Below are 144,179 nucleotides of genomic sequence, written 5' to 3' on the forward strand. Positions count from 1 at the left end.
TAAAAATCACCCAAGGGGTAAAGCTGTTAAAATAGTGCAATACAAGAAGGCCCTAGTTGAACAATTAGTGAAATAATTCACATCTGACAATGCTGATGGCACAGGTTATAATTCTTCGGACAATTAAGTAGAAAAAATAAGGGAGACACACACCACATCCAACAGAGGCAGGGGAACACTATCAAAGTTCTGAGACAGTTTTATTAGACCCTCCCAGCACCTATATCCTGATTTGTGTTGTACTCTGACAAAAAGGGAAAAGTTTTGAAAGATGGTTAAGGAGTACCTAGCTGACAATACTAGCATCCTCCTTGATAACGCTGTACTGTACAAATACTGGGTATCTAAGCTGCAGATGTGACATAACTGTCCCTCTATGCCTTGGAGGTTCTGGCCTGCCCTGTCTCTAGCGTTTTGTCGGAGCAGGTTTTTCGTGCCGCAGGGGCATATTAACTGACAGATGCATCTGCATGTCTCCTTAAATATAGACAGGCTGACTCTTATGAAAAAGATCAAGGCCTAGATTAGCCCAGACTTCTCATTCATGCCGGGTGACAGCAACAGAATGTAAAACCCAATTAAAATGTTCCTTTTTTCTACTTTCTACCCCTACACTCCTTCCCACTCAAACACAGGTATACGGTTTATGGTTTCTTCTGTCTCTTGTCCTTCTCTTTATCCACCCTATCAATAGGATCATCATGCAACCATTGTTACTAGTTTTTCCAGGGTGTGTATAAAGCCCTCCTATAAGATTTTTACAGGATGTCTACTAGACCTACCTCTAACATTATCTTACATACATAGATGTATAACCCCCAGGGGTAAATGTTTTTCAGCTCTTGCACTTAGTGCATATGCCTTACCACTGTTGGAGTTCCATTTTTTTTTAAAAACTGTAAAAAATAAATTCTGAGTCCTTCGTCTACGTATTTTCCAGGGTGTATTGCAATCCCTCCTTTAAAGTCTTGCTAGGCGTTGCACTTAGTGTCCTTAGTCCTACTCTTTTTAAAATTGTAAAAAAAATATTCTGATGTTTTCCTCTATGTGTCTTCCAGTGTATTTTATAATCCTTCCTTTAAATTTTTGCTAAACCTTGCACTTAAGGCTGCTTTACACCTTACAATTACACATACGATCTTGTATGCGATGTGACACGCCCTCATCGTATGTGTGGCATGTTCAATTTGTTGCCCATGTCACACAAACGATTAAATCCCGTCACACATCTTACCTTCCATACGACCTCAATGTGGGCGGAGAACATCCACTTTCTGGAGTGGGAGGGACGTTCGGCGTCACAGCGACATCACACTGCGGCCGGCCAATTGAAGCAGAGGGGCGGAGATGAGCAGGACATAAACATCCCGCCCACCTCTTTCCTTCCGCATTGCCGGCGGGAGCCACGGGAGCCACGGGACGCAGGTAAGATGTGTTCATCGTTCCTGGGGTGTCACACACAGCGATGTGTGCTGCCTCGGGAACATTGAACAACTGGACGTTCAACTTTTAGTAATTGAACGACGTGTATGCAATCAACGGTTTTTTGTTCAATCGCAATCGCATGTAGGTTTCACACGCTACAATATCACTAACGATGCCGGATGTGCATCACTTACGACGTGACCCCGTCGACACATCATTTGATATATTGTAGCGTGTAAAGCCCGCTTTGGTGCATAGGCTTTACAAGTGTAGGAATCCCACTCTTTTCTATAAAAAAAATTCTGAAGCCATCCTCTACATGCCTTCCAGGGTGTACTACAATCCTTCATTTAAATAAATACAGCATTTTGCTGTTTTATTACAGTGTTTTTTCATGAGTTTTATGAAAAATAAAACTGATTTTTAATGATAATGAAGCAAGTATCGCATTCACACGGGTAGGAATAGTGTCAGAAATAATTTTCATTAATATAATTTCTTCACACACATTATATTTACATTACAGTCAACACACCGTATCATAGAGCGCATGGGTACTTGATTCATTCTTATTTAGGATCTCTACGTACAAGGCAGTGACTGCGTTCATGCACTCAACTTTTGTACTCCCATAGGAAAGTGAAAGCGCTTGTGCACAGTATTTCGTTAAAACTGATTTTTACAGTCCCAGCAAAAGCAAGGAGATATCATAAATAGTGATGAGCGAGCATGCTTGTTACTACTCGGTACTCGCACGAGTATCACTGTACTCGGGCTACTCGGCGGGGACCGAGTAATCTCGCGATACTCGTGCTGTACTCGTGGTCTTCATCCCTGCATGTTGGCGCTCTTTTGAGAGCCAGCCCTCATGCAGGGATTGGCTGGCAGACCACTGCAATGCCACAGCCCTGTTAGTTGTGGAATTGTAGTGATTGGCCGGCCCGCACAGCGTGACCGAGCCTTTATACCGGCGGGCTAACAGCCATCCAGACAGTCAGTGCAGGGAGAGTGTTGCTGCTTCAGGGAAAGGTTTGCGGCCCTTTATAGCTATTTCCATAGCAGGGCTGCAAACAGTGTAACCAGAAGTCCTTCTCAGGACTATTCTAGTTGTATACAGGCAGGCAGGGTATAGCCAGGTCGGAGTACAGTAGCAGAGTCCTTCTCAGGACTATTGTTGCTATATACAGGCAGGGTATAGCCAGGTCGGAATACAGGCTAGTGACCAGAAGAGTCCTTGTCAGGACTATTGTAGCAGTATACAGGCAGGCAGGGTATATAGCCATTCCTAGTGGTGACCGTATACAAGCCTTCATCATATCTGGTGCTGGTGTACACAGTCTAAAACAGTCCAGATAGTGTCAGACTTCTCAGTAATTTTTGCTCCTAAAAACCTGTTAGGTTCTTAGTGCGTCCGTGCTTGCATTTAAAAACCGCACGTGTGTGCCTGTCGGTGGCAGCGTACAGGTGCATGATTTGTACAAACTTGGATATAACGCACAAGCCTAGTGAATACACGTCAGCACAGCATTGCAAAATGCGCAAGGGCGTTGGCAAGGAACAAGGAAGTGGACGTGATGGTGGTGCAGGCAGAGGCCGAGGTCGTGGGCAAGCTCTAATTTCGTCACAACAAAGGGCCACATCTAGTCGCTTGCACGTCCTGTCCCAAATTCTTGGGGACCGCAGCAGTACACCGCTCTTGAACCAAGACCAGTGTAAACAGGTTGTTAGTTGGATAGCAGATAATGCTTCCAGTGGCACCACCACAAACACTCTGTCTTCCACACGGTCAAGTGTCAGTAGCCGTGATACTGCACCGCACATTTCAGAACCTGATCCTCCTTCCTACCACAAGGCTGAGTACACGTCTTCGGACATTAATGATCCCACACTTGGACACTCGGAAGAGCTGTTCACGTTTCAATTCGCACATTCTGGCCTCTCGCCAGCTCATGTTGAAGTGGGTCATGAGGAGATCGTATGTACAGATGCCCAAATATTTGAGCAGCCACGTTCTCACGAAGTTGGCAATGTGTCTCAAAGAGGGGTGGACGATGATGAGACACAATTGTCAGGAAGTCAGGAGGAGGAGCAGGGTGCGGAAGAGGAAGACGACGTGGTGGATGATCCAGTAACTGACCCAACCTGGCAGGAGGATATGCAGAGCGAGGACAGCAGTGCACAGGGGGAGGGAGGCGTAGCATCCCAACAGGCAGTAAGAAGCAGGGTGGTGGCTCCAGGCAGAAGTCAGGCAACCGTTCCCCGGAACAACAACACGACACAAGGTGCCTGTACAAATGTTAGGTCTTCCCGAGTCTGGCAGTTTTTTAAGTTGGCTCCAGATGATTCTAAAAAGGCCATTTGCAACACCTGCCGTGCCAGCATCAGCAGGGGTACCAAAACTAGCAGCCTGACCACCACCAGCATGATCAGGCACATGTCAGCCAAGCACCCGACTTTGTGGGAAGTACAACAGAGTCGAGGAGCAGTGCTTGCTGATGTCACTGCTACGTCTTCGCTGGTTGTGCATGCGAGCCAATCCCCTGTCCATGCTGCCTGCGAACAAGCCTCCTCCGGTCCTGCACCTGCAGTTGCCTACGCAGAAATAACACCATCATCAAGCATGTCCTTGTCCCAGCGCAGCGTTCAGTTATCCATTCAGCAAACCTTTGAACGCAGGCGCAAATACACTGCCAACGCCCCACATGCCACACTTCTAAATGCTAACATTTCGCGACTGCTTGCGCTGGAAATGTTGCCTTTTAGGCTGGTGGAGACAGAAGCATTCCGCGACCTGATGGCGGCAGCTGTCCCACGTTACTCGATCCCCAGCCGCCACTATTTCTCCCGGTGTGCCGTCCCCGCGTTGCATAACCACGTGTCACAAAACATCACACGTGCCCTGAACAACGCTGTTTCACCCAAAGTCCACCTAACCACAGACACGTGGACAAGTGCTTGTGGGCAAAGCCGCTACATCTCGTTGACGGCACACTGGGTTAATATTGTGGAAGCTGGGACCCAGTCTGAGCGAGGGACGGAACACGTCCTTCCCACACCAAGGTTTGCAGGCCCCACCTCAGTCAGGGTTTCACCCACACTCTACAGCTCCGGAATGTCATGCTCTTCAGCCTCCTCCTCCTCCTGCGCATCCTCATCCACTTTACCCTCCACACCAGTGCCAAGCTGGAAGCACTGCAGCACTGCCTCGGCGAAGCGGCAACAGGCTGTGCTGAAGCTAATCTGCATAGGTGACAAACCCCACAATGCAGAAGAGGTGTGGACAGCTCTGAAACAGCAGGCAGATCACTGGCTCACACCTCTGAACCTAAAGCCAGGAAAGGTCGTGTGTGACAATGGCCGGAACCTGGTGGCGGCTTTGAGGCGAGGCCAGCTGACACATGTTCCATGCGTGGCCCATGTGCTCAACCTCGTGGTTCAGCGGTTTCTAAAGTCATACCCAGAGCTGTCTGATCTGCTGGTAAAAGTTCGCCGCCTGTCTGCACATTTTCGAAAGTCACCTACTGCTTCAGCCGGCCTTGCCGGCTTTCAGCGCCGTTTGCATCTTCCGGCTCACAGACTGGTGTGTGATGTCCCCACGAGTTGGAATTCAACTCTGCACATGTTGGTCAGGATATGTGAGCAGAAGAGGGCAGTTGTTGAGTACCTGCATCACCTAAGCCGTCGGGAAATGGGTCAAACTCTACACATAACACCTGAGGAGTGGAGATGGATGTCCGACCTATGTACCATCCTCCAAAACTTTGAGGACTCCACCAAGATGGTGAGTGGTGATGACGCCATTATTAGCGTCACCATACCGCTACTCTGCCTTCTAAAACGGTCTCTGCTCAAAAACAAACATGATGCATTGCAGGCGGAGCGCGATGAGTTGCAGCAAGAAACAGTAGTGGGTGTGGGTGATAACACACAGCCCAGCCTCGCCTCATCACAACGTGCAGTGGAGGACTATGACGAGGAGGAGGATGAAGACATGGAGCAACTCTCCGGCCAAATTGAGGATATGACATGCACACCAGTCATATCCTCGGTTCAGCGTGGCTGGCCAGAGGACAGGGTAGATGAGGAGGAGGAGGAGGAGGAGGAGGAGGACAGCATGTTCAGTCATCGTGTTGGTCAGGCTACTGAAGTCCTGGCTGTTAAGAGTCTGGCGCACATGGCTGACTTTATGGTAAGCTGCCTGTCTCGTGACCCTCGCGTTAAGAACATCTTGGCCGACAATCACTACTGGTTGGTAACACTGTTAGACCCACGCTAAAAGGAGAACTTTATGTCTCTTATTCCCGAGGCGGAGAGGTCAGGCAAAATGCAGCAGTTCCAGAAGGCCATAGTCACGGAAGTAGGCAAAGCATTCCCCTCACAAAACGCTAGCGGCATAGGTCAGGAATCAGTGGACAACCAAGGCGTACAGCCAAGAGGGGCACAAGTCCAATCCGCCAGAGGTAGGGGAACAGTCTTTAAGATGTGGGACAGTTTTCTCAGCCCCTCACATACCACAGCCCCTGAGGTGCGGGGTAGTGCCACAAGAAATTCTAAGTTTGCCCAGATGCTCAAGGAGTACCTTGCAGATCGAACAACTGTACTCCGACATTCGTCCGTGCCTTACAATTATTGGGTATCCAAGCTGGACACGTGGCATGAATTGGCTCTCTATGCCTTGAAAGTCCTGGCCTGCCCTGCCGCTAGCGTTTTGTCAGAGCGTGTTTTTAGTGCCGCAGGTGGAATCATTACAGATAAACGCACCCGCCTGTCAACTGAAAATGCTGACAGGCTGACTCTGATCAAGATGAACAAGGGTTGGATTGGGCCAGACTTCACCAGCAAATGAAAGCGGAATTTAAAGTTTGTAAAGGGAATTTGCCATGTACCTCCACTCACCCATGGGTACACACTTCTGGACTTTGGCTAATCGCTGGACTGCTCCTCCTTCTCCTCATACGCCACCATGATGACCGTTACAATAGTTAGGCCGTTGTTTCAGGTATACCTTCAGTGGCAAATTTTTTCGCCCATTCTTTCAGAATGGGCATTACAACGACAGGAGACCCGCTCCTTTGCAATGGGAACAATGTTTTGAGGCCCTCATGCACGTCTCTATCCAGGGACAATGTGGAGCCTGACGCTGCCACCGACTGCCACACACGTGCGGTTTTTAAATGCAAGCACGGACGCAATAAGAACCTAACAGGTTTTTAGGATCGACAATTACTGAGAAGTTTGACACTATCAGACACTGCTGACGTGTATAATTCACTAGACTTGTGCGTTATATACTAGTTTGTGAAAAACGCACACAAGTGCACCTGTACACTGCCACCGACAGCCACACACGTGCGGTTTTTAAATGCAAGCACGGACGCAATAAGAACCTAACAGGTTTTTAGGAGCGACAATTACTGAGAAGTTTGACACTATCAGACACTGCTGACGTGTATTATTCACTAGACTTGTGCGTTATATACTAGTTTGTGCAAAACGCACACAAGTGCACCTGTACGCTGCCACCGACTGCCACACACGTGCGGTTTTTAAATGCAAGCACGGACGCAATAAGAACCTAACAGGTTTTTAGGAGCGACAATTACTGAGAAGTTTGACACTATCAGACACTGCTGACTGACGTGTATTATACACTACACTTGTGCGTTATATAATAGTTTGTGAAAAACGTGCACCTGTACGCTGCCACCAACAGCCACACATGTGCGGTTTTTAAATGCAAGCACGGACGCAATAAGAACCTAACAGGTTTTTAGGAGTGACAATTACTGAGAAGTTTGACACTATCAGACACTGCTGACGTGTATTATTCACTAGACTTGTGCGTTATATACTAGTTTGTGAAAAACGCACATAAGTGCACCTGTACGCTGCCACTGACAGCCACACACGTGCGGTTTTGAAATGCAAGCACGGACGCAATAAGAACCTAACAGGTTTTTAGGAGCGACAATTACTGAGAAGTCTGACACTATCAGGACTGTTTTAGACTGTGTACACCAGCCCCAGATATGATGAAGGCTGGTATACGGTCACCACTAGGAATGGCTATATACCCTGCCTGCCTGCCTGTATACAGCTACAATAGTCCTGAGAAGGACTCTTCTGGTCACTAGCCTGTATTCCGACCTGGCTATACCCTGCCTGCCCTGTCTGTATACAGCAACAATAGTCCTGAGAAGGACTCTTCTCCTGTACTCCGACCTGGCTATACCCTGCCTGCCTGTATACAACTACAATAGTCCTGAGAAGGACTTCTGGTCACACTGTTTGCAGCCCTGCTACGGAAATAACTATAAAGGGCCGCAAACCTTTCCCTGAAGCAGCAACACTCTCCCTGCACTGACTGTCTGGATGGCTGTGTGCAGAGCACAGCGCGCCCGCCGGTATAAAGGCTCGGTCACGCTGTGCAGGCCGGCCAATCACTGCAATTCCACAACTAACAGGGCTGTGGCATTGCAGTGGTCTGCCAGCCAATCCCTGCATGAGGGCTGGCTCTCAAAAGAGCGCCAACATGCAGGGATGAAGACCACGAGTACAGCACGAGTATCGCGAGATTACTCGGTCCCCGCCGAGTAGCCCGAGTACAGTGATACTCGTGCGAGTACCGAGTAGTGACAAGCATACTCGCTCAACACTAGTACTGGTCACTCGAGCATTTAGTGCTCTCTCATCAATAATCACGATGTGTGTCACACTGTGACCTGAGATTCCTGATTGAGGTCAGAGATGAGATTTGCAACGGGGAGGAAGAAGAGACAATTTTGAGAAACGAATGGCAGATTGCAAGCTGTGGGGGGAGTGCAGACAGGTTAGCCTTGAATGCAATTTTGTTTGTTTTTCAAACATATGCAGCTAACCTGCATGGGTGGATCTCTTTTAAACACTTAAGTCCCACAGTCAATCTCTGACAGCAGGATTTAACATGCGCCAGTGGTGCGCATAAATCCCCACCTTCATCGGCGGCCTATTGATCTGATCATGGGGGTGCCGATGGGCTGTCATGACTGATAACTCCTGTCAGTGTCATGATATCATTCCTGTGAATGCCAGCTGAGTGCCGGCCTTAACAGGAGAACAAAATTTTTGTTATACAGAGAGATACTGATGCACAGCTCTGTACAGTACAAGCAATCAGACAGTGCCAGCTTCAAGTGCCTTAACAGAACTAGAAAAAACATTAAAGTGTAAAAAAAGTTTTTAAAAATATGAAAAAATAAAAAACAAAATTTCAAATCAACCCCCTTTTTGACCCATTCAAAATAAAACAATTTTAAAACGTACACCTACTTGTTATTACCCTTTCAGAAATGAGAAAAAAAAAATCAAATGTGGCAAAATGAATTGTGTCATTCAAAAGTACAAATCATCCAAAAAAAAATCCCCTCATACGGCTATATTGATGGAAAAATAAAAAAGTTATGGCTCTTAGAAGAACGGGAGGAAAAAACTACAAGAAAATTTAGAAATTCGCCAGGGAGTGAAGGTGTTAAACATCATTTTGCAATTTGTTAAGATATACAGTAATTTATATACATACTGTATATTCTAAGAATCTAAATAAATTAATAGTAAACAAAACTAAAGCAATAAGCATAAATTATTAAGCATACATTAAAAAAATCATAAAATATTCGTCTAAAGAAAAATTAAAAGAATTGTCTTTTTAAGATATATAAAAGTCTTCATGTTACATGGTAGTCCCTTTTCTTGGAAGAAAAATGATTGTATAAATACTCTTTTTTTAAATCTTGTTTAAAAACTGACAAAAAACTATTTGTTTTTTCTAAATGTGTATTCAAAAATAAAAAGAAATTAATAACATATACAGTGAAAACCAGAAGTTTACATACACTATCTAAAAAGACACATAGGCAACTTTTTCTCACTATCTGGCATGAAATAAGAATAAACCTACATCAATTAGGATTTAAAAAAATATTTATATTTGCCAAATGCCAGAATAATGCAAGTGTGTGTGTGTGTGTGTGTGTGTGAGCGAGAAAAAGAGAATGTTTTATGGCATTTTTGAATTTTTAAAAGGCCGCTTTACACACAACAATATCGCTAGCGATGTCGCTAGCGATCGCACCCACCCCCGTCGTGCGTGCATTACGGGGAAATCGTTGCCCGTGGGGAACAATATCGCTAGTACGCATCACACACACATACCTTCCTAACGACGTCGCTGTGGCCGCCAAACAAACTCTATTTTAAGGGGGAGGTTCATGCGGCGTCACAGCGACGTAACACAGAGGGCCACCAATAGAAGTGGAGGGGCGGAAAGCAGCCGCATTGACGTCACTCCCACCTCGTTGCCTGAGGACGCAGGAACGCTGTTGTTCGTCGTTCCCGGGGTGTCACACGTAGCAATGTGTGCTGCCTCTGGAACGACGAACAACCAGCGTCCTAAAAGTACAGTTGAGTGCAGATCGTGGTTCGCCAGTTCAAGGTTCGAGTGATTTTGGGGGGTGTTCGAGATCGAACTAGAATTCAAGCTTTTTTCTAAAAGTTCGGCAGTTCGACTTACGTTCAAGAATGGTTCGATCAGCAAAAGCGTGACTTTTTCAGCTACAGTGTGCAGGGAGCCATTGCTGGCAGCCTGCGGTAAGCTGGTAACCAAGATAAACATCGGGTATCCAAGCAAAGCGCTTTGGTTAGTAACCAAATTTTTACCCTGGTTACGTGTGCAGGGAGCCGACACTTCCCCGCTCGGCTCCTCCCCCTCCTGCACTCAGCATGTACACACACAAACACTCACACTCACCTGTCCCCAGCCATGCAGTCCCCGACACTGACGTCCTCAGTGCCACATGGCCCCGCTAGGCTTCACCCACTTCACACTCTGCTGCCCGCACACATGTCCCCGCTAGGATCTGCCCACCTCGCACCCGCACACATGGCCCCGCTTGGCTCTGCCCACCTCGCACCCGCACACATTACCCCACTAGGCTCCGCTCACCTTGCACCCGAACACATGGCCTCGCCCAGCTCCGCCCAACTCGCACCCGCACACATGGCCCCGCTCAGCTCCACCCACCTCGCACCCACACACATTACCCCGCTAGGCTGCGCCCACCTTGCACCCACACACATGGCCCCGCTCAGCTCCGCCCACCTCACACCCGCACACATTACCCCGCTCGGCTTACCTTCGGTGATGAAGTCCTGCCCTCCCAACCTCAGCGCTGTCACTGTCTTCCATGGCCGCCGCTTCACATTTCCTCTATTTGCGGAGCCGAGACTGACTAGCGGTGACGTCACGGGCTCCCGCGATACTTGGCTGTGAAGTCGGCGGTCATTGAAGTCAGTGACAGGTCTGCTGTCAGCAGTGCAGGAGATCGTCACCGCAGGTAATGTACCTTGCTCCTGACAGCAGCACTTGTCATGCCCTGCAGTGACCTGGGCTGACCTATTGATGTTAGCTCAGGTCACTGCATTGCTCTTCCAGCCAATGGAGAACATTCTGTTCTTCATTGACTGGGACAGTGACTATGGTAGGTATCGTCATGGGAACGCCTTATTGGATTACAGCAGACCTGGATTTGTTTTTCTTTCTAATAAATTGATGAACGAGGGAATGTGTTGAGGAGTGTTTTTTCCAATAAAAATGTGTTTGTCGTCTATTTTTTTTTTATTACTGTCTGGGTTGGTAATGTTGGGTATCTGATAGACGTCTGACATCACGAACCCCAGGGCTTGATGCCAGGTGACATTACACATCTGGTATTAACCCCATATATTACCCCATTTGCCACCGCACCAGGGCAATGGGATGAGTAGGGGCAAAGAGCCAGGATTGGCGCATCTAATGGATTTTTAGGCTGGGGAGAGCCCAATAACCATGGACCTACCTAGTCTGAGAATATCAGACCCCAGCTGTCTGCTTTACCTTGGCTGGTGATCCAATTTTGGGGGGACCCCCACGTGTTTTTTTTTTATAATTATTTATTTAATTTAAAATAACAGCGTGGGGTGCCCTCAGTTTTGTATTACCAGCCAAGGTGAAGCTGCCAGCTTTGGTCTGCAGGCTACAGCCGTCTGCTTTACCCTAGGTGGCTACAAAACTAGGGGGAACCCTACGTAATTTTTTTTTTCATTTTTTTGGCTAAATACAAAGCTAAGCACCCCTTAGTGCCACATGAAAGGCACCAAAGGGTGCAAAATTACAAAATGCAGGAGAGTGGGACATTATGTGTCTTTCTGCCATTATAATGACAGAAAAGACTGCTATGAAGTGTACAAGCACAGGAAAATCACCAGAGTGCTCTACGCTGTGAAAAGCAGTAGAAAATGGCACTGGAGTGAACATGTGACCGCCTCATGTAGGTTGAAGCTATGGATCATGGGTAAATTTATGTATTTTCCCTCCTTCACTTTTTTTGCAGTACGCAATAAAAATGGAAGGCACACGGATGACAAACAGATGACATACGGACCGTATACGGAACGGAAACGGATGCCACATGGATGCAACCGTGAAAAAAAAGGAACGTTTTTTGCGGACCGCAAAAACGGATCGGTCGTGTGAATGTAGCCTTATTCTGATCTGCCGTTTATAAACAGCAGGCAGAAATAAGTGAATAGCGCCCCCCAGCGTCAGAAAATCTCCGAGGTTTCAGGGGGTAGCTGAGACCCTGGAGATCATGATTCAGGCTGGTTTTTCCGGTCCCCGCTCTTGTGATCACAGGTATACACCGTACACCGATGATCACGTTACAGTAAATGACAGCGCCGCTAAAAAATTATTTATCTCCCATCTGGTATGAACAAACATCTCAGATGGGAGATAAATCTCCTGCCCGGTCCCCTCCGGTCCACCGGTGTCGCCAAAGTGCCCCCCCTGACCCCCTCCCGGAAATCCAAGATGGCTGCGCGCACAGCAGCACGCCGGCCGCATTCACCCTACTCTTCTGATTTCTGTCGCATGTGCCATGACACATGCGACAGAAAACTCCTCCCCAGGCCCTGCCAGGTCACCCCCTATAACCACACCGGTGTTCCCCAGTGTCCCACGGTACCTGTGCAGCGTTGATCCCCCGCGGCCCCCTCCTTCACAATAGACGCTGCCGCATGCACAGAGCGGCTGTCAGCTCAGCTTCCTGTGTTCAGACACAGTCAGTGGTGGTAACCATGCATCTGTAAGCAGCAATGCCCTGCTCATGAGGTAAGGAACATAGTTAATCAGGAGAGCTATACTACATTTCCAAATGGAGGTATTTGATTTTATAGTTGCCCTGCTGAACGACTACCAAACAAGAGAGTCCATTATACGCCACAAGAAAACACATCTAAATAGTGAGCTCTGTTGTTTAGCATTCATTCAGCTGGATAACTGGACTTAATGGGGTATTCCATCTCCAAGATCCTATCCCCAATATATAGTAGGTGGAATAGCAATAATATCAGCAAATACCAATATTTGGAAATGTAGAATAGTTCTCCTGATTAGGCATGCCCTTACCTCATGAGCAGGGCATTGCAGCTTTGGTAGCAACACTTACGAAATGGACTCATTGCACCCACACTCCTCACATGGAGGGTCTGCACTCCTAGAAAATGGGGGATACGTTCCCTGAGCGTGTTCCCCCATATTCTAGACGGTCCAGAGTCATTGTGTGACCCCCTTATTTTTTTTCCTTACAATAAATTGGTGAAAGAGGGAATGTTTTGGGGACTGTTTTTTTCAAATACATTTTTTTTGTCTATTTTTTTTGTTAGTACTGACAGTTTGTGATGTTGGGTATCTGATAGATAGATGCCATGACATCACAAACTGCTGGGCTTGATGTCAGGTGACCTTACAGCTAGTATCAACCCCATTTATCACCCCGTTTGCCACTACACCAGGGCACGGGATGAGCTGGGGTGAAGCGCCAGGATTGGCGCATCTAGTGGATGCGCCACTTCTGGGGTGCCTGCGGCCTGCTATTTTTAGGCTATGAAGTGCCAATAACTATGGACCTTCCCACCCTGAGAATACCAGACCACAGCTGTCCGCTTTACCTTGGCTGGTGATCCAATTTTGGGGGGACCTTACTATTTTTGTAATTATTATTATTTCTAAAATAATTATAAAAAAAGAGCCTGGGGTGACCCCCATTTTTTTTTTGTTATTTAAATAAATAATAAAATATATATATATATATGGGCTCCCGCTGCATTTTTTGTTTTGCTAGATAAGGGTAATCCAAGCAGCTACTGGCTAGTAACCCCCACTGCTTGGTGTTACCTTCACTGGCAATGGAAAATCCAGGGAAGCATTTTTTATTTTTTTTTCCCAAAAAACTAAAACAAAAAAAAATGACGTGAGTTTCGCCATATTTTTGTATGCTAGCCAGTTACAGCAGGTAGGTGCGGCTGCCTCCAACCCCCAGCTGCCTATTTGTACCCGGCTGGGAACTAAAAATATAGGGAAGCCCTTTTTTTAATTATTTCATGAATTTCATGAAATAACAAAAAAAAAAACCGACGTGAGCTTCTCCCCATTTTTGTGTCCAGCCGGGTACAACTAGGTAGCTGGGGATTGGAATCCGCAGCACAGGTTAGCCCGAGGTTTCTAGGCACCTCTGCTGCGAATTGCAGTCCGCAGCCGCCCCAGAAAATGGCTCTCTCATAGAAGCGCCATCATCTGGCGCTGTATCCTACTCTTCCAGCAGCCCTGAAGCCGGGTGGCTTGCTGGGTAATAATGGGTTAATACTAGCTTTGTTTTACTAGCTACTATTAAGCCAGAGATTCTTAATGTCAGGCTTGTTTGACGCGGCCATTAAGAATCTCCAATAAAGGGTAAAAAAAGACACCACACAGAAAAACAATATTTTAATAGAAATAAATACACAGACACACTTAGAGACTCCATGTTTATTAATCCCTCCACGATCCTGGTCTTCTGTCTTCTTCTCCTTCAGCCCATGCAGCTCTGCTACAGAAGGCTTCACTGCATGGGAGAAAGACGCTGCTGCCCCGTGCAGAAATCACTCAGTGAGAGTGACCACAGGCTGCCGGCTGTTAGCGGTGACTTCACAGCCGAGTTGCCATGGCAACGGTGCTCTGATCACGTGATTCCCGATGGCGCTATTCACCGGCTGTGACAGCCAGTCCTTGCATATGGGCTGACTCTGTAAAGAGCGCCCCATGCAGGAACGGGGAGTCATCCGTGTGCCAGAGCATCTCGCCAGTACACGGAGATACACAAACGATCACCGCGTACTGGAGAGATGCAGTGACCGGAGCTAGGACAGGACATGACGTCTAGCCATGTGACCAGTCTGTAGCCAATGAGATAATAGACACATGACTGGTCACATGGCTATTTTGACATCACGATAGGTCCTGCATCACTGCTGGTTATCGGGAAGACGCAGCGATTACCGATGGAAAAGCGGCGGGAGACAGAGTGCAGGACGGATCGCGGGCACAGGTAAGTGTTATGGCAATGTTTATTAACTGTATGTGTACATTTATAATGTGTTTTTATGTGTTTGTGATTGCCTCCCATTGTTTCCTATGGGGTTCGAGTGGTTCGCCGAACCGGTTCGCCGAACCGAACTCGAACGCGACATCCGTTCGGCTAACCAAGCTCGAGACGAACCGCGACCGGTTCGCTCATCTCTACCTAAAAGATCAAGGATATTTGGGAAATGAACGACGTGTCAACAATCAACGATTTTGGCCTTTTTTAAGATTGTTAGCGGTCGCTCGTAGGTGTCACATGCAATGACGTTGCTAACAACGACGGAAGTGCGTCACAAAAACCGTGACCCACGACGACATATCGTCAGATAAATCGTAGCGTGTAATGGGGCCTTAAGAGTACTATGTCTTTAAACAATATGGGACAGTCCATATGATGATGTCATGTCTTTGGAAGCTTTTGGTACGTTTATTGGCAACATCTGAGTTAATTAGAGACACCTGTGGATGCACACCTGAAACACACTGCTTCTTTGTGTAGCATCATGAGAAAGTCAAAATTAATCAGCCAAGATGTCAGGAAGAGAATTGTGGACTTGCACAAGTCTTGTTCATCTTTGGGTGCAATTTTCAGATACCTGAAGGTGCCTCGGTCATCTGTACAATGAAATTATACTATCCACGATTACAAACAAGACGGGAATGTTCAGCCATCATACTGCTAGGAAGAAGACGGGTTCTATGTACCAGAAATGAACGTGCTTTGGTCAGGTATGTGCATAAAAAACCAAGAACAAAAGTAAAACACCTTGTGAAGATGCTGGCAGAAGCTGATAAGATTATGTCATTATGCAAAGTGAAACGAGTACTGAATCAACATTGGCTGAAAGGCCACTATGTTAGGAAGAAGCCATTACTCCAAAAGAAACATAAAAAAGCCAGAATAATGTTTGCAAATGCCCACAGGAACAAAGACCTTAATATTTGGAGGCATGTTCCGTGGTCTGACAAAACTAAACTTAAACTGTTTGGCCATGAGGACCATCATTACATTTGGAGGAAAAAGGTAGAAGTTTTGAAGCCTTAGAACATCATTCCAACTGTGAAACACGGGGGTGGTATCATTATTTTGTGGGGTTGTTTTGCTGCTGTAGGGATTGGTGCAGTTCACAAAATAAATGGCATCATGAGGAAAGAAGATTAAGTGGCAATACTGAAGCAACATCTCAAGACATCAGCCAGGAACTTAAATCTTGGGTGGAAATAGGTTTCCAAATGGACAATTACCTGAAGCATAATGCCAAGCTGGTTACAAAGTGGCTTAAGGATAATAAAGTCAATGTTTTTGGTGTGGCCATCATAAAGCCCTGATCTCAATCCTATTGAAAATGTATTTATGGGCAAAGCTGAAAATGCAGGTGTGAGCAAGGTGACCTACAAATATGGCTCAGTTACACCAGTTCTGTAAGGAGGAATGGGCCCAAATTACTACCAACTATTGTGAGAGTCTTGTTGCAGGATATTCAAAATGTTTGACCCAAGTCATAGGCGGGCTTTGCACACTACGACATCGCAGGTGCGCTGTTGGTGGGGTCAAATTGAAAGTGACGCACATCCGGCATCGCATGCGCCATCGTAGTGTGTAAAGCCTAGATGATACGATTAACGAGCGCAAAAGCGTCGTAATCATATCATCGGTGCAGCGTCGGCGTAATCCATAATTACGCTGACGCGATGGTCCGATGTTGTTCTTCACTCCTGCGGCAGCACACATCGCTGTGTGTGAAGTCGCAGGAGCGAGGAACATCTACCTGCGTCACCGCAGCTTCCGTAGGTTATGCGGAAGGAAGGAGGTGGGCAGGATGTTTACATCCTGCTCATCTCCGCCCCTCCGCTCCTATTGGCTGCCTGCCGTGTGATGTCGCAGTGACGCCGCACGACCCGCCCCCTTAATAAGGAGGCGCCGAGCCAGAGCGACGGTCGCAGGGCAGGTAAGTGCATGTGAAGCCGGCGTAGCGATAATTTTCGCTACGCCAGCTTTCACAAGATATTGTACCTGCGACGGGGGCGGGGACTATCGCGTGCGGTATCGCAGCATCGGCTTGCGATGTCGCAACGTGCAAAGCCCGCCATACAGTTTAAAGGCAATGGTACCAAATTGAAATGAAATGTATGTAAACTTTTGACTTTGCAGAAAGTAATAAAAATGCCTTAAAATATTCTCTCTTTCTCATTATTCTGGCATTTGGCAAATATAAATAATTTTGGTTCCTAATTGATCTAAAGTGGGAAAGGTTTATTTTGAGTCCATGTCAGATAGTGAGAAAAACCAGCAGATGGGTCTTTTTAGATAGTGTATGTAAACTTCTGGCTTCAACCGTTTATTAATATAATTAACAGATGTAAGAAAGAAACAGATTAATTTGATTTTTAATGAATAATTCTTGTGGGTGGACACGGTATGATTCATAGGCCGTTGTCATGTCCCAAGCATCAATTACACCGACGTTAAGTCCCCTGAAGATGTCCTTCACCAAGAGATATTGAACATATCCATGAAAATCACTGAATCGTTCAACATCATTATTCATTTCTCTGGTGTTTTCTGACTTTATGATGACTTTTGTATCCGGGCTTCTTAAAAATAAATTTTCAATTGCTTGGCGTATACTAAGAACTCTTCTTATGAACATGTCAAGAGGAAAAGGTCGGAAATGTTGTCCTACAGTAATGACTATTATAGTGTTAGAACCTCCTCCTATCCGGTCAATTTCACTAGCAATATAGGCATGGTCCTTCACTGAAAAAAAGCTCTGAGTAACGAAGGGGTGTCCATGCTTCTTCCACTGGATGTAAATATGATTTGTCAAATCAAATTCTAAATATGTCCTGTGCACACCGTTTCCATGATTATTATACAACTTAAGTGCTGCAAACAAGAAGAAAAAAGGAATTGATTTTAAAGTCAAAATAATTCATGAAAAGAGATTTTGATATAGAGTTATTGAAGCTAATATTTTTTGATTATTATTAAAATTAACTAAAGTATTATATTTAAAATGCTCTAAAATAGAAATCATATGAATTATAATTCCAAACTTATTTTATTCTTTATTGCTATCGTAACATATTGTTAATAAAAAGCACCACATTCATCTTCATATTATATCTAGAGATGGGCGAATAGTCAAATATTCAAGTTCAAATTCTTTGTTCCGAATAATTTCTATAATGTGTGTTTTCATACCGAAAAACAAACCTGATGCAAGTAAATGGGAAACTCGAATAATTTTCTGGAGGACCTTGAAAGTAGGTCTAGGAGGGCTGTAAAAATGCTGAAATTGATGGAACAGCATGGGGAAGATGTCTGGATGCATTTCTGACTCACATTTGTTTTCTGGGAAAAATTTGTCACAGTATTACAGGGATTAAATCAGGAGAATTATACTTACAGTTTCCCGAAGCTGTCACTTTATGTCTTGGTCCGATTATCAAAGTTCATGAATATGCACTACTTCCCCCGCCAACCCTCTGTAACAAACAGTGTCTGTGATTGGTTGCAGTCCTGCTTCCCCTGTCCACTCTCTGTGCCAGTGTCTGTGATTGGTTGCCCTCACAGTAGCTGCCTACATCCCACAGTGGACTATAAAAATATATAAAAAATTGGAAACAATAGCAGGGTCTCTCAAATTGTTATATCTAGCGCAGATAAAGCAAATAGCTACAGGCTGCAGCCCCAAGCTGTGCACGTTATCTTGGCTTTGTAGCAAAATACAAAGACCCCCATGAGTTTTCTTTTTAAATGATTTAAATAAATAATTTAAAAAAAAGGCGTTCAGTCCCCCCTCCCCATATTTGATACCCAGCCAAGATAAAGCCAATAGAGGCTGGTATTCTCTATGAGACACACCTATTACTGAGCTGTGACCTCAGGTGAAATTATTAAACTCAATGCTGGATTACCAGACTAGGCTATGTGTATACGTTCAGTATCTGGTTCCACACATTTCTGAGCCGCATCTGCATCTCTTGACAAAAAGATACTCCAATACCTCATGCATTTTGATGCTGTCTCGATGCATTTTTTTGTCAGGAGCTGTAAGTTTGGTGTAGAAATATCTGCAACCAATTTCTAAATGTGCACACATCGCCTAATCCAGAATGGAATTCACTTGAGGTCACAGCTGGGGAACTATGGAAACCCTAGTTGTGACCTCTGGTGAACTCAGTGACATCACCGTTCACAGCAATGAATGGTCACGTTTTGCAATGTGACCACGCATTGCGTCATCTGCTATATAAGAGCAAGGATGTTTTGGGGGTTTTAAATTTGGAGAAAGAGGCTGTTTTTCTTGTTTTGTTTTTCTTCTTAATGAATGGATTTTTCTCTGTGTTTTGTGCTTATTTCTTTTGACTTACAGGTGTTATGAATGTCGTCTGTGTGGGTGCTGTTTTGGAGTTCCCTCTAGTGGCCAGGAATGGTAGTGAAGCTGAGTCTGAGTCTGTGACTCAGACAGGTGTCAGCGTTAATTGGGAATTAAGGACGTCCTATTGCAGATAAGCTTGGTGAATATAGGAGAGCACTTTTTGCCTTGCTGGTGCCGGTGATAGTTGAATTTTCCTCAGTCTCTGAACCTGGCTTGGAGTTTTGTTCTTCCCTTTTTTCCTGTGCAAGACCTCTGCAGATAAGTTTGCAAGCTTTTGCTTTGCTTCCTGGTTTACACCTTAGGGTGTGTGTTTTTCTTTTTGTTTTTTTGGAATCTGTTTTCTTGCAGGTGAAGATTTGTTTTTCTAGTTTGGTGAGCATGGGGGTTCCCCCTTTGCTACCTTTTCTGCAAGAAAAGGGAGACTCTCCCTGTCAAACTTGATTATTTGCACTTTTGTATTTTTGTGTTCTTTTTGGTATTTTGTTCTCCCATTATTTACAAGAGTACCTGATATAGTAGGGGTGAGGTCGTTCGACCTCCAGGGCCAATTTTACTATCAGGAGTTTGGTATTTTTCTGCAGGGTGTTGTACTGACCGCAATCAGTTTCCTTTTCTTTCCTTTGTATCTAGGTAGTCGGGCCTCACCTTTGCTAAATCTATTTTTCCTATCTGTGTATCGTGTTTTCCTACATCACCGTAATCTTTATATTTCGGAGACTGGCTATTACTTTGGGGACTTTTCTGAGGCAAGGTAGATTTCCTCATTCCTATCTGTGAGGTGTAGCTCACAGTATGATATCTTTCAGTTTTGACAATTCATAGCTGTGATTATATTACCTTATATTACCTTATATTACCCCGATTACTATGGCACCAGGGCAATCAGGTTTGCACATCTAATGAATACGACATTTCTGTGGCTGCTGCAGGCTGCTATTTTTTAAGCTGGGAGGGCCTAGTAACCATGGGCCTTACCAACCTGAGAATACCAGCCCCCAGCTGCTTAGCTAGGTATAAAAATTTGGGGAAGGACCTCCAAAATTTTTTATTTATTTAAATATTTTTAAAAAACGCATGGGGTCCCTCGTATTTTGGTACACAGCTAAGATAACGTGCACAGCTGGGGGCTGCAGCCTATAGCCGTCAGCTTTATCTGCGCCGGGTAACAAAATACGGGGGACCTGACGCAATTTTTTCTAATTATTTATTTATTTTTGCTGCCAACCAATCAGAGACGCCAGCCCAGAGGGTGGGTGAGGAAAGCAGCCACTCAGAGACACTGTTATAGAGTGTGCATATTCATGAACTTTAATGATCAGACCAGGAAGCAGTGTGACAGTTGCGGGGAACTGTAAGTATTCTTCTTCTGCTTTAATGACTACAAGTAATTTTTTTTAACTTCACTGCACCTCCCAATTACAGTAATGCCAGTAGCAAAGATGGCTCTGGCATTATTGTGATTGGCAAGCAATCCCTGCATGTTTAGTGGGTGAAAATCAGGTGCAGGGAGGAGAATTGAAAATTACAATGCAAGGAGCAAAATGCTTGACGAGTAATGGATATCGCAAATACCGTAATATTCGTGCAAGTAACGAATAGTGCCAAGTATATTTGCTCATCGCTAATTATACGTATCACTTATATGGAGAATATCTAGTTGTGGCCATTTCAGTTTCACTATACTTACTTAATAGAGTTGAGCGCGGTTCGTGGTTCTCCAGTTCGCGGCTTGAGTGATTTTGGGGGCTGTTCTAGATCGAACTAGAACTCGAGCTTTTTTGCAAAAGCTCGATAGTTCTAGATACGTTCGAGAACGGTTCTAGCAGCAAAAAGCAGGGCTTTTTACAGCTACAGTGTGCAGGAGCCATCGCTGGCAGCCTGCCAGAAGCTGGTAACCAAGATAAACATCGGGTATCCAACCAAAGCGCTTTGGTTAGTAACCCAATGTTTATCCTAGTTACGTGCAGGAAGCCCACACTTCCCCGCTCAGCTCACTCCGCCCCCTCCTGCCCGCGGCATGTACACACGTACACACACACACACACACACACACACACTGTGCACACATGGCCCCGCTCGGCTTACCTGCGGTAATGAATTCCCGCCATCCCGACCTCAGCGCTGTCACTGTCCTCCATGGCCGCCGCTTGTCACATCACCTTCTCTCGCTTCCGACCCGAGACTGACTAGCGGTGACGTCACGGGCCTCTCGCGATACTTGGCTGTGAAGGCGGCGGTCATTGAACTCAGTGACAGGTGCTGTCGGCAGTGCAGGAGATCAGCGCAGGTAATGTACCTCGCTGACAGCAGCACTTGTCATCCCCTGCAGTGACCTGGGCTGACCCATTGATGTTAGCTCAGGTCACTGCACTGCTCTTCCAGCCAATGGGGAACATTCTGCTCTTCATTGACTGGGACAGTGTGGATCATCATGGCAACCCCTTGGATTACACAAGACCTGGATTTGTTTTTCTTTCTAATAAATTGGTTAAAGAGGGAATGTTTTGGGGAGTGTTTTTTCAAATAAAAACTAGGGGGAACCCTACGTCATTTTTGTTTTTTCATTTTTTTGGCTAAATACAAAGCTAAGCACCCCTTAGTGCCACATGAAAGGCACCAAAGGGTGCAAAATTACAAAATGCAGGAGAGTGGGACATTATGTGTCTTTCTGCCATTATAATGACAGAAAAGACTGATATGAAGTGCACAAGCACAAGAAAATCACCAGAGCGCTCTACACTGTGAAAAGCAGTAGAAAATGGCACTGGAGTGAACATGTGACCGCCTCATGTAGGATGAAGCTATGGATCCTGGGTAAATTTATGCATTTACCCTCCTTCAGTTTTTTTGCAGTACACAAAAAAAACGGAAGGCACACCGATGACAAACAGATAACATACGGACCGTCTACGGAACGGAAACGGATGCCACACAGATGCACCCGTGAAATAAAACTGACTAGTTTTTGCAGACCGCAAAAATGGATCGGTCGTGTTAATGTAGCCTTATTCTGATCTGCCGTTTATAAACAGCAGGCAGAAATAAGTGAATAACGCCCCCCAGCGTCAGAAAATCTCCGGGGTTTCAGGGCTAGCTGAGACCCTGGAGATCATGATTCAGGACGGTTTTTCCGGTCCCCGCTCACGTGATCACAGGTATACACCGTACACCGATGATCACGTTACAGTAAATGACAGCGCCGGTAAAAAATTATTTATCTCCCATCTGGCATGAACAAACACTTCTTCTCCACTTCTTCTCCACTTCTCCACTTTTTCTCCACTTCTCCACTTCTCCACTTCTTCTCCACTTTTTCTCCACTTTTTCTCCACTTTTTCTCCACTTCTTCTTCACTTCTTCTCCATTTTTTCTCCACTTTTTCCTCCACTTTTTCTCCATTTTTTCTCCACTTTTTCTCCACCTCTTCTCCACTTTTTCTCCACCTTTTCTCCACTTTTTCTCCACTTTTTCTCCACTTTTTCTCCACTTTTTCTACATTTTTTTCTCCACTTTTTCTCCACTTTTTCTCCACTTTTTCTCCATTTTTTCTCCACTTTTTCTCCACTTGTTCTCCATTTTTTCTCCACTTTTTCTCCATTTTTTCTACATTTTTTCTCCACTTTTTCTCCATTTTTTCTCCACTTCTTCTCCACTTTTTCTCCACCTTTTCTCCACTCTTTCTCCATTTTTTCTCCACTTTTTCTACATTTTTTTTCCACTTTTTCTCCACTTTTTCTCCATTTTTTCTCCACTTTTTCTCCATTTTTTCTCCACTTTTTCTACATTTTTTTCTCCACTTTTTCTCCATTTTTTCTCCACTTTACTCCATTTTTTCTCCACTTTTTCTCCACTTTTTTTCAACTTTTTCTCCATTTTTTCTCTACTTTTTCTACATTTTTTTCTCCACTTTGTCTCAATTTTTTCTCCACTTTTTCTCCACTTTTCTCCATTTTTTCTCCACTTTTTCTCCACTTTTTTTCAACTTTTTCTCCATTTTTTCTCCACTTTTTCTCCACTTTTTCTCCACTTTTTCTCCACTTTTTCTCTACCTTTTCTCCACTTTTTCTACATTTTTTCTCCACTTTTTCTACATTTTTTTCTCCACTTTTTCTCCACTTCTTCTCCACTTTTTCTCCACCTTTTCTTCACTTTTTCTCCATTTTTTCTCCACTTTTTCTCCACTTTTTCTCCGTTCTTTTTCTATGGTCGGTCTACCCATCTGCCATGCATAGTGTAGCTCTACACCTACTGCACATGTTACTTTATGATTGACATCTCTTTCGTACCAGAGCTGTCTAAGCCTACTCTGACCCCATATTTGTCATTACTATATTGTCCTTGTACTGTATTATGACATTTGTATCATGTGTTTCATTTCTTGCTGTGTTGCAATTTTTTTGCTGCATCCCAATTGTACCTCTACATTGTTCGAGTTTATGTTATTGTTCTCTCACTCTTATGTGATACTGATTATTGTCATTTTTCATGATTACATGCAGATAAGTCCAATCTGACGAAGGCTCAGGCCGAAATGTCATTTGTAACTTGTTTTTGACAAAAACATATATGCTTATGAAAAAAATGTTTTTCTTAATATGGACCAATAAAGAGTGATTTTGCATTACTATCCATTGTGACTTACTGACTTAGTCTGGGAGATTTAGAGTGCCGAGGTTATTCACTAATTTTATCTATTATTACCTCTGAACACCTATATACCAGTGAGCAGAGCTTCCTCTATAGTAGTTCTCCTGATTAGGCATGCCCTTACCTCATGAGCAGGGCATTGCAGCTTTGGTAGCAACCATTACGACATGGACTCTGCTGCTGTGGACCCGGGGAGAGTGAGTGCAGATTCATTGCACCAACACTCCTCACATGAAGGGTCCGCACTCCTAGAAAATGGGGGATACGTTCCCTGAGTGTCTCCCTCCCATATTCTAGACGGTCCAGAGTCGTCGTGGGACCCCTTTATTTTTTTTCCTACAGTAAATTGGTGAAAGAGGAAATGTTTTGGGGACTGTTTTTTCAAATAAATTTCTTTTGTCGATTTTTTTTTTTTGTTAGTACTGACAGTTTATGATGTTGGGTATCTAGTGGATGCGCCACGTCTGGGGTACCTGCGGCCTGCTATTTTTAGGCTGTGAAGGCCCAATAACTATGGACCTTCCCACCCTGAGAATACCAGACCACAGCTGTCCGCTTTACCTTGGCTGGTGATCCAATTTGGGGGGGACCCTACTTTTATTGTGTAATTATTAATATTTATAAAATAATTATAAAAAAGAGCCTGAGGGGACCTCCACATTGGATCCCCAACCACGGTAAAGCTGCCTGCTGTGGTTTTCAGGCTACAGCCGTCTGCTTTACCCTAGCTGGCTATCAAAAATGGGGGGACCCAACGTCATTTTTTTTTAACTATTTTTTAAATAGAAAAAATTAATGGGCTTCCCTGTATTTTGATTGCCAACCAAGGTAACGGCAGGCATATGGGGGTGGCAACCCATAGCTGTCTGCTTTATCTGCGCTGAAAATCAAAAATACCGCGGAGCGCTACGTCATTTTTTTAAAGATTTATTTTTACAGCACTGTGATGTCCAGCAATCAAAATACAGGGAAGCCCATTTTGTTTTTAGTTATTTAAATAAATAATTAAAAAAATATATATATGGGCTCCCGCTGCATTTTTTGTATTGCTAGCTAAGGGTAATCCAAGCAGCTACTGGCTGCTAACCCCCACTGCTTGGTGTTACCTTCACTGGCAATGGAAAATCCAGGGAAGCATTTTTTATTTTTTTTGCCAAAAAACTACAAAAAAAGGACGTGAGCTTCGCCATATTTTTGTATGCTAGCCAGGTATAGCAGGCAGGTGCTGGAAGAGTTGGATACAGCGCCAGAAGATGGCGCTTCTATGAAAATGCCATTTTCTGAGGCGGCTGCAGACTGCAATTCGCAGCAGTGGGGCCCAGAAAGCTCAGGCCAACCTGTGGTGCGGATTCCAATCCCCAGCTGCCTAGTTATACCTGGCTGGACACAAAAATGGGGCGAAGCCTACGTCATTTGTTTTCTAATTATTTCATGAAATTCATGAAATAATAAAAAAAGGGCTTCCCTTTATTTTTGGTTCCCAGCCGGGTACAAATAGGCAACTGGGGGTTGGGGGCAGCCGTACCTGCCTGCTGTACCTGGCTAGCATACAAAAATATGGCGAAGCCCACATAATTTTTTCAGGGGGCAAAAAACTTCTGCATACAGTCCTGGATGGAGTATGCTGAGCCTTGTAGTTCTGCAGCTGCTGTCTGTCTGTATGGAGAAGAGCAGACAGCAGCTGCAGAACTACGAGGCTCAGCATACTCCATCCAGGACTGAATGCAGACGTTTTTTGCCCCCTGAAAAAATTATGTGGGCTTCGCCATATTTTTGTATGCTAGCCAGGTACACCAGGCAGGTACGGCTGCCCCCAACCCCCAGTTGCCTATTTGTACCCGGCTGGGAACCAAAAATAAAGGGAAGCCCTTTTTTTATTATTTCATGAATTTCATGAAATAATTAGAAAACAAATGACGTAGGCTTCGCCCCATTTTTGTGTCCAGCCAGGTACAACTAGGCAGCTGTGGATTGGAATCCGCAGCACAGGTTAGCCCGAGGTTTCTGGGCGCCTCTGCTGCGATTTGCAGTCCGCAGCCGTCCCAGAAAATGGCGCTCTCATAGAAGCGCCATCATCTGGCGCTGTATCCAACTCTTCCAACAGCCCTGGAGCCGGGTGGCTTGTTGGGTAATCATGAGTTAATACTGGCTTTGTTTTACTAGCCAGTATTAAGCCAGAGATTCTTAATGTCAGGCACGTTTGACCCGGCCATTAAGAATCTCCAATAAAGGGTTAAAAAAAAGACACCACACAGAGAAAAAATACTTTAATAGAAATAAATACACAGACACATTAGAGACTCCATCTTTATTACCCCCTGTCAGCCCTCCACGATCCATGGTCTTCTGTTTTTCTCATTCAACAAATGCAGCTCTGCTACATCACTGCTGCATGGGGGAAGACGCTGCTTCCCGTGGAGCATTCACTCCATGAAAGCTGCACGAGAAGCAGCGTGCAGCCTTCACTCCATGAGTGATCAGTGCTGCTAGCGGTAACAGCGGTAACGCTGACAGACGCGTTACTATAGCAATGGTGCTCCCGGAGCCGCGGTTAGCGGTGACGCCACCGCTAACTGCGTTGCTATGGCAACGGTGATCTCCGTTAATGACCGGCTGTGTCAGCCGGTCCCTAACGGAGCGGGGAGTCGACCGTGTGCTAGAGCATGTCGCCGGTACACGGCGATACACAAATGTGCAACGTGTACCGGAGAGATGCACTCGCAGGTCCTACATGACGCGTCATAGTCATGTGACCAGTCTGTAGCCAATGAGATAATAGCCACGTGACTGGTCACATGGCTATTTTGACGTCACGATAGGTCCTGCATCTCTGCTGGCAGTGCCAGGCACCGGGAGGATTCAGCGATCATCGGATGGAATAGCGGCAGGAGACAGAGTGCAGGAGGGATCGCGGGGACCGGTAAGTGTTATGGCAATGTTTATTAACTGTATGTGTACATTTATAATGCATTTTTATGTGTTTGTGATTGCCTCCCATGATAGCCTATTGGTTCGAGTTCGGTTCGTCGAACGTTCGACGAACCGAACTCGAACGGGACCTCGGCTCGGCGAACCAACCTCGAGCCGAACCGCGACCGGTTCGCTCAACTCTATTACTTAACAGTAAGTACATGTATTAGTTCCTTTACTGGGTGCAGCAGTTATGACACAATCAGAGTTTTCAGATGTAGCAGAGCTTAGGGGTACTTCTCACATAGCGAGATCGCTAGCGAGATCGCTGCTGAGTCACGTTTTTTGTGACGCACCAGTGACCTCATTAGCGATCTCGCTCTGTGTGACACTGAGCAGCGACCTGGCCCCTGCTGTAAGATCGCTGCTCGTTACACACTGCTCTGGTTCATTTTTTGGACGTTGCTCTCCCGCTGTGAAGCACACATCGCTGTGTGTGACAGCAAGAGAGCAACGATCTGAATGTGCAGGGAGCAGGGAGCCGGCATCTGGCAGCCTGCGGTCAGCTGTAACCAAGGTAAATATCGGGTAACCAAGAAGCCCTTTGCTTGGTTACCTGATATTTACCTTTAAGCGGTTTGCTTATTAACCCGATGTGTACCCTGGCTAGGAGTGCAGGGAGCCACCGCTAAGTGGTGTGTGCTGGTAACAAAGGTAAATATCGGGTAACCAAGCTCTTGGTTACCCGATATTTACCTTAGTTACCAAGTGCAGCGTCGCTTCCACGCGTCGCTGCTGGCGGGGGGATGGTCATGAGACAGCTACTCCCAGCAATGATAATTTCCAAGTGTTAAAACCTTCACTGTAAGTAAACAACAGTACTCAGTTTAATAAAGGACACATCACTGAATCTGTGTTATAGCCCCTATCTCCTGCTGATATCAGATTAAAAAGCAAAAACTTGCTGATAGATTCCTTTTAATTTACTGAGCTGGCACAATCTCTATATCACCTGTCCCCAGGATTACTTGCTATGAGTCTGACTGCTGGAGGCGCACTGATCCCATGAACAAGTTTCAGAAAAGGTCACATTAGGATGTAGCAATGTATTCAGAGGCACACTACTCTCTCCATTCATTGTCTACGGAGATCATCAAGGGCTATTCACTTGTGATCAGTGCGGGCTCCCAATAGTTTGTTCTCGAGCAGTCATTAAATTATCAGCTACTTTTTTTTAAATGCTGACGAAAAAATATATAAAATAGTGAGTATAATTTTGTGAAGTTGCTATGAATCATAAAGACACATACTGTATGTTAATGGTTTGTTCGTTAAAATTGTCAAAATGACAAGACTTGCCGCTTTGAGTTCTAGGAACTTTGATTTGGATGTGGATTCCTCCACACCTCATTTATAATATTTATTTAACTGGTCATAGGAGGATATTCTTCAAGCTCTTTAAGCTTCATCTGAATATATATATAAAGCATAATCAGGGGATAAAAGAATACAGTAACATCATACATACTCTTTATGATTTTCGGGAAGTACTCAATCCACAGACGAAGAGTTGAATCTCCCATTAGGTATATCATTTTGTTAGCAAGACATGATGATATATGAGTGAAGGGTTCAGAGGTTGATAAGTTACAGTATATTGGAAACCATTGTCTTTTAAAGAAATATCCACTGGGAAAAGTAGGATGCATCCCAATTTGACATTTTGTTAACACTTTTCTTGAACGATCTGTAAAATGCATTTACGAGAAAAAAAATTTTTTAGCATTGTTTCCTAAAATTTCATGCTCAGAAATGAAAACTTATCCACTTTAACAGTACTGCAAGTAGAACACCAACAATATAATAAAGGTCTGGCTTTCCAGCCAAGACAATAATTAAATTCAAGGACCAGTAGGGGAATCCTATGGCTAATGCACTTCATCCATATCATGTAAAAGCTGTAATTTAATATAATAGTCATACCAAAATTTTATGGAGAAGGTTGCAGTCATACACAGGAATACAAACTCGTTGAAGTTAACCCTTTAGTGACCAGGGACTTTTTCATCATTGCAATTTCATTTTTTTCTCCCCATATTTCTTGGGCCATAACTTTTGATTTTCCATCAACATGACATACAAGAGGTTGTTTTTTTTTGTGCTACAATCTGCGATTTGTATGACGTCATTGATTTTAAAATATAATGCACTAAAAATGGAATAGATAAAATGATGAAAAAAAACACAATTCCACTATATATATTGTGAGGTAGCGTCGTCGGCTGCGCTGCAGAAGACACGGGATCCAGGCACCAAGGTTCACAGCACACGGTTTATTATCCAAAGAACAAGTCCACAATAGTACATATGTGCCTTTCCGGCAGAGAACTCAGGGAGATGTGATCACTCCCTCACACCCGGCACACCTGTCCTCGTTCCTGTTTCCTTTTAACCCTTCCTGAAGCCTGTAGGGAAACAGCATTAACCCCGGAGTGGAGTTGCTTTCTATCATGGAGTGAGCACAACCGGGGTGAGACATACCGGCCGTCATAGATAACCCCGGTCACAGTCTCACATACCCCCCCCCTCAGTTCAAGTGTGCGGGGTTGAACTCCTGCCATCAAACACGGGCCGCGGGACAAGGCATCGGCGTTGCCCTGCAACCTACCGGCCCGGTGTTCAACCGTAAACCGGAAGTTCTGTAGAGAAAGGAACCACCGGGTAACCCGGGCATTCCGTTCCTTGGCGGACCTCATCCAGACCAGTGGAGAGTGATCCGTCACCAAGCGAAACTGCCGTTCCAGCAGGTAATAGCGTAGGGACTCCAAGGCCCACTTGATCGCCAGGCACTCCTTCTCCACTACGCTATAATTCCGCTCGGGAGGGGTGAGCTTCCTACTCAAGAAGGTGACGGGGTGTTCCTCCCCCTGAACCACCTGAGACAGCACTGCCCCCAGGCCGACCTCCGAGGCGTCAGTCTGTACTATGAACTCCTTCCGGAAATCAGGGTTGACCAGAACGGGCTGTCCGCACAGGACCTCCTTCAGGGCCCGGAAGGAGTCCTCGGCCTGCGGAGTCCAGCGCACCATGACGGACTTCTTGCCTTTGAGAAGGTCCGTCAAGGGGGCTGATAGTCCCACAAAATCTTTTACAAACCTCCTGTAGTACCCCACGATACCCAGGAAGGCCCTAACCTGCTTCGTGGTCAGGGGTCTAGGCCACTTCTGGATCGCCTCAACCTTGTTAATTTGGGGCTTAATCACTCCTTGGCCTATCACGTAGCCCAAGTAGCGGGCTTCCGTGAGTCCCAATGCACATTTCTTGGGATTGGCTGTCAATCCGGCTGTTCGAAGCGCGTCCACCACCGCTTGTACCTGTTCCAAGTGGGTCTGCCAATCGGAGCTGTAAATAATGATGTCATCCAGGTACGCTGATGCATACGCCTGGTGGGGTTCCAGCACTAAGTCCATCAACCTCTGGAACGTGGCCGGAGCGCCATGTAACCCAAAAGGCAAGACAACATAGTGGAAGAGACCCTCTGGCGTAACAAAAGCGGTTTTCTCCTTGGCGGACTCCGTCAGTGGCACCTGCCAGTACCCCTTGGTCAGGTCGAGAGTGGTAAAATATCGCGCCTGTCCCAGCCTATCAATCAGCTCATCCACCCGGGGCATGGGGTAGAGATCGAACTTGGATATTTCGTTCAATCTCCTAAAGTCATTGCAGAACCTTAAGGAGCCATCGGGTTTTGGTATTAGGACAATCGGACTAGCCCATTCACTCCGGGATTTTTCAATGACCCCCAGGCGTAACATTGTCTTTACTTCCTCCGATATGGCTTGTCGTCGAGCCTCCGGTACCCGGTATGACTTCAGGCGTACCTTCAGGTGGGGCTCGGTGACAATATCATGTCGTATCAGACTGGTCCTACCGGGCAGCTCAGAGAAGACATCGGGGTTCTGCTGAACCAACTGTCTGGCCTCTCGCCTCTGTTGCTTGGTGAGGGCTTCTCCAATCCTTACTTCCGGTTCGTCCTCTCCGGAGGTCGCTGGAGCCGGATGTGAACGACCCGAAGAGGAGGGAGATGGGGAGAAAACAGCCATCAGGCTTTCCCGTTCCTGCCAAGGTTTTAATAAGTTGACATGGTATATTTGTTCAGGTTTCCGCCTACCGGGCTGCAATACTTTATAGTTAACCACCCCGACTCTTTCCTTTATCTCGTAGGGGCCGTGCCACTGAGCCAGGAATTTACTCTCCGCCGTGGGGATCAATACCAACACCCGATCCCCGGGATTAAAGGTCCGCACGGTGGCTTGTCTATTGTAGCGGCCGCTTTGCGCGGCCTGAGCCTCCTGTAAATGCTCCTTCACAATTGGCATGACCGCGCTTATGCGGTTCTGCATACCCAAAATGTGTTCAATCACACTTTTATGGGGGGTGGGCTCCTGCTCCCAGGTTTCTTTTGCCAGGTCCAACAATCCCCGGGGATGTCGCCCGTATAACAATTCAAAAGGCGAAAACCCCGTGGATGCCTGTGGCACCTCTCGTATGGCAAACATCAAATAGGGAAGCATCATATCCCAGTCTTTCCCGTCTTTGGAAATCACCCTTTTGAGCATGGTTTTCAGGGTTTTATTGAATCGTTCCACTAAACCATCCGTCTGAGGATGATACACAGACGTACGCAACTGCTTGATCTGGAGTAGCCGGCATAGCTCTTTGGTCACTTTAGACATGAATGGGGTCCCCTGATCCGTAAGGATCTCCTTGGGCAACCCCACCCGGCAGAACACAGCAAACAACTCCCGAGCTATAAGCTTTGCTGCAGTATGTCTGAGAGGTATCGCCTCGGGATACCGGGTGGCATAGTCAACGATCACTAGGATATGCTGGTGCCCTCGAGCAGACTTTACGAGGGGCCCCACCAGATCCATCCCTATCCGTTCAAAAGGGACTTCTATAATGGGTAACGGTACCAACGGACTGCGAAAGTGGGTCAGGGGTGCGGTAAGCTGACACTCCGGGCAGGTTTCGCAGAACCGTTTTACCTCCCCAAAGACCCCGGGCCAATAGAACCTTTGTAATATTCGCTCCTGCGTTTTCTTGACCCCTAGGTGACCACTCATCAGGTGTTTATGAGCCAAGTCGAGGACCCGCCGGCGATACGGCTGGGGTACCACCAACTGCTCTACCCCTACGCCCCGAATTTCATCTACCCGGTAGAGTAAATCCTGCTTAAGAGCGAAATGGGGGTATCTTACCTGGGCACCAGGCAGCTGTGCCACCCCGTCAACTACTGTCACCCGACTCCGGGCATGTATTAATGTAGGGTCCTGGAGTTGGGCTGTCCCAAACGTATCCGGGGACGCCTCCAACTCCGGGATGGGCTCGACCGTCTCAGCCTCTCCTGCCAATACCTCTAGGGGCGACCTGTCAGGTTCACATCCTGTCCCTATCATTGGGACCCCTACGGCAGGCGTCCCGGATTCAGGACTGTAGGGCTCAGGTCCCGGACTGACCAATATCTGAGGGGACTTAGGAGGTCCCTTCCATAAAGTCAAAAAATAGGGCAGATCCCTTCCTAGGATCACATCATAGGGAAGAGTATTAATAAGTCCCACCTCATGTTGCACCTGACCGCAAGGTGCTGTGATGGTGACTATCCCTGTGGGATAGTCTCGGCGGTCCCCATGTATGCAAACCACCCCCACGGTACGTCCGGTGGCCTTTACTTTAGCCCTTAGGGTTGATCGCACAAGGGTCACTAAGCTTCCGGAATCCAACAAGCCTGTAACCGGACATCCATTCACCTGAATTTGGCACAAGTGGGGCTCAGTCTCTGGGTAGACCAGGTCAGCGGTACACACCACCTGAGCATACATTGAACCCCGCCGGGTAACCCCACAATCCATGGGCTCCGTGGTGAGTGGACACTGGGCTTCCATATGTCCCACCCGCTGGCACCGCCAACATCTAATAGGGAAGGACACCCCCTTGACGAGTTGTCGTTTAGGGTACATAGTTTTCCGGACCTCAGGGACGGAGGGTGCGGCCTCAGACGGGACGGTAGCGGACTCCCGCACCGGTGTCAGCGGTGGGTCCTTGGCCCTAGGCTTGGAGGGGCCGGACCGACGGGCGGTACGCAAAGTCTCAGTGTCCCGTATCAAGTCCTGCGTAGCCACATGCCGCTCTACCAGGCATACTAATTGGTCCAGGGTACTTGGGCCGCCCTGTCCAACCCACCGTTGAATGGTGACGGGTAAAGTGCGTACAAAACGGTCAACAACTACCCTTTCTACCATTTGCGCCGGGCTCAGAGTGTCAGGCTGCAACCACTTTTTTACGAGATGCAACAAGTCATAGGCCTGGGAGCGTACAGGTTTGGCTTCCTCAAAGAACCACTGATTTACCCGCTGAGCCCGTACATAGGTATTCACCCCCAACCGAGCCAGTATTTCGGCTTTTAGGGTCACATAGTCAATGGCGTCCTCGGTACAGAGGTCCAGGTACGCTTTTTGGGGTTCCCCCGTCAGATAGGGTGACAATACCTCAGCCCACTGCGGGGTCGGCAGCTTTTCCCGCTCGGCCACCCGCTCAAACACCGCCAGGAACGCTTCCACATCATCACCCGGGGTCATCTTTTGCAACGCTTGTCTCACCGCTTTCCGGACGCTGCCGTCGTCACTCGGTCCCTGGGTTGTTGCTGCCGGTCCGGCACGGATCGACTTGGCCAGGAGAACCATCTGTTCTTGGTGCCTTTTTTCCTGCAATTGCAAGGCTTGCTGCTGACGTGCATTGGCCTGATCCATCTGTTCTTGGAATTTTTTTTCCTGCACTTGCAAGGATTGGAGCAGGTGTGCATTGGTTTGTTGCTGCTGTGCATTAGCCTGTTGCTGCTGTGCATTAGCCTGAGCCAAATGCTTTATTATGTCCTCCATGGCGTCGCCGGGTTTGGGCTGTAGTATAGCCGCTCGAATCCAGGACATGCGCCTGGGTCACTAGGGATGGATGCTACACCTCACCGGCTGTCATGCCCGCCGATTCTCCACCATATGTGAGGTAGCGTCGTCAGCTGCGCTGCAGAAGACACGGGATCCAGGCACTAAGGTTCACAGCACACGGTTTATTATCCAAAGAACAAGTCCACAATAGTACATATGTGCCTTTCCGGCAGAGAACTCAGGGAGATGTGATCACTCCCTCACACCCGACACACCTGTCCTCGTTCCTGTTTCCTTTTAACCCTTCCTGAAGCCTGTAGGGAAACAGCATTAACCCCGGAGTGGAGTTGCTTTCTATCATGGAGGGAGCACAACCGGGGTGAGACATACCGGCCGTCATAGATAACCCCGGTCACAGTCTCACAATATATATATATATATATATATATATATATATATATATTTTATTTTTTTTTTATTTTTTTCCATAGCATTCACTGTAATATTAACATCTGGAATTTCTTTAAAAATTATTGTCCAGGTCAGTGTGATTACGGCAATACTAAACTTGTATTGATTTATTTCTATTTAAAGTGTAACTGTCATTTAAATTTTAATATCACAAATCAATAGAAGACATTAAAATAAGAAACTTTGTAATAGATCTTATCAGACAAATTTGCTTCTTTCTCTGTCAGAATTGATAAGTTATTATCAAAATTCTCAATTCTTAGTTAAAATCTGTATTCAGTGAGGACTTTTCTAGTACTAAGATAGGAGATGTTGGTGAGGTCATGAAAGATTACTGATGTTAGCGCCTATGGGAAAATCCATGGTTGGGTAACCTATGGAACCTCAGTCTAGGAACTTTCTCAGTACGAGACTCCACAGGAATCGATTAGTCTCATGGGACATTGGATTGTCATTGGACAATAAAAATTTTTTATTTAATAAATTGGTGAACAAGGGCATGTGAGGGAGTCTTTATTCAAATAAAATATTTTATTCCAGTGATTTTTTTTTAACCATTTACTTGCCGAGTTAGTATTGGGGTATCTGATAGACGCCCACCCATTGCTAACCTCTGGGCTTAATGTCGGCTGTCAACTCACAGCTGACATCAACCCCATGTAATGGATGTGCCACTTCTGGGGCAGCTGCGAGATGCTATTTTAGTCTGGGAAGGCCAAAAAACCTTTGCCCTTCCCACCATGATAATACGAGCCCCAAGCGGTCTGCCTTGACTGGTTATCAAAAAGGAAAGTGACCCCATGCTTTATTTGTAATAATTTATCTAAATAATTTAAAAAAAATGGCCTAGGATCCCCTCTATTTAATCAGCCAATATAAAGCAGCCCACTGGGGGTTGCAACTCGTAGTTGTCGGTTTTATCCTTGCTTATTATGAAAAATAAAGTGGGGTGGGAGCCCACGTCATTTTTTTTTTCAAGTGGTGCGCCGCCCAATCACAGCCATACCAATAGCTGAGATGGAAGTGATGGGGTCGGAAGTCCCTAAACTGGAAAAAGTATTTCAAAAGATTCTTTATGATATGGTAATGACTATGAGCACAAAGACTAATCACAAGGGCATTAGTTTCTGCGATCATTCCACCCTCTTAGCATGTTAGCACTCCCAAACATGCTATTCAATGCCCACTACCCAGTGTCATCATTGGCACTGATGTGGGTACCTATGTCCATTGCACTGCCTCTGTTGGGCATAGGGTCAGTGCACATGATCAATAGTGTCCGCACTTCCGGTCATGCGCATTAGACTTTTCTGAAGCCAGGATGCGTACACTTGGCTTCATAGTTTGCATGACCAGAAGTGCGGTCAGGTATGTGTGTCATTGCCAATGATGACGCCGGGCAGTGGGCATTGAAAAGCCATGTGGGCGTGCTAACATGCGAAGAGGGTGGAATGAGCGCAGGTACTAACGCCCTTGCGACTAGTCACTGCACTCATTAGCATATCATACAGTATCTTTAGGAATAGTTTTTCTAAAGATCTCTTTATATACAGTGCCTACAAGTAGTATTCAACCCCCTGCAGATTTAGCAGGTTTGATAAGATGCCAATAAGTTAGAGCCTGCAAACTTCAAACAAGAGCAGGATTTATTAACAGATGCATAAATCTTACAAACCAACAAGTTATGTTGCTCAGTTAAATTTTAATAAATTTTCAACATAAAAGTGTGGGTCAATTATTATTCAACCCCTAGGTTTAATATTTTGTGGAATAACCCTTGTTTGCAATTACAGCTAATAATCGTCTTTTATAAGACCTGATCAGGCCGGCACAGGTCTCTGGAGTTATCTTGGCCCACTCCTCCATGCAGATCTTCTCCAAGTTATCTAGGTTCTTTGGGTGTCTTATGTGGACTTTAATCTTGAGCTCCTTCCACAAGTTTTCAATTGGGTTAAGGTCAGGAGACTGACTAGGCCACTGCAACACCTTGATTTTTTCCCTCTTGAACCAGGCCTTGGTTTTCTTGGCTGTGTGCTTTGGGTCGTTGTCTTGTTGGAAGATGAAATGACGACCCATCTTAAGATCCTTGATGGAGGAGCGGAGGTTCTTGGCCAAAATCTCCAGGTAGGCCGTGCTATCCATCTTCCCATGGATGTGGACCAGATGGCCAGGCCCCTTGGCTGAGAAACAGCCCCACAGCATGATGCTGCCACCACCATGCTTGACTGCAGGGATGGTATTCTTGGGGTCGTATGCAGTGCCATCCAGTCTCCAAATGTCACGTGTGTGGTTGGCATCAAAGATCTCGATCTTGGTCTCATCAGACCAGAGAACCTTGAACCAGTCTGTCTCAGAGTCCTTTAAGTGATCATGAGCAAACTGTAGACGAGCCTTGACATGACGCTTTGAAAGTAAAGGTACCTTACGGGCTCGTCTGGAACGGAGACCATTGCGGTGGAGTACGTTACTTATGGTATTGACTGAAACCAATGACCCCACTGCCATGAGATCTTCCCGGAGCTCCTTCCTTGTTGTCCTTGGGTTAGCCTTGACTCTTCGGACAAGCCTGGCCTCGGCACGGGTGGAAGCTTTCAAAGGCTGTCCAGGCCGTGGAAGGCTAACAGTAGTTCCATAAGCCTTTCACTTCCGGATGATGCTCCCAACAGTGGAGACAGGTAGGCCCAACTCCTTGGAAAGGGTTTTGTACCCCTTGCCAGCCTTGTGACCCTCCACGATCTTGTCTCTGATGGCCTTGGAATGCTCCTTTGTCTTTCCCATGTTGACCAAGTATGAGTGCGGTTCACAAGTTTGGGGAGGGTCTTAATTAGTCAGAAAAGTCTGGAAAAAGATAATTAATCCAAACATGTGAAGCTCATTGTTCTTTGTGTCTGAAATACTTCGTAATACTTTAGGGGAACCAAACAGAATTCTTGTGGTTTGAGGGGTTGAATAATAAATGACCCTCTGAATAAACTTTTCACAATTTAAAAAAAAAATAAAAAAAGAAATAACATTCTTTTTTGCTGCAGTGCATTTCACACTTCCAGGCTGATCTACAGTCCAAATGTCGCAATGCCAAGTTAATTCCGAATGTGTAAACCTGCTAAATCTGCAGGGGGTTGAATACTACTTGTAGGCACTGTATTCAACAGATACAGAGACTGTCAGGCAGGGTTTAGCAATATGCACCCAGAACTTCTCATGGTTCTTGGTGCATATTGCACCTGACAGGTTCCCTTTAATGCCAAACTGACAAAGAAAGTTGAAAAAAAAATATTTTTAAGAGCTGAAGAAGTCAACTTCAGGGTGAAACCAAAAGTTTAACCTTAGCAAGCGTAACCAACAATTTAATATATATTTTATGGGAGCAAATCTGTGGGCATTTTTCTATCATGTAATAAACTGGAAATTTACTGAATGTGGAGTGGTATCAATTCCTGAGCCCACATCTCACTTGTAGACTCCTGACTAGAATATTTATTAACATCCTAATGTGGAAAGGGGTTAATAAATTCTCCTTTTATGCATTTTTAAAATTAGTGATTAGGAAGTCACCAGCAATTCAATAGCAATTACAAAGAATACTTGACTTACTTGAACACTTCTGAACTTCAACACTTTGTATTAGTTTGGGAATCTCTGCTCCAAAATTGGAGAATCTTTAATGATGAACAAAGTGAAAAAAAAAACCATTAACCCCTTTATGGATGCAGCTAATTTTTATTTATTTTTACCCACAATTTAAATTTTATGACAGTATGAAGGGTTGTTTTTTTGTGCCACAAGTTTTAACCCTTTCACAACAATTGAAGTAAGTTTACATCATAGTCGGGAAGGGGTTACTGCAAAATTATGTAAATTTACGTCATGATAATCATGAGAAAACATACCTAATATATGTGCAAAATAGTACACATATTTGGTATTGCCGCATCTAGAACAACCTGGATTATAAAACTGTCAAACTAGTTAACCTCTACATTAACCCCTTCACGGCTGAGGATGTAACAGTATGTCCTAAATCATGAAGTGGTGATCATCACCGACTTCTGTGGTGAGCCGGTGGTGATCCCCGCACATAGCTGCTGATATGTAAAGAAGACATGGTTGCCTTGCAGGCAAAAGTGGATCCGCACATGTTAACTCCTTAAATTGCACTGTCAAAATGCGACGGCGCAATTTAAATGGCCGCAGTTCAAAAATCACCATTCCCTGCCACCATCAGAGGCCCCATGACCCGATCACAGGGAGCCGATCGTTGCCATGGTAGCGACGGGTCATTTGATGACATAGTTTCTGTTACAGCCGACAGAGCACCGGTTGGCTGTAACAAGAATAGATCATTTTTCCTGATCAGAACGATGCTGCTCTGATCAGGAGAAATGAATGAGCGATCAGACTGCTGATCCTTATAGTCCCCTAGGGGGACTAATAAAATAAAAAAAGTAAAAAAAAAAAGTTTTAAACAATTAAAAAAAAACAACTAAAAGCTAAAAGTTGAAATCACCCCCCATATGTCCCATTGAAAATTAAACGATTAACAAAGTAAAAAATATACACACAATTAGTATAGCCGCTTTCAGAAATGCCCGATCAAAATATAAAATCAATTAATCAGTTCGGTAAATGGCGTAGTGTCACATAAATTTAAAACGCCATAATTACGTTTTTTGGTCGTCGCAAATTTTGCACAAAATGTAATAACAGGCAATCAAAACATGGCATCTGCGCAAAAACAGTACTATGAAAAACGTCAGCTCGAGATGCAAAAAATAAGGCATCAACGAGCCCCACACCCTGAAAAATGAGAAAGCTACGGGTCGTGAAATATGGCGCAAAAGGTGCACCACTTTTTTGGGACAAACTTCTGAATACTTTTTAACCCCTTACATAAAAAAGAACCTATACATGTTTGGTGTCTATGAACTTATACCAACCTGAGGCATCACACCAGTATATTACCATATAATGAACACAGTGAATAAAATATCCCAAAAACTATTATGCAATTGCAATTTTTATTTGCAATTTTTCCACACTTGGATTTTTTTGCCATTTTCCAGTACACTATATGGTAAAACTTAAGGTTTCATTAAAAAGTACAACTCGTCCTGCAAAAAACAAGCATTCATAATTAAGATTGATGGGAAAATATAAAAGTTACGGCTCTGGGAAGAAGGGGAGCAAAAAACAAAAACAAAAAATGAAAAATCGTCTCGAAGGGATTAGCTCTGTAAAGAAAAAACTAGCATCAAATATGTCTTTTCATCATAGCAATGCAAAAACAATTTTTTTTCTATGAAATTGCTTTTATTGTGTAAAAGTAGCAAAACATAATAACAGTATAAATGTGGTATCAATGTATTCGTAATGAGCCACATAATAAAGCTGTCATCACTTTTATGACACGGTGAACAGCGTAAAACAAAACAAAAACAATTCCTGAATTGCTGTTCCTTCTTGATTTTGTCTCCCAAAAAGCAAAATAGAAAGCCATCAAAAAATATTATGTGGCCCAAAATGTGCAAATAAAAACTCAAACTCATCCAGCAAAAAACAAACCCTCGTAAAGTCCTTCTCTGACATAGGGGCCGAGACCAAGTCCGCTCTGGAGCAGTCATCCATCTGTATGAAGAGACACGTGGACAAGAGATGCCTAGCTGCTCCTTCCAGGTATGTCTCTATTCCAGATAGCTCCGCCTGAAGATTCATTCATACAAGTTGGGTCCCCGCTTTATTGGCCCCTTCGAAGCGCTGCAGTGGATCAACGAGGTATCGTACAAGTTGAAGTTGCCACCCACTCTATGCATCCCCAACTCCTTCCTTGTAGCCCTCCTCAAGCCTGTCATCTTGAGTCGCTTTCACTGGGATCTTGGTACTTTAACTCCTTCAACCAGTGATGAAGACATCTATGAGGTAAAAGCCATCCTTGCGGTAATGGAGCTCAGAGGTAAAACCTACTACCTGGTAGATTCGAAGGGGTTCAGTCCTGAGAAGAGATCTTGGGAACAAGAGAAAAAAAGGTTGATGCCCCTATTTTCCTTAGGAGATTTCTGAAAAGGAGGGGATGTAAGGGGGGAGGTACTGTGGCTCACAGTCCCAGGGCTGCATCCCCGCACAACTCCGTTCCCATGCTCCGGCAGGGGTGCCCTTCACCTCACCTCCCTCCTGGTCCCATGTGTTCCATGCCCAGTCCCAGCACGGCATCTCCGCACGGCCCTGGCTCCAAGCTCCGGCAGGGGCGTCCTTCTCCTCTCCTGCCTACTGGCTCCATGTGCCTCTCTCGAGCTCTGCCGTGCCCTCCTCCCACTTCCAGGCCACACGCAGGCCATCTGGGAGTGCCCATAGGGTCCTCGTGGCCACACACCCCTTTCTTAAAGGGCTGGTGTATCATTACCCCGAAGTTTTCCTGGAGGTCAGATCACCCTGGGAGGTATTTAAGATCACCTACCTTCAGAGGAGGTGCCCGAGCAACGTTGCTAACTAGTTAGTGCTTTGCTAGTTCTCAGGTCCCATTATGCTACCGTGTCTAGTTCTGTTATTTGTGTCCTAGTACCAGTCTCGTGTTCCTATCTTGTGTCTCATCCTAGAGCCTGCTCTCTACTACCACCTCTGTGCTTCGACATCTGAGCCACCACCTCCATGCTGCAAAGTCTGAGTTACCATCTCCGTGCTGCCACATCCAAGCACACCAGCACCGGACATTAAGAGACTTTACCAGTCCATAAGAGCCGGTCTACACTGGTTCCTGGCAGTCGTGCATTTAGGCCCCCTGTTGCTGCACAAGACAATTCTTGTATAGGGGTTTGCTACTGGTTGCTCCTTCAGGGGAGTCCAGTATATGGCCCAGTGGGTCCTCTCCTGGACACTTGCTGCCTCTCAGCGACTGTAACAGTATTATTAGAGAATAGAATGTATTTAGATTAGCCCTGAAAAGGACTGCTGGTTGTATGTGGAACAGGAATTTTTTCATTGTTTGTTGATAATTGGATTCCTTAGATTTACTACTTGTGTACTAATTAAAGATATATATTTTTAACAGGATTTTTTTCATGGTTTGTTGATAATTGGATTCCTTAGATTTACTACTTGTGTGGTATACTTTTGTATGTGGCAGCACCAAGGACTGTAATGCAAAGAACCCTGCCTAAATGCATCTAATACACTGCACCCAGAAAGAAACGAGATAGGATGATGCAGCTATACATTTATTCCACATACTCTCCACTGATGTCAACACATTTCTTACATTAGTATTCCAAGTTCTGTAAGCCTAGAAAAAAAGTAGGATTTCGGTTGTGCCTCATGTGCATCTGTAGCAGCCATGGCATCAGAAGTGGAGTGAAATTTGTTACCCTTGATGTGTTTCTTCAGGTTTGGAAACAGATGATAGTTGGAGGGAGCTAGATCTGGTGAATAAGGTGGGTGGTCAACCAGCTGGAAGCCCAGCTCTGCCAGTTTTGCAGTGGTCGCTTGTGCAGTGTGAGCGGAGGCATCATCTTGCAGGAACAAGATTCCTTTGGACAGCTCACCACACCTTTTGGCCTTCAGAGCTGCCTTCAATTGGTCCAAAAGTTCAATGTAATGCCTTGCATTGATGATGGAACCTTTTTGAAGGTAGTCCACTAGCAGCATGCCTCCCTTATCCCAGAACACAGATGCCATCACCTTAGTGGCTGATTTTTGCACCCTGAACTTCTTTGTGCACCGCCCCACCAGCGGTAGAACCGCTTGGATCCGGGTGTCGCTACTCGTAGCTCGAGGGTCTCTGGACCCGTGGGCTCACGGTCACTCTAAAATGGGATGGGGGAATATTTACAGGGGATTTACATAGTTCGTGACACTACCCGTGGTGTGCGGTAACAGGGAGTACCACCGCTGCCATTGGGAGTACACGGGGTGATGGAGTGGGGCAGCCAGATAATGTTACCCTGGGCCCTGGGACTCTATATGGTGAGGGGTTGTTTCAGGGGAGCACAGGCTTGCTGGAAGGGGGTGCTTAGTAGAGATGAACGATGTTCGAGGTTCGCCAATTTCATGTTCGAGTGATTTTGGGGGGTGTTCGAGACGTTCGACGAACTCGAGCATTTTACTAAAAGTTCGGCAGTTCGAGTTACATTCGAGAACGGTTCGATCACCAAAACTGTGGCTTTTCACAGTGAGGCTATGGGCACATGTTGCTATCCGCATGCTTCCTGCGTCCCCAGCACAATCCCTCTCCCTTTCCTACTCACCGATCACGGGCGTCTCGCTGCACGGCTGTCACAAATCTGCGGCATATTTTCCTCTTTTGAAAATGGCTGCTGCTTCATTATTCAACCAGTTATTCCGTGCTTTCCCCGCCCATCGGCGCCCATGATTGGTTGCAGTCAGACACGCCCCCATGATGAGTGACAGCTGTCTCACTGCAACCAATCACAGCCACCGGCGGGCGGCTCTATGTCGTGCAGTAAAATAAATAAATAAATAATAAAAAAAAAAAATGCGGTTCCCTATATTTGATACCAGCCAGGATAAAGCCACACGGCTGGAGGCTGGTATTGTCAGGATGGAGAGCAGCACGTTATCGAGAGCCCACCACTCTAAGGGCGGCTTTGCACGTTGCGACATCGCAAGCCGATGCTGCGATGTCGCACACGATAGTCCCCACCCTCGTCGCAGGTACGATATCGTGTGATAGCTGGTGTAGGGAAAATTATCGCTACGCCAGCTTCACATGCACTCACCTGCCCTGCGACCGTCGCTCTGGCCGGCGACCCGCCTCCTTCCTAAGGGGGCGGGTCATGCGGCGTCATAGCGACGTCACACGGCAGGCGGCCAATAGCAGCGGAGGGGCGGAGATGAGCAGGATGTAAACATCCCGCCCACCTCCTTCCTTCCGCATATCCTACGGAAGCCGTGGTGACGCCGGTAGGAGATGTTCCTCGCTCCTGCGGCTTCACACACAGAGATGTGTGCTGCCGCAGGAGCGAGGAACAACATCGGACCATCGCGTCAGCGTAATTATGGATTACGCCGACGCTGCACCGATGATACGGTTATGACGATTTTGCGCTCGTTAATCGTATCATCTAGGATGCCGGATGTGCGTCACTTTCAATCTGACCCCACCGACATCGCACCTGCGATGTCGTAGTGTGCAAAGCCCGCCTTACAATATCACCCAGCAGCCGCCCGGAATTGCCGCATCCATTAGATGCGACAGTCCCGGGACTCCACCCAGCTCATCCCGAATTGCCCTGGTGTGGAGGCAATCAGGGTAGTAATGACTTAATCATGCCAGGCGTCTCCCCGAGATACCTTCCATGGTTAAACTGTAAGTGAAAGTAAAGAAACACACACAGCGAAAAATCTATTTATTTGGTATAAAAGACAAAAAAAATCCTCTTTCACCATTTTATTAAAATCCCCAAATACCCCTCCAGGTCCGAAGTAATCCACACGTCACTGTCAGCTCTGCTATAGAACATGAGTGCTCTGTGTCTGCTCCATGCAGCACATGAAGAGAATCGCGCTGTGACCTCAGACTTCAGTCTGCATTGCAGACCTCAAGATGACAAAATCTGCCTATGCTCCTCATTGAAGCCAGTGGCTGAATGGAGAGCGCTCGCCTTCCTTCCTTCCTTCCTTTTTTTTTTTAATCTGTACTAGAAATTCATGGTGGCCATGTCAAATATTGGCATGACACCATGAATTTCAGGCTTAGGGCCAGTTGATAATATACAGCTAGCCCTAACCCCATTAATACCCAGCGAGCCACCCGTCACCAGTGCAGCATGAAGAGTTGGATACAGCACCAGAAGATGGCGCTTCTATGAAAGCGCCATATTCTGGGGCGGCTGCGGACTGCAATTCGAACCGAACTCGAGCCTTCAGAGGTTCGCTCATCTCTAGTGATTAGGTACTCATTCAGAAGGAAAGCAGATGCTAACAACGTGGTAAATCAAGCCTCTGGGTGCCGCTGCCCTCTTGGGGCAGCTTGTCCGGGTATCCGTCCCCTGCAGTACTGCCTGATGGACTTGAGCTTGCCTCCGTGCACAGATTTTAGTAGTGTCCAAGTGGCCCATAAGCTTGAAGCTGTCCAGGCCCTGCTCCCCACTTTTTGTGTGAAGGAGCTGTGCTCTCAGGAGCTCACACTTGGGATTTCAGTGGGCTGCTTTGGTTGGAAAGCCCTATCCCCCTCGTTGCACTAATGTCCCCGATCTCTGAGCTATGTAGGGACAGTCCAAAAAGGCCCTATCCTCCACAGGTTAATTTCCGGGTTGCTTGAAGCCTCTCCCTGACCTAGGGTCCAGTACCCCGACGTACTTTTGGTCCCAGACCAGCTGTTGTACTTGCTGCTGGCCGTCCTCCTAGACTAAAGGTTACTTTACACGCTGCAATCTCGCTAGTGAGATTGCAAGCGATTGTACCCGCCCCCGACGGTTGTGCCACACGGGCAAATCGCTGCCCGTGTGTAACGCCTGTCTGGATCAATAGATTCAGGAGGGATGTAATGGACAGACTAGAGGAAAGCCACTCACCAAGCAGGACCCCTAGAACCCTGAAACCCTTTAACCCCTATACAGGGATTTGGAATTACACAGGGCCCTGGAGATCACTACCTGTGGAAGGCAGCAGTCTGATGAGAGTAGTCGTCAGGCAGGTTTAAACCAGGAATAGCAGAACAGGGACAGAATCGGCAGACAAGGACGTAATCAGAAAACGTAGCAGAGGTCAAATCCGGATCGGGCAGCGAGGTACAAAAACAGCAGGCAGAAGGGTAGTCAGAAAACACGCAGATGTCAGCACACAGGAATCACAAAACAGAATAGGGCGGACCAGGAGCCAGGAAATCAGAACTATCTCTGGCAGAGGTCAGCAGACAGAAGGGGAACTAAGAAGGGTGTGGTGTCTTCCCATTGGCTGTAGCTGAACACTGGCAACTTCAGCTGGAAGACACACACCACCCACAGTCAGCCAGTGGTACTGCAGCAGATCCCAAGATAACCCAGCCCAGTGGATGATCGGAGCCTGCACCCACCGGTGCCGCTGGCATTGACTCCTCTCCCATCACCAGCACCATCCACGGCAGGAACATGGCGTCGCCTGGCGATCCGAGCAGAAGTCGCTGGAGCAGACTTCAGTGGCGATGTAACACCGTGGCGCACAACCTCGTTAGTCCCCGTCACACGGACTTACCTGCCCTGCGATGTCACTCTGGCTGGCGAACCGCCTCCTTTCTCAGGTGGCTGTTCGGCGGCGTCACAGCAACGTCACATGGCAGGCGTCCAATAGAAGCGATGGGGCGGAGATGAGCGGGACGTAACATCCCGCCCACCTCCTTCCTTCCGCATTGCCGGCGGGACGCAAGTAAGGAGATGTTCTTTGCTCCTGCGGTGTCACACACAGCAATGTGTGGTGCCGCAGGAACGAGGAACAACATCGCAAATAAGCAGACAACGATTTTTGGTTTCAGGACGACCTCTACACGGCAAACGATTTTGACCTATTTTGTGATCGCTTAAGGTTGCTCGAAGGTATCACACACTGCGATCTCGTTAATGAAGCCGGATTTACGTCACAAACACCGTGACCCCGACGATAATTCACTAATGATATCGCAGCGTTTAAAGCCCCCTTAAGTCAGGCACCCAGTCCCAATATCCCGTGACTCCTCCAGGTCCAGCCCACCGTCTGCAACCCAATCGTTTACTCAGCTTCCCTCTGAGTAAAAAAACTGGAGAAAACGGGTTTATGCCGTGCTAGAAAACCACGAACATGAGTGTAATAAAACACTGTTCTTTTATTCAGATCATTCCAATGCGTTTCGGAGACTCATCTGCCTCCTTCCTCAGGGAAAAAGAACCTTACAGACAATAAGGATTTACCCTTATAAAGCAGCGTACAGAAAAAAAGTGTGCTTCCAATCGGGACGTTATCACTCCATGTGTTACAGAGTGATGACTCATTGCCACTTGGAGTAAGACTGCGTCATGGTATTAACTTCACAGATTTTGGCATGTTATAAACTGCAAACGCATAGAAACGTCAGAAATACTTAATAAATGAATAGCTTATACTTGTAAAACTCGTCTGTGTTCCTTTTCACTGGGAGGCAAAAGAAAAAAAAGGGGGGGAGGGGGAAATGAAAAGTGAAATAGTCTATATATATGCATGCATATAGATAAATGTATGGCTCCCATGTCTATGTCAGACACAAACCCATAGGTCTGTGTCTGAATTACTGATGCGCTGTTTCTCTGCCATCACCCTATCTGGGCGGTTTGGTGTAGAAGGAGCACTTAGAGGAGTAGTTAAATAAGTTATCACTATAGCAATCTAAAAGAGAGGAAAAAGTGTGTATGTGTCCGTAGCAAAAGAAGCACATGTGAGGTTGTTCTGCAGGGCAGGTGGTGTACAGTAATGGACAAAAGTTTTGAGAATGCTACAAATATTAATTTTTACAAAGTCTACTGCTTACATTTTTCTAATGGCAATTTGCATATACTCCAGAATGTCATAAAGAGTGATCAGCTTAACATCAATTTAACCCCCAAAACACATTTCAACATCATTGCATTCCTGCCTTAAAAGGAGCAGCTAACATTGTTTTAGTGATTGTTCCATTAACACAGATGTGGGTGTTGATGAGGACAGGGCTGGCGATCAATCAGTCATGATTAAGTAAGAATGACACCACTGGACACTTTAAAAGGAGGCTGGTGCTTGGTATCATTGTTTCTATTCAGTTAACAATGGTTATCTCTAAAGAAACACGTGCAGCCATCATTGCTCTGCACAAAAATGGCCTAACAGGGAAGAGTATCGCAGCTACAAATATTGCACCTCAGTCAACAATCTATCACATCATCAAGAACTTCAAGGAGAGAGCTTCCATTGCTGCCAAAAAGGCTCCAGGGCGCCCAAGAAGTACCAGCAGACACCAGGACCGTATCTTAAAACTGTTTCAGCTGCGGGATCGGACTACCAGCAGTGCCGAGCTAGCTCAGCAATGGCAGCAGGCTCGTGTGAGTGCTTCTGCATGCACTGTGAGGCGGAGACTCTTTGGGCAAGGCCTGGTTTCAAGGAGGGCAGCAAAGAAGCCACTTCTCTCCAGAAAAAACATCAGGACCGACTGATATTCTGCAAAAGGTACAGGGAGGGGACTGCTGAGGATTGGGGTTAAGTCATTTTCTCAGATGAATCCCCTTTTCGATTGTTTGGGACATCTGGAAAACAGCTTATTAGGAGAAGAAGAGGTGAGCGCTACCACCAGTCTTGTCTCATGCCAACTGTTAAGCATCCTGAACCGATTCATGTGTGGGGTTGCTTCTCAGCCAAGGGAATCAGCTCACTCACAGTCTTACCTAAAAACACAGCCATGAATAAAGAATGGTACCAGAATGTCCTCCAAGAGCAACTTCTCCCAACTGTCCAAGAGCAGTTTGGCGCCCAACAATGCCTTTTCCAGCATGATGGAGCACCTTGCCATAAAGCAAAGGTGATCACTAAATGGCTCATGGAACAAAACATAGAGATTTTGGGGCCATGGTCTGGAAACTCCCCAGATCTTAATCCCATTGAGAACTTGTGGGCAATCATCAAGAGATGGGTGGACAAACAAAAACCAACAAATTCTGGCAAAATGCAAGCATTGCTTATGCAAGAATGGGCAGCTATCAGTCAGGATTTGGTCCAGAAGTTGATTGAGAGCATGCCAGGGAGAATTGCAGAGGTCCTGAAGAAGAAGTGCCAACACTGCAAATATTGACTTGCTGCATTAACTCATTCTGTCTAACTGTCTAAATATTGGTACTCATAATATGGTTGCAATTATATTTCTGTATGTGATGTAAACATCAGACAAACACAATTAAAAACCAGAGGGCAACAGATCATGTGAAAATATAATTTGGGTGTCATTCTCAAAACTTTTGGCCATGACTGTACTACTAAAACATATACAGGATATGTAAAGAACAAACTTTGTGATGGGAAAGAGTATGGACGTGCCAAGGGGATAGTTCTGTGGCAAAAAGTGAAAAAAAGGGGGACACCCGTGTGTGTCAACTAAATTACGAATTTAATATGAAAAAACAGCTGCGGAGCGGTGGAATAGAACAGAAAAATGAAGTGCGCATGCATGAGGAAGCGAGTTCTCTGTTCAGAGAGGTAATGTAAGTTCAGACAGTGGGAAAAAATATGCCGCGCATGCACGCGATGCACATAAGAAGCAAGTCCCTCACTAGAAGTGGTCATGAAAGTTCAAACCGTGGGAAAAAGCTTGATGCACAGGTGCACAAAGATATGTGGAAAATAGTGATGGAAGTGCTGGTTATATGAAAAAAAGGGTACAGGGTTGATCATAACAATGTGAGTGGGGATAAGTGGAGAGACATGTCTCTATAATTAAATAAATAAATATATATATGTGAAAATATAAATATGTATATATACAAATTATATAAATATATATATATATATATATATATATATATATATATATAAAAATTATATAAATATTTATATATATATATATATATATATATATATATATATATACACACACACACACGTATATATATATATGTGTGTGAAAAAGTATCTATACATAAAAACAGGGGGGGTAAAAAATATATATATATAAGGATCTTGTTGAGGATTACGTTGGATAAAAAACAATTCTTTTGAACACGTTGGAGTGTTAGTAAATACATATGCTTATTAAATACAATTAAATAATATATATAAAAAACGGAATTTATCACATATAATATATAAGTACTAAAAAGGAGACACTAAAAGGTATATAAAATGTAATAGAAAAAATTGTAATAATCAGAATCAATAAAAAATAGAAATATTATAAAATTACAGTCCTATATCTAAAAGACACATATTGAAACGAAAAAAAGGGGGGGTATGAAAAACATATAAAAAACATATAAAGAATAAAATAAAATAGATATTGATTAAAACCCTGAGTATAAAAACTAGGAGGTTCTGCCGTACCAATAAATATAGGGTTAAGACTAGAGTTGAGCGCGGTTCGCGGCTCGAGTGATTTTGGGGGCTGTTCTAGATCGAACTAGAACTCGAGCTTTTTGCTAAAGCTCGATAGTTCTAGATACGTTCGAGAACGGTTCTAGCACCAAAAAGCCAAGCTAATTACCAGCTGGCTTTCCGCTGTAATAGTGTAAGTCACTCTGTGACTCACACTATTATGAAATTTCAGCGTATAGTGTGCGGGAACAGCGAATTCAGATCACTCGAGCTTTTTGCTAAAGTTCGATAGTTCTAGTTACGTTCGAGAACGGTTCTAGCAGCAAAAAGCAGGGCTTTTTACAGCTACAGTGTGCAGGAGCCATCGCTGGCAGCCTGCCAGAAGCTGGTAACCAAGATAAACATCGGGTATCCAAGCAAAGCGCTTTGGTTAGTAACCCGATGTTTATCCTAGTTACGTGCAGGAAGCCCACACTTCCCCGCTCAGTTCACTCCGCTCCCTCCGGCACGTGGCATGTACACACACACACACACAAACTCACACTCACCTGTCACACACTCACCAAGCAGTCCACAACACTGACGTCCTCAGCGCCACCCACTTCGCACTCCGCCGCCAGCACACATGGCTCCGCCCACCTGCACTCTGCACACATGGTCCCGCTCGGCTTACCTGCGGTGATGAAGTCCCGACCTCAGCGCTGTCACTGTCCTCCATGGCCACCGCTTGTCACATCACCTTCTCTCGCTTCCGACCCGAGACTGACTAGCGGTGACGTCACGGGCCGCTAGCGATACTTGGCTGTGAAGGCGGCGGTCATTGAACTCAGTGACAGGCGCTGTCAGCAGTGCAGGAGATCAGCGCAGGTAATGTACCTCGCTGACAGCAGCACTTGTCATCCCCTGCAGTGACCTGGGCTGACCCATTGATGTTAGCTCAGGTCACTGCACTGCTCTCCCAGCCAATGGGGAACATCCTGCTCTTCATTGACTGGGACAGTGTGGATCGTCATGGCAACCCCTTGGATTACACCAGACCTGGATTTGTTTTTCTTTCTAATAAATTGGTTAAAGAGGGAATGTATTGGGGAGTGTTTTTTCAAATAAAAATGTGTTTGTGGTCTATTTTTTTTTATTACTGACTGGGTTGGTGATGTTGGGTATCTGATAGACGCCTGACCTCACCAACCCCAAGGCTTGATGCCAGGTGACATTACACATCTGGTGTTAACCCCATATATTACCCCGTTTGCCACTGCACCAGGACACGGGATGAGCTGGGGCGAAGCACCAGGATTGGCACATCTAATGGATGCGCCACTTCTGGGGCGGCTGCGGCCTGCTATTTTTAGTCTGGGGAGAGTCCAATAACCATGGACCTCCCTAGTCTGAGAATATCAGACCCCAGCTGTCTGCTTTACCTTGGCTGGTGATCCAATTTTGGGGGGACCCCTATGTGTTTTTTTTTTTTAATTATTTATTTAATTTAAAATAACAGCGTGGGGTGCCCTCAGTTTTGGATTACCAGCCAAGGTGAGGCTGCCAGCTGTGGTCTGCAGGCTGCAGCCGTCTGCTTTACCCTAGCTGGCTACAAAAATAGGGGGAATCCTACGTCATTTTTTTTTTTTTTTTTTTTTGGCTAAATACAAAGCTAAGCACCCCTTAGTGCCACATGAAAGGCACCGAAGGGTGCAAAATTACAAAATGCAGGAGAGTGGGACATTATGTGTCTTTCTGCCATTATAATGACAGAAAAGACTGATATGAAGTGCACAAGCACAAGAAAATCACCAGAGCGCTCTACGCTGTGAAAAGCAGTAGAAAATGGCACTGGAGTGAACATGGTGACCACCTAATGTAGGATGAAGCTATGGATCCTGGGTAAATTTATGTATTTTCCCTCCTTCAGTTTTTTTGCAGTACACAAAAAAAATGGAAGGCACACAGATGACAAACAAATGACATACGGACCGTCTACGGAACGGAAACGGATGCCACACGGATGCACCCGTGAAAAAACACGGACTGTTTTTTGCAGACCACAAAAATGGATCGGTCATGTTAATGTAGCCTTATTCTGATCTGCCGTTTATAAACAGCAGGCAGAAATAAGTAAATAACGCCCCCCAGCGTCAGAAAATCTCCGGGGTTTCAGGGCTAGCTGAGACCCTGGAGATCATGATTCAGGACGGTTTTTCCGGTCCTCGCTCACGTGATCACAGGTATACACCATACACCGATGATCACGTTACAGTAAATGACAGCGCCGGTAAAAAATTATTTATCTCCCATCTGGCATGAACAAACATGATAAATCTCCTCCCCAGTCCTCTCCGGTCCCCCAGTGTCGCCAAAGTGCCCCCCCTGATGCCCTCCCAGAAATCCAAGATGGCCACGCGCACAGCAGCGTGCCGGCCGCATTCACCCTACTCCTCTGATTTCTGTCGCATGTGCCATGACACATGCGACCGAAAACTCCTCCCCAAGCCCTGCCAGGTCACCCCCTATAACCCCACCGGTGTTCCCCGGTGTCCCACGGTACCTGTGCAGTGTTGATCCCCCCACGGCCCTCTCCTTCACAATAGACGCTGCCGCATGCACAGAGCGGTTGTCAGCTCAGCTTCCTGTGTTCAGACACAGTGAGAAGTGGTTATGCATCTGTAAGCTAAATGGGCGGCACGGTGGCTCAGTGGTTAGCACTGCAGTCTTGTAGCGCTGAGGTCCTGGGTTCAATTCTCACCAAGGACACCATCTGCAAGGAGTTTGTATGTTCTCCCCATGTTTGCGTGGGTTTTCTCCAGGTTCTCTGGTTTCCTCCCACACTCCAAAGACATACAGCGCTATGGAATTAATAACGCTATATAAATGAATAAATTATTATTATTACTGCAATGCCCTGCTCATGAGGTAAGGAACATAATTGATCAGGAGAGCTATATACTACATTTCCAAATGGAGGGATTTGCTTTTATAGTATCCCTGCTGAACGACTACCAAACATGAGAGTCCGTTATACGCCACAAGAAAACACATCTAAATAGCGAGCTCTGTTGTTAAGTATTCATTCAGCTGGATAACTGGACTTAAAGGGGTATTCCATCTCCAAGATCCTATCCCCAATATATAGTAGGTGGAATAGCAATAATATCAGCAAATACCAATATTTGGAAATGTAGAATAGTTCTCCTGATTAGGCATGCCCTTACCTCATGAGCAGGGCATTGCAGCTTTGGTAGCAATCATTACGACATGGACTCTGCTGCTGTGGACCCGAGGAGAGTGGGTGCAGATTCATTGCACCCACACTCCTCACATGAAGGATCTGCACTCCTAGAAAGCGGTGGATACGTTCCCTGAGTGTCTCCCCCCCATATTCTAGACGGTCCAGAGTCATCGTGGGACCCCCTTTTTTTTTTCTTACAATAAATTGGTGAAAGAGGAAATGTTTTGGGGACTGTTTTTTCAAATAAATTTCTTTTGTCGATTTTTTTTTTTTGTTAGTACTGACAGTTTATGATGTTGGGTATCTAATAGACGCCATGACATCACAAACTGCTGGGCTTGATCTCAGGTGACTTTACAGCTAGTATCAACCCGATTTATTACCCCGTTTGCCACTGCACCAGGGCACGGGATGAGCTGGGGTGTAGCGCCAGGATTGGCACATCTAGTGGATGCGCCACGTCTGGGGTGCCTGCGGCCTGCTATTTTTAGGCTGTGAAGGCCCAATAACTATGGACCTCCCTAGTCTGAGAATATCAGACCCCAGCTGTCTGCTTTACCTTGGCTGGTGATCCAATTTTGGGGGGACCCCCACGTGTTTTCTTTTTTAATCATTTATTTAATTTAAAATAACAGCATGGGGTGCCCTCAGTTTTGGATTACCAACCAAGGTGAAGCTGCCAGCTGTGGTCTGCAGGCTGCAGCCATCTGCTTTACCCTAGCTGGCTACAAAAATAGGGGGAACCCCACGTCATTTTTTTTCCCACCCTGAGAATACCAGACCACAGCTGTCCGCTTTACCTTGGCAGGTGATCCAATTTGGGGGGACCCTACTTTTTTTGTGTAATTATTAATATTTATAAAATAATTATAAAAAAAGAGCCTGGGGGGACCTCCACATTGGATCCCCAACCACGGTAAAGCTGCCAGCTGTGGTTTTCAGGCTACAGTCGTCTGCTTTACCCTAGCTGGCTATCAAAAATGGGGGGACCAAACGTCATTTTTTTTTTAACTATTTTTTAAATAGAAAAAATTAATGGGCTTCCCTGTATTTTGATTGCCAACCAAGGTAACGGCAGGCAGATGGGGGTGGCAACCCATAGCTGTCTGCTTTATCTGCGCTGAGAATCAAAAATACCGAGGAGCGCTACGTCATTTTTTTTAAAGATTTATTTTTACAGCACTGTGATGTCCAGCAATCAAAATACAGGGAAGCCCATTTTATTTTTAGTTATTTAAATAAATAATTAAAAAAAATATATATGGGCTCCCGCTGCATTTTTTGTATTGCTAGCTAAGGGTAATCCAAGCAGCTACTGGCTGCTAACCCCCACTGCTTGGTGTTACCTTCACTGGCAATGAAAAATCCAGGGAAGCATTTTTTATTTTTTTTGCCAAAAAACTACAAAAAAAGGACGTGAGCTTCGCCATATTTTTGTATGCTAGCCAGGTATAGCAGGCAGGTGCTGGAAGAGTTGGATACAGCGCCAGAAGATGGCGCTTCTATGAAAGTGCCATTTTCTGAGGCAGCTGCAGACTGTAATTCGCAGCAGTGGGGCCCAGAAAGCTCAGGCCAACCTGTGCTGCGGATTCCAATCCCCAGCTGCCTAGTTGTACCTGGCTGGACACAAAAATGGGGCGAAGCCTACGTCATTTGTTTTCTAATTATTTCATGAAATTCATGAAATAATAAAAAAAGGGCTTCCCTTTATTTTTGGTTCCCAGCCGGGTACAAATAGGCAACTGGGGGTTGGGGGCAGCCGTACCTGCCTGCTGTACCTGGCTAGCAAACAAAAATATGGCGAAGCCCACATAATTTTTTCAGGGGATAAAAAACTTCTGCATACAGTCCTGGATGGAGTATGCTGAGCCTTGCAGTTCTGCAGCTGCTGTCTGTCTGTATGGAAAAGAGCAGACAGCAGCTGCAGAACTACAAGGCTCAGCATACTCCATCCAGGACTGTATGCAGAAGTTTTTTGCCCACCAAAAAAATGACGTGGGCTTCGCCATATTTTTGTATGCTAGCCAGGTACAGCAGGCAGCCACGGGCTGCCTCCAACCCCCAGTTGCCTATTTGTACCCGGCTGGGCACCAAAAATATAGGGAAGCCCGTTTTTTTTAATTATTTCACTTATTTCATGAAAGAATTAAAAAACAAATGACGTGGGCTTCGCCCCATTTTTGTGTCCAGCCAGGTACAACTAGGCAGCTGGGGATTGGAATCCACAGCACAGGTTAGCCCGAGGTTTCTGGGTGCCTCTGCTGCGAATCGCAGTCCGCAGCCGCCCCAGAAAATGGCGCTTTCATAGAAGCGCCATCATCTGGCGCTGTATCCAACTCTTCCAACAGCCCTGAAGCCGGGTGGCTTGTTGGGTAATAATGAGTTAATACTAGCTTTGTTTTACTAGCTAGTATTAAGCCAGAGATTCTTAATGTCAGGCACGTTTGACCCGGCCATTAAGAATCTCCAAAAAAGGGTTAAAAAAAAGACACCACACATAGAAAAAATACTTTAATAGAAATAAATACACAGACACATTAGAGACTTCATGTTTATTACTCACTGTCAGCCCTCCACGATCCATGGTCTTCTGTCTTTCTCGTTTAACAAATGCAGCTCTGCTCCATCACTGCTGCATGGGGGAAGACGCTGCTTCCCGTGCAGAAATCACTCTGTGAAGGCTGCACGGGAAGCAGCGTGCAACCTTCTCTCCGTGAGTGATCATTGCTGCTGGCTGTTAGCGGTAACAGCGGTAACGCTGACAAACGCGTTACCATAGCAACGGTGCTCCGATCATGTAATTCCCGGAGCCACGGTTAGCGCTGACGTCACCGCTAACTGCATTGCTATGGCAATGGTGATCTCCGTTAATGACCGGCTGTGTCAGCCGGTCCCTAACGGAACGGGGAGTCGACCGTGTGCTAGAGCATGTCGCCGGTACACGGCGATACACAAATGTGCACCGTGTACCGGAGAGTGCAATGACAGGTCCTACATGACGCGTCATAGTCATGTGACCAGTCTGTAGCCAATGAGATAACAGGCACGTGACTGGTCACATGGCTATTTTGACGTCACGATAGGTCCTGCATCACTGCTGGCAGTGCTGGTCACCGGGAGGATTCAGCGATCATCGGATGGAATACCAGCAGGAGACAGAGTGCAGGAGGGATCGCGGGGACCGGTAAGTGTTATGGCAATGTTTATTAACTGTATGTGTACATTTATAATGCGTTTTTATGTGTTTGTGATTGCCTCCCATTATATCCTATTGGTTCGGTTCGTCGAACGTTCACCGAACTGAACTCGAACGAGACCTCCGTTCGACGAACCGAACTCGAGCCGAACCACGGCCGGTTCGCTCATCTCTAGTTAAGACGGATTGCAAAAAGACTTATAATGAAGTAAAAAGGGGGTAGCAACTAGTAGAACAAGTCAGTGACCTCATTTAGGCCAAAGGGCTTCAGGGTATTTAGCCAATGGATCCAAAAAGTTTCTTTTCTACTCAGGGCTTCTGCCCTGTTATTAGTATTTAGGCTAACTTGTTCAATGGGTGTGATTTTAAAGTCTAAGCTTTTATTATGAAAAATTGTACAGTGTTTGGAAAGCCCATGTTGTAGGAAGCCTGTTCTGATGTTATAACGATGAGAATTCAGCCTATTGTGAAGTGCCTGACTTATCCTACCAATATATTGTTTTCCACATATGTAGTCCACCAAGTATATAATGTGGTCGGACTGACATGTTAAACGATTCTTTATTTGAAAGTTTTCAGAATTTCCTAGAGAGCAAAAGGTAGTTCTCCCGTGGCAAATGCTCTTGAAGCACAAGCAGTTCTTGGAGCCACATCTATAGGATTCCCCTGGGGCCATGGGTTTTAGTCCAAATATTTTTGTTCTTAATCTGCTTGGGGCCACAATGGTTATAATTGTGGGGGCCTGCCTAAAGGTGACCAAAGGATTAGAGGGTAAAATAGGTTGAAGTCTGGGATCATTTTGCAAGATGTCCCAATGCTTGGAGAGGATATCCCTTATGGTTACATTATCTCCACTGTAGGTAGTGATAAAGTTTAAGGCAAAATTTCGTTTGCCTTTAATTGCATTCATAGGTTCTTCATTATTGCATTCATAAGTTCTTCATTATTAGTTTGCCCCGGGAGAAGGGGACCATTAGTCCTTTTAATGAGATCAGATTGTTTGAGTTTGGAGGTCTCTTGGTACGCTCTCCAGACCAGAGACTTGGGATATTCTTTTTCTATAAAGCGCCCCCTTAAGACCTCTACTGACAAAAGTCAGTGTCTTTTGTACAATTCCGTCTAATTCGTTTATATTGATTCGAGGGAATATTAAACAGCCACTTATCATAATGCTCACTTCCAAAATGGATATATCCATTAGCATCCACTTTTTTGAATTTTTTTTTTATGTGAGAGTTTCATTATTGCAATGGAAGATGGTCAGGTCCAGAAAATTAATCTCCTCCCTGTATATTATTGGTGCAAAAACCAGACCCCAGTCATTTTCATTCAAACTGTCTAGGAGAACACTAATTTCGGAATGGTCACAGTCCCAGATAATAAGTAGATCGTCAATAAATCTTTTATATAGCACAATACTCTCATTATACCTGCCATTTTCTATAAATAATGTTTCAAACAACCCCATAAAAAGGTTGGCGTATGAGCATGCGGATTTCGACCCCATCGCCGTGCCAATACGCTGTTACGCTGTTACCAATTTACGATGGTAAAGTTTTTCAAGAAAAGTAAAGTAATTGTTGTTGAGGATAAAGCTCATGCTTTCTAGCAAAAAGTTTTTTTGGGGGGGAGTGATCCTATTATCACCCTCTAGAAAGAAAGAGAAGGAGAACAGACCCAGATGGTGCTGAATGCTCGAATAAAAGGATGCTACATCTATAGTCACAAACATATTTTTTTTTTTTCCACGTGATTTTATTCAGATGTTCTATGAGATGGGCTGAGTCTCTGAGGTGGCTATTGAGGTTCAGAACGTGTGGCTGCATCAACAAATCTACATAATGGGCTAGATTCGCTGTGAAGGAATTTATGCCCGAAATAATGGGCCTTCCAGGGGGGTTATTCAGATTTTTGTGGATTTTTGCGAGGTGGTAAAAAAAGGCCATTGCCGGATTTTAAATTTGCAGGAATCTCTTCTCAGTTGGACTGAGTATATTCAAATGAACTGCACCTTGGATAAGGGTTTTATAGGCTGCAATGGCTGCATCATATTTTTAATTGCTCACCACTTCATAATATAAGGGGTCAGAAAGAATCCTGAGTGCTTCTTTAATATAATCTGTTTTGTTCTGGATAACGACTTCACCTCCCTTATCTGCTGCTCGAATCACAATATCTCCATTGGTTTTGAGTGCATTCAGAGCTCTTTTTTCTTTGTGCGACAAATTCTGTTTGAAAATTTTTTTTTGATTAACAGCTCTTTTTAGATCTGTCAGCACCAGATCACAAAAAGTTTTAAGAAAATGCCCCTGACTTGTTATTGGGTAAAATTTAGATTTAGCCTTAACTGCCGTGTGGCAGTAAGGGCTTATCTCTGGGGGAATGGTTGGTGCAGTGTCTCCTTTCAGGAGAAAATGCCTCTTGAGTGTCAACTTTCTGATGTATCTCTGAACATCTAGGAATAGGTCAAAATCCTTTGATCTATATGAGGGGCAAAAAGATAATCCTTTATTAAGTACCTGAACTTCCACTTTATCGAGGATATGGTTGGAGAGGTTGAATATATTACTAGTGGAGTTGGTTTCTCTTTGGGAGTTGTTAATGTGAACACTTTCCCCATTATTCAGGTTCTTAGGCTTTCTCAGCAGGTCTTTTTTTCTCTTTTGTTTAAACTTGGATCTTGCTCTGACTCCTCTATAGTATTTTTTCTTTTTTTGGTTGATGATTTTGGGACTAAAAAATTAGACATCAAATTGGTCTTTTGGCCTTTGGCTGACGGTAGGAAAGGTACAAGGAGTTGAGACATATTTGTGTTATCAATTACAATTCTCTCTGTCACTACGGGTATATTGGTTATAGTCACAGGTGCTTGTGTGTTTGGTGGGAGATATGATCATCATGGACAGACAAATTCAGTAAGTCAATGCAATCACTGTCTTGTGTGATCTCGGTATTAGTGTTCTCTTCTAATTTCATCAAAGCCCTTTCTTTCCTGATCCTCTATTTGGAGTCTGATTCTAGCAAGATGCGCTTGTATTTCCTCTGGGTTGAGGGAAGAATTCACAGAGAGGGAATTCATATGGTTTTTAGACGTAGAGGGATAGACGACAGGGACTGTCTCAATCATTTTTTGCCTAGAAGTACTGGCCTGTGAAAAAACTTCATCAGCCAGCAGATCAATTTTATCTGGTGGTCTGATGGATTTATTGGGATTCGATATAGTAGTTGCAGTTTGTGAGGTTAACATATTACTACTGGGATCTGTAGTGGTACTCGGCTGAGTTTTATTCTGTTTGTGGAACCTACTGTTCACAAAGCTTTTTCTGCTATTGTAGTTATTGTTAGTGGTGGAGCTATGTCTCCTATAACTGTTTGTTCTGGGGAGGAGAACTGGTCTCTCACCAGGATGAATGGACTTAGCCTGGCAACTATCTTGCCTGTCTCTTTGGAGTTTTTTGGACTTCCTAAGTATTGTATCATGTTCAAGCTGTAACAGGCGAGTATTGAGACCAGAGTTTAACCCCTTAACGACCTTTGACGTACTGGGTACGTCACGGTGACATGGTGCTAAATGACCCATGACGTACCCAGTACGTCATGGCGACATCGCGGTCCCGGAGCCCCGGGGAGTCCAATTTCTTTGATTAAACTGTAGATTCGGGAAGGAGGGGACCTCTGCCTGACCTCAGGAGGGGTGGTACCTCCTCCCCGAACCTACAGAGGCTGTGATTGGCTGACAAACGCCGCTCAGCCAATTACAGTCACTGTAATGTTCCAGCCATTGAAAATGGCTGGAACATTTAAATCCAGCCCTGATCAGTGCTGCTGTAGCACTGGCCATTGGCTGGAGCTGGGTGATCGGTGCTTCACCCGCCCCCAGCTCTAATTGGAGAGACCGGTCTTTTGACCGATTTCTCCAATCAATGTGGATCTGGGGCCTGTGACCGTCCCTGGAAGCCGAGGAGAGCGGTCTCTGTGGGTGCCCATCGGTAAGTTGCTGCCCCCGCCGCCCGCCCCTATCCCCGATCGCCCTGCCAGCCCCGCCGCTGTCTCCGATCGCCCCGCCTGCCACCGCCGCTGTCTCCGATCGCCCCGCCCGTCACACGCGCCCGCCACCGCCAGCCCCTCCGCGGATCCGATCGCCACCACCAGCCCCGCCGCTGTCTCCGATCGCCCCGCCCGCCACGGCTCCGATTGCCACCGCCAGCCCCACCGCTGTCTCCGATCGCCCCGCCGCTGCTCCCGATCCACCGCTGTCCCCGCCGCCACGCTCGCCACTGTCCCCGCCGCTGCTCCCGATCCACCGCTGTCCTCGCCGCTGCTCCCGATCCACCGCTGTCCCCACCGCCACGCTCGCCACTGTCCCCGCTGCCACGCTCGCCACTGTCCCCGCCGCTGCTCCCGATCCACCGCTGCCACGCTCGCCACTGTCCCCGCCGCCATGCTCACCACTGTCCCCGCCGCTGCTCCCGATCCACCGCTGTCCCCGCCGCCACGCTCGCCTCTGTCCCCGCCGCCGCTCCCGATCCAACGCTGTCCCCGCCGCCACGCTCGCCACTGTCCCCGCCGCCGCTCCCGATCCACCGCTGTCCCCGCCGCCACGCTCGCCACTGTCCCCGCCGCCGCTCCCGATCCACCGCTGTCCTCGCCGCCACGCTCGCCACTGTCCCCGCCACCACGCTCGCCACTGTCTCTGCCGCCACGCTCGCCACTGCCCCCGCCGCTGTCGCACCCACCTTCTTTAGCCGCTGCTGCCCCCGAATCGGCCCCCACTGTTCCCGATCGGCGGCCGCCGCCGCCTCCTTCAGCGGCTGCCCCTTCTCCATCACCACTACACCTCCTATCCCTCCATGTGCTGCAAGCCACCCTCCCCCCACATGTAGGGGGAGGGTGGCTTGCAGCACATGTGGGGGGAGGGTGGCTTGCAGCACATGGAGGGGGGAGGGTGGCTTGCAGCACATGTGGGGGGAGGGTGGCTTGCAGCACATGTGGGGGGGAGGGTGGCTTGCAGCACGCTGCAAGCCACCCTCCCCCCACATGTGCTGCAAGCCACCCTCCCCCCTCCATGTTCTGGGGGCCCCCCGCCCCCCGGGGCCCACCCTCCTCCATGTACCATCTCTCTCTCCCATCAGACTCTGCCCCCCTCCCCGATCTGCTGCCTGCTCTCTCCCATCCTCTTCATCTACTGCCCCCTCTCACCCTCCTCAATCTGTTGCCTCCTTCATCTGCTGCCTCTTCTGTCTGCTGTGATCCTGCTGCCTAGATCCATCCTGGAAGGTAGGTATCCCCATCTCACCTCCCTCCCCCCATCCTCCCTCCCCCCCATCCTCTGCCACTCCTCCATCCGCTGCGCACTTTCCCATCTTCCATCCGCTGCGCCCTTTCTCATCTGCCGCCCCGCCCTCTCGCATCGCATTATCCAGCGCAGTTGTTCGCTTCCAGACTGCAGTGGATGATGCAATGCGAGACTCGTGCATTGCTCTCACGTTTGGCACTGGTCTTAGTGGCAGGCGCTCATATTTTTTTTTTTTTATTCATTTTTTTTTTTTACTGATGTCTGTATTTTTTATTTCGCCAAACTAATTTTTTTGTATGGGGGGGGTCTAGTTTCCAAAATTGGATCACATGTGAGGGAGCTCCATTGTTTAGGCACCTCAGGGGGTCTCCAAATGCAACATTGCGTCTGCTAATAATTCCAATCAATTTTACTGTGAAATGGCGCTCCTTCTCTTCTGAGCCCCACCGTACGCCAAAACAATTGATTTCCACCACATATGAGGTACCTGTGTACTCAGGAGAAATTGCACAATCCATTTTATGGTGCATTTTTTCCTGATACCCTTGTGAAAAAAAAGCTACCTGTTTGAAAAAACAATTTTGTGGTAAAAAAAAGAATAAAATATTTTCACGGCTGAACATTACAAACGTTTGTGAAGCCTCCAGGGGTTCAAAGTGCTCACTAAACAGCTAGAAAAATTCCATGAGGGGTCTACTTTCCAAAATGGGGTCAATTGTGGGGGAGCTCCATTGTTTAGGGACTTCAGGGGGGTCTCCAAACGCAACATGGCATCCACTAATAATTCCAACCAATTTTGCTGTGAAATGGCGCTCCTTGCCTTCCGAGTCCTGCTGTGTGCCCAAAAATTTGATTTCCACCACATATGAGGTATCTGCGTACTCAGGAGAAAATGCACAATACATTTTATGGTGCATTTTTTCCTGATACCCTTGTGATAAAAAAAGCTACCTGGTTGAAGCAACAGTTTTGTGGTAAAAAAATTTTTTTTTCTTTTCACGGCTCAACGTTATAAACTTCTGTGAAGCCCCCAGGGGTTTTGGGTATTTTCTGTCGCCTAGGTTTCTCAAATCACTCCAAATATGATGTGGTACCTAAAAAATGTTTTTTTGTAAATTTTGTTGTAAAAATGAGAAATTGCTGATGAACTTTGAACCCTTCTAACTTCCTAACGGAAATTTTTTTTTTCAAAAATTGCGCTGGTGTAAAGCAGACAAGTGGGAAATGTTATTTAGTAACTATTTTGTGTGACATATCTCTCAGATTTATGGGCATAAAATTTCAAATTTTGAAAATTGCAAAATTTTCAAAATTTTCGAAATTTTCACAAATAAACGCAAAACATATCGGCCTAAATTTACCACTGACATGAAGTACAATATGTCACGAAAAAACAATGTCAGAATCGCCAGGATCCGTTGAAGTGTTCCAGAGTTATAACCTGTCAAAGTGACACTGGTCAAAATTGCAAAAAATGGCCGGGTCTTTAAGGTGAAAACAGGCTGGGGGCTGAAGAGGTTAAGTTCTTATAGTCAGGGTGCAGTAAAAACACAGTAAGTTCTTTATATAATTCTGTGATTTTTAACGTGGAGGCCACGGCAATGTTAGTTCTTTTGTCATGTAGACTAGAGATGAGCGAACCGGTCGCGGTTCGGCTCGAGGTGGTTCGCCGAACGGAGGTCTCGTTCGAGTTCAGTTCGTCGAACGTTCGACGAACCGAACTCGAACGTATAGGCTATAATGGGAGGCAATCACAAACACATAAAAATGCATTATAAATGTACACAAACAGTTAATAAACATTGCCATAACACTTACCGGTCCTCGCGATCCCTTCTGCACTCTGTCTCCTGCCGCTATTCCATCCGATGATCGCTGAATCCTCCCGGTGACCTGCACTGCCAGCAGAGATGCAGGACCTATCGTGACGTCAAAATAGCCATGTGACCAGTCATGTGGCTATTATCTCATTGGCTACAGACTGGTCACATGACTATGACACGTCATGTAGGACCTGCGAGTGCATCTCTCCGGTACACGGTGCACATATGTGTATCGCCGTGTACCGGCGACATGCTCTAGCACACGGTCGACTCCCCGTTCCGTTAGGGACCGGCTGACACAGCCGGTCATTAACGGAGATCACCGTTGCCATAGCAACGCAGTTAGCGGTGACGTCACCGCTAACCGCGGCTCCGAGAGCACCGTTGCTATGGTAACGCGTCTGTCAGCGTTACCGCTAGCAGCCAGCAGTGATCACTCACGGAGTGAAGGCTGCACGCTGCTGCACGATTGTAGTGAGCATTGTAGTGAGGATGGAGGTTCCCCAGCCCCAAGTGATGAGCTGGTGAATCTCATCCTTCCTCACTACAATCGTCACTACTACTACACTAGAAAGAAAGAAGACAGAAGAGCAGGGTCGTGGAGGGCTGACAGGGGGTAATAAAGATGGAGTCTCTAATGTGTCTGTGTATTTATTTCTATTAAAGTATTTTTCCTCTGTGTGGTGTCTTTTTTTTAACCCTTTATTGGAGATTCTTAATGGCCGGGTCAAACGTGCCTGACATTAAGAATCTCTGGCTTAATACTGGCTAGTAAAACAAAGCCAGTATTAACTCATGATTACCCAACAAGCCACCCGGCTCCAGGGCTGTTGGAAGAGTTGGATACAGCGCCAGATGATGGCGCTTCTATGAGAGCGCCATTTTCTGGGACGGCTGCGGACTGAAATCCGCAGCAGAGGCGCCCACAAACCTCGGGCTAACCTGTGCTGCGTATTCCAATCCCCAGCTGCCTAGTTGTACCCGGCTGGACACAAAAATAGGGCGAAGCCCACGTCATTTGTTTTTTAATTATTTCATGAAATAAGTGAAATAATTAAAAAAAAACGGGCTTCCCTATATTTTTGGTTCCCAGCCGGGTACAAATAGGCAACTGGGGGTTGGAGGCAGCCCGTGGCTGCCAGCTGTACCTGGCTAGCATACAAAAATATGGCGAAGCCCACGTCATTTTTTTGGTGGGCAAAAAACTTCTGCATACAGTCCTGGATGGAGTATGCTGAGCCTTGTAGTTCTGCAGCTGCTGTCTGCTCTTCTCCATACAGACAGACAGCAGCTGCAGAACTACAAGGCTCAGCATACTCCATCCAGGACTGTATGCAGAATTTTTTTGCCCCCTGAAAAAATTATGTGGGCTTCGCCATATTTTTGTATGCTAGCCAGGTACAGCAGGCAGGTACGGCTGCCCCCAACCCCCAGTTGCCTATTTGTACCCGTCTGGGAACCAAAAATAAAGGGAAGCCCTTTTTTTATTATTTCATGAATTTCATGAAATAATTAGAAAACAAATGACGTAGGCTTTGCCCCATTTTTGTGTCCAGCCAGGTACAACTAGGCAGCTGGGGATTGGAATCCGCACCACCGGTTGGCCTGAGCTTTCTGGGCCCCACTGCTGCGAATTGCAGTCTGCAGCCACCTCAGAAAATGGCATTTTCATAGAAGCGCCATCTTCTGGCGCTGTATCCAACTCTTCCAGCACCTGCCTGCTATACCTGGCTAGCATACAAAAATATGGCGAAGCTCACGTCCTTTTTTTGTAGTTTTTTGGCAAAAAAAATAAAAAATGCTTCCCTGGATTTTCCATTGCCAGTGAAGGTAACACCAAGCAGTGGGGGTTAGCAGCCAGTAGCTGCTTGGATTACCCTTAGCTAGCAATACAAAAAATGCAGCGGGAGCCCATATATATTTTTTTTAATTATTTATTTAAATAACTAAAAATAAAATGGGCTTCCCTGTATTTTGATTGCTGGACATCACAGTGCTGTAAAAATAAATCTTTAAAAAAATGACGTAGCGCTCCGCGGTATTTTTGATTCTCAGCGCAGATAAAACAGACAGCTATGGGTTGCCACCCCCATCTGCCTGCCGTTACCTTGGTTGTCAATCAAAATACAGGGAAGCCCATTAATTTTTTCTATTTAAAAAATAGTTAAAAAAAAAAATTACGTTGGGTCCCCCCATTTTTGATAGCCAGCTAGGGTAAAGCAGACGGCTGTAGCCTGAAAACCACAGCTGGCAGCTTTACCGTGGTTGGGGATCCAATGTGGAGGTCCCCTCAGGCTCTTTTTTATAATTATTTTATAAATATTAATAATTACACAATAAAAGTAGGGTCCCCCCCAAATTGGATCACCAGCCAAGGTAAAGCGGACAGCTGTGGTCTGGTATTCTCAGGGTGGGAAGGTCCATAGTTATTGGGCCTTCACAGCCTAAAAATAGCAGGCCGCAGGCACCCCAGACGTGGCGCATCCACTAGATGCGCCAATCCTGGCGCTTCACCCCAGCTCATCCCGTGCCCTGGTGCAGTGGCAAACGGGGTAATAAATCGGGTTGATACTAGCTGTAAAGTCACCTGAGATCAAGCCCAGCAGTTTGTGATGTCATGGCGTCTATTAGATACCCAACATCATAAACTGTCAGTACTAACAAAAACAAAAAATCGACAAAAGAAATTTATTTGAAAAAACAGTCCCCAAAACATTTCCTCTTTCACCAATTTATTGTAAGAAAAAAAATAAAGGGGTCCCACGACGACTCTGGACCGTCTAGAATATGGGGGGGAGACACTCAGGGAACGTATCCCCCATTTTCTAGGAGTGCGGACCCTTCATGTGAGGAGTGTGGGTGCAATGAATCTGCACTCACTCTCCCCGGGTCCACAGCAGCAGAGTCCATGTCATAATGGTTGCTACCAAAGCTGCAATGCCCTGCTCATGAGGTAAGGGCATGCCTAATCAGGAGAACTACTGTAGAGGAAGCTCTGCTCACTGGTATATAGGTGCTCAGAGGTAATAATAGATAAAATTAGTGAGTAACCTCGGCACTCTATATCTCCCAGACTAAGTCAGTAAGTCACAATGGATAGTAATGCAAAATCACTCTTTATTGGTCCGTATTAAGAAAAAAAATTTTTCATAAGCATATATGTTTTTGTCCAAAACAAGTTACAAATGACGTTTCGGCCTGAGCCTTCGTCAGATTGGACTTATCTGCATGTAATCATGAAAAATGACAATAATCAGTATCACATAAGAGTGAGAGAACAATAACATAAACTCGAACAATGTAGAGGTACAATTGGGATGCAGCAAAAAAATTGCAACACAGCAAGAAATGAAACACATGATACAAATGTCATAATACAGTACAAGGACAATATAGTAATGACAAATATGGGGTCAGAGTAGGCTTAGACAGCTCTGGTACGAAAGAGATGTCAATCATAAAGTAACATGTGCAGTAGGTGTAGAGCTACAGTATGCATGGCAGAGCTAATGGGTAGACTGACCATAGAAAAAGAACGGAGAAAAAGTGGAGAAAAAGTGGAGAAAAAAGTGGAGAAAAAGTGGAGCATAAGAGGAGAAAAAGTGGAGAAAAAAGTGGAGAAAAAGTGGAGAAAAAGTGGAGCATAAGAGGAGAAAAAGTGGAGAAAAAAGTGGAGAAAAAGTGGAGAAAAAGTGGAGAAAAAGTGGAGCATAAGAGGAGAAAAAGTGGAGAAAAAGTGGAGAAAAAGTGGAGATTAAGAGGAGAAAAAGTGGAGAAAAAGTGGAGCATAAGAGGAGAAAAAGTGGAGAAAAAGTGGAGAAAAAGTGAAGAAAAAGTGGAGATTAAGAGGAGAAAAAGTGGAGAAAAAGTGGAGCATAAGAGGAGAAAAAGTGGAGAAAAAGTGGAGAAAAAGTGGAGATTAAGAGGAGAAAAAGTGGAGAAAAAGTGGAGCATAAGAGGAGAAAAAGTGGAGAAAAAGTGGAGCATAAGAGGAGAAAAAGTGGAGATTAAGAGGAGAAAAAGTGGAAAAAAAAGTGGAGCATAAGAGGAGAAAAAGTGGAGAAAAAGTGGAGAAAAAGTGGAGCATAAGAGGAGAAAAAGTGGAGAAAAAGTGGAGAAAAAGTGGAGAAAAAGTGGAGAAAAAGTGGAGCATAAGAGGAGAAAAAGTGGAGAAAAAGTGGAGATTAAGAGGAGAAAAAGTGGAGAAAAAGTGGAGCATAAGAGGAGAAAAAGTGGAGAAAAAGTGGAGAAAAAGTGGAGCATAAGAGGAGAAAAAGTGGAGAAAAAAGTGGAGAAAAAGTGGAGCATAAGAGGAGAAAAAGTGGAGAAAAAGTGGAGAAAAAAAGTGGAGAAAAAGTGGAGAAAAAAGTGGAGAAAAAGTGGAGAAAAAGTGGAGAAAAAGTGGAGCATAAGAGGAGAAAAAGTGGAGATTAAGAGGAGAAAAAGTGGAGAAAAAGTGGAGCATAAGAGGAGAGAAAGTGGAGAAAAAGTGGAGAAAAAGTGGAGAAAAAGTGGAGATTAAGAGGAGAAAAAGTGGAGAAAAAATGGAGCATAAGAGGAGAAAAAGTGGAGAAAAAGTGGAGCATAAGAGGAGAAAAAGTGGAGAAAAAGTGGAGATTAAGAGGAGAAAAAGTGGAGAAAAAAGTGGAGAAAAAGTGGAGCATAAGAGGAGAAAAAGTGGAGAAAAAGTGGAGAAAAAGTGAAGAAAAAGTGGAGATTAAGAGGAGAAAAAGTGGAGAAAAAGTGGAGCATAAGAGGAGAAAAAGTGGAGAAAAAGTGGAGAAAAAGTGGAGAAAAAGTGGAGCATAAGAGGAGAAAAAGTGGAGAAAAAAGTGGAGAAAAAGTGGAGCATAAGAGGAGAAAAAGTGGAGAAAAAGTGGAGAAAAAAGTGGAGAAAAAGTGGAGAAAAAGTGGAGAAAAAGTGGAGCATAAGAGGAGAAAAAGTGGAGATTAAGAGGAGAAAAAGTGGAGAAAAAGTGGAGCATAAGAGGAGAGAAAGTGGAGAAAAAGTGGAGAAAAAGTGGAGAAAAAGTGGAGATTAAGAGGAGAAAAAATGGAGCATAAGAGGAGAAAAAGTGGAGAAAAAGTGGAGCATAAGAGGAGAAAAAGTGGAGAAAAAGTGGAGAAAAAGTGGAGAAAAAGTGGAGATTAAGAGGAGAAAAAGTGGAGAAAAAGTGGAGCATAAGAGGAGAAAAAGTGGAGAAAAAGTGGAGCATAAGAGGAGAAAAAGTGGAGAAAAAGTGGAGAAAAAGTGGAGCATAAGAGGAGAAAAAGTGGAGAAAAAAGTGGAGAAAAAAGTGGAGAAAAAAGTGGAGAAAAAAGTGGAGAAAAAAGTGGAGAAAAAGTGGAGCATAAGAGGAGAAAAAGTGGAGAAAAAGTGGAACATAAGAGGAGAAAAAGTGGAGAAAAAATGGAGAAAAAGTGGAGAAAAAGTGGAGCATAAGAGGAGAAAAAGTGGAGAAAAAGTGGAGCATAAGAGGAGAAAAAGTGGAGAAAAAGTGGAGAAAAAGTGGAGAAAAAGTGGAGCATAAGAGGAGAAAAAGTGGAGAAAAAAGTGGAGAAAAAGTGGAGCATAAGAGGAGAAAAAGTGGAGAAAAAAGTGGAGAAAAAGTGGAGAAAAAGTGGAGCATAAGAGGAGAAAAAGTGGAGATTAAGAGGAGAAAAAGTGGAGAAAAAGTGGAGCATAAGAGGAGAAAAAGTGGAGAAAAAGTGGAGAAAAAGTGGAGAAAAAATGGAGAAAAAGTGGAGAAAAAGTGGAGATTAAGAGGAGAAAAAGTGGAGAAAAAGTGGAGAAAAAGTGGAGCATAAGAGGAGAAAAAGTGGAGAAAAAGTGGAGCATAAGAGGAGAAAAAGTGGAGAAAAAGTGGAGCATAAGAGGAGAAAAAGTGGAGAAAAAGTGGAGAAAAAGTGGAGCATAAGAGGAGAAAAAGTGGAGAAAAAGTGGAGCATAAGAGGAGAAAAAGTGGAGAAAAAGTGGAGAAAAAGTGGAGCATAAGAGGAGAAAAAGTGGAGAAAAAAGTGGAGAAAAAGTGGAGAAAAAGTGGAGCATAAGAGGAGAAAAAGTGGAGAATAAGTGGAGAAAAAAATGGAGAAAAAGTGGAGAAAAAGTGGAGAAAAAGTGGAGAAAAAAATGGAGAAAAAGTGGAACACCCTTTGGTACCTTTCATGTGGCACTAAGGGTGCTTAGCTTTGTATTTAGCCAAAAAAATGAAAAAAAAATGACGTAGGGTTCCCCCTAGTTTTGTAGCCAGCTAGGGTAAAGCAGACGGCTGCAGCCTGCAGACCACAGCTGGCAACCTCACCTTGGCTGGTAATCCAAAACTGAGGGCACCCCACGCTGTTATTTTAAATTAAATAAATAATTTAAAAAAAAAACACGTAGGGGTCCCCCAAAATTGGATCACCAGCCAAGGTAAAGCAGACAGCTGGGGCCTGATATTCTCAGACTAGGGAGGTCCATGGTTATTGGAATCTCCCCAGCCTAAAAATAGCAGGCCGCAGCCGCCCCAGAAGTGGCGCATCCATTAGATGCGCCAATCCTGGTGCTTCGCCCCAGCTCATCCCGCGCCCTGGTGCGGTGGCAAACGGGGTAATATATGGGGTTAATACCAGATGTGTAATGTCACCTGGCATCAAGCCCTGGGGTTGGTGAGGTCAGGCGTCTATCAGATACCCGACATCACCAACCCAGTCAGTAATAAAAAAAAAATAGACGACAAACACGTTTTTATTTGAAAAAACACTCCCCAAAACATTCCCTCTTTAACCAATTTATTACAAATCCAGGTCTGGTGTAATCCAAGGGGTTGCCATGACGATCCACACTGTCCCAGTCAATGAAGAGCAGGATGTTCCCCATTGGCTGGGAGAGCAGTGCAGTGACCTGAGCTAACATCAATGGGTCAGCCCAGGTCACTGCAGGGGGGTGACAAGTGCTGCTGTCAGTGAGGTACATTACCTGCGCTGATCTCCAGCACACTGACAGCCCCTGTCACTGAGGTCAATGACCGGCGCCTTCACAGCAAGTCTCGCGAGAGGTCCGTGACGTCACCGCTAGTCAGTCTCGGGTCGGAAGCGAGAGGTGATGTGACAAGCGGCGGCCATGGAGGACAGTGACAGCGCTGAGGTCGGGATGGCGGGACTTCATCACCGCAGGTAAGCCGAGCGGGGGGGGGGGGGGAGGGGTGAGAGTGTGTGTGTGTGTGTGTATGTATGTGTACATGCCGCGGGCAGGAGGGGGCGGAGCGAGCTGAGCGGGAAAGTGTGGGCTTCCTGCACGTAACTAAGATAAACATCGGGTTACTAACCAAAGCGCTTTGCTTGGATACCCGATGTTTATCTTGGTTACCAGCTTGTGGCAGGCTGCCAGCGATGGCTCCTGCACACTGTAGCTGTAAAAAGCCCTGCTTTTTACTGCTAGAACCGTTCTCGAACGTATCTAGAACTATCGAGCTTTTAGCAAAAAGCTCGAGTTCTAGTTCGATCTCGAACAGCCCAAAAATCACTCGAGCCTAGAACTGGAGAACCACGAACCGCGAACCGCGCTCAACTCTAATGTAGACACAGCAACATACCTCTCATACAGTCTTTGAAGAGATTGTTCCACTTGGCTGTGAATGTCTCATCCTGCGGGAAAGGAGATTCCCGTCGAACCTGTAGTCCTCTTGGGCATAGTCCTTCATCCAGATTGATAGATAAAAATCTAGCGTCCAAGCTGTAATGTAATTCCTCCTTCATGAGGTCCTCCAATATATGAAAAAGTTTTGTCTGTCATCTGACCCCTCACTCAGGAAGCTATTGATTCCTTCCATTCCCTTAAACTACTCATTGTATCTAGCCCTAGGTATTCAAAATTACGATCAACCATTTTTCTTGTTTTGCACAGAACAGGGAGGGCATGCAACAGCCGTCCTCACACAGCAACATGGTGACAAACAAAGACCAATAGCTTACTACTCAGCGCGATTGGACCCAGTTGTCAGAGGGTCTCCCATGTGTGTCCATGCTGTAGCGGCTGCTGCAGGACTGCTAGGGAAAGCTTGTGAGATCACATTGACATTTCCCTTAACAATTTACTCCCCGCATGACATCCATGCTATACTTGTGCAAGTCCAACTGAAACACCTGTCTATGGCCAGACAGCTCAGACTTGAATGTGAGCTTCTAATTCCTGAGTATGTCACCCTCAAAAGATGTAATGTTCAAAATCCAGCCACCCTTTTGCCAGTAGATTCAGAAAAGGGGGAATTGGTGGCAATGGTAGCAAGTGAGGATGAATACTTGGACATGACGCACGAACATGACTGCATAGAGCTGATGAGTCAGGAGACAGCAGGTTTTCCACATGTCTATGATACACCTATTACTAATGCAGATTTTGAGTTTTTGAGTTTTTTGTAGATGGCTCCAGATACCACCTGGATAGAAGATTCTACACTGGATATGCAGTAGTATCCTCACATGAGGTAATCCGAGCTGAACCACTCCCGCCGCACATGTCCGCGCAGGAGGCGGAGCTAACAGTGTTCATTGAGGCGTGTAGAGCGGGATCAGGTAGGAAAATTAATGTTTATTCAGACAAATTATGGATTTGGGATCTGTCATGATTTTGGCCCTATCTGGAGAAGTAGACCTTTTCTTACGTCAGCTGGTAAGCCTATTAAAAATGCAGAATTGGTAAAACGGTTAATGGAGGCACTAATGTTACCAGTCCAGGTCGGCATCATTAAGGTCAAAGCACACACAAAAGGTGACTCACTGGAGGTAGCGGGCAATAGAAGGGCGGATGCGGCTGTGAAAGCAGCAGCAAAGAAGCCTAGGGATCAGAGGATAGTGGCAGGGAGCCAGCAAGTCCCAGCCACAGTGAGTCTGGATGTCCTGAAATCCCTCCAGCATCAGGCTGCCCAAACAGAGAAGGAACACTGGGAGAAAATGGGAGCTAGGCTGAACTCAAATGGAGTATGGGAAAGTAAGTATAAGTTGTGTTTACCAAGGTCCCTGTTCCCTATGATGGCAAAAGCAACACATGGCCCCACTCACGCCTCAAAAAGTCACATGTGTAACCAGGTGAATGCCTTCTGGATCGCTCCTGGCTTCAGTTACGTAGCCTCCAAACACGTACAATCCTGCATTATCTGCGCACAACACAACCCAGGTAAAACAGTAAAAGTCCCTAAGAAAGCAACACCCAGACCGCTCTACCCGTTTCAACGACTGCAAATAGACTACATACAACTACCCAAGGTAGGAGTGTATGAATACGTCCTTGTATGTGTAGATCTCTTCTCAGGATGGGTTGAGGCCTATCCAGTAAAATGTGCAAATGCTAAAACAACTGCACATAAACTGATGAAGGAACTAATCTGTAGGCATTTCATCCCAGAAGCCATAGAAAGTGACAGGGGTACACACTTCACTGGAAAAATAATGAGGGACATTATGCAGGCCCTGGGAATAGAGCAGGCATTCCATACCCCTTATCATCCACAGAGCAGTGGAAAAGTAGAGAGGTTAAACGGGACACTTAAACTAAAAATTCAAAAGGCCATGGCAGAGACAGGAAAGAATTGGGTAGAGTGCTTATCCCTGGCACTCTTTTCAGGCTGACACACTCCAAATAGAAAGACAGGCTTGTCTCCATTTTAAGTCCTTTTTGGTAGTGCCCCAAAAACAGGTCTGTACTTTCCACAAGTGTTACAGAAGCAACACGGCACTATGACAGCCTACATCCAGGCCTTACAGGAAAGACTTAATGTGGTGCATAAACATGTCTTTTCATCCATGCCAGATCCCAATGCAAGTGCAGATGTGCATCAGCTGAATCCAGGTGATTGGGTGGTCGTGCGCAGACATGTGAGAAGGAGCCTAATCCACGCTTTGATGGCCCATTCCAAGTCCAGCTGACCACATCCACCTCAGTGAAACTTGAGGGAAAGCCCACCTGGAGCCACGCCAGTCACTGTAAAAAGGTCACACCACCGGCAGAATGACAGTTTTGCTAATTATCCTGCTAGGTCTAGCAGGCTTGCTGCACCAAACAAACACACTGAGCGAACTTTTAAATACGGACTGGGATATTAAACTGATTCGCCACCATATTTCTCTTACTGAGGACATGGAAGGAGAAAAGCCAAAAGACTGTTGGATCTGCACACACAGTCCTATATCTTCAAAGACTATGCCATATTTAGCCTTACCTCTGGAACCACAGGAGGTATTGGTAACAGACTGTATACACAATGAAACCTTGACTCAATCTAGATTTTTTGGAGAAGATGTACCTCGTGATGTATCTGCTACATTGACTATATTTGGATGGGTCACTAAACCCTGGTTCCAGCTAAATATCACCCGTCCTGATGGATACTCGTGGTGGATGGAATACGATTCAGACAAGGGCATAATTGCCAAAATAAAGACTAAGATTCCACATTCGGGCCCCATTCCCCATGATGGATTATGGTTCAGTCTTCAATACAATGGTGTTGGAAATTGTGGAAAAGACAATAACTGATTCTATATACAGTGCATACAAGTAGTATTCAACCCCCTGCAGATTTAGCAGGTTTGATAAGATGCAAATAAGTTAGAGCTTGCAAACTTCAAACAAGAGCAGGATTTATTAACAGATGCATAAATCTTACAAACCAACAAGTTATGTTGCTCAGCTAATTTTTAATAAATTTTCAACATAAAAGTGTGGGTCAATTATTATTCAACCCCTAGGTTTAATATTTTGTGGAATAACCCTTGTTTGCAATTACAGCTAATAATCGTCTTTTATAAGACCTGATCAGGCCGGCACAGGTCTCTGCAGTTATCTTGGCCCACTCCTCCATGCAGATCTTCTCCAAGTTATCTAGGTTCTTTGGGTGTCCCATGTGGACTTTAATCTTGAGCTGCTTCCACAAGTTTTCAATTGGGTTAAGGTCAGGAGACTGACTAAGCCACTGCAACACCTTGATTTTTTCCCTCTTGAACCAGGCCTTGGTTTTCTTTGCTGTGTGCTTTGGGTCATTGTCTTGTTGGAAGATGAAATGACGACCCTTGACGATCTTAAGATCCTTGATGGAGGAGCGGAGGTTCTTGGCCAAAATCTCCAGGTAGGCCGTGCTATCCATCTTCCCATGGATGCAGACCAGATGGCCAGGCCCCTTGGCTGAGAAACAGCCCCACAGCATGATGCTGCCACCACCATGCTTGACTGTAGGGATGGTATTCTTGGGGTCGTATGCAGTGCCATCCACTCTCCAAACGTCACGTGTGTGGTTGGCACCAAAGATCTCGATCTTGGTCTCATCAGACCAGAGAACCTTGAACCAGTCTGTCTCAGAGTCCTCCAAGTGATCATGAGCAAACTATGGATGAGCCTTGACATGACGCTTTGAAAGTAAAGGTACCTTACGGGCTCGTCTGGAACGGAGACCATTGCGGTGGAGTACGTTACTTATGGTATTGACTGAAACCAATGTCCCCACTGCCATGAGATCTTCCCGGAGCTCCTTCCTTGTTGACCTTGGGTTAGCCTTGACTCTTCGGACAAGCCTGGCCTCGGCACGGGTGGAAACTTTCAAAGGCTGTCCAGGCCGTGGAAGGCTAACAGTAGTTCCATAAGCCTTCCACTTTCGGATGATGCTCCCAACAGTGGAGACAGGTAGGCTTAACTCCTTGGAAATGGTTTTGTACCCCTTGCCAGCCTTGTGACCCTCCACGATCTTGTCTCTGATGGCCTTGGAATGCTCCTTTGTCTTTCCCATGTTGACCAAGTATGAGTGCTGTTCACAAGTTTGGAGAGGGTCTTAATTAGTCAGAAAAGGCTGGAAAAAGAGATAATTAATCCAAACATGTGAAGCTCATTGTTCTTTGTGCCTGAAATACTTCTTAATACTTTAGGGGAACCAAACTGAATTCTGGTGGTTTGAGGGGTTGAATAATAAATGACCCTCTGAATAACGTTTTCACAATTTAAAAAAAAAAAAAAAAAGTAATAACATTCTTTTGTGTTGCAGTGCATTTCACACTTCCAGGCTGATCTACAGTCCAAATGTCACAATGCCAAGTTAATTCCGAATGTGTAAACCTGCAAAATCTGCAGGGGGTTGAATACTACTTGTAGGCACTGTACATACACATGACTTAACCAAGGACAATGAGAAAGTATATCAGAAGGGTATTGAGGGCTGTACATCATCATTTACTATTTACTAGAAGGACTTTTAGGGGGGAGCGGGGTAGCTGTATCTCGGGTATGACCGGAAAACAAATGAACAATATGTGGTGAGCTCATGAAGTCATAAAGGGGCTTCTGAATCTGCTTTATTGTGTACAAAGTCAAACTCACTTTTGTATTTTCCCAGAGGGAGTGTTTTTGGTTTGTGGGAATCGTGCTCACAAGTGGGTGAGCCCTGACATGAGAGGGGTTTGCACACTTGCCAGACTAACACCAGCCACCTTCATAGTTCCTCATAGTTAAGTAGATGTAGCAGCTGTCCCAATTCATACCTTGTATAAACGAGCAGCAGATAATACACCCCGGCCAAATGGTAGGCCTCATGTAATAGAATTGGGAAAATCAAATAAGGTATTTAGTGCTATGTTCATATACCCTTTCTTAATACAAACTTGGGACAAGCTAGTAGAGTAGAGTCCACTGACTACCTGGATGATCAAATTTTTCGGGTTCTTGAGATTCTTAATGCTACCAATGCTATACAAAAACAATTAATTGTAGTCACTAACCAGCATACTATAGTGCTAGACTTTGTGACAGCAAAAGACGGAGGAATGTGTCAAATAATTGGTCCTGCCTGTTGCCATTACATTGACCCTGCAGACAACCTCCAGGTTAGAGCAGATATACAGAAAACAAGTGAACTTAGGGATAAATGGTTAAAAGAGCATGATGCCAACAAGGACTCCTGGTGGGGAAATACATTTTCTTTTATGAATCCAGCTAATTAGTTTAAGGGCCTAGCAGGTTCGGTTTCTGGCATTATACAAACCTGTATGCAAATATTGTTGTTCTGTCTATTGCTTTATATAGCTGTAAAAGCATTGATATATGCATTAGCTAAACTACTGAATAATGTGTGTGCTAAGAGTTCCAGTATTGAACCCTCTGTAGTTTACTATGGACCCCAAATGGCCTCTGCTGACGGGGAGTAGGTGTCCACACTGAGGGTGGATGGGTGAAGTGGTAGGAAAACCCCTTATGGGTACTAGGCCGATGAGCCAGCAGCTCCTGTTTAGACACCTACTGACCCTGTAGTGAAGGTTATACCATTTACAAAAGGGGGAAATTGATATAGAAGGGTTAATAGTTTCTATATTTCTTCATTTTAAATATCTCATTGTTCCATTAGTATATCTGGTGTAAGTTCATAGTTATTGTGTAGCCTTCAGAATAAGAAATAAGCTCAAGGATTATTATTGTCTGCTAAATGTTCTTCTTATCTCATATGCATGACTCAACATTTTTGTTTTCCTCAAACTTAAAGGTCATATGATCAACTTGAAAATTTCCAGCTAGAGGCCTTTTTTTGCAATATCACATTGATCTGTAAATGGTATAAATAATCTATACCTTGGCTGAATAAACAGAAAACTGATCATGTTGACTTGAATGCAGGTCTTTTCTCTGAGCGCTCGACATTGACGTAGGCCTCTTTGCCTACGTCAACAGGACCTCACTGGTGATCCTATAAGCTGACTTTTGTGACAAAACAGAACAGCTACAACAGTTTCTGGCACCCAACTTGGGGCCGTGGCCAACCAGCCTATTCGCAAGAAGTTTTGGGGACTCTTGAGACAGTGAAATTTCAGCTGCAGCAAGGTGAGAAGCTTTATTCTTACACTTTATTTCACTCTCTCTGATTTCCCGAATATTCTGGGTAAGGCTGTACACACGGTTCAAGAACTCTGGCATCACCAGTGAGTATTGTTTTTTTCTCATGCATGTCTGAATGAGAGTTGAAAAATAGAGTAATAAGATAATCTGTTGTCCGTCCATTAGCTGATTGCATAGATTGCATAGTACGGAATTTGGGACAGTCTCTGTATAATTACATTTGCTGTGTTGCTGTGTTTTGTGTTTTGCCTTCTTTGGCCATCTTTGCATCTTTGATGGGCAACACACTGGTCTAGGGATATGTAATACTATTGTATGAACTGAGAATTTCGATTGCGTTAGGGCAATGACAACCAGAGACGGGTTCTTGGTGCAAAGACGTTTATAATATGCAAGCAACAATATGTACACAGAACAGAACTTAAACACAGTAGAACTTAAACACAGTAAATACCTGCCAGGTTCGGAGCAAAGGGGAATTACCGGGGCCGCGCACCGGACTCCCCCAGGGGGACCACCAGGAGCGAACCCCTATACAGGGACTGTCTGGCGATCACCCCAGAAGGCCTAAATGCGCAGCAGCCGGGACACGAAAGGGTAACAGGTATAGTCCAAAAATGTCCGTACATGATGTGAGTCCTAGGGTGGATATGAAACGGAAGGAACCGGGCAGTAGTGCCGACCAGAGACAGGAGACGGAGTCCGGGCACAGCTTGATGAGACCAGGTGAAGTCCAGAGCCGGTGTCGGGTGTTTCAACAGGATCCAAATAGCAATCAGGAACCAAGAGCAGCAGGGTAGGAGTAGACAGGAAGCAGTATACTCTGGCAACTAGACTAAGCTTAGGGTTGGGCTTTTAAACAGATGAACAGGAAGTAGGGCAACAGAACAGAAAACTCCATGTTAACAAAGGGCAAGATCCTTCAAAAGAAAACTGGAAATCCCGGAACTCTGACAGTACTCCCCCCCTCCAGAAACGGCCTCAGGACGAACCAGGGCTAGGCTTGTCCGGGTACCTCCGATGAAACTGAGCAACCTTCTGGGGCGCTCGGATGTTACCCACAGGTTTCCAGGACTCATCCTCGGGGGAGTACCCCTGCCAACGAACCCTGATACTGAAGCCAATGCCGATGGAGCCGGGAGTCAATAATGTCCTCAACCACATACTTCTCCTGGCCATCAACCATCACCGGTGGAGGAGGAGGCACGATACGACCCTGAAACGAATTAGGGGAAACCAGTTTCAGCAGGGAAACGTGAAAGACCGGGTGTACCTTCAAATTCCGTGGTAGCTTCAGCCGACAGGCCACAGAGCTCACTATCCTGGTGATCTTGAACGGACCAATGAATTTCTGCCCCAGGTTCTGCGAAGGAACACCCAGTTTTAGATTCTTGGTGGATAACCACACCGAGTCCCCTACCGTATACATGGGTGCCTGTTTCCGGTGAGTGTCTGACGACTTCTTGTAACGCTACTGAGCCGAAGCCAAAGAGTTCTTCAAAACCTCCAGATTTTGCTGTAGCTCCGTCAATCTGTCCTCCACTGCGAGCACCGAAACTGCTAACGGTGACCTAGGCAAAATACTCGGATGATAACCCAAGTTAGCAAAAAAGGGCGTTACCTTAGTGGAGCTGCTCTGAGTGTTGTTATACGAGAACTCCGCCAAAGGAAGCAGCTTCAACCAATCGTCCTGCAAATGGCTGACATAACATCGCAGGTACTGCTCCAGGGTTTGATTAGTCTGTTCTGTTTGCCCATTTGTCTGGGGATGGTATGCAGAAGACAGACATCAATATGGAGTGCCGAACAAAACCCTTTCCAGAACTTAGAAGTGAACTGCACGCCCCGGTCATAGATGATCTCATTCGGTACCCCATGCAACTGAAATATATTCTGGATAACCAAATCCACTGTCTCTGCAGCTGAGGGAAGACCAGTACATGGAATAAAGTGAGCAGCCTATGTCAACCGATCCACTACCACCAAAATGGTATTGTAACCGCCCGAGACGGGCAACTCCACAATAAAATCCATTGAGATGGATCCCCAAGGGCGAGATGGCACGGGTAACGGTTGAAGGAGTCCCGTAGGAGCCACACGAGGGACCTTGCACCGGGCACAAACCACACATGAGTGGACATAGTCTTTCACATCCTTTAAACAGGTAGGCCACCAGAAAAAACGACTCAGAAATTCCTGCGTCTTCTGTACCCCCCTATGACCTGCCAACACGGAGTCATGGACCAACTTGAGAACCCGAAGTCTTACAGCCTCCGGGACATAAATACATCGCTCTCTCAACCACACACCATTCCGAAGGACAAGAGTCACATCATTCAGGGGGGCAGCAAGAAATACGTCACCATCAAAGGCCAGCTTGATGTCCATCCACAAGTCCTGGTCCCGGATGACTCCAACAAAATTGGCATCTGATAAAACGGTCTGAGACGGGGTTCCAGGAACGGAGTCCATGGCGTGGATTCGGGATAAGGCATCGGCTTTCCCATTACGTGACCCTGGACGGTACGTGACGATAAAATTGAACTGGTTAAGGAACAGGCTCCAACGGGCTTGCCGTGGAGACAGGCACCTGGCAGATTTAAGGAATTCCAGGTTACGATGGTCTGTGAGAACTACTACTTGTTGCTCTGCTCCCTGTAAGTGGTGTCTCCATTCCTTAAAAGCAGAAATAATCGCCAACAATTCCTTGTCCACAATGTCATAGTTCTTTTCTTCAGGGGACAACCGGCGAGAAAAGAAGGCACACAGGTGCAAGAGACTCTTGTCCCTAGTCCTCTATAAAAGGATAGCACCTAATGCATAATCGGAAGCATCGACTTCCACAATAAAAGGGAGTGCGGGATTCGGGTGTATCAGTATTGGCGCTGAGGTAAAACAAACCTTGAGACGATTGAAAGCTTCCTGGGCCTGGGCGGACCACATGAACTTCTGCCCCTTTTTGGTTAACAGGGTGATAGGACGGACGATCTCTGAAAAGTTGCGGATAAAGCGTCTGTAAAAATTAGCAAACCCGACAAAGCGTTGTACCTCCTTGATGTTTCCCGGTTCCGGCCAGTCTAGAATTGCCCATATCTTGCCAGACTCCATGTTGAGTCCCTGAGGAGAGATGACATATCCTAAAAATTGTATCTTTGAGCAATGGAATTCGCACTTCTCCAGTTTAATATACAGGTGGTTATCCCTCAGACGGGTAAGTACGGTCTTGACGTGCTCCTGGTGTTCCTGTACGGAATCAGAAAAGATCAAGATATCATCCAGGTAAATCACCATGAACTGGTCCATTATATCCCTAAAAATATCATTGACTAGGTGTTAGAAAGCCGCAGGAGCGTTACAGAGTCCGAAGGGCATCACTAGATACTCATAATGTCCATACCGACATCTGAACGCTGTTTTCCACTCGTCCCCGGGACGTATGCGGAGTAGATTATATGCCCCATGGAGATCCAATTTAGTAAATATTTTGGCCTGTTGTACTCTCTCCAATAGTTTGGGAATCAACGGCAACGGATACCGGTTCTGGATGGTTATCTTATTTAGTTCCCGGTAGTCGATACAAGGTCTCAGAGTCCCCTCTTTCTTCTTCACGAAAAAGATGGGTGCCCCCGCTGGTGAGGTAGAAGGTCGAATAAATCCCTTAGCTAGGTTTTCATTGACATAATCTTTTAGTGCTTGTAGCTCTGGTGCCGCCAACGGGTAGACATGACCAAACGGGATCTCTGCCCCTGGGAGTAATTCTATGGGACAATCATACAGTCTATGCAGGGGAAGCCGATCTGCTTTTTTTTTGTCGCATATATCTGCAAATTCATTATAAACCGGGGGTAGAACAGGTACCTGTACAGTGCCCTCCGCGTTCTGTGTTACCGGAACCGGTCCAATACAGGACTAATGGTCGGACCACTTTGGGGTGGGAAGGATATTTCTTTAGTCTCCCAATTGATGACTGGATTTGTAGACCGCAGCCAAGGAATTCCTAAAATTATCGGAAAATGGGGAGAAGAAATCAACATGAAAACAAGGGTCTCCTGCTGACCTGGTTTCATCACACATTCAAGGGGTACTGTCTCCCGATCAACTGGTCCAGAAACTAATGGAGAACCGTCTACCGTCTCCAAGGTAACCGGTGAGGATCTTTGTTGAGTCTGGATACCGTGTTTCCTGGCAAAAGAAGAGTCCATGAAATTTCCCCCTGCCCCAGAGTCTATCATACCAGATGTAGGAATTAACTGTCCCTCCCACCGAATCTGAATGGGAAGCGAGCAATGGGTGTATTTCCCTTCCGGGTGCTTAGGTGAAGTTGACATCACTGTCAAGGGAACTACCGCATCCAGGTGTATACTGGTTTCAGAGACGTTGGACTCTGCGTCAGTGTTGTCACACTCTGCCACTGCTGCTAGTACCTTATTCGGGCGATTGGGACGTTTTGGGCAATCAATCAGAAAATGGTCCGATTGACCACAATAGAAACACAAACGCTCATGGAGCCGATGTTCACGATGTTCGTTGGTCTCTCGCCTTTGCAGAGAGTCCACTTGCATAGGAACATCCTCGGCCTCCTGTGGCGTCTTGTGAGTGGGTTCCCTAGAAGGGAAAGCAAAGTCGGTTACCCGGTTTACAGCTGCCCATTTTTCCTGTCTACGTTCCGTCAAGCGGGTATCGATACGCACACAGTGATGGAGAAACTGTTCAAAATCCCGTGGAGATTCGGCACAAGCTAACTCGTCCTTGGTGGTATCGGACAGACCCTTTCTGAAAACTGACAATAGCGCATTGATTCCCCAATCGATGTCTACCACTAACCTCTTGAACTCGGTGGCGTATTCGATGACAGACCGCTTTCCCTGATGTAAGGAAAGCAGAGCCGATTCAGCGGTAGCACGGCGATTAGGATCATCAAACATTTGTGCCATGGCTGTTAAAAAATCATCCAGGTTATTTAAACGGATATCACGATTCTCAATCATAGGATTAGCCCAAGCCAGTGCTCGTGATGTTAACAACATGATTATGCATAATACCTTTGACCGGTGAGACCGGTAATAATCAGCATGTACATCAAAAAATAGTATACACTGATTAACAAACCCCCGGAACTGACTTCGATCATCACTGAAACAAAATGGGGGTAACCTAGGCATACCGGGAGCTGATACGGACGTAGTGGGGGCGGTTTCCTGAGCCTCCACTCTGACTTGAAAATCCTGAATAGCCGGACCAAGTACCTGGTGATTGGGGCCCAGCTGTACCTCCACATCTCTAAGTTTAGTTTGCACTGCCTCCATCTCCTGCTGCAAGGAGTTAATCATGGTGAAAAGTTGATCTACTCGTGTCTCCATCATTGCCCCAGCGAAATCCTCTTAGTGGCCAGAGTATAATGTAATACTATTGTATGAACTGAGGATTTCGATTGCGTTAGGGCAATGACAACCAGAGACGGGTTCTTGGTGCAAAGACGTTTATAATATGCAACCAACAATATGTACACAGAACAGAACTTAAACACAGTAGAACATAAACACATTAAATACCTGCCAGGTTCGGAGCAAAGGGGAATTCCCGGGGCCGCGCACCGGACTCCCCCAGGGAGACCACCAGGAGCGAACCCCTATACAGGGACTGTCTGGCGATCACCCCAGAAGGCCTAAATGCACAGCAGCCGGGACACGAAAGGGCAACAGGTATAGTCCAAAAATGTCCGTACGTGATGTGAGTCCTAGGGAGGATATGAAACGGAAGGAACCGGGCAGAAGTGCCGACCAGAGACAGCAGACGGAGTCCGGGCACAGCTTGATGAGACCAGGTGAAGTCCAGAGCCGGTGTCGGGTGTTTCAACAGGATCCAAATAGCAATCAGGAACCAAGAGCAGCAGGGCAGGAGTAGACAGGAAGCAGTATACTCTGGCAACTAGACTAAGCTTAGGGTTGGGCTTTTAAACAGATGAACAGGAAGTAGGGCAACAGAACAGAAAACTCCATGTTAACAAAGGGCAAGATCCTTCAGAAGAAAACTTGAAATCCCGGAACTCTGACAGGATATGTGTTCATAAGTGGTTTCATACTAATGCCTAGATAAAGTAGGCAGGCAGTAAGTTGTTGTATAGAAGCCTCTAAACAACATAAAAGTGATGAGTAATTGAGATAAGAGACTTGGTGAAATAATATGTATGTATAAGTTAATGGTTATAGGTCATACTGTGGACTGTGAAAAAATGTTCTGGTTGTGAAATGTCACAGGGCATAGCCATATAGAGTATTTGAGTGGATACCTGACATATGTATTTTTTTTTCCCATCAGTGTCAAGAGCAGTTTAGATAATTTTATTTACATGTGAGGTTAACTGATCCTTGGAAGGTGTATTGTTACATATGTTTCTGGAATTAATGAATGAGTGGACAAGTGGTCCTGGGATCTGTCCTTATAGTGAGATATCGTATATTTCTTCCCCTCAAAATGGAGACGAAGGTTTTATAGCAAAGTATTTTTTTTCCTTTCAGTAGAATATTAGTGCTGTGAAGGTATGTTAGTAGTCTCAATTTTCTGCTGGAATTGTGTATACCAGTGGGTATTAGAAAAGTTGGATGTTTTGGAAAGCTAAGTCTGGACGAAGAATTCTTTTGAGATAAGACTCTTGCTAAACAAACTGTGTGTGCTGTTGCTATTCTGTTGGGAGGGGGCAAGTGAACAGCTGCGCGATTTTCTGTCTTCTGCCCTCTGTGAGCAGTCAGCTCTGAGGATCGTTTTGGTTTAACTCTAGTTTATCTTGCGGGAATACTTTGAAAAGGATCAGCATGGGGTACCCAACTGCACATCAGGTCTAAGTGGATAAGAGAGCAGTGTGGCCTTCCCACTTACATGGAGGTGGTCTAGTAGGTGAGAGGACTATCACACCTGGTCCTTCCTGCTTTGGTAATCTGGTCTATTGGGTGTGAAAGGTGTTTTTAACCCTTCCCAATACACCCTCCGAGGGTAGCAGGTGAGAGTGCTGACTAGCCTTCCAGCTACACCTTGAGAGCCCATTCTGACTTGCCGGAGGAGTGTGGCCTGTTGACAAGGTCCAGGGACACTGAGAGGGCATTTGCAGAAAGGTGGGCTGTGTGGGAATACGTTGTAGCCATGGGCAACTTGTTCAGTGTGCACTGTGGGGCTCCAGCGGGATCCAAAACAGCCAAACAGATAGTGCAAGAAAGGGAAGGCAAGGAAGCAGTGAAAAATGTCAGACCAATACTCAAAAAGGCAGACATGCCAGAATACGGATGTTTGGATGTTGAGAAATGGCACAGATTCAGGGAAGAAAAGAGAGGTTGGATAAAAGACAAGAGAGTAGAGCAACAAGTAAATAAATGGTGTCATGTGGCTGAAGAGGTGCAGCACTGTGGATGTAAAGAGATAACGGTGGGATGTATTGTTATATTATTGTTATGTAAGGTGTATTATAAATGTTTTAATGCACCAAAAGCAGGAATTGTAACTGCTACCGCCCCACCTTCACATAATCAGAAACCCAGACCAGATGAATGGACTTGTAAACATTGTAGTGAGAAAAACCCAGACTGGAGAGGTACTTGTGCTACGTGTAATGTTACTCGCCCTAAGTGGATTGCACTAAATCCTGTTCGGACCAGATCACATGTGATGACAGAGGACGCTGACTCTGAGACAGAGGTAGTGAAGGAATTGAGTTTTGGGGAGGAGGGTGGTCGTTACTCTGATGGTGAGGAAAGAACAGAACGCCCTGGGACCAGCACCACAAAATCAAATACATCCCGACCAAGGAAGGTCACAAGAATCAGACAGACACAGGAATATTACCCCTGGAGCCCTTCTGACCAGCTAGCTATGTTGAAACAGTTACCTGACCCTGAAGACTAACCTTTCTCCCTTTCCCTGACTGACGTAACACAACAGGAAGGGGAGAGTATAAAGACGTACTTTAGGAGGTTACAGCTGAAGTGGGCAGACATGGGGTACAAAGTCAGAAACTCCCTTGATGACAAAAATTGATGAGTATATTCGTTAACGGTATGAATAAGGTTTTACGGAAGGCAGTACAGACAGCCAGACCTGAGTGGAGAAACATGGACCCAAAAGACCTTCTACAAGTAGCTAAAGGGGTTGAACTGACAAAAAAAACAAGCAACCAGTTATGTATGCTAGAGCACAAGGAAAACAGTGGAAGCAAAGAGGGGGGGCACCAGGTGACCTAGTGACCGTACAGTGCTGGAATTGTGGACAGAATGGACATTACGTCAGACAGTGCAAAAACCCCAAATAGGAGAGGGAGCAGACTGACTCTCCTCCTCCCTTCCCTCATTCTTTGCTTCTGGCCTACGAAACTGGCAACCCAGTGACAAATGTGTACCTTATTCCCTCAGGGCCTGGTCCCACCTTAATTACGACCATAATAATGCCAGGGGGGAAGGAGGCAGAATTTTAATTGACACTGGGGCAGCCGGAACTGTGGTACATAAAGACTTGATAAAGCCAGACATGATTACTGACGAGACTGTGGAGTGTGTCGGGGTGGAAGGATTGGTGTCTGAAATTCCCTTGACAAAACAGTATCCCTTAAGCCCAGTCAAATTAATGGCCCTGACCAGAGATATAAGAGAATATGTGCAAGCAGGGGCTCTAGTACAAAGGTCCTCCCCCTGTAACACTCCCTTGTATCCAATCAAGAAAAAAAGGGCCCAAAGGTTCCTGTGATACGTACAGAATGGTGCATGATTTGAGAGCTGTCAATGCTGTCACTGAGAGTGTAACATCTATTGTTCCAAACCCACGGACCTCCAAATGTTTTACAGTAATTGATTTGGCAAATGCATTTTTCTCTGTGCCTCTACACCCTGACTGTCAGTATCTTTTTGCCTTCACACATGAAGGGAAACAGTACATGTGGACAGTCCTCCCGCATGGAGGAATGAATTCACCTACCATTTATTCTACAGCTATGGCAGAAATTCTGGAACAGTGGCAACCGCCTCATCCACAGGTTACGCTATTGCAGTATGTGGATGACCTTTTGCTCTGCTGTCCAGACCAGACGTCCTGCAAGGAAGCCACAATTTCTTTGCTGTGATTTCTGGCAGAGAATGGTTGCGAAGTTTCACGTGAAAAATTACAGTACTGTAAATAAAAGGTAACATTTTTGGGTCACTGTATCTCTGAAGGTACAAGACACCTGACTGAGGAGAGAAAACAAGCAATCCAAAATCTCTCCTTACCCAGGTCCCACCGGCAACTGCACACCTTTTTGGGCTTAGTGTCATACTGCAGGCCTTGGATAAGGTCTGCTTCGCAAATGATGCAACCCCTCTGTGATTGTCTGTTATCTGACCCCTTTGACCTCACTCAGGAAGCTATTGATTCCTTCCATTCCCTCAAACTACTCATTGTATCTGCCCCGGCCTTTGGTATTCCAAATTACTATCAACCATTTTTCTTGTTTTGCACAGAACAGGGAGGGCATGCGACAGCCATCCTCACACAGCAACATGGTGACAAACAAAGACCAATAGCTTACTACTCAGCGCGATTGGACCCAGTTGTCAGAGGGTCTCCCATGTGTGTCCGTGCTGTAGCGGCTGCTGCAGTACTGCTAGGGAAGGCTTGTGAGATCACATTGACATTTCCCCCCTGCATGACATTCATGCTATACTTGTGCAAGTCCAACTGAAACACCTGTCTATGGCCAGACAGCTCAGACTTGAATGTGCCCTTCTGATTCCTGAGTATGTCTCCCTCAAAAGATGTAATGTTCTGAATCCAGCCACCCTTTTGCCAGTAGATTCAGAAAAGGGGGAATTGGTGACAATGGTAGCAAGTGAGGATGAATACTTTGACATGACGCACGAACATGACTGCATAGAGCTGATGAGTCAGGAGACAGCAGGTTTTCCACATGTCTATGATACACCTATTACTAATGCAGATTTTGAGTTTTTTGTAGATGGCTCCAGATAGCACCTGGATGGGAGATTCTACACTGGATATGCAGTAGTATCCTCACATGAGGTAATCCGAGCTGAACCACTCCCGCCGCACATGTCGCGGGCGGAGGAGGGGACGCTGCGCTCTCCCACTGCTCGGGTCCGGCTGCTGCTGCTGCTCGGTGGCTCGAGCGATGGGCCGGATCCCGGGGACTCGAGCAGCGTTCCTCGCCCGTGAGTGAAAGGGGGTGGTTTGGTTTAGGGATATTGTCCGTGACGCCACCCACGGTTGTGGTGAAATTGGTGACACCACCGCTGCTCTGGACGGGGATCCCGGGAGCGGTGACAGGGAGCAGCTTGGATGTTATTTCTCCCCTCCGGGGGTATTGGGTTTGGTTGTCCCGGGCCCGGTGAGGGGTAGGGATGGATGGGAGGCGGGTTACGGGGCCTGGTGAGGTGCAGGGTCGAGGGGCAGCGCTGTGCCATACGGCACAGTGGTACTCACTCAGCCAGTAATTCACACGGAGTCTCTGGTCAAACAAACGGCTGGATGGACGGGTCCCACAGGCGGCTGTGGTTGTTCTCCTCCTGGTAGGTTGATGGTGACTGCTTTTCCCTGCACATATGTTGTGTTTACGTTTCAATGGGTTCCCACCGGTAACCCACTCCCCAGCTTGGATGGGTGCTGAAGGAGCCCCTTTTGCCCGCAGGCTCTGGCCCTGGGAACTGTAGCCTTGGCGGTGACTGTGTTTCCCTTTACGGTGTGAGCTGTTGCCTTTAATCAGGTCTTGACTGCTGGGAAACCCCAGAGGTTCCCTTCGCTAACGGATTTGACCAGTTTTACGGTGACTCCTAGCCTGGTCAGGGTCCGTAAACCCTGCCGGATGGTGCTGGCTTCTCTTTGCTCTTCGATCCGGTACCGCCGGGCCACCGCCCATCCACGGTCCTTACGGTTCGCTCCAATCAGCCTCTCCTGCAGACGGTCACCACCGTCTGCCAACCTTGTTGTTCTGTCCGGGCCACACACCCGGACATGGTCAGTCTCCTCTGCTACCACTTCACTTCACTCCTCCTCAACTCCTCTCCAAAACTTATCTGCCAACCTTTTCCCGCCTCCAGGACTGTGAACTCCTCGGTGGGCGGGGCCAACCGCCTGGCCCACCCCCTAGTGTGGACATCAGCCCCTGGAAGGAGGCAACAAGGATTTGTGTTTGACTTCGGTGTGCCTAACCGGGGGTGGGGTGTGTTGGTGTAGTTCTGTGACGACCTGGCTTGTCCAGGGCACCACACACATGTCCGCGCAGGAGGCGGAGATAACAGCGCTCATTGAGGCATGTAGAGCAGGATCAGGAAGGAAAATTAATGTTTATTCAGACTCAAATTATGGATTTGGGATCTATCATGATTTTGGCCCTATCTGGAGAAGTAGAGCTTTTCTTACGTCAGCTGGTAAGCCTATTAAAATGCAGAATTGGTAAAACGGTTAATGGAGGCACTAATGTTACCAGTCCAGGTTGACATCATTAAGGTGATAGCACACACAAAAGGTGACTCACTGGAGGTAGCGGGCAATAGAAGGGCGGATGCGGCTGCGAAAGCAGCGGCAAAGAAGCCTAGGGATCAGAGGATAGTGGCAGGGAGCCAGCAAGTCCCAGCCACAGTGAGTCTGGATGTCCTGAAATCCCTCCAGCATCAGGCTGCCGAAACAGAGAAGGAACACTGGGAGAAAATGGGAGCTGGGCTAAACTCAAATGGAGTATGGGAAAGCAAGGACAAGTTGTGTTTACCAAGGTCCCTGTTCCCTATGATGGCACAAGCAACACATGGCCCCACTCACGCCTCAAAAAGTCACATGTGTAACCAGGTGAATGCCTTCTGGATCGCTCCTAACTTCAGTTACGTAGCCTCCAAACACGTACAATCCTGCATTATCTGTGCACAACACAACCCAGGTAAAACAGTAAAAGTCCCTAAGAAAGCAACACCCAGACCGCTCTACCCGTTTCAACGACTGCAAATAGACTCATACAACTACCCAAGGTAGGAGTGTATGAATACGTCCTGGTATGTGTAGATCTCTTCTCAGGATGGGTTGAGGCTAGTGATGAGCGAGTACTAAAAAGCTCGGGTGCTCGAAGCTCGGGCCGAGCCTCCCAAGATACTCGTGTACTCGGGCCGAGCAATGAGCCCAATGTTATCCTATGGGAGACCCGAGTATTTTTGTGAAATGACCCCCCGGCAGCATGGAGAAACCCTAAAAATGTCACAAAAGTCTCAGAAGAGTGCTCAAATGACATGGCAACAGCATGGGGAAGACCCCTTGAAGCATTTATCACTGAAAAGTCACAGCTGTGAACAATTTTGTCCGCGTTTTACGCCATTTTTACGGACTCACCAGAAAACCTTCCAAAATGACCCCAAAATGATTTTTCATGGCGGAAATGTTAAGGGCGCATACCCAATAGTGAGATAGAGCTGGTGTATGTTACTTTTTGAGATTAATACATGAAAGATTTTACGTGAAAACATTGTGTGGCACTCCGATGTCCCTGAGAAGAGACGTACATGAAGGCCTCTTGAGTCTAATGTGCCCATTTTGAGGAAGTGAGTCTTTGTAGTATTTTCCTTTGCCAGGGCAGTCCAAAATTGTGAGGTTCACCAATGACCCTGCATACAGACGTGCATGAGGGCCTGTAAACCTGAAGTGCCCATTGTAAGGAAGTGGGTCTATTGTAGTATAGCCCTTAGGCAGGGCAGCCAAAAATTGGGAGGCTCCACGTTGTCCCTGGGTAGAGACGTGCATGAGGGCCTCAAAACATTAAGTGTCCATTGTCAGGAAGTGGGTGTATTATAGTATAGCCCTTAGGCAGGGCAGCCAAAAATTGGGAGGCTCCACATTGTCCCTGGATAGAGACGTGCATGATGGCCTGTAAACCTGAAGTGCCCATTGTAAGGAAGTGGGTCTATTGTAGTATAGCCCTTAGGCAGGGCAGCCAAAAATTGGGAGGCTCCACATTGTCCCTGGATAGAGACGTGCATGATGGCCTGTAAACCTGAAGTGCCCATTGTAAGGAAGTGGGTCTATTTTAGTATAGCCCTTTGCCAGGGCAGCCAAAAATTGGGAGGCTCCACGTTGTCCCTGGATAGAGACGTGCATGATGGCCTGTAAACCTGAAGTGCCCATTGTAAGGAAGTGGGTCTATTGTAGTATAGCCCTTAGGCACGGCAGCCAAAAATTGGGAGGCTCCACATTGTCCCTGGATAGAGACGTGCATGATGGCCTGTAAACCTGAAGTGCCCATTGTCAGGAAGTGGGTCTATTGTAGTATAGCCCTTAGGCAGGGCAGCCAAAAATTGGGAGGCTCCACATTGTCCCTGGATAGAGACGTGCATGATGGCCTGTAAACCTGAAGTGCCCATTGTAAGGAAGTGGGTCTATTTTAGTATAGCCCTTTGCCAGGGCAGCCAAAAATTGGGAGGCTCCACGTTGTCCCTGGATAGAGACGTGCATGATGGCCTGTAAACCTGAAGTGCCCATTGTAAGGAAGTGGGTCTATTGTAGTATAGCCCTTAGGCAGGGCAGCCAAAAATTGGGAGGCTCCACGTTGTCCCTGGGTAGAAACGTGCATGAGGGCCTCAAAACATTAAGTGTCCATTGTCAGGAAGTGGGTGTATTATAGTATAGCCCTTAGGCAGGGCAGCCAAAAATTGGGAGGCTCCACATTGTCCCTGGATAGAGACGTGCATGATGGCCTGTAAACCTGAAGTGCCCATTGTAAGGAAGTGGGTCTATTGTAGTATAGCCCTTAGGCAGGGCAGCCAAAAATTGGGAGGCTCCACGTTGTCCCTGGGTAGAGACGTGCATGAGGGCCTCAAAACATTGTTCCCATTGCAAAGGAGCGGGTCTCCTGTCGTTGTAATGTCCATTCTGCAAAGAATGGGCGAAAAAATTTACCACTGGGGGTATACCTGAAACAAAGGCCTAAGTATTGCAATTTGTAACGGTCATCATCATGGTGGCGCATGAGGAGAAGGAGGAGCAGTCCAGCGATTATCCAAAGTCCAGAAGTGTGTACCCATGGGTGAGTGGAGGTACATGGCAAACTTTAAATTCCGCTCTCATTTGCTGGTGGTGTGGTGAAGTCTGGCCCAATCCAACCCTTGTTCATCTTGATCAGAGTCAGCCTGTCAGCATTTTCAGTTGACAGGCGGGTGCGTTTATCTGTAATGATTCCACCTGCGGCACTAAAAACACGCTCTGACAAAACGCTAGCGGCAGGGCAGGCCAGGACTTCCAAGGCATAGAGAGCCAATTCATGCCACGTGTCCAGCTTGGATACCCAATAATTGTAAGGCACAGAGGAATGTCGGAGTACAGTTGTTCGATCTGCAAGGTACTCCTTCAGCATCTGGGCAAACTTAGGATTTCTTGTGGCACTACCCCGCACCTCAGGGGCTGTGGTACGTGAGGGGCTGAGAAAACTGTCCCACATCTTAAAGACTGTTCCCCTACCTCTGGCGGATTGGACTTGTGCCTCTCTCGGCTGTACGCCTCGGTTGTCCACTGATTCCTGACCTATGCCGCTAGCGTTTTGTGAGGGGAATGCTTTGCCTACTTCCGTGACTATGGCCTTCCGGAACTGCTGCATTTTGGTTGACCTCTCCTCCACGGGAATAAGAGACAAAAAGTTCTCCTTGTAGTGTGGGTCTAACAGTGTTACCAACCAGTAATGATTGTCGGCCAAGATGTTCTTAACGCGAGGGTCACGAGACAGGCAGCTTACCATAAAGTCAGCCATGTGCGCCAGACTCTTAACAGCCAGGACTTCAGTAGCCTGACCAACAAGATGACTGAACATGCTGTCCTCCTCCTCCTCCTCATCTACCCTGTCCTCTGGCCAGCCACGCTGAACCGAGGATATGACTGGTGTGCATGTCATATCCTCAATTTGGCCGGAGAGTTGCTCCATGTCTTCATCCTCCTCCTCATCATAGTCCTCCACTGCACGTTGTGATGAGACGAGGCTGGGCTGTGTGTTATCACCCACACCCACTACTGTTTCTTGCTGCAACTCATCGCGCTCCGCCTGCAATGCATCATGTTTGTTTTTCAGCAGAGACTGTTTTAGAAGGCAGAGTAGCGGTATGGTGACGCTAATAATGGCGTCATCACCACTCACCATCTTGGTGGAGTCCTCAAAGTTTTGGAGGATGGTACATAGGTCTGACATCCATCTCCACTCCTCAGGTGTTATGTGTGGAGTTTGACCCATTTCCCAACGGCTTAGGTGATGCAGGTACTCAACAACTGCCCTCTTCTGCTCACATATCCTGACCAACATGTGCAGAGTTGAATTCCAACGCGTGGGGACATCACACACCAGTCTGTGAGCCGGAAGATGCAAACTGCGCTGAAAGCCGGCAAGGCCGGCTGAAGCAGTAGGTGACTTTCGAAAATGTGCAGACAGGCGGCGAACTTTTACCAGCAGATCAGACAGCTCTGGGTATGACTTTAGAAACCGCTGAACCACGAGGTTGAGCACATGGGCCACGCATGGAACATGTGTCAGCTGGCCTCGCCTCAAAGCCGCCACCAGGTTCCGGCCATTGTCACACACGACCTTTCCTGGCTTTAGGTTCAGAGGTGTGAGCCAGTGATCTGCATGCTGTTTCAGAGCTGTCCACAGCTCTTCTGCATTGTGGGGTTTGTCACCTATGCAGATTAGCTTCAGCACAGCCTGTTGCCGCTTCGCCGAGGCAGTGCTGCAGTGCTTCCAGCTTGTGACTGGTGTGGAGGGTACAGTGGATGAGGATGCGCAGGAGGAGGAGGAGGCTGAAGAGCATGACATTCCGGAGCTGTAGAGTGTGGGTGAAACACTGACTGAGGTAGGGCCTGCAAACCTTGGTGTGGGAAGGACGTGTTCCGTCCCTCGCTCAGACTGGGTCTTACCTTCCACAATATTAACCCAGTGTGCCGTCAACGAGATGTAGCGGCCTTGCCCACAAGCACTTGTCCACGTGTCTGTGGTTAGGTGGACCTTGGGTGAAACAGCGTTGTTCAGGGCACGTGTGATGTTTTGTGACACGTGGTTATGCAACGCGGGGACGGCACACCGGGAGAAATAGTGGCGGCTGAGGACCGAGTAACGTGGGACAGCTGCCGCCATCAGGTCACGGAATGCTTCTGTCTCCACCAGCCTAAAAGGCAACATTTCCAGCGCAAGCAGTCGCGAAATGTTAGCATTTAGAACTGTGGCATGTGGGGTGTTGGCAGTGTATTTGCGCCTGCGTTCAAAGGTTTGCTGAATGGATAACTGAACGCTGCGCTGGGACAAGGACGTGCTTGATGATGGTGTTCTTTCTGCGTAGGCAACTGCAGGTGCAGGAGTGGAGGAGGCTTGTTCGCAGGCAGCATGGACAGGGGATTGGCTCGCATACACAACCAGCGAAGACGTAGCAGTGACATCAGCAAGCACTGCTCCTCGACTCTGTTGTACTTCCCACAAAGTCGGGTGCTTGGCTGACATGTGCCTGATCATGCTGGTGGTGGTCAGGCTGCTAGTTTTGGTACCCCTGCTGATGCTGGCACGGCAGGTGTTGCAAATGGCCTTTTTTGAATCATCTGGATCCAACTTAAAAAACTGCCAGACTCGGGAAGACCTAACATTTGTACAGGCACCTTGTGTCGTCGTGTTGTTCCGGGGAACGGTTGCCTGACTTCTGCCTGGGGCCACCACCCTGCTTCTTACTGCCTGTTGTGATGCTACGCCTCCCTCCCCCTGTGCACTGCTGTCCTCGCTCTGCATATCCTCCTGCCAGGTTGGGTCAGTTACTGGATCATCCACCACGTCGTCTTCCTCTTCCGCACCCTGCTCCTCCTCCTGACTTCCTGACAATTGTGTCTCATCATCGTCCACCACTTGTTAAGACACGTTGCCAACTTCGTGAGAACGTGGCTGCTCAAATATTTGGCCATCTGTACAGACGATCTCCTCATGACCCACTTCAATATGAGCTGGCGAGAGGCCAGAATGTGTGAATGGAAACGTGAACAGCTCTTCCGAGTGTCCAAGTGTGGGATCATTAATGTCCGAGGAGGACGTGTACTCAGCCTGGTGGTAGGAAGGAGGATCAGGTTCAGAAATGTGCGGTGCAGTATCACGGCTACTGACACTTGACCGTGTGGAAGACAGAGTGTTTGTGGTGGTGCCAATGTGACTGGAAGCATTATCTGCTATCCAACTAACAACCTGTTGACACTGGTCTTGGTTCAAGAGCGGTGTACTGCTGCGGTCCCCAAGAATTTGGGACAGGACGTGCGAGCGACTAGATGTGGCCCTTTGTTGTGGCGAAATTAGAGCTTGCCCACGACCTCGGCCTCTGCCTGCACCACCATCACGTCCACTTCCTTGTTCCTTGCCAATGCCCTTGCGCATTTTGCAATGCTGTGCACTGCTGACGTGTATATTCACTACTTGTGCGTTATATCAAAGTTTGTGGAAATTGCACACAAGTGCACCTGTACGCTGCCACCAACAGGCACACACGTGCGGTTTTAAAAACCAAGCACGGACGCAATAATAACCTAACAGGTTTTTTTGGGGAGCGACAATTACAGACAAGTCAGACACTATCTGGACTGTTTTACACTGTGTACACCAGCCCCAGATATGATGAAGGCTGGTATACGGTCACCACTACCCTGCCTGCCTGTATACTGGTACAATAGTCCTGACAAGGACTCTTCTGGTCACTAGCCTGTATTCAGACCTGGCTATACCCTGCCTGTATATAGCAACAATAGTCCTGAGAAGGCCTCTGCTACAGTACTCCGACCTGGCTATACCCTGCCTGCCTGTATACAACTAGAATAGTCCTGAGAAGGACTTTTTGTCACACTGTTTGCAGCCCTGCAACTGAAAAAGCTATAAAGGGCCGCAAAGCTTTCCCTGAATCAGCGACACTCTCCCTGCACTCACTGTCTGGATAGCTGTGAGCAGAGCACAGCGCGCCGGCCGGTATAAAGGCTCGGTCACGCTGTGCAGGCCGGCCAATCACTGCAATTCCACAACTAACAGGGCTGTGGCATTGCAGTGGTCTGCCAGCCAATCCCTGCATGAGGGCTGGCTCTCAAAAGAGCGCCAACATGCAGAAATGAAGACCACGAGTACAGCACGAGTATCGCGAGATTACTCGGTCCCCGCCGAGCAGCCCGAGTACAGCGATACTCGTGCGAGTACCAAGTAGTTACAAGCATGCTCGCTCATCACTAGTTGAGGCCTATCCAGTAAAATGTGCAAATACTAAAACGACTGCAGATAAACTGATGAAGGAACTAGTCTGTAGGCATTGCATCCCAGAAGCCATAGAAAGTGACAGGGGTACACACTTCACTAGAGAAATAATGAGGGACATTATGCAGGCCCTGGGGAATAGAGCAGGCATTCCATACCCCTTATCATCCACAGAGCAGTGGAAAAGTAGAGAGATTAAACGGGACACTTAAACTAAAAATTCAAAAGGCCATGGCAGAGACAGGAAAGAATTGGGTAGAGTGCTTATCCCTGGCAGTCTTTTCAGTCAGACAAATAGAAAGACAGGCTTGTCTCCTTTTGAAGTCCTTTTTGATAGTGCCCCAAAAACAGGTCTGTACTTTCCACAAGTGTTACAGATGCAACACGGCACTATGACAGCCTATGTCTAGGCCTTACAGGAAAGACTTAATGTGGTGCATAAACATGTCTTTTCATCCATTCCAGATCCCAATGCAAGTGCAGATGGGCATCAGCTGAAGCCAGGTGATTGGGTGGTCGTGCGCAGACACGTGAGAAGGAGCCTATATCCACGCTTTGATGGCCCATTCCAAATCAAGCTGACCACATCTGTGGCGCCCTGGAAAAGCCAGGACGTCACAAGCACTACACCTACACACCCCACACCCCGGTCAGGCACACCTAAGTCAAACAAAAACCCTTGTTGCCTCCCTCCAGGGGCTGATGTCCACACCAGGGGGTGGGCCAGGCGGTTGTTCACGCCCACTGAGGAGTTCACAGTCCTGGAGGCGGGAAAAGGAGTCAGATCAGTTTAGGAGTTAATAGAGTTCAGTTTTGGAGTGAAGTGGTAAAGGAGCAGACTGACAGCGTCCGGGTGTGTGGCCCGGACGGAACAGCAAGGTTGGCAGACGGTGGTGACCGTCTCCAGGAGAGGCCTATTGGAGCTAGCCGTAAGGACCGTGGACGGGCGGTGGCCCGGCGGTACCGGACCGGTACGCAGAGAGAAGCCAGCACCATCCAGCAGGGGCTTACGGACCCCGACAAGGCTAGGAGTCGCCGTGCAATTTGTCAAATCCGTTAGCGAAGGGAACCTCCTGGGTTTCCCAGCAGCCAAGTCCCGACAGAAGGCAACAGTCCAACCGTTAGAGGGAAACACAGTCACCGCCAAGGCTAAAGTTCCCAGGGCCAGAGCCTGCGGGCAAAAGGGGCTCCTTCAGCAACCTTCAAGCTGGGGAGCGGGTTACCGGTGGGAACCCATTGGAACCGTTTACACTACACAGGTGCAGGGAAAGGCAGTCACCATCAACCTGCCAGGAGGAGAAACACTGCAGCCGTCTGTGGGACCCGTCCATCTAGCCGTTTGTTTTACCGGAGACTTTGTGTACATCATTGGCTGAGTGAGTACCACCGTGCCGTGCGGCACAGCGCTGCCCCCACGACCCTGCACCTCGCCAGGCCCCGTAACCCGCCTGCTATCCATCCCTACCCCATCACTGGGCCCCGGGACAACCAACCCCCTACCCACGGAGGGGAGAATCAACATCCAAGCTGCTCCCTGTCATCGCTCCCGGGATCCCCGTCCAGAGCAGCGGTGGTGTCACCAATCTCACCAAGACCGTGGGTGGCGTCACGGACAATAAATCCCCAAAACCATTCCCCTTTTCACTCACGGGCGGGGAGCGCCGCTCGAGTCCCCGGGATCCGGCCCACCGCTCAAACCACTACCGAGCAGCAGCCGCAGCAGCCGGACCCGAGCAGTGGGAGAGCGCAGCGTCCCCTCCTCCGCCCGTGAAAACTTGGCGTCACGAACAGGATCTTACCGCTCTGCCGTCTGGTAGAGGTGCGCCTTGTGACCGCCGGAGGTGTCCAGCCGAAAAATTTGCGAAGCCGTCATCTTGGGCGCGAAAGATTCCCGCTCGAGCGTCTCCTCGAGCAGTAGAGGCGCGAAAGCTGAAACCCCGCCCCCGCAGAGGAGTTACCGAAAAGATACTAAGGGGGACTGATGGCGTCTTGCCGCATGTAGCCCGCGACTATAAAAGCAGGGACTCCAGGACCCTGCTGCCATCTTGTTGCTGGTTCCTGGAAGAGGCCGCCAGAGCCATGTTTATGCCGTCCCGCAGCACCGTAGCCCCCGCGCCTGGAACCGCGGCGTGGGTGGAGGTCCGGACCGCTCAGCTCCAACAACGGCTGCAGGTCAAAATGCAGCTCCTCCTGGAGGAGTGGGAGGCCGACATGGCGGAGGTTGTGGTGATCGTGGGGAGACGCGAGGAAGAAGGAGTTTCGGAAGGGAGGGTGAGTGACCCACGCCCCTGTACCCCTAGTGGGTCGGTCATCGCGGCCGAGGGATCCGGTCCATACCCGCTCGCCCAGCTACCTCCCCTGCTACCCGTATCGGCTGCCTTGCCCCCGCCACTAGGCCCGCTACTACCGCAACCGGTAGCGGTATCCCGCACGTCTGCCCAGGCGGATCGGCCTGCAGCCTGAGCCTGTGATCAACCAGAACAGCTACCGTGGAAGGTGCCGAAGCCTGAACCGGAGGCATCTGCGGAGACTTCCCCCGAGCTGAGACCGACAGGCCGCTCTGTGCAGGAGGCCCGGCGGAAGAGGACCCCTGCGCCCATCCCCCACACCTCGGCTGAGGTTGTGCCGGGTTGCCGCTGCAGGGCAGCACCCCAGGCCAAGTCACCGCGGACCTTCCACCCAGATTTCCAGTGGTGGGCAGTGTCCAGAAGGTCTCGCGGGGCCCGACCCATGCGCCGGAGCTCTCAGCAGCCCCGTATTGGGACAGGGAGCCAGCGCCGCTGGGCCCGGAGATCACTGAAAGAGAGAGAAAAAAGGCGGAGTTGGTTGCCCGCACGATCCGGGAAAAAGAAAGCCTCCGTCAAACGACCTTCCGTGTCCGGGGCCCACGCTACCAAGGGCAGGTGAGGCGGTTTGATGTCCGCCGGGTCTATGGCTTTATCTATGAGCCGGGCCTGGAGGCCGAAGTCTTTGTAGCCCAGCGGTATGTCAACACCCACCTGCCGGAGGAACACCCTGGCCGTAACCTAATGCCGGGAGACCTAGTGCAGTACACCCGGCACTGCGGGGAGAGGGGGTGGTTCGCGTTGGATGCAAAGCTGAGGGGCAGCGAAGAGGCCCAGGTGTCCACCGCGCCCCCTCCCCCAGCCGACACCGAAGAGTCTGAGTAATGGCAGCGGAGTCCCGTTGCAAGTTGTTCCCGTTGGGACCACCAGGACTTTGTGTGTTGGAAGTACCGTTTTAAAAGATTGTGAATGATAAGTGAATGATTACCGAAGAAGTTACCTGATTAACCATCCCTGATTCGAACCGGTCGTTGCCGGCAACTGTTGTCCCCGTGGGGACTGTTTGCAATCAATGCGTAGAAACTGCTACGGACAAGCCCGAGAACTGGCAGGGCAACCACGAACTTGTGGTGTGTAAATAAAAATGTTGTTTGTTGGCTTACACCGTTACCGCCTCCGGAGAGGCTGATTTGGAGGATGGGCCTGGAGGAAAGAGATGGCCCAGGCCCGCCACTACCGCAACCGGTGGTGATCCTCCGGGAGGTTTCAGGGGTTCCCCATGGACGTGGGTCCCCTGAAAATTACAGAACCCGCTCGGGTAACTTGTGCTGGACTGGGGTCAACGGGTGCTGCCCATTTGCTTATGGGCAGCATCAGGGCCAGGTTGCTTGGGTGGGAGAGAGCGGAAACCGTTACCGTTAGCACGTTTAAGAAATGTGCCTCCCGATGTGGGAAGAGTTAATATACTTGTATTACATGTTTTACCGTTTATCTTTTTCAGTTGTGAAAATAAAACCAGTGATGGACGGGCAGCCCACGGACGGTCTGCATTTTACTAAGGGGGAATGTGGCGCCCTGGACAAGCCAGGACGTCACAAGCACTACACCTACACACCCCACACCCCGATCAGGCACACCTAAGTCAAACAAAAACCCTTGTTGCCTCCCTCCAGGGGCTGATGTCCACACCAGGGGGTGGGCCAGGCGGTTGGTCCCGCCCACTGAGGAGTTCACAGTCCTGGAGGCGGGAAAAGGAGTCAGATCAGTTTAGGAGTTAGTAGAGTTCAGTTTTGGAGCGAAGTGGTAAAGGAGCAGACTGACAGCGTCCGGGTGTGTGGTCCGGACGAAACAGCAAGGTTGGCAGACGGTGGTGACCGTCTGCAGGAGAGGCCTATTGGAGCTAGCCGTAAGGACCGTGGACGGGCGGTGGCCCGGCGGTACCGGACTGGTACGCAAAGAGAAGCCAGCACCATCCGGCAGGGGCTTACGGACCTCAACAAGGCTAGGAGTCGCCGTGCAATTTGTAAAATCCGTTAGCCAAGGGAACCTCCTGGGTTTCCCAGCAGCCAAGTCCCGACAGAAGGCAACAGTCCAACCGTTAGAGGGAAACACAGTCACCGCCAAGGCTAAAGTTCCCAGGGCCAGAGCCTGCGGGCAAAAGGGGCTCCTTCAGCAACCTTCAAACTGGGGAGCGGGTTACCGGTGGGAACCCATTGGAACCGTTTACACTACACAGGTGCAGTGAAAGGCAATCACCATCAACCTGCCGGGAGGAGAAACACCGCAGCGGTCTGTGGGACCCGTCCATCCAGCCGTTTGTTTTACCGGAGACTTTGTGTACATCATTGGCTGAGTGAATACCACCGTGCCGTGCGGCACAGCGCTGCCCCCACGACCCTGCACCTCGCGAGGCCCCGTAACCCGCCTGCCATCCATCCCTACCCCATCACTGGGCCCCGGGACAACCAACCTTCTACCCACGGAGGGGAGAACCAACATCCAAGCTGCTCCCTGTCATCGCTCCTGGGATCCCCATGCAGAGCAGCGGTGGTGTCACCAATCTCACCACAACCGTGGGTGGCGTCACGGACAATATCAAATCCCTACAATCAACTCCCCCTTTTCACTCACGGTCGAGGAGCGCCGCTCGAGTCCCCGGGATCCGGCCTACCGCTCGAGCCACCACCGAGCAGAAGCAGCAGCAGCCGGACCCGAGCAGTGGGAGAGCGCAGCGTCCCCTCCTCCGCCCGCGACACATCCACCTCAGTGAAACTTGAGGGAAAGCCCACCTGGATCCACGCCAGTCACTGTAAAAAGGTCACTCCACCGGCAGAATGACAGTTTTGCTAATTATCCTGCTAGGTGTAGCAGGGTTGCTGCACCCAACAAAGACACTGAGCGAACTTTTAAATACGGACTGGGATAATAAACTCATTCGCCACCATATTTCTCTTAGTGAGGACATGGAAGGAGAAAAGCCAAAAGATTGTTGGATCTGCACACACAGTCCTATTTCTTCAAAGGCTATGCCATATTTAGCCTTACCTCTGGAACCACAGGAGGTATTGGTACCAGACTGTATACACAATGAAACCTGGACTCAATCTAGATTTTTGGGAGAAGATGTACCTCGTGATGTATCTGCTACATTGACTATAGTTGGATGGGTCACTAAACCCTAGTTCCAGCTAAATATCACCCGTCCTGATGGATACTCATGGTGGATGGAATACGATTCAGAAAAGGGCATAATTGCCAAAATAAAGACTAAGATTCCTCATTCGGGCCCCATTCCCCATGATGGATTATGGTTCAGTCTTCAATACAATGGTGTTGGAAATTGTGGAAAAGACAATAACTGTTTCTACATACATACACATGACTTAACCAAGGACAATGAGACAGTATATCAGAAGGGTATTGAGGGCTGTACATCATCATTTACTAGAAGGACTTTTAGGGGGGAGCGGGGTAGCTGTATCTCGGGTATGACCGGAAAACAAATGAACAATACATGGTGTGCTCATAAAGTCATGAAGGGGCTTCTGAATCTGCTTTATTGTGTACAAAGTCAAACTCACTTTTGTATTTTCCCAGAGGGAGTGTTTTTGGTTTGTGGGAATCCTGCTCACAAGTGGGTGAGCCCTGACATGAGAGGGGTTTGCACACTTGCCAGAGTTACACCAGCCACTTTCATAGTCCCTCATAGTAAAGTAGATGTAGCAGCTGTCCCAATTCATACCTTGTATAAACGAGCAGCGGATAATACACCCCGGCCAAATGGTAGACCTCATGTAGTAGAATTGGGAAAAGCAAATAAGGTATTTAATGCTATTTTTATATACCCTTTCTTAATACAAACGTGGGATAAACTAGTAGAGTCCACTGACTACCTGGATGATCAAATTTTTCGGGTTCTTGAGATTCTTAATGCTACCAATGCTATACAAAAACAATTAATTGTAGTCACTAACCAGCATACTATAGTGCTAGACTTTGTGAGAGCAAAAGACGAAGGAATGTGTCAAATAATTCGTCCTGTCTGTTGCCATTACATTGACCCTGCAGACAACCTCCAGGTTAGAGCAGATATACAGAAAACAAGTGAACTTAGGGATAAATGGTTAAAAGAGCACGATGCCAACAAGGACTCCTGGTGGGGAAATACATTTTCTTTTATGAATCCAGCTAATTGGTTTAAGGGCCTAGCAGGTTGGGTTTCTGGCATTATACAAACCTGTATGCAAATATTGTTATTCTGTCTGTTGCTTTATATAGCTGTAAAAGCATTGATATATGCATTAGCTAAACTACTGAATAATGTATGTTCTAAGAGTTCCATTATTGAACCCTCTGTAGTTTACTACGTACCCCAAATGGCCTCTGCTGACGGGGTCCACACTGAGGGTGGATGGGTGAAGTGGTAGGAAGACCCCTCATGGGTACTAGGCCCATGAGCCAGCAGATCCTGTTTGGGTGCCTACTGACCCTGTAGTGAAGGTTATACCATTTACAAAAGGGGGAAATTGATATAGAAGGGTTAATAGTTTCTATATATCTTGATTTTAAATACTTTATTATTCCATTAGTATATCTGGTGTAAGTTCATAGCCATTTTGTGGCCTTCGAGGCAGTGGAACAAGCTCAAGGATTATTGTTGTCTGCTAGATGTTCTTCTTATCTCATATGCATGACTCTACATTTTTGTTTTTCTTAAACTTAAAGGTCATATGATCAACTTGTAAATTTTTACTCAAAGTTTTTTTTTGCAATATCATATTGATCTGTAAATGGTATAAATAATCCATACCTTGGCTGAATAAACAGAAAACTGATCATGCTCACTTGAATGCAGGTCTTTTCTCCGAGCGCTCGATATTGACGTAGGCAAAGAGGCCTATGTCAACAGGACCTCACTTGTGATCCCATAAGCTGACTTTTGTAACAAAACAGAACAGCTACAACACTTTTGACTAGGAGGCAAAAGAAAAAAAGGGGGGGAGGGGGAAATGAAAAGTTAAATAGTCTATATATATGCATGCATATAGATAAATGTATGGCTCCCATGTCTATGTCAGACACAAACCCATAGGTCTGTGTCTGAATTACTGATGCGCTGTTTCTCTGCCATCTCCATATCTGGGCGGTTTGGTGTAAAAGGAGCACTTAGAGGAGTAGTTAAATAAGTTATCATTATAGCAATCTAAAAGAGAGGAAAAAGTGTGTATGTGTCCGTAACAATAGAAGCACATGTGAGGTTGTTCTGCGGGGCAGGTGGTGTACTACTAAAACATATACAGGATATGTAAAGAACAAACTTTGTGATGGGATAGAGTATGGACGTGCCAAGGGGATAGTTCTGCGAAAAAAAGTGAAAAAAAGGGGGACACCCGTGTGTGTCAACTAAATTACGAATTTAATATTAAAAAAACAGCTGCGGAGCGGTGGAATAGAACAGAAAAATGAAGTGAAGAAGCGAGTTCTCTGTTCAGAGAGGTAATGTAAGTTCAGACCATGGGAAAAAATATGCCGTGCATGCGCGCGATGCACATAAGAAGCAAGTTCCTCACTAGAAGGGGTAATGAAAGTTCAAACCGTGGGAAAATGCCAACATCTGTGAAGTTAATACTATGACACAGTGTCTAACTCCACGTGGCAATGAGTCATCACTCTGTAACACATGGAGTGATAACGTCACGATTGGAAGAACACCTTTTTTTTCTGTACGCTGCTTTATAAGGGTAAATCCTTATTGTCTGTAAGGTTCTTTTTCCCTGAGGAAGGAGGCAGATGAGTCGCCGAAACGCGTTGGAATGATCTGAATAAAAGAACAGTGTTTTATTACACTCATGTTCGTGGTTTTCTAGCGCGGCATAAACCAGTTTTCTTCAGTTTTTTTTTTACTCTGATATACCGCTCTGTAACGGGGCCTCTGCTGAACCACCTAAGCACTCATTTACGTCTGCAAAGGGGTTGTGACTGGCACAACCCAGCCAGGTGAGTGCATTGCTCCTTTACCTTTTGCCCTGTAAACCGGGTAAGACCCTATTGCGCCTTCTTCTCCCCCTACTACAGCACTCAGCTTCCCTGGGAGCTCCAACTCCTAGCTCCCTCACTTTTCTTCCCTGGAGCCAACTGACTTGTAACTTCCCACCTCCCTGCCTGACCCTTAGGTGGGCGGCCCTATTCTAGCTTAGCAGCCCACTGGTGTGCCTGACAGGGTGTGGTGCGAAGTGTGATTGTGATTTTTGGATGCTGATAGAGGCAGTGCTGCAGGTTGGGAACCCAGAACCAAGAGGGGTTGAGTCCTGCACTAAGAATAAAGAGCGTGCAGTCCCCTGTGACGCCCTGACTAGTCCAGGGGTGTCACATTTGGATGAGGAGAACCACTGTGCCTCCACACTCTTTTGACTGCTCCTTGTTTTCAGGGTCATACAAATAAATCCAGTTCTCATCTGTAGTGACCAGTTGATCCAGGAAGTTCTTATCAGTCCAGAAATGCTGACAAATGGACCAGGAAGTTTTCCCTTGCATGCTTCTCTGATCTGATGTCAAACATTTGGGGACCCACTTTTCAGATAGCTTCCTCATGTCTAAATGTTCATGGGTAATGACACAAACACATTTACAGGAAATACCCATGATGTCTGCTATTGCTTTATCTGAAATTCGTTGATTCTCCAGTATGAGGTTGTGTGCAGCATAAACAATCTCCGAAAGAATAATCACTCTCGGTCGTTCAGGACGCTTCTCATCATTGGTGCTGAAGTGGCCTGTTTTAAATTTGGCAACCCAATTCTTAACTGTGGAATATAAAGGGTATTTGTGATGCCCTGGCAAAACCAGGTTGTCACAGAGCCTGCACCAATCCACCAAAATGCAGGCCATTCTCCTCTTTGGCACCAACACAGTCCCCACACAGGTATACACCAGCCAATCAGGCCCTAGTCACGCCCCCACCGGACGACTGGACTAGCTATGCTGACTAGGTGGCAGTGAGGGCCACAGGCGACGGAGATCCGGTCGCGGGGAACCTGAGATAGACCGGGCAGGGTTGTAGCCCGCCGGTGCCGAGAGAGGGGATCCGGTCCGGAGGCCGTTTCAAGCGGACTAGTCCAGACGATAGAGAGAGACAGGCAGAAAGTGCGGAAGAAAGGGCCCCTGGCTGTATATCTGTGTGTGGACCCGAATACAACCGCCAGAGGTTACCGGTCACTGATAATTTGGTTTACCACGGACTCTGTGTGTTTACTGACCCTCCAAATTAGCACCAGCTCATCCAGCACAACTACCAACTGTGAGTTCCCTGCTTCCTGCAACCCCCTCACAATACCCTGGGCCTCGGGACTACACCTTCCCTACCCGTGGAGAATATCCCACCTTGCTGCCCCATGTCATCAGCCCCGGGCACCCACATATAAGGCAGCGGCGGTGTCACCATCCCCCACCACAACCCATGGGTGGCGTCACTGACAAAGACTCTATCCCCTGTAAATAACCCCTTTTCACTCGTGGGTGACGGATGGTTGCGTGAGCCCCGGATCCAGCTGCCACTCGAGCCACAGCCACCACCCGAATCCGAGCACCTCGAGCAGCCCCCCGGTTGTGGTCTGTCCCCCGCCCGCGACAACTTGGCGTCAAGAACAGAATACTTACCCCATCCACTAACCTGGTTAAAGTGCGCCTTTTCTGAACTGTTAACCTGTGAAATGTTGACATTTTCGGACTGCCACCATCTTGCCCGCCATATTTGGCGCCAAAAACCACAACTTCGCCATCTTCTTTCCTGAAAAAAGCGCGAATCCTAAGCCCTGCTCCCTAAGAACGCGCGTGGAACCCGGTGATCTCCAGAGCAGGAAGTCGAAAAGGACAGTGGGTCTCGAGAGATTGCTGTTGAAAACCAAGGGGGAGGGCAGGAAAAAGCAGAAAAAAAAAGGAGAAACCCGTTACTGGACACCAACACGGCAAGATGTCCCAGCATCCTGGCAAGCAGAGCGCGGAGAGCTCCGTTCCCAGAACCGCAACCCCGATGACATCTTCCCTGGCCCTGAGCCAGGCCGCAACCCCGATGACATCTTCCCCGGCCTCGATTCAGGCTGCACCGGTGAGGACGTCGGCTCCGGCAGTCCACTCGGCCGAAACGGAGGCGGCACCCAACCTAAAGTCTATCCCGTATCCTGTTCTGGCTGAGGAGCAGCCGGAGTGTACCTGCAGGGAAGCGGAGCAGGCCACTGATCGGTGGAGCCCACGGCAGTATGTGAGGCTGGTTGTAGCCGGTGCCGAGGGCATCCGAGTGGGCCTGGCTCCTGAGCAGGAGGCGGCACATGGAACCCGTGTCCCGTACTGGAAGCAGCAGCAGCTGTACGGGAGGCTGCGCTGGCAGCGGGTGTAAAATGTTGTTCTATGGACTTGGTAGCGGAACTTGGCTACCTCTTTTCCTAAGGACAGTTTCGTAACCTTAAAAATGTTTTTTTTTTTTGTTTTTGATGTGCCTTCCCTCCGGGGAATGAAACGTTTTGAACTGGTTTACTTGTTATCTTTTTCAATTGCAGAAGCCGAAAAATAAACGTCAGTGGCCGGACAGCCCGAGTACGGGCTGTATTCTACCAAGGGGGAGTATGATGCCCTGCAAAAGCAGGTTGTCACAAAGCCTGCACCAATCCACCAAAATGCAGGCCATTCTCCTCTTTGCCACCAACACAGTCCCCACACAGGTATACAATCAGGCCCTAGTCACGCCCCCCCAGGACAATGGGAGGGACCGAGGAGAAGAGCTTAGGAAGTGACAAAGCAGAGTTTAGTTTGAGTTTGAGCTGTAGTCAGTGGAGAGCTGACAGGAGGGAGTTGGAGCTCCCTGGAGAGGGTGGTAGTCAGGGTTGGAGCCCCGGACCACCATACGACTGGACTAGCTACGCTGACTAGGTGGCAGTGAGGGCCACAGGCGACGGAGATCTGGTCACGGGGAACCTGAGGTAGACCGGGGCAGGGTTGTAGCACGCCAATGCCGAGAAAGGGGATCCGGTCCGGAGGCCGTTTCAAGCGGACTAGTCCAGACGAGAGAGAGACAGACAGAGAATGCGGAAGAAAGGGCCCCTGGCTGTATATCTGTGTGTTGACCCGAATATCGCATTAGGCTCCGCCATTTTGTTTTCCTGCATGTGTAGAACACTGTTGCTATAAGCAACAAACACAAAATTTTTAAAACATATATTATACACATAAGGCTTTTATGTGATGTAACATTCGTTACCATAGAAACAAAAAAAAAATCACAAAGCCAAAGACTTATCAGCGGACCATCGTACGTCAGCATGCTGCCCTCAGGAATAAGGATCCTGATTGGCTGCCCTTCCTCCTTCTGTCTTCATAGAATCTCATCAGTAACAGCTGCCATCTCCTCTCTCAGTGATGGGAAAGTCTTCACAGAATACAGATTTTTCCTCAGAATTGAGAATTTTGATGACTGATCAGTAACTTCTGACAGAGAAAGAAGCAAATTTCTCTAAGATAGATTTTATTTTTCATATGTACTATTGATTTATGAAATAAAAATTCTAATGATGGCTATGCTTGATAGGGGCGTTCCCATCCCCAGCATCCTATTCCAATATATAATAGGTGTAATAATAATAATAATAATAATAATAATAATTAATAATAGCAAATGCCCCCAATTGGAAATGCAGTATATTTCTCCTGATTTGCAGGGCATTGCAGCTTAGACACCCATGGTTACGATCACTCATCAATCAAAAGAATTATACTATATACGGTATTTGTAATTTGATGTATTTGCGAATATTATTATTATTATTACACCTATACATTTTAAGATCTTGGAGATGAGAATACCCCTTTAAGCTCCTTTGATGGTCAGTGGGGTTCTTCCTTTCTTCTCTCCCCATGTGTATTTTTAGAGCAATTACAAGTTTTCCAGTATTAATATTCATTCAAATTCGAATTTCAAAAGATCCGCTCTCTCTCTCGTTAAAGCAAATTGCCATTATGTAAACTGAAGCAGCAAGCTTTGTTAAAGCTAAAATTTGGGCCAGTTCCCAAACTTTTCAGCATGGCTATAGTGAAAATCTCCTATGAACACAAGTCACGCGCTGGTCTTCATGGAAGCACTGTCGTGGCAGGTACAGAGACCTTCATCAGATTCCGGCTTCAATGGCAAACTATTGGTACCCTGTGAGCACATCACATAGGGCCAATTGGTTAATGTATGCATGTATGCCATTGGTCTGCATGCTTAAGGCCTCCTACACACGTCTGTGTCTCCGGTACATGTTTGGTCCATTTCCTCACGTACCGGAGACACGGGCACACGTAGACCCATTAAAATCAACGGGTCTGCGTTCACGTGCGTATTCTTCCATGGACTATGTGTACGTGTGGAGCATACGTGTGCCCATGTGCTCCACATGTAGACATGTCCGTTTTTCTACGGCATTACAAGTGTCACACGGAAAGCAAATGGTTCACACAGAACGCAAATGGACCACACGGATGTGTTCCGCGTGACACGCACCGTAGAAAACACATGTGTCTGCGAGGAAAAAAAAAACTTTACTCACCTTCTCCAGCCCTGCTGTCTCTGCCGCTGCAGACACTTGCTTCCGACCGCCGCTCATTATGCTCATTGCATATTCACTTCACTGCAGCCTGAAGCAGCAGCGGGGAGTCGGCAGGACCGGAGACCGAAGATCAGCACCACGGATAGCTACGCCAGGGACAGGTGAGTAGAAAGTTCCTGTTCTCTGTGTGTTATCACGGTTAACACACGGAGAACACATGTGTGCCATAAACTACGGCTCACGGAGGGTAATACACACCTTTGACACGTCCGTGAAAAACGTGCGTGATTTTCACGGACATGTGAAAGAGGCCTTAAAAGCTGCTGTCAGAGATTATTTAAGCAGTTAACGGCAATGGGTGATGGTCAGTTTCACTTTCGTCTGTTAGAGGCAGATTATGGCTGTGTAACACAGCCATTATCTGCCAAAAAACTTACAAGCTCAGGTCCTGTGCATGCATCAAATACAGAGACCTGACCTGTTAGCAATTTTTACACATGAAAGTAGACTGTATAGGTGCTTGTCTCCAAATAAAAGTGGTACTTCATTTGTAGAAATTAGAAATCCTATATAATGAAAAATCATTCATAGAAGAAAAATGTCTGTATGTACACTTGGGGCATGTAAATGAACTTTGAATATTCAATGTAAAATGTATAGTATTTATTTAAATATTCAGTGCACACATATGAATTGATGTAGTCAGGGTACGGTTTTATTTATTTGTATGTTATACCATTGCAATCACAGTGTGAAGCCTGGACCCCAGGGGTCACAGGTTACTACACTCACCACCCCCCCCCCCACTAGAAAGGTACCACCCGTCAACCACAAAGACCTGATTGCCTCCCTCAGAGTCAGACAGGCACACCAGGTGGGTGGAGTCGGGTGGAAAGACACGCCCCCCGAGGAGTCTGCTGGCCTGAGGCAGGAAAACAGTAGACAGACAGTCCAGTTCAGTACAGTAGAGTGGAGAGTAGTGGAGTACAGTTCTGCGCGGGGCCTGGGTTGGAGCCTAGGACCCCCAAACAGTCAGGCAGGCAGACGGCAGTGGCCGCCTGCAGGAGACCGGGAATACGACCGGTGGAACCATAAGGGATCAGGACAGGGTAGCGGCCCGCCGGAACCGAACTGGGGAGCCAACAGGATACCGGAGCACCAGGCAGGGTACTCAGACCCTGAACTAGGCTATACACCACCACCATAGTCAAATTAACTGATTGCGGTCTGGACCTCAGGGGTTCATTCCCACCAAAGTCTCGATTGAAGGCAACAGTCCAACCCGTCCGGATAAGAGCCACCGCCAGAGGCAAGAGATCCAAGGGACAGCGTCTGCGGGCAAAAGGGGCTCCTACGACACATACACGCCGGGGAGCGGACCACCAGTGCCCAGGCACAGTGGTCACACTGCAAACACAGGTGCAGGAGAAAGGCAGACATTGCCAACCCGACTAGGAAGCTGCAGCCGGCTGCGGGCCCCGTTCATCACACCGTTTGGTTTACCAGTGACTCTGTGTGGTTCAATCGTGAGTACACCTGTGCCCTCGGGCACCGCACTGCACCGCAATACTGCGCCCTGCACCCCGGCCCTCGCACAACCGGGCCCCGGGACCAACATCCCCAACCCACGGAGGCGTCAAAACCTAGCTGTGCCACTACACCGCTCCCGGGAGTCCCCGTACCTTCACCGCAGCGGTGGTGTCCACCGTCACCACAACCCGTGGGTGGCGTTACGAACAATCATCCCAAAACCAAGCACCCGCATCCCCCGCGCGTAGCGCCAACCTCCCTTGCAGAGCGACGTGACCCCTGGGTTCGTGAGAGGCTCGAGCCGCCACCCGTAGAACGCGAGCACGGATCCGAGCGGCTCAGCAGTTGCAGCCGAGGCCGCGAGGTGGTACACATCGACTCTTCTGGCGTCTGCGAACAGGATCGACCCAGTCTACTTACCAGTAGAAGTGCGCCTTGTGGTTCGAGTAAGCGGCGTCCCGCTGAAAAATCTGAAGATCCGCCACCTTGGGCGCGAAAGTTTCCCGCACGAGTCGTCTTCCCCGAGCAGTGAAGGTGCAAAAGTGAAGCCCCGCCCCCAAAGAGAGAAGTGCTGTAGAAAAACCAAGGGGGAAGGGCGAGGAGCTGGCTCCATGTCATCCCGGGGATAAGAAGCAGGGACGCCAGGACTCTGCACCCGTCTTGTTCCTGAAACCCGAGCAAGCCCGAAGCCCCGTAGCCCGCGCCCGGAACAGCGGCATGGGTGGAAGCCTGGACGGCGCAGATGAGTCGCCGTCTACAGGCCCAAGTCCAGCTCCTCGTGGAAGGGTGGGTAGCTGAGATGGAGGAGGTAGCTGCGGCCGTGCGGGCACATGAGGTGGAGGCAGTGTTGGAGGAGCGGGTAGGCGACCCAGGTCTCTGTGTCCCAGAGGGAATGGCTACTGCTGCCGAGGGGCCCGGTCTGCTCCCGCTCACCCTGCGGCGTCCCCCACTGCCCGTACCGGTCGCTGCTGCCCCGCCGATTGGTCCGTTGCCCTCGACATCGGCAGCGGGTTCCACCATACCTGACCGCGAGGACAGGCCTGTAGACACGGCCCGCGAACGGCCGCTTGCCCGGTCGGCACCGATCCCATTGCCCATGAAGGTGCCCGTTCCCAGTGAGGAACCGCTGGTCCCGGAAGTGACCACGCCCGAAGAGGCTCCGGCAGTCCGCCAGAAGAATGATGGACGCTGACCGGAAGGAGGCCCGGAAGGTAAGGCTGGCCGATCGCAAACTCCAGGCCTCGGCTGAGGCAGCGGAGGGTTGTTGCTGCAAGGCAGCAAGACAGGCCGCGACACAGCAGGGCTCCTCAATACATATGTTGCCGGTCGTAGCCAGCATCGGAGAGCGCCGACTGGGCCCGACCCCCGCGCATAAGGAGCGTATGGAAACCCCATTCTGGAGGCGGTAGCTGAACCAGACGAGCCGGGAGATTGAGGCTCGTGAAAAGGAGAAGGCCGCGGTACTGGCCCGCACTATCCGGGAGAAGGAGAATCTCCGGAATGCAACATACCGGGTGCGGGGCCAGACCTACGAGGGCCAGGTCCGGCAGTTTTGCCCCCGGCGTGGATGGGGATTTATTTACGAACCGGGCCTGGAGGCCAAAGTCTTTTTCTCCAGGAGGGACATTTACCATCACCTGCCCCTGGGTCACCCGGATCATGACCTGAAGGCTGGGGAGCTGGTCACCTACACCCGCCACTGCGGGGAGAGGGGCTGGTTCGCCCTTGATGTCAGAAGGAGGGCGAACCGCGGCGTTCATGGGCGGCCCCAGTCCCCTCCCCCGCTGTACAGCCCTGATGTGGAGCTGGAGGAGGAGTACGAGGAAGGTGACCTCAAGTAAGGCAGCGGACTCCCGTTGTCAACAGGACAGTCCCCATTGGGACCTAAAGTGTTTGTGGTAGCCCGTTGGCTGCTGAAGTGCCCGTCCCCGTTGGGACTGATGTTGTCCCCTTTTTCCCCCAAAAACAAGGCTGAGAAATCGCAAGCCACCCAAAAACTATTGGGTTTGTAAATAGTCCCCAACTGCCCTTCCCTGCAATTTCCAGTCCCCGGAGAGGGTGGTTGGAGGAAGGACCCGCAGCAGAGCAGGCTGGGGTCCGGTCACCATCAGGACCGGTGACCATCCTCCGAGTCAGGGGTCCCCTTGGACGTGAGGCCTCTGAATGACGGCCGGGTGCGTATCACCATACCCGTTCCCGCTTGGGTGGCCTGGGCCAGTTTCCGTTTTCCGTAATGGGGAAAAGGGGTGCTGCCTGTTTCTTAGGGGCAGCATCTAGGTTCAGGTTGCTTGGGTGGGAAAGCGGATGGACCCATTCCCGTTAATGTTATTAAAAATGTTTCCCGTTTGCAACGGTTCAAGTAATGTGCCTCCCGCAAAGGAAGAAATGAAAAAAATGCTTTTGAATGTTTTACCTGTTATTTATCTTTCAGAAAAAAAATAAAAAACGGTGTGGACGGGCAGCCCGCGGACAGTCTGCATTAAACCAAGGGGGAATGTGACGCCCTGGACCCCAGGGGTCACAGGTTACTACACTCACCACACCCCCCCCACACTAGAAAGGTACCACCCATCAACCACAAAGACCTGATTGCCTCCCTCAGAGTCAGACAGGCACACAAGGTGGGCGGAGTCAGGTGGAAAGACACGCCCCCCCGAGGAGTCTGCTGGCCTGAGGCAGGAAAACAGTAGACAGACACTCCAGTTCAGTACAGTAGAGTGGAGAGTAGTGGAGTACAGTTCTGCGCGGGGCCTGGGTTGTAGCCTAGGACCCCCAAACAGTCAGGCAGGCAGACGGCAGTGGCCGCCTGCAGGAGACCGGGAATATGACCGGGGGAACCGTAAGGGACCGGGACAGGGTAGCGGCACTCCGGAACCGAACTAGGGAGCCAACAGGATACCGGAGCACCAGGCAGGGTACTCAGACCCCGAACTAGGCTATACGCCACCACCATAGTCGAATTAACTGATTGCGGTCTGGACCTCAGGGGTTCATTCCCACCAAAGTCCCGATTGAAGGCAACAGCCCAACCCGTCCGGATAAGAGCCACCGCCAGAGGCCAGAGATCCAAGGGCCAGCATCTGCGGGCAAAAGGGGCTCCTACAACACATACACGCCGGGGAGCGGACCACCAGTGCCCAGGCACAGTGGTCACACTACAAACACAGGTGCAGGAGAAAAGCGGACATTGCCAACCCGACTAGGAAGCTGCAGCCGGCTGCGGGCCCCGTTCATCACTCTGTTTGGTTTACCAGTGATTCTGTGTGGTTCAATCGTGAGTACACCTGTGCCCTCGGGCACCGCACTGTTTCGCACCGCTACACTGCGCCCTGCACCCCGGCCCTCGCCACCCAACCGGGCCCCGGGACCAACATCCCCAACCCACGGAGGGGTCAACACCTAGCTGCGCCACTACACCACTCCCGGGAGTCCCCGTACCTTCACCGCAGCGGTGGTGTCCACCATCACCACAACCCGTGGGTGGCGTCATGATCAATCATCCCAAAACCAAACACCCGCATCCCCGCACGTAGTGCCAACCTCCCTTGCAGAGTGACGTGACCCCCGGATCCGTGAGAGGCTCGAGCCACCACACGTAGAACGCGAGCACAGATCCGAGCAGCTCAGCAGTCACAGCTGAGGCCGCGGGGCGGTACAACAGCAACCTCATTCCATTTTTTTCAGAGGTGCATGTTTGTTGTAATATAACCACTTCAAATCAGAGAAATGCTAAAATAAAAGTCAATAAAACATTTTTTTCTCTATGTTAATAAAATTGTAATTGGTTATTTACCTTATAAAGAGATTCTTCTGGACTCTGCTCAGATTGGTATACGGACTGTTTTCACTCTTCAACGATATGAAAGCCTCACAAGCTACACCGGGAGGTCTAATACAGTAGAAGGACTCTCCATATCGTTTCTCCACGTAGTTACATTTTTCTTCTTTTGTATCTAAACAAAATCCACATTCTGTCTCTACTTCTTGACTTTTATTGAGGAATTTACCGGTATATTTGATATATTTATATCCATCATTCCTTGACTTCCATAAAGCAGAGACTCCTTCACTGGGATGCATCAAGAGTATAGATATCTTCACTTCACCTTCCCAAAACAGAGTAAAATACACATTATAGGTCGCATTGTTAAAATCTTTAATTTCCCCAGAAGCTCCAGCTCCAAGTTTTGTAGAAAAAATACGAGCTCTTAAGAAGTCTCCTCCATAGGATTTTTTTTCACCCAAGTAGTTACACATCTCCACCCGAACTGTTATGGTGTCTCCAACGCAGTACATAGGTTTATAGTCTACGATGGTTGCGGTGCTGTGTTTGGCACTGGTCGTTACATTTAAAAATGTAAAATCCACATTTGGAAGAGTACGATTCACAAGCGTCATTATCTCATGTATTTGCACATCTATGCTGTTTGGCTCAGTTGATGTTTTAGCCTTTTCGAATACACAGATAAACGTTTTTGGTAGGATTTTAAAGTCATAAGTCTGATGAGAAATTAGCAATATTTATTTGGTTACACAAATTAGAACAGTGTGAAATGCATGATAACATCTCATGAAGGACCTACCTTGAGACGAATGATGAAGCTAAGTACAGCGAGGAAAAATATTGCAAGACACAAGACCATCTTAAACTGGATTTTGGTAGGATTAGACATTTCATTGGTTCTCCTAAAAAAATGTAAAAAAATAAATAAATAATTGTCACAACTTCCAGAAACACACATAGAAACTGTGAATTTTGAAGGCTGAAAATCACAGCACCGCTTTGCTACTGCAGTCTATAACTTAGTCCGAATTAATTAAATTCAAAGGAAAAGAGCTGTGAATGTCTCCTTTTAATACACTCTTCAATATTGAAATTACAACACTTAGAAGTTGTAAAAATCGAGGTAGCAGCAGATGACACTAAGATCTACAAGTTATCACATTATCAAGCATCTAGCTCCAATCTATGGCATATGAGGGTGAATAAAAACAAGAATTAAAGCAGATTTTTTTTTTACCCATATAAATCCTCAAAAATGGATCAAGTCTTGTGCAATAATTGTGAAATGTCTCCTATTGGTTAACGCGTCAGTTAACACCAATAGGAATGACTGAACCCAAACTGTAAAGTTTGGGGTTCATACCTAACACCGGGTGTTCCGGTCTTGGACCCGAACACAGACATTTGACTGTACATCCAGTTCCTGTTTGGTGTTGTCAGCTGAATAAAGCTTGTTGAAAGGTTGCAAAGCAGCCTATCTGCAAGGTTTAGGCTGTGTTCACTTCCGAAGCCATCATAGCCATGCCAAGTATTGGCATGGTTGTGATTGGCCAACACATCACGTGATCCAGGCAATATAAAGGCCGGATCATGGGCCGCGTGGCCATTTCGCTCTGAATACTGCAAGGATAGGATGCTGTTGGAGTGAGGGACAGTGTAACGTTCCAGTGTGGTGTACAGCACCAAAAGGCTCTATGTGGCAACTGGGCTACATTGTTTATCGGCTCAGTCTACAAAAAACTATTATATTTAACTGCACAGCAGTAGGCCCTTTGTGGCAAATCTAAAGGGGGCTTTACACGCAGCAATATCGCTAACGAGCGTACCCACCCCCATCGTTTATGCGTCACGGGCAAATCGCTGCCCGTGGCGCTCAATATCGTTAGGAGCCGTCACACGGACTTACCTGCCTAGCGATGTCGCTGTGGCCGGCGAACCGCCTCCTTTCTAAGAAGGGCGGTTCATGCGGCGTCACAGCGGCGTCACTAAGCGGCCACCCAATAGAAGCGGAGCGGCGGAGATGAGCGGCCGTAACATCCCACCCACCTCCTTCCATCCTCATTGCTGGCGTCCGCAGGTAAGCTGTAGTTCATCGTTCCCGAGGTGTTACACATAGCGATGTGCGCTGCCTCGGGAACGACGAACAACCTGTGTCCTCAGCAATCAACGATTTTTTAAAAATGAAAGACGTGTCAACGATGGATGATTTGGTGAGCATTTTCCATCATTAACGGCCTCTCGTTGGTGTCACACGCAACGACGTTGCTAACAATGCTGGATGTGTGTCACGGAATCCGTGACCCCGGCGATATATCGTTAGATACGACGTTGCGTGTAACGGGGCCTTAAGCAGCTGTAATTTTCGTCTGCACCATGACAAGTATGCACCATATAAGTATGATGCATTGAATTAGGCCAGAATTGGGCCGGAAGTGACCGGAAGGTAACTGCATACATAGTCACTGTAAACAATGTTTGTGTTTTTCTTTACTTTCTCCCCTATAATACTTAACTTTTTACTGCCCCCTCTGATCCCTAAAGCCAGTAATGAACTATTCATCTCTCCCTCCATCCTCCCCACCCATCACACCTTCCCCTCAGATATTTTCCTCCACATTTCACCCAGTGTCTCCAGACGCACACGTCCATCTCATGGCCTCTCCTGCTCCCACCTACTAACACTCTCACTGCTTCTCCTCACTGCTGGGGATATTGCTTCAAATCCTGGTCCTCCTCACCACATCCCTATTGTCACTTCAAACCCTCTTCAACAACCTAACACAAATTTCCGCAACCTCGCAAACCTCATACCCATTCACCCAGCCCCCGCTCCCCCAGTCCCACTAACAGGAGCTCTATGGAACGCTCGCTCTGTCTGCAACAAACTATCCTATATTCATGATCTGTTCATCACTAATAAACTCTCCTTCCTCGCCATCACAGAAACCTGGCTCACCCTCTCTGACACTGCCTCTCCTGCTGCACTTTCTTATGGCGGTCTCCAACTCTCTCACACCCCCCGCCCCAGTAACAAGCATGGTGGAGGAGTTGGTTTGCTCCTGTCCGACCAATGCTCCTTTACAACAATTCCACTACCACCCTCTGTTACTCTCCCCTCTTTTGAGGTGCACTCCGTACGCATCTACGCCCCCTCCAACCTTCAGCTGGCTGTCATTTACCGCCCTCCAGGACCAGCCACTGCCTTTTTTGACCATTTCACCACCTGGCTACTACACTTCCTTTCCACCGACATCCCCACCATCATCATGGGTGATTTCAATATCCCCATTGACACTTCCCACTCATCTGTCTCCAAACTTCTAACACTCACTTCCTCCTTCAGCCTCACCCAATGGTCTTCTGCAGCTACTCACAAAGATGGCCACACGCTGGACCTCATCTTCACTCGCCTCTGTTCCCTATCTAACCTCTCTAACTCGCCTCTCCCCCTGTCTGACCACAACCTACTCACATTCTCTTCCCTCTCTTCTCCAAGTATCCAACCCCCCCTCCACAAATTTTCACACCCTCGCAGAAATATCAAACACATTGATTTACACGCCCTTTCTCAGTCCCTTCTCCCCCTCACAGACATTGCATTTCTACATGATGCAGATGCCGCTGCAACTTTATACAACACTACAATCTCTGCAGCTCTCGAATCAGCTGCCCCCCTCACACACACCAAAACCCGCACAATCAACAGGCAACCCTGGCACACAAGGCAGACTAAAGAACTGAGACGGGCTTCCAGAATTGCTGAGCGCAGATGGAAGAGGTCTCATTCCACTGAGCACTTCATTGCATATAAAGAGTCCCTCACCACTTTCAAGTCCACACTCACTGCTGCAAAACAAACCTACTTCTCATCCCTCATATCTTCTTTCTCTCACAACCCTAAACAGCTATTCAACACTTTCAATTCTCTCCTCCGTCCTCCGGCACCACCTCCCTCTCCTCTCATCTCAGCTGAAGACTTTGCCTCTTTCTTCAAGCGGAAGATTGACAACATCAGAGCAAGCTTTGGCCCACAATCACCACAGCCCCTCATCATAGCTACTCATCCCTCTTCCTCCAAATCCAGCTTCTCCACCATGACAGAAAACAATCTCTCCACTCTACTCTCAAGATCACATCTAACCACCTGTGCACTGGACCCGCTCCCATCGCACCTCATCCCCAACATCACCGCAGTCCTCATCCCAGCCCTAACCCATCTCTTCAACCTATCACTAGCAAGTGGTGTATTCCCTTCATGCTTTAAACATGCCTCTATTACACCCATCCTCAAAAAGCCCTCCCTTGACCCATCCTCTGTGTCAAACTATCGCCCCATATCCCTTCTCCCCTACGCCTCAAAACTACTGGAACAGCATGTCCATCTTGAATTGTCCTCATACCTCTCCTCCTGCTCCCTCTTTGACCGGCTTCAATCTGGCTTCCGACCACATCATTCTACCGAAACTGCCCTAACCAAAGTCACCAATGATCTACTAACCGCCAAAGCCAAGCGACACTACTCTATCCTCCTCCTCCTGGACCTGTCTTCTGCCTTCGACACAGTAGACCATTCCCTCCTACTACAGATTCTCTCATCTCTGGGCATCACAGACTCGGCCCTATCTTGGATCTCCTCATACTTAACCGACCGAACTTTCAGCGTCTCCCATTCTCACACCACTTCCTCATCTCGCCCCCTATCTGTCGGTGTCCCTCAAGGCTCAGTTCTTGGACCCCTGCTGTTCTCCATCTACACCTTCGGCTTGGGACAGCTCATAGAGTCCCACGGCTTCCAGTATCATCTCTATGCCGATGACACACAGATCTACCTCTCTGGACCTGACATTACCTCTCCACTAACCAAAATACCACAATGTTTGTCTGCTATTTCATCCTTCTTCTCTGCACGATTCCTAAAACTTAACATGGACAAAACAGAGTTCATTGTCTTTCCTCCTCCTCACTCATCTCCTCCAACAAGCCTTTCCATCAAACTTGATGGTTGCTCACTCACCCCAGTCTCACAAGCTCGTTGCCTTGGAGTGACCCTCGACTCTGCTCTATCCTTCAAGCCACACATCCAAGCCCTCTTCACCTCATGCCGATTACAACTCAAAAATATCTCCCGGATCCGTGCTTTTCTTAACCAAGAATCTGCAAAAACATTAGTGCATGCCCTCATCATCTCCCGCCTCGACTACTGCAACCTCCTGCTCTCTGGCCTCCCTTCCAACACTCTTGCACCCCTCCAATCTATCCTAAACTCTGCAGCCCGCTTAATCCACCTCTCCCCTCGCTACTCCCCAGCCTCGCCACTCTGCCAATCCCTTCACTGGCTTCCCATCGCCCAACGACTCCAGTTCAAAACATTAACCATGACATACAAAGCCATGCACAACCTTTCTCCTCCCTACATCTGTGACCTAGTCTCCCAGTACCTACCTGCACGCAACCTTAGATCCTCACAAGATCTCCTTCTCTGCTCCTCTCTTATCTCCTCTTCCCACAATCGTGTACAAGATTTCTCCCGTGCATCCCCCATACTCTGGAACGCTCTACCTCAGCACATCAGACTCTCCCCTACCGTGGAAAGCTTCAAGAGGAACCTCAAGACCCACCTCTTCCAACAAGCCTACAACCTACAATAGCCCTCAGCCCAGTAGACCACTGCGCAACCAGCTCTGTCCTCACCTATTGTACCATCACCCATTCCCTGTAGACTGTGAGCCCTCGCGGGCAGGGTCCTCTCTCCTCCTATACCAGTCTGTCTTGTACTGTTAATGATTGTTGTACGTATACCCTCTTTCACTTGTAAAGCGCCATGGAATAAATGGCACTATAATAATAAATAATAATAATAATAATAATTGACCACTGTGCGGCACTTACTGAGGCTTGAGTCTCACCAAAGGCTCTGTGTGTGTATATGTACTGCCCCGCTTTCAGCAGCCAAGCTGCTCGGATCCGGACCTTCCGTGGGTGGCCGAGGGTTTCCGGACCCGGGGGTCTCGCGGTCACTTTAATCAAAAAGGGGGTTATAGTGGCGTAGTGGTGGTGGATGTAGGACGTATATGTACGGGCTGAGCCGTATTAAGTTTGTGACGCTACCCACGGTGTGTAGTGAGGTTGGACACCACCGCTGCAGTTACGGGGCACCCGGAGGAGATGTTATACAGCAAGTTGTTAACCCCTCCGTGGGCAGGGATGCTGGCCCTGGAACCCGATGGGGTTTTGGTGCAGGGAGATGGGCGACTGCAGGGTGCTGGTGTACTCACTATTGAAGGAAACACACAAGTCTCTAGTAAACCAAGGTGATGGTGGTCGGTGCCCGCACCCGGCTGCATTCTGGTCCCCCACCCGGCTGGTGGTCTCTGTCTTTCTCCTGCACCTTTGTAAGATGGTGGACTGCCTGTGCTTGCAACTTCAGGAGTCCTCTCCTGGCTGGATGTGGCCTAAGGAGCCCTTGCCCACAGATGCTGGCCCATGGGATCTCTGAGCCCTGGCGGTGGCCTTCTATCCCCCTCGGTGGGCTGTTGTCTTTTAATAGGGACTTTGGGTGGGACAGGACCTCTAGTCTAGTAAATTAACCGGTTCCAGTCGCTTCTGGTCCCGACTTCAGGGTCCGAGTACCCCCCTGTGTGCTCCGCTTTCAGAGTCGGTTCCCCGGGTCGGTACTGGCAGGCCACTACCCTGTCCCGGTCCACCTCGGTTCCACCGAGCTGTCTTCCCGGCTCCTGCAGACGGAGACCGCCATCTGCCTCCTAGCCAATGGCACCAGGGCTCCTACCCTGGTGCCGTTCAATTTGGGGTATTCGCCTCTGCTGGAGCTGCACCCAGCTCCAGCCCACACTCCTCTCCAACTTGAACTCTAACCAGGAATCTCTAGACTCCTGCTTTCCCGCCCTGGGCTGTCTAGACTCCTTGGTGGGCATCTTCCAACCACCGGGTTCCGCCCCCTGGTGTGTCTACCCAGCCCTGGGGGGGAAGGGACTAGAGTTTTGAAGGTTGGCTGATGTCACCTGTGAGGGAAAGGTGTAGTGCAAGGGCCTATTTGTGACTACCTGGCCCGGACAGGGCATCACATATACCTTTGTGTGTGTACAATGTGGGCCATATTTGAACCCCTGAATCTCTGAAAGAAAATTTTAGTTAACTGCAGTAGACACAGTGTGGCCATTCTAATAAGCTGTAATTGACCACTGTATAGCACTTGTTGTGGCTTGAGTCTCACCAAAAGCTCAATATGTGTAGACTGTGGCCCCTTTTTGGCCCCCTGATTCTCTGAGAAAAAAAAAATAATAATTTTACTGCACTAGACACTGTATGGCCATTCTATCAAGCTGTAATTGGCCACTGTGCAGCAGTTTCTCTTTCCTGAATTGTAAGATGGTGGTTGAGTTTCTACCCCTTAAGACACCAAATATGTTCTCAAATATATATGTATATGTGATTAGGTATAAGATGTAATGTTATGTAGTACATAATGTAGGATGCTTAATAAGGTATTTTTAGTGTTATAGATATGCAGGTGAAAAGTTAAATGTGCTCGGTGACAGACAGGTGACAGTTGGGATTTTAGGATTAGCCAATAGGGGAGGAGCTACTGCCGAGGGAGAGAAATGGTTTCTGTGGGAACCTTAGTTAGGGCCCAGCCTGTGACAGAAACAGACCTCAGGTCTGAGGTGCAGCAGAGCCGCACGAAATGGGTGTCATGAAAAGAGGGAGACCATTACATAGTATAGTGTGACCGAGGAAAAGAGAGAACTGAGAAAGAGAAGGAGGTAACCATAACATGGAGTGATCTACTGGGGCCGGGTCAGTGCACTGACTGAAGGAACAAGTGACTAAGAGAGACAGGTCCTGGTGCAAAACAGAGCAGGACAAGCAACAACGTGAGTGTCTTAAGCGAGTGTCCCTGAGGCGTCTTCAGTAGCTTATAGCTCAGTCCAGCTATATTGGCCACATCCCTCTAACAGGGAAAAGACATGCAACTGTTTGAGGAGGAGAATGACTTCAGAGGACTGTGATGTAGTACTATAGATATGAAGAAGAAAACGGCACTTCCCTCGTGTATATTTTTTCAAAAGATGTTGGGGTGCACTTCAGGTTCCAAAGCCATAAAACAAGAAGTAACAAGGCACTCCCAAAGTGTGATGAACAAGTGTATTTATTGTGCTTGAAGAACGTTTTCGGTCCAAACTGGACCTTCCTCAGTAGCACAATTGTGCCAGCAGTCCATGCCACATCACTCCTCACAATTGTGCTACTGAGGAAGGTCCAGTTTGGACCGAAAACGTTCTTCAAGCACAATAAATACACTTTTTCATCACACTTTGGGAGTGCCTTGTTACTTCATGTGAGGCCTGCGCCACACATCCGTGCCTCCGGTACGTTTTTGGCATTTTTTGCACGTACCGGAGACACGTGCTGATGTTGACATACTATTTTTAATCTAAAAAGCCTCACGTCAGTGTTTGCGCACGGAGCGTGTGTCCGTTCCGTGCGTACGTTTGTGCGTGTCGAAAAAGCGCTGACATGTCCGTTTTCCACCGGCATCACGTCCTCACGGATCCATTAAATCCTATGGGTCTGTGTTTACACGTACGTGATACGGATGGCCTCCGTATGCTATCCGTGTGGTCCGTGTCCGTGTTTTAATTAGAAAGTTTGTTACACTCTGAAATACTTTCAGGTGGCGTAGCTAACATATTTTTTTGCACAAAACTAACTGTGCATTTGCAGAAGGAGTGAGCAAGCAAGAAGTTGTAGTTCTGTGTATTGCAAGATCTATTTTGAGCAAACTTTCGTCTTCGAAATATAATAATGGCACCACGGGTGGACACGGAGAAACTTATAACAGCTGTCGAGACTCACCCACCATTATGGGATACACGTGTAGATGGTTACCATGACCGACTGACAGTTGATCGCCATTGGAATCAAGTAGCTGAGGAAGTGTACCCCAATAATGCATGGTCTAGATGTTCTCCTGCAAAGCGTGCTAAATATGGTAAGTTGTTGTATTTTTTTATAGTTATTTATTTAATATCTATATTTGGATTTGTTCATACTTTCAAACTGTGATTGTTTTGGCATAGTTATGTTGTCTTTTAGTGTAAAATCCTATGAGAAGAATTGGTCTATGTACTACTCAATATATTGAGTTCCTGTACACTTTTTTCATAGTATCACCAAACTTTCATCAGTGTCAAAAATCGAAGTATACTTAAATTTGTAATCTGACTTGGAATTCTTCATGAATTTACTTAATTAACTGATTAAACTGTCATGTGTTTTAAAATTCCCTGTTGTATTAGTCTAAATTTAGTATCACACTTGAAAATCTTGGTTTTTTTTTTTTTAAAAATAAAATTGTTTAAAATGACATGTCAATATCATTACCTACATGTATCAAATAATATTTCGAGTAATTTATAGCCAAATGTCATTGCAAAAACACCAAATTATAATTTAAATATAGATGACAATTACTTAAAATATAATTATTCAGAAATATTATTTGGTTATGTGTGAATGTCTAAACATGTTTTTGAATGAAGAATATCTAAATAAATTATATTTCATCCTAAGTATTTGACCAACATAATTGTGTTAAATTGTATATTAAATTTCGCAAACATTATTTAAATTAATGTGTGCAGATTTATGGAGAATGTTGCAAGTGACATATTTGTTAATTTACCACAGTTGACTTGGTAAAAAGGCGTTGGCGTTCAGCCCGTGATCAGTACCGAAGGGAGTACAACCCTATGCCATCCTCATCCAGCCAAGGCCGCAAACGCAGATATGTCTACTATGAACAAATAAGCTTCCTAGCACCCATCTTAGAAGTTACACAGTAAGTTTTTTTTTTTTTGAAAAAAAAAAAACCCCCTGAAGATAATTGGACAAAGATAAATGTTAAGATTGTAATATGTTTTTTCATTTCTTATAGAACGGAGGATAATCTTGACGAATCAGATGATGAACCAACAGCAGGTCCCTCTGCTACAGCCACCTCAGCATCAGAACAAGAACCTGCCAGAGAAGACATTGAAATTCCTGAGACTCAACAAGATGCAGCAACTGAATCACATGAGGGTGGGACAGAGAGTGCACAAACCAACACCCAAGGCTCATCAACGCAACAAACAACCACACCAGCTACACAAGCAACACAAACAAATGTACTTCCACGTTTTGCACCACAACCTCTACGTGCAAGAAGAATCCGCAGACCTGAGGAAATGAGATCCTTACCGGAAATAATTGACACACGCATTATTCACATAATGAACACTTTAATTCCAGAAACAGATGCCGAGCGTTTTTGTCGCTCTTTATCAACTAGCTTAACCAAAATTCCTTCAGATAGGCAGGAACGTGTAAGAGCTGCTATGCTGACCCTACTGTCAGCTAGTCAGGCAGAACAGGAACCAGTGAGAGTGTATGAGGCCATAGAAAATTGGCGTACCATTATGCAACAACATACAGTCCCAAACACAACAGACAATCAAAATACAATTTCAACACAAACAACAATGGCAACTGTAATAGTCAATAATCCACTATTACAACAATCTGGACAACCTTCAATTGCTTCAAGTACGTTATTCCCAACACCAATTAGACAAGGGTATGTTGCAACCAATACTGGTGCCTTAAGCACAGTACAAAGTGCTACCTCTCAGCAACCCATGAACTATATGAATTTACAACCAACTCAAACTACTAGTTACTTTACTCAACCCACAAATATTGGTGGTTTACCTAATTTGTTTCCAGGTTCAACATACCCACAATCATTCATGATGCCTCATTATCCAATCTCAACTATGTTACCTACACCACACTTACAAACATCAGTCAACTATCCTCAAGGTCAACAACATACACACACACAATACCCAATTACCCATGTAGATCCACAGGTGTACTCAACCACAGGCAATGTGTTGGGACAAACCAGCATGCAACAGACTGTTCCACACACTACTGTAGCTAGTAATAGGAATGTTGTTCAGCAAACAACTGTTTCCATTCCTGAAAATACCATTTCTGAGGCCACACAAAACAACATACTCAGCAACACTCAGGTTACTTCACTAGAAGATCTTGTTGACTTGTGATGCACATTTTTGTTAATCTTAACAATCAAACAACAAATCTGATGAATGTGTCAAAATGTTAAAAAAGAGGGATTTCCAAAAATGTGCAAACTCAGAGTTGAAAAGATTTTAAAAACATGTGTGATTATACTTAGTGACGGATCACATATATGTTTTATGGCCTTTATTTTTGGAAATTTATTAACACATTTTTACCCAACCAATTTGATGGTTAGATTAGTTCTAATATTCTGAAAACACAGTTTACAATTTTTTGGTCTATGTCAATGTCCAACATGATAGCAACTTAATTGGCCGACATTTTTCAACATTGTAAGCAATGCACACATTTTCTTTACAATGACTCTTGTATGTAAAGTATATTTTGTATGTTATGAAGAATAGCATCAAAATTTACATTTAGAAAAATTTAACACAAAATGAACAATATGTACATTTTTAATGTGGATGTGAAAAAATAACATCCTTACTTTATGGATTAATATGCTTATTCTTAATAAAAGATTATGTTTTTGAAGAAAAGAAACATGTTTATTATTGATATTTATTAATAATATTGCATTTTTTCAATAGACGATTAACATTATTAATGTTGTAAGTTAGAAATAAGTTTCCTAAAACATGATAGTAACACAGAAATGTACATACACATACATACAACATTCAGAAAACCATGTTGCTAACAGAAATGTCAGTTTATGATTAACGCATTTGCCCTTTAATACTAGTTTGATTTAAGCTCTGAGATGTTGAGAAAAATTAACCAAGTTCCTATAATAAAAAAAATTTATATTTTTATCAACAAAAAACCATCACAATCTTAACAATCATCACTATTATTAGTATCATCAAAACAATTAAAGTAATCAGTAAATAAATTTCTAATTTGTAAACCAGATGTCACGGAATTATGAGACATAGGTTCACCTGTGGGATTAACAACATGGTTTATCTGAAATTCATCATCCACATAAGTTCCTCCTTCATGTATCCGACAGTAATTGTGAAGCACTATGGTAGCCTTGAGTACAGATGTGACAAAGGTTGGCTGCAACTGAATCGTTGTCTGATAAATGCGCCATTTGTTAGCTAAAATACCAAATGCACACTCCACATAACGTCTTGCTTTAGTTAGCCGATTATTAAAGTACTGTTTCCTGTCATCAATGGATCTCCTTGGATATGGTCGCATAACATGTTTGGATAATGCAAATCCTGCATCTGCTACCATCACATATGGTGCCAACGGTCCAGATGTACCAGGTAGGGCAACTGGAGGGGGGATCAATAATGAATTTTCTTGCAGGCGTTGGGCTAATCTTGATGAACGGAAAATACGGGCATCTGAGGCACTACCATAGGCCCCAATGTCTGCATAAATAAATCGGTATTCTGTGTCAACCAATGCCAAAATAACAACGGAAAAAAACTTATGAAAATTGAAATAACGTGACCCAGAGTTTGGTGGCTTTTTAACTCTGAAATGCTTGCCATCCAAAGCTCCTATGCAGTTAGGAAAGTCAACAGAGTCCTTGAAGCCCTTAGAGATTTTCAACCAATCTTCTCTGTTTGGCTGAGGCATCATTTGTTCTTTTAAATGTTGCCATATCATGTCGCATGTGTGACGTACTATAACGGCAATGGTTGATCGACCCAACAAAAAATCAAAATGTAAAGCACTAAAAGATTGACCAGTCGCCAAGAATCTATGAAAACAAGACAAACAATGATTTACAATTAACACTATGTTTTTTTAAATTAAAACAATCATAAGAAAACACAAACATTGAATCAAAAATGAGATTACATCAATAAAGATCAATTACACATTTCACTGTGAAAAATAACACATTTACACAAATTACAAAAATAACAAATATATTACCTCAGAGTCACCATAAATCTCTCCTCTGGGGAAATGGAAAGCCGCATCCAAGTGTCCTGATGTTGCAAATGAGGTCGTAAAATATTTAGTAAGTAATCAAAACTCTCAACTGACAACCGGCAGTATGAAAAAAACTTATCTGGGAAATTCCGTAACTCAAAAAATAAAGTATGGAAATGACCATGCATAGGCCGCATCATCATTAGTGGATGCACCCACAATCTGGTTCTTCTTACATTATCATAATGCAACATGTGGCGTCTAACGCCAAAACGACGAGATATAATCCAACATAAAAACACTAAGGCCTCCGTGGATAATGGCATTGCCACAATTTTGTCTCAACACATAGGTGCTCCAAGGCATAATACAAGCAGGAAACAGTTTATAGTTAACTTATATTTATGTCCTAATCACATACACCTATGTGTCATTTAATTCCAAGTAATCACCATTATCTCAATGTGTGAAACATGTGAAACACGCACAAAAAACGGACTGCACACGGAACACACACTGACGTATTTCACGCACAGGAAAACGCACACACGTACACACGTATGACACACGATATGCATACGGACACCACACGGAGGGGAAAAACGGACTGCAAATACGGAACACGGACACAAAAAACGGACTACACCAAACGTACGTTTTTTACACGTGAGTGTGGCAGAGGCCTGATGTAGTACTAGGCTGGGTAGTGTTAGGAAGAAAAGGACTTGTGGAGGTTGGAACAAGTAAAGCGAAAAATGTGAGCTAAACCCCTTCACGACCAGCTGATTTTGCGCTTTCCATTTTTTTTTCTCAATTCTTTTTCCGAGAGACGTAATTTTTTTATTTTTCAGTCAATATGGTCATGTGAGAACTCGTTTTTTGTGGAACGAGCTGCACTTTTAAATGAAACTATGAGTTTTACCATATGGTGTACTGGAAAACAGCAAAAAAATTCCAAATGCGGAAAAATTGCATAAAAAGTGCGATTGCGCTATTGGTTTTGAGATATTTTATTCACTGTGTTCGCTATATGATAAAACTGATGTGTCGCTGTGATGCCTGAGGTCGGTGCAAGTTCGTAGACACCAAATATGAATAGGTTTCCTTTTATCTAAGGGTTTAAAAATAAAATCAGAAGTTTGAAAAAAGTGGTGCACGTTTTTCGACATTTTCTGCGACCCATGGCATTCTTATTTTTCAGGCTCTATGGCTCAATGATGGCTTATTTTTTGCATCTCGAGCTGACATTTTTAACCTTATCATTTTTGCGCAAATGCTTTTGATTGCCTGTTATTGCATTTTGCGCAAAATTTGTGGCGACCAAAAAACATAATTTTGGCGTTTGGAATTTTTTTGCTCCTACACCATTTACCAATCAGATTAATTGATTTTATATTTTGATAGACCGGGTGTTTCTGAATTCCAAATGTGTGTATATGTTTTATTTTTTAACTCTTTGATTTTCAATGGGGCGAATGGGGGGTGATTTGAACTTTTAAGTTTTTTTACATTTTTTTACAAAACTTTTTTTAAACTTTTTTTTTATTTTACTAGTCCCCTAGGGGACTATATGGATCAGCAGTCTGATCGCTCATTCATTTGTCCCAATCAGAGCAGCATCGCTCAGACCGGGAGAAATGATCATCTCTTGTAACAGCCAGTACTCGGCTGTTTTTTTACAGGACCTTAGTGATGTGAGCACAGGAGTCATCACATGACCCTATGCTACCATGACAACCACCGGATCCACGTGATCACATCACGTGACTTCAGGTGGAAGCCTTGTAAGTAAATTTAAAGCAAAATCGCCATTATAATGGTGCTGTCACATATCGACAGCACCTTTTAAGGGGTTAAAAGTCATGGGCGGAACGCGATTCTGCTGGTTCACATGTCAGCTGTACAAATAAACTGAGATGTACGCCGATCTCTCCCGGCAGCTTAACACTAGAGTAACACTATGACTGCTAGGACATAAAATTAAGGGGTTAATGATCCTCTGTGATATTGAAATATGCATAAAAGATTTGTGTCTACTATCTTATGAACATTGTTATTACCAAGCTAATGTTCAGTAAAACTACGTTTTTTATGTACTTGTGATCTCCCTCAATGAACTGTGTACCATCTGGTCCTGGCCAGCCAAAACAACCGGTAACATGAGACCTGCCAATGCATACAACCTTCGGAACACCACACACCCAGCCAGGACCTCCATTTTCATGTAGCCTGCTGGGTTGCGGCATACGATTGCCTCGCCCACGACTACCACCCTGCGCTACATTACACTGCAGAATCTTCACAAAAGCTGTGTGTATTCTGTGGTTCCTTTTTTCTAGGCCTAATCTCTGAAAAAAATGTAATCTCTGTGCAGCCAGCAAGTCCGGTGTGGGCCATCTAATAATTAGTAGTTGACCACTGTGTGAAGTTTTTCTTTCCTTGGCTTCTTTTTTTTGTGGGCCAAATCTCTGAAAACAATTTAATTTCAGTGCAGCAGGCTGTGTGTGGGAACTCATAAAATGGGGCTGCATAGGTATTGCTTGAATAAGGTCTGTGAGGGCACTTTGCATACAGGTAGTCTAAAAATGTGCCCTATGTTTGTGGCCCTATAATGAAAAGAACATCAAATAGGGACCGTGGCCCTAATGGGAGCACTAGTGGTACAGCTGTGCCTGATACATGTCAAAATGAAAAGGAAACACCTTCTTTTGGTGTGTGCAAGTCACAAGTAGAGATGAGCGAACCTTTCAAAGTTTGGTATGCCCAGCCTTACCACACAAACGCTACGTTCCCTGAAAAGTTTACCGAACCAAACTCCAAATCTTTTTGAACCCCATTGAATTCAATGGGAGAGCAAATATAAGGCAGAGAAAACACCTCTAGGGGTGTTGAAAAGCTTCCAAAACAACAAAAATATGTTTTACTGTGCAGCCCTACTGTTTTGGCATAGCCAATAGCTTCCTAGACTATTGACTAGAGATGAGCGAACCGGTCCCGGTTCGGCTCGAGGTCGGTTCGCCGAACGGAGGTCCCGTTCGAGTTCGGCTCGTCGAACGTTCGACGAACCGAACTCGAACTGCATAGGAAACAATGGCAGGCAATCACAAACACAGAAAAACACCTAGAAAACACCCTCAAAGGTGTCCAAAAGGTGACAAACAACTCACAACACATGGGAAAGTGACAAGGACATATACTCATGTGAAAACAAAAGAGCTGGACAAGGAAAAAGAGGAGGACACACAGATATATGAGTATATGCAAGGAAACATCGATTCCATTATTGTGCAACTTGAGCCCTGCTCATTTTAGGCTTCCAATCTTGATAAATTGCCTGAGCTCGCCACGTACGCCTTGGGGATCTTGTCGTGTCCTGCAGCAGCGTTCTCTCGGAACCTGTCTTCAGTGCTGCTGGGGGTCTGCTGGCAGATAAGCACACATGTCTGTCCACTGACAATGTGGACATGGCTCTCAGAGGACTTTTCTTCCCCTGGGTCAGCCAGGGGATGGGAAAGGCACGCGTATTTTTGAGAGTGCTTCATGCAAAGCATCTGTTTCATTTTGAAAAGGGGGATCAAGTGATGCCAGTCAAGTGGGGTGTGTGTGGCCCAATTAGTGGAAACGAGGGAGACTGTGGTTGGAGTCCCCTCGCTTTTGAAAAAAGAACCAAGATGAACAAGTCATGGCTCTCAGAGGACTTTTCTTCCCCTGGGTCATCCAGGGGAGGCGAAAGGCACGCGTATTTTTCAGAGTGCTTCATGCAAAGCATCTTTTTCTTTTTCAAAAGGGGGCTCAACCGATGCCAGTCAAGTGGGGTGTGTGTGGCCCAGTTAGTGGAAACGAGGGAGACTGTGGTTGGAGTCCCCTCGCTGTGTCTCTAAAAGAACCAAGATGAACAAGTCATGGCTCTCAGAGGACTTTTCTTCCCCTGGGTCAGCCAGGGGACGGGAAAGGCACGCGTATTTTTGAGAGTGCTTCATGCAAAGCATCTTTTTCTTTTTCAAAAGGGGGCTCAACCGATGCCAGTCAAGTGGGGTGTGTGTGGCCCAATTAGTGGAAACGAGGGAGACTGTGGTTGGAGTCCCCTCGCTTTTGAAAAAAGAACCAAGATGAACAAGTCATGGCTCTCAGAGGACTTTTCTTCCCCTGGGTCATCTAGGGGAGGCGAAAGGCACGCGTATTTTTCAGAGTGCTTCATGCAAAGCATCTTTTTCTTTTTCAAAAGGGGGCTCAACCGATGCCAGTCAAGTGGGGTGTGTGTGGCCCAGTTAGTGGAAACGAGGGAGACTGTGGTTGGAGTCCCCTTGCTGTGTCTCTAAAAGAACCAAGATGAACAAGTCATGGCTCTCAGAGGACTTTTCTTCCCCTGGGTCAGCCAGGGGACGGGAAAGGCACGCGTATTTTTGAGAGTGCTTCATGCAAAGCATCTTTTTCTTTTTCAAAAGGGGGCTCAACCGATGCCAGTCAAGTGGGGTGTGTGTGGCCCAGTTAGTGGAAACGAGGGAGACTGTGGTTGGAGTCCCCTCGCTGTGTCTCTAAAAGAACCAAGATGAACAAGTCATGGCTCTCAGAGGACTTTTCTTCCCCTGGGTCAGCCAGGGGACGGGAAAGGCACGCGTATTTTTGAGAGTGCTTCATGCAAAGCATCTTTTTCTTTTTCAAAAGGGGGCTCAACCGATGCCAGTCAAGTGGGGTGTGTGTGGCCCAGTTAGTGGAAACGAGGGAGACTGTGGTTGGAGTCCCCGAGCTGTGTTTTACATGCTTCTAGAAGGGCATGACATGGCTTGGAGGTTGACTTTCATCATCTGCAAACTGTTGGCTACCAAAATGCTGCCTTTCCAACAACTGTGGTTATAGACAATGAGGAACATACTGATGAAGATGAGACGCAGATACCCGATTGGGATGACAACTGAAATATTCGGTCAGGGCAAGAAGAGGCTCGGTCTGAGGGGGAGGGGAGTGCAAACACAACAATTGATGATGAAGTTCTAGATCCCACCTACTGTCAACCCACAGTCAGACACTCGAGGAGGTCAACAGAGGCGGTGGAGGAGGATGCAACCGACGACGAAGTAACCTTGCGCCTTCCTGGACACAGTCGGAGCACTGGTAGCACGTCTACAACTGCATCCTCAGCCACCACTCTGCCTCTGAGCATTATTCGGGGTGGATCAACAGGTCGCATGGCCTCTAAGCCTTGCCTAGCCTGGTCCTTTTTTGACATAAAAAAAGATCGCCCAAATTATGTGATCTGTAACATTTGGCATGGTTATCTTAGTAGAGGTCAAAACCTCAGCAGTTTGACAACTTCTTCCATGAATCGTCACATGAATAAATATCATATGGCCTGGTGGGAAGCTCACCGTGCTGCAATGCAGCCTAGCAGAGCCAACCATCCACCGCCTGCCCCTTCCAGTGCATCCGCACGCTCGTCATCTTCTAGGACTGTGGGGACAGCTGTCACACCTGTTTTTCCACCCACAACTTCCACCACTGTAACCGCAACAGGCAGTTTGCTTGGTAGGTCGTCAGTTGGTTTGGAAGGGGAAACAAGTGATTGTGTACAGCTCTCTCAAACATCGATAGCATCAACGTTGGATGAAGGCAACATCATGTCTCCGCCTGCACTTTCCTCACAAACCTGCATTTTTCCAGGGACACCCTACTCAACACCATCTACACACAGCAGCCAGATCTCTGTCCCTCAGATGTGGTCAAATAAAAGGCCACTTCCTGCGACCCATGACAAAGCTAAGAGGTTGACTCTATCCCTCTGTAAGCTGTTGGCTACCGAAATGCTGCCTTTCCGCCTAGTGGACACACAGGATTTTAGAGACCTTATGTCTGTCGCTGTGCCCCAGTACCAGATGCCTAGTCGCCACTACTTCTCTAAGAAAGGTGTGCCCGCGCTACACCAACATGTCGCACACAACATCACCGCTTCCTTGAGAAACTCTGTGTGTGAACGGGTGCATTTCACCACCGATACTTGGACCAGTAAGCATGGACAGGGACGTTACATGTCGCTGACTGGCCACTGGGTAACTATGGTGATAGATGGTGAAGGGTCTGCTGCACAAGTCTTGCCGTCCCCACGACTTGTGTGTCAATCCTCTGTCTGTCCAAGTTCCGCCACTGCTTCTGCATCCTCCACCTCATCTGGGTCCTCCACCTCCGCCCCAAGCCTGCCTGGTCAGGCCACCAGCGTTCTCACTGCGCAGAAGGAATCACGCAACCCTCATTACTATGCTGGCAGCAGAGCGCAACGGCATCAGGCGGTCTTTAGCTTGACATGTCTTGGGAATAAGAGTCACAGAGCTGAGGAGTTGTGGTCAGCTCTGCGGTCCGAGTTAAATAAATGGTTGTCTCCACTCAACCTGCAGCCTGGTAAGGCCGTGTGCGACAATGCTGCAAACCTGGGTGCGGCCCTTCGCCTGGGCAAGCTGGCACACGTGCCTTGTATGGCTCACATGTTTAACCTTGTTGTCCAGCAATTTTAACCCACTATCACGGCCTAGATGGGCTTCTGCACAGGGCATGGTCACTCTCTGCTCACTTCTGCCGTTTAAACGCCGCAGCTGACTTGACTTGCATTGCTCCAGAAGTCTTTCAGCCTGCCGGTTCATCACCTGAAATGCGATGTATCGACACGCTGGAATTCGACTCTCCACATGATACAGAGACAGCACCAACGAGCCCTGGTGCATTACGTCATGACGTATAGCCTAGGCCAATGAGATGCAGAGGTGGGGCAGATTACACTGCTAGAGTGGTCTCAGATCAAGGACCTATGCACCCTTCTGCACAGTTTCGACATGGCGACGAATATGTTTAGCGCTGACAATGCCATTATCAGCATGACGATTCCAGTCATTTACATGCTGGAGCACACGCTAAACACTATTCGGAGTCAGGGGGTGGGACAACAGGAAGGGGAGGAACTACAGGAGGATTCATATGCGCAAGACACAACAACATCACCAAGGTCCAGACGTTCATCATCACCAAGGCGACAGGCATGGGACCATGGGGGACAGGGATCAACAAGGGCGCATGGTAGCAGGCGAGATGTTGAGGAAGGTGCAGGAGGACATGAAGATATGGAGGACGAACTGTCCATGGACATGGAAGACTCAGCAGATGAGGGGGACCTTGCTCAAATTTCAGTTGAAAGAGGTTGGGGGGAGATGTCAGAGGAAGAAAGAACGGTTAGCACCTCTATGCCACAAACACAGCGTGGACTTGGTCCGCATGGCTGCGCAAGACACATGAGTGCCTTCTTGTTGCACTACCTCCAACATGACCCTCGTATTGTCAAAATTAGAAGTGATGATGACTACTGGCTTGCCACACTATTAGATCCCCGGTACAAGTCCAAATTTTGTGACATAATTCCAGCCATAGAAAGGGACGCACTTATGCAGGAGTATCAGCAGAAGCTGTTACTCGATCTTAGATCCGCTTTTCCACCAAACAACCGTGCAGGTGCAGGGAGTGAATCTCCCAGTTTTAACTTGACAAACATGGGACGGTCTCGTCATCTTCAACAGTCTACACGTACCAGTAGGACCGTATCTGGTGCTGGTAACAGCAATTTAATGGAATCTTTTCATAATTTTTTTAGACCCTCCTTTGCAAGGCCACCAGAGACAACAAGTCTGGCACATAGTCAACGGCTGGAGAGGATGATACAGGAGTATCTACAAATGAACATCGATGCCATGACTTTGCAAATAGAGCCTTGCTCATTTTGGGCTTCAAATCTAGAAAAATGGCCAGAGCTATCCAGTTACGCCTTGGAGATTTTGTCGTGTCCAGCTGCCAGCGTTGTCTCTGAACGTGTCTTCAGTGCTGCTGGGTGTGTGCTGACAGATAAGCGCACGCGTCTGTCCAGTGACAATGTGGACAGACTGACGTTCATCAAAATTAACAAGTCATGGATCCAGAATGAATTTACAACCCCTGTGTCATCCTGGGGAGAGTAAATGCTTGTGGATTTTGAATGTGCTTGATGCAAATCTAGCTGTGAAGTGTACAACTATGGCACAACTGCTGCCACTGAATGGGTGGGTGTGTGTGGGGCACAATTTTTGGAAAAAAGGGAGGCTCCGCTTGGAGTAACCCTTGCTTACATTGTTTTTAAAAGGAGCCAAGATGACCAAGTCATGGTTCAGCAAAGACTTTATCTACTTACCCCGGTGTGATGCTGGGGACGGTTAATTATGCCGTATTTTTGAATGTGCTTGATGCAAATCAAAACATCCTGTTTGCAACTAGGGCACAAGTGCTGCCACTGATGGGGTGTCTGTGTGCCCAATTTTTGGAAAAAAGGGAGACTCCGCTTGGAGCAACCCTTGCTTGCTGTGTTTTTTAAAAATGATACAAGATGAACAGATCTGAAGGCAAGATGAAGGCAACATCATGTCTCCGCCTGCACTTTCCTCACAAACCTGCATTTTTCCAGGGACACCCTACTCAACACCGTCTACAGACAGCAGCCAGATCTCTGTCCCTCAGATGTGGTCAAATAAAAGGCCACTTCCTGCGACCCATGACAAAGCTAAGTGGTTGACTCTATCCCTCTGTAAGCTGTTGGCTACCGAAATCTTGCCTTTCCGCCTAGTGGACACACAGGATTTTAGAGACCTTATGTCTGTCGCTGTGCCCCAGTACCAGATGCCCAATCACCACTGCTTCTCCAAGAAAAGCATGCCCGCGCTACACCAGCATGTCGCACACAACATCACCACTTCCTTGAGAAAATCTGTGTGCGACAGGGTGCATTTCAACACAGATACTTGGACCAGTAAGCATAGACAGGGTCATTACATGTCACTGACTGGGCACTGGCAAACTATGGTGAGAGATGGAGAAGGGTCTGCTGTACAAGTCTTGCCGTCCCCACGAGTTGTTTCAATCCTTCTTCTGTATGTAGAAGTTAATACACTGCTTCTGCCTCTTCAACCTCGTGTGGGTCCTCCACCTTGGTGCAAACCCTGTGTGGTCAGGCCACACTTCCTTGCAACTGCGCACAAGGACTACCACACAACTCCTTACTATGCTGGCAGCAGAGCTCAATGCCATCAGGCGGTCAAAGTTTTACTTTGAAATGTATGGGAAATGTGAGTCACACCGCTATTCCAGAGAATAGTAGTCAGGCAGGGTCAAAACATTAATTGAGGAACAGGAACAGAATGGGACGGCCAGGACTTAATCAGAAAACAAGCAGAGGTGAAATGCGGATCGGCCAACAAGGTACATAAACAGCAAGCAGGAAAAGTAGTCAGGTAACAAGCACACAAAATCATAAAACTGAACTGGGGGTAAAATTAACCAGAGGTTCATAGCTATGTCTGGCAGTGGTCTGCAGACAGGATGGGCATAAAAAAGGGTGTGGTGTCTTCCCATTGGTTGTAGCTGAATGATGGTATTTCATCTGTGAGATACCCACCAGCTACATTCAGCCAGAGATTCTGCATCTGTCAAGGTAATGCAGCCCAGTGGGTGAGCATAACCTGCGTCCACCTGCGCCGCTGGCATCGACTACTCTCCCATCATCAGCACTATTCATGAAAGGAACACGTTGTCACCTGGCGACCGGAGTACAAATTGACGGAGCGGACTCCGTTGGTGACTTAACAGCCGTGTGCGGCAATGATGCAAACCTGGCTGCGGGCCATCCTCAGGGCAATGTGACACACGTGCCTTGTATGGCTCACGTGTTGAACCGAATTCTCCAGCAATTCTTAAAACACCATCACGGCCTACATGGACTTGTGCAGCGGGCACGCTCGCTATGTGCTCACTTCCATCGTGCGCACACAGCAGCTCAACAACTTTCATCACTCCGGAAGTCTTAGGGTCTGGCAGTTAAACGCCGGAAATGCGATGTTCCGACACGCAGGAATTGGAATCTGCACATGTTGCAGCGTGTGTGGCAGCACCGCAGAGCCCTGCTGAAATACGGTATGACATATAGCCTGGGATAACTTGATCAAGAGGTGGTGCAGATCACGCTGCTGGAGTGGTGTCAGATCAAGGACCTATGCACCCTGCTACACAGTTCACAAATGTCGACGAAGATGTTTAGCACTGGCAATGTCATTCTCAGCGTGACAATTCTGGTCATCTACATAATGGAGCACACTGTAATTATTATTCGGAGTCAGGTGTTGGGACAAGAGGAAGGGGAGGAAGTACAGGAGGAGTCATATGCGGAAGGGATAACAAGATCTACGAGGTCCAGATGGTCAGCGGCACCTATGCGGCATTCATGGTGAGGGAGAGGGATTAACAAGGGCGCATAGTATCAGCAAAAAGTGTTGATGAAAGTGCAGGAGCCCATGAAGAAATGGAGGACGAACTGGCGATGGGCATGGAAGACTCAGCAGATGAGTGAGAGCTTGCTCACATTTCGGTTGTGCGAGGTTGTGGGGAGAGGGCAGAGGAAGGATGCACGATTCTCACCTCTCTGCCACCAACACACCAAGGACTTGGTCCTCCTGGATGCACAAGACACATGAGCGCCTTCTTGCTGCACTACCTACATGACCCTCGGATTGTATGAATTTGAAGTAATCCTGAATACTGGGTTGCCACACTGTTAGATCCCCGGTACAAGACAAAATTTGGCGAACTAATTCCTGCCATAGAAATGGACGCACGTATACAGGAGTATCTGCAGAATGGGGTACGCAATCTTAGATCTACTTTTCCACTAAACACCAGTGCTGCACAGAGTGAATCTCAACGCTTTGTCATGGATAGGAGGAAATGGTCTTTTCCTTGTCCACATCGGAGGGACCGAGGGATGGCTGCTGTGCTGAGATGGCGTTGAGTACGGTGTCCCTGCACAGTTGCACTTTTGGTCATATCCCAAAATGAGTTGAAAAAGGACAGATGCTGTTGGAAAGGGGAACAGGTGTGTTGGAAAGGGGAAAAAAGTTTTGGTCCGTGGATTTGGAGGTTAAGCAACTGTAACATTTGCTGAAGAAACACCATCTGTTACAGTGGGACTGGCAGATTTGGATAAAGTGGTATATAATCTGTGACCGCTATATAACGAAAATTAATAAGAAAAGAAAGAGAAAGGTATATATCCCCATCAGCAGTCAGTGTCCACCGTGCTCCCAGTTGGAAAAGGAGAGGTTGGCAACTGGAAGGTTTGGTGGAGGATACAGAGCTGTGTGGCTATGAAACTAATAGTAGCCTGAACCGAGTTAGACGCCATTCGGATCTGGAGACTGTGAGCCCTGTTAGCGTCACAGGGTCCACATGCCCGCCCAGCCCAGGAACTCCCTGTTAACAACACAGGGGCCATTGAGTACGCTGACCGTGTGCGTAGGGGCACACCTGTGGACAGCAGGCGCATCAGCAGCAGCAGGCCTGTTAATGCCACTGGGCTGCACAAGCAGGACTGGTAGGACAGGAGCTGGTCTTAACCGTTCTGCGTTACCAACTGTGGTGGTGGCCTGCATCGACACCCTATCCCTGCCTACCTCTGGCCTAAAGCCGCAATGGGTTCAACACATGGAGGTGTGCTCTTTCGGAGCATAATAGAAGACTGCGCACCTCCTTGTTGGCTCCAGCCCCTTTTATAACCTGGGTCCGCCCCAAACCAGGGTGAACCACAATGCACCTCCTGGAGACAAAAGTAGAGTGACACGTCATGAGTGGCATAACTAGCGTCCTATTTGGAACCGCAACTTCAATGATGACCTCATGGCTGCCATGACCCAAACACCTCACCAGTCATCGTCTGACCATCAATAATGCGGTGACAAGTCATAGGTGTGGGCCTCTGCAAGCCATTTGGGAGGACACCTGATGCCCTGTGGTCTATATGGGACCCCCACATCAGGGCCAGGGCCAAAGAGTTCATTACCGGACCTAGTCTCTGATGCAGTAAGTGCCTGAGCATGCTCAGTAGCATGAAATACAGTCTCTTAAAAAAGACTATCAGCTTTAGCATGGTGTCTAGGCACAAAACAGGACTTAGACCCGGCACGGAATGCAAGCACCTGTGCAAAGAGGCTTTTCACACTTAGTGTGGGAGCATGCGCTGTATCCCGAAAAGAAGACTTAGCGTCAGGAATAACACAGTCAGGCTGAGAAATACTCACTAGGCGAAACACTGTAATTATGCTGCAGCTGGGGTACATCGGCACACGCATGCGCACTAGCTGCCTCTCCACACTTAGACGTGGAGGGGAAATTGCTCTTGGAGATGCTGTCTATGAACAGAAGGAAAAGCTAAAGGAAGCCTGACTTTCTATCCCTCCGAATTATGAAATGCAGCAATGAATTCCATGAGTTTGCTATAACATTAGCGTATCAAAATGTGCATGAGGGTGTGATGTAGAGGTGCTAGAAATAGCTTGTCACCAGTGGGGCACTAATGGAATACAACAGCCAGTTCTATGATGCCACTAAATGGCAGTATTTTGTGCTATCATTATAGCTTATTAAAAACAGAGCAGGAGGGTGTCATGCAGAGGTGCTGCACATAGATTTGCACTAGTGTGACTAGACAAAAGTACAATAGCCACGTTTAGGATGCTACTAGGTACACTGAGTGTTTGCTAGTATAATGGCTTAGTTTAAAAAAGTTTGAGTGTGCAATGCAGGCAGACGTGCTGCAAATATGTTTACAATAGTGTGAATAGACAAAAGTACAATAGTCACGTTTAGGATGCCACTAGGTACACTGACTGTTTGCTAGTATAATGGCTTAGTTAAAAAAAGTTGGAGTGTGCAATGCAGGCAGACGTGCTCTGCAAATGTCTTTGCACTAGTGGGACTATAGCAAAGTCCAATAGCCACGTTTAGGATGCCACTAGGTACACTGAGTGTTTGCTAGTATAATGGCTAAGTTTAAAAAAGTTGGAGTGTGCAATGCAGGCAGACGTGCTCTGCAAATGTCTTTGCACTAGTGGGACTATAGCAAAGTCCAATAGCCACGTTTAGGATGCCACTAGGTACACTGACTGTTTGCTAGTATAATGGCTTAGTTAAAAAGAGTTGGAGTCTGCAATGCAGGCAGACGTGCTCTGCAAATGTCTTTGCACTAGTGGGACTATAGCAAAGTCCAATAGCCACGTTTAGGATGCCACTAGGTACACTGAGTGTTTGCTAGTAAAATGGCTTAGTTTAAAAAAGTTGGAGTGTGCAATGCAGGCAGACGTGCTCTGCAAATGTCTTTGCACTAGTGGGACTATAGCAAAGTCCAATAGCCACGTTTAGGATGCCACTAGGTACACTGACTGTTTGCTAGTATAATGGCTTAGTTAAAAAGAGTTGGAGTCTGCAATGCAGGCAGACGTGCTCTGCAAATGTCTTTGCACTAGTGGGACTATAGCAAAGTCCAATAGCCACGTTTAGGATGCCACTAGGTTCACTGAGTGTTTGCTAGTAAAATGGCTTAGTTTAAAAAAGTTGGAGTGTGCAATGCAGGCAGACGTGCTCTGCAAATGTCTTTGCACTAGTGGGACTATAGCAAAGTCCAATAGCCACGTTTAGGATGCCACTAGGTACACTGACTGTTTGCTAGTATAATGGCTTAGTTAAAAAGAGTTGGAGTCTGCAATGCAGGCAGACGTGCTCTGCAAATGTTTTTACACTAGTGGGACTATAGCAAAGTCCAATAGCCACGTTTAGGATGCCACTAGGTACACTGAGTGTTTGCTAGTATAATGGCTTAGTTATAATGAGTTGGAGTGTGCAATGCAGGCAGAGGTGCTGCAAATGTCTTTGCACTAGTGTGACTATAGCAAAGTCCAATAGCCACGTTTAGGATGCCACTAGGTACACTGAGTGTTTGCTAGTATAATGGCTTAGTTATAATGAGTTGCAGTGTGCAATGCAGGCAGAGGTGCTGCAAATGTCTTTGCACTAGTGTGACTATAGCAAAGTCCAATAGCCACGTTTAGGATGCCACTAGGTACACTGAGTGTTTGCTAGTATAATGGCTTAGTTATAATGAGTTGGAGTGTGCAATGCAGGCAGAGGTGCTGCAAATGTCTTTGCACTAGTGTGACTATAGCAAAGTCCAATAGCCACGTTTAGGATGCCACTAGGTACACTGAGTGTTTGCTAGTATAATGGCTTAGTTATAATGAGTTGGAGTGTGCAGAGGACAGGAGGGTACAGTGGCAGGATTGTGGGGCTCTGGGTAGGGGAATGGAAGCCTGCCTTTGTATTCCCTCCTAATGGTGAAATGCAGGGAGGAAATCCCTGACCTTGGCTACACAGACGCTGTTGCTGTTTGCAGGACCTGTCACCTATGGCTCTCTGACCCTGCCGGTTTGAGCCCTTAAAAGGACTGCTAGAATGTGCTCTCCCTAAGCTGTCTAACGCTGTGTATGCAGCGCATACAGCTGTATCGGCGATAGGACTCAGGAGGACGGAGCTGCGACAGTGATGTCTGACACCAAAGACGCAGAAGGCAGATAATGGCGTCCTGGAGGAAAATGTCCGTTTTTATAATGCAGGGACATGTGACATGGACATCCTATCACACATGCCGTTGCTTCTCTGGCTAAAAGTCCACTTAGCTGTGTGTGTGTCTGGGATTGGCTGACATGCTGGCCCGCCCCACTACACGCGCGGGCTTAGGGAAGGAAGACAAGAAAAAAAAAAAAAAAATGGCGATCGCCATTATAGAAACAGCAGTGATCTGAAGGCGCTGTTCACGCACACTATACACTGAAATGTCATAATAGTGTGATTCACAGAGTGACTTACACTATTACAGCAGAAACCAAGCTAGGATTTAGCTGTTTTTTTGCTGCTAGAACCGTTCTCGAACGTTTCTAGAACTATCAAGCTTTTGCAAAAAAGCTCGAGTTCTAGTTCGATCTAGAACATGCCCCAAAATCACTCGAGCCTAGAACTGGAGAACCACGAACCACGAACCGCGCTCAACTCTACTATTGACATAAGAAATATAAAGGTGGATAAAAGAGAGTCTTGGAGTCTTGAGATTAAAAACTTTTCAGGCACACAGAAGGGTAAATCATCAATTGCCCCTCCCTCTCCCCCATTTCCCCATAGTGTGTTTTCACAGCACAGAATTATGGTCCATGCAACACACAGGATGTGGCCTGGCATTTTAATTAAAAAATCAAGAGATAAGAGATACATGAGTGACAGGTCTTGGCCTCTTGCTACCAGAAACCTGGTAATACAGAGCAGTTTCGGAGGAGAAATACATAATTAGTGAACAGAATCCCTTTGGTAAATACATAGAATTTTATGGTCGTTACATAGACGATTTAATCTTTGTGTGGAGGGGGGGATTCAAAGTGACTCTTTTGTTCAATACATGAATGACAATCAGTTCAACCTAAAATTCACTTCTAATTTACAGAATTGTGCATGACAGGAGATGTGACTAGTAGTTCAGTTAATATTGTCCCGTATAATAAACCAATGGATAGTAATTCCCTCTTTCAAGCAAAATCATGTCATCCAACACTTATAAGTAAAAATATTCCCACAGGGGAACTAATTACAACTAAGAGAAATTGCAATGAGTCTGATCAATTTCTTATACAAAGTGTAAAGTATGCACTAGATTGCGAGCAAGAGGTTACGCAAGGTGGTCATTAGAGAGGGCAAAGACATATGTAAAAAATCTGAATAGAGAAAATTTATTAAAAACTAAAAAAAACTAGTGTGTGTGCGCATTGAATCACAAGGTAATTATTTGGCTGCCCCTATTACCTTTCTACTAGGTTTACCCCACAGTACAATAGTATTGTGAATATTTTAAAAAAGTATTTGCCGATACTGAATCACAATCCTATATTGGCATATACATTAAAAACTAATGTGGTGCGGTTTATAGCTTAACTCATCCCTACATTGGGCAATGTATTGTGATTCAGTTAGCAGACACAAACCAGCGGCAGGTCTGATAACTCTTGGCTTAATTATAAAAGCTTTTATAAGTGTGGACATTTTCCATGCAAAACTTTCAATCACATTGCTAGGGGAAACAGCTTTACTTCTTTTTCTACAGGTCTGTGTTACCAACTAAATAGTCACATGAACTGCAATAGTAAGGGTGTAATCTATTTAATAGATGGCACAATTTGTAGAACCCAATATGTGCGATGCACAATTGGACGACTGAAAAACTGCATTAGACAGCATATTTTAGATATGTACGGTATTTTAGTGCTCTCTAAACATTTTTTGACACACAGCATGCAGGTGATGTTTCTGGTTTAATGTTTAGGGCTATTGAAAAAGTGTACAATCCATCTAGAGGAGGCGATTACAAAAGGAAAATATTAAACCATCAATCCTTTTGGATCTTTAAGTTATGCACTACAGCACCTCAGGGACTTACTATCCGCCAAGATTTAATTGTACAGTATACCTGAATCAATTTGGACATATAAATATATATATATACATACAGTCATATTAATGTTAACCTTTTTTCTTTATAACAAATTGGGTTTTTGCAACAGCTATTTCAGTTTCATATATCTAATAACTAATGGACTGAGTAATATTTCTGGATTGAAATGAGGTTTATTGTACTAACAGAAAATGTGCAATCCGCATTTAAACAAAATTTGACCAGTGCAAAAGTATAGGCACCCTTATCAATTTTTTTATTTGAACACTCCTAACTACTTTTTACTGACTTACTAAAGCACTAAATTGGTTTTGTAACCTCATTGAGCTTTGAACTTCATAGGCAGGTGTATCCAATCATGAGAAAAGGTATTTAAGGTGGCCACTTGCAAGTTGTTCTCCTATTTGAATCTCCTATGAAGAGTAGCATCATGGGCTCCTCAAAACAACTCTCAAATGATCTGAAAACAAAGATTATTCAACATAGTTGGTCAGGGGAAGAATACAAAAGATTGTCTCAGAGATTTAAACTGTCAGTTTCCACTGTGAGGAACATAGTAAGGAAATGGAAGAACACAGGTACAGTTCTTGTTAAGCCCAGAAGTGGCAGACCAAGAAAAATATCAGAAAGGCAGAGAAGAAGAATGGTGAGAAGAGTCAAGGACAATCCACAGACCACCTCCAAAGACCTGCAGAATCATCTTGCTGCAGATGGTGTCAATGTGCATCGGTCAACAATACAGCGCACGTTGCACAAGGAGAAGCTGTATGGGAGAGTGATGCGAAAGAAGCCTTTTCTGCAAGTGTGATGCCCTGGACTAACCAGGTAGTCACAGACATAACAACACACATACCCCCACCCTAGACAGTTACAACAGTCAGACAAAAAACACTTGTTGCCTCCCTCCAGGGGCTCATGTCGACACCAGGTGGGGCGGAGCCAGGTGGTTGGCCCCACCCACTGAGGAGTTCACAGGCCTGGAGGCGGGAAAAGGAGCAGATTAGTTTGAGAGGTGAAAGCGAGAGGTCAGAAACTGCAAGTGTCTGGGTTGGAGCCCAGGCATGGACAGCAAGGTTGGCAGACGGTGGTGGCCATCTGCAGGAGTTAGCGGATCTCTGCGGAACCGTAGGACTGGGGTTGGGCGGTGGCCCACCGGTAACGAACCGAGGAGCGGAGTGAAGCTAAGCACACAGGCAGGGCCATCGGACCCGCCGACAATGGTCAAATCTGAGTGTGACAGGAACCCCAGGGGTTTCCTAACAGCCAAGTCCTGCTAGAAGGCAACAGTCCACACCGTGAGGATATACAGCCACCGCCACAGGCTAGAGATCCAAGGGCCAGCGCCTGCGGGCAAAAGGGCTCCTACGGTACCTATACGCCGGGGAGTGGACTACCGGTGGGCAACCACAGGAGTCAGAACATCCTACAAGGTGCAGGGAAAGACAGCCACCATCAACCGTCCAGGGAGAGCACAACAACACTGCAGCCGGCTGCGGGACCCGTCCATCCGGACGTTTTGGTTTACCAGAAACCTCTGTCATTGATTGTCTGAATGAGTACACCAGTGCCGTCCGGCACTGCGCCGCGCTGTCCCTGCAACCCTGCACCCCAGCCATCCAGCCTCCCCGAATCATCACCGGGTACCGGGATCACCAACCCCTACCCACGGAGGGGATAACATCCTAGCTGCTCCCTACCATCTCTCCCGGGATCCCCATTACTAGCAGCGGTGGTGCCATCATCACCACGTCCCA

The 144,179-nt window shown here is 46.8% G+C and overlaps 1 protein-coding gene across 1 annotated transcript; it reads right to left on the reverse strand.

The window, feature by feature from the left end:
* Positions 1 to 17,250: 17,250 nt before the first annotated feature.
* On the reverse strand, positions 17,251 to 113,928 carry LOC142310216 (NXPE family member 2-like). The gene is made up of 5 exons (XM_075347704.1): positions 113,839 to 113,928; positions 113,049 to 113,755; positions 37,845 to 37,909; positions 28,370 to 28,588; positions 17,251 to 17,786 (listed from the first exon to the last, which is right to left on the reverse strand). Exons 1-5 carry the CDS (start codon positions 113,926 to 113,928, stop codon positions 17,251 to 17,253), a joined length of 1,617 nt encoding a protein of 538 aa, XP_075203819.1.
* Positions 113,929 to 144,179: the final 30,251 nt, after the last annotated feature.

This window comes from Anomaloglossus baeobatrachus, chromosome 5, assembly GCF_048569485.1.
Source record: "Anomaloglossus baeobatrachus isolate aAnoBae1 chromosome 5, aAnoBae1.hap1, whole genome shotgun sequence".
Taxonomy (NCBI): Eukaryota; Metazoa; Chordata; class Amphibia; order Anura; family Aromobatidae; genus Anomaloglossus; species Anomaloglossus baeobatrachus.

Bases quoted from the DNA above. Each gene is read 5' to 3' on its own strand.
- LOC142310216 (XM_075347704.1), bottom strand. From the start codon at position 113,928: ATGTCTAATCCTACCAAAATCCAGTTTAAGATGGTCTTGTGTCTTGCA. The intron at 37,910-113,048 runs GTAAATAACCAA...TCATCATTAAAG, and splicing joins CAGAAGAATCTCTTTATAAG to ATTCTCCAATTTTGGAGCAG. The intron at 28,589-37,844 runs GTAAGTCAAGTA...TGCATTTTACAG, and splicing joins TGAAGTTCAGAAGTGTTCAA to ATCGTTCAAGAAAAGTGTTA.